Source organism: Ipomoea nil, unplaced genomic scaffold, assembly GCF_001879475.1.
Source record: "Ipomoea nil cultivar Tokyo-kokei standard unplaced genomic scaffold, Asagao_1.1 scaffold2144, whole genome shotgun sequence".
Lineage (NCBI taxonomy): Eukaryota > Viridiplantae > Streptophyta > Magnoliopsida > Solanales > Convolvulaceae > Ipomoea > Ipomoea nil.
Genome location: NW_017618572.1, coordinates 835198 through 939282, shown reverse-complemented (window position 1 = coordinate 939282; position 104085 = coordinate 835198). Strand labels below are relative to the sequence as shown.

Genomic DNA, 104085 nt, shown 5'->3' with positions numbered 1-104085 from the left:
ATGCTCTCACATTCTTATCACATAAACTTGATATACAAGGCTTCAAATATAACAAAATATTCATGCTCGATGAACAATCTTAAATCAACATTCTCATTCTGTAATCTCAAGCGATACTCTACTCAAATGCAATCTCGTGCAACACTATACATCATACTCATATGCAATCTCGTGCAATACTATACATCATACTCATATGCAATCTTGTGCAATACTATACTCGTACTCATATGCAATCTCGTGTAATACTATAATCATACTCATATGCAATCTCGTGCAATACTATATATATATATATATATATATATATATATATATATATATACTCATACACTCTTTATAAAAAAAAATAGAGTACTTTCTGTGAAGGTCTCTTTCTTACTTTTGAGTCTCTCTTGACTCGCTTTCTTTCTCTTGAGTCTCTCTTAACTCACTTTCTTTCTCTTGAGTCTCTCTTGACTCACTTTCTTTCTTTTGAGTCTCTCTTGACTAACTTTCTTTCTTTTGAGCCTCTATTGACTCACTTTCTTTTCTTTTCGCTCATAGACGGCTCAGGGTTTCACCGAAGCGTGAATTGCCCCATCGGGAACGGCGTAAGTCCGACCCAATATCTCCTACCGTCTACGGAACCAATCTCGTGGTTCTCGCACTGTGAAATCAGGTATCAAACTTTAAGTGTGCACACCCCCTGACCAGGATTCCAAGCCTGGCGGGCAGTTTCCAACCTCGTAACGTGGGAATACGCCGCGTTACATGTACTGGGACCGCAATGTCCATAAATATCTCCCGAGAGGACATAGTCCAACCGGTATCCTCCAAAACCTCACCAATTTAGATAATACATAGATATATCTCTCATGCATCAATCACATGCATACAACAACTCTACTACTTCTCAATGCATCGAAGAATGATATACAACATGCTTATGGTTTTTTAAAATATTTCTTGGGCTCACGTTGACCCCTTGTGCATTTTTGAAATATAACATATGTGAGATGCCAAATACTCTATAACATGCTTCTAAACCATGTATAAAATAACATGAAGTACTCAAGAATATAACATCATGCTCGGTTTGCAATATAGCAAATTCTATACATTTCTAACAACAAAATATGCTTCGAATCTCATTGATCAAATATCATAATCTAGTCATGCTTTCATAATAAATCATATTCTCAAAGGATCATGCTTCTCTACTCAACACAAAAATATCAACAGATCACATTATCAAGCATTTCTTATACACAGTGAACTTAGCAAAAATTATACTGTGTAGCAAATTCTTCACAATTCCTTCATAACTTACTCATTTTTTATCCAAATTCCACGAAATCAAAGCCAAAACGTGGGTCGAGACGATCCCGAACAGCCGAGCCACAAGGGCCCGTAACACTCGGCCCGAAACGACACGTTGCTGAGCCACAAAGGCCCGGCCACTGCACAAAAATCTCCTCAGATCAATACTCAGGGACCTGGGGCGGGACTCCTCAAGAGCCGCCCCATGTGCCACGTTACACCATCGGGTCTAGGCGGCGGCCCTCCTGATGGGCCGCGGCTAAGGCCGCTGGTCTGATCTGGTGCACTCTGTGTGTGCACCAGATGGCATTTTCATCTGCAAACTCAATCCAAACAAGTCCAAAACATTCTCAACAACTCAAAGACTAAAAACTAGATCACTTTCAAGCATAAACACAACAAAATCCCATGATTTCTACTCATTTCTACTCAATAAAGAGGCTTCACAGAGCCAAATCTAAGAGGGAGTCTATGGGGTTATACCTCTTGTTGCCTCTTCTTCTTGCTTGGATTCTTTCTTCTTCCCAACTCAACCACTACCCCCTTCACCACCTAGATGACTCAAACAAGCCAAACAACAACACTTAAGAGGAGGAACTCAAAGATAGAAGCTAAAGAGATGAAACTAGAAGAACAAGGATGGAAATGAACCAAAAACTCACTGTGTTTCTTCTTTCTCTCTTGATGAGCTCTTGGGTGGGAAGACAAAGAATGGAATCAGGAGAAAAGTTGGCTTTATATTGCTTATATATGGGTTCAAAATCCTAGAAGGATGCTCAATGATTGGTGGAGGGCAAAATGGTAATTTGGTGGTAGTTCTAGAAAAGATCAGACAAGGAGAATGCCTCTTTGGTCCACCTTGCAACATGAACCATAGACTATACATGCTATTTTAAATACTTTGGGGTTGAAAATGAATTTTCTCAAAAAGCTATCTAGATGAACCCCTGTTTAAATCCTTTTTGAATTTTCCCGGTTTCACTCAGATTGATTTCTCGATTTAAAACTTGATACGCGAAGTACCCGAAAATTTAGGAATCTCGAATAAAATAAGTTTTGGTGTCGAATTAATTTAAAATGTGACAAAAATAATTTATTCAAACACCAATTGATCGCAAAAATTTTTAATGGAGTGAAAATGACTATTTTCAGAATTTCTTAAAATTGGATTTATAAAATAAAATTTTGGGTTGTTACATCCCCCTCTATGGATAACCATAATACCCCGTTAGTCGCCAATCCAGCTGATATGGCAGGAAATAACAAGGTCAATATGATTCCTAGAATATCCCCACAACGTAACCATGTCACTATACCTCCACAACATCGCCAATCCTCCACTCAACCCACCGGATCCACACCAAAGCTACCCTCAAACCCCAGCTGTATCCTCAACCTCTCTACCTGAGCACGACTAACCTTCGTCTCCATCAAAAATACCACATTGGGTTTCTTACTGGCCACTAGGCCTGTGAGCTCGCGAACAATTCATGAACTGCCCAAGCCACAATAGTTTCAGCTGAGAGTACTCATTGATGCGAGCGGGCCTGGAACCAGGACCCGTTGGAACAAAATAGCGATATAAAAGACTTAATGCCTTAATTTGAGAAGCAAATTCTCTTTCAAAATAACGAAAATAATTTTTTTTTCATTTAAAATTCGAACTTTTTATGGTAGTACGTAATGTTATATACTTATTTAATGTAATTTATGTAATGTAATTATTTTCTACATCTTTTAACATATACGTAGAAATGAATAAATATGAGAAGCATTTTTTAAAAAAATATTATTTACATTAAATATTTTTTATTTTGAAAAAAAAAATCAAGAATTAATCAATTATTAATTACATGGCAAATTTATTTATTACTTAGGGTATTTATAATACGTAAGTTCTGTATATATTCATATATATTTATTTACTGTATTATCCCCGTATAATGTATCGTACTCTGTTAAGAAAAAAATATATAAAATAGAATAATGCATTCTTGAGATGCATGTTGAAAAAAAAAAGTATAAATGCATCCTTTGGTGTTGTTTTCCCTATGTTTGTATCCCAACAAAAAGTATCCTATTTTTGTATTTCAAAAAATAAAAATAAAAAAAAATCTCCCAACTGGTGAAAGCCCCTCTAACAATTCAGATGAAGAAATCAAGATAACCCCATCATTCCTGAGTAGGGATGTCAATTTCAATCCGACCCGTGGATATCCACCCGAATTCACCCTGCATGGATCGAGTTTTTTTGGGTGATGGTGGGTGGTGGGTCGGGGGTGGGTCTTAAAAAAGAAAACCCGCGGTGGGTCGGGTTGGATTCGGATTCTATGTACAAGACCCGCCTAGAACCCCACCCGACCCACCATGTGTGTGTGTATATATATATATAATAGTAAAAAAAGTACTAGTATGTAGTTATTTATAATAGTTTATATAACTCGTGTATCTTTTTACTATTTTTTATATCAAAACTACTAAGTTTATTTTTAAAAATTAACAATTTAGTTATTATATTTAAATATTTCCATTATTTATGTTTTAGTATCACTAATGGATTTTATTTTTTTATTATGTGTAAATAATTTAAATATTATTTTTTGAAAAACATAATAAGATGATAAGTGGTGGGTACCCGTAGTGGGCACCCGCACCCGGTGGGGGTGGGGGTGGGTTTTGAAAAAGTCCACCCGATGCGGGTTGGAGGTGGGGGTGGGTGGAGAAAATATATGGTGGGTCGGGTGATGGATGTAGTCCTCCCCGACCCACACCCGACCCATTGTCATCCCTATTCCTGAGGAAATTGCAAGCTATCATAAGCTTCGGGAGACTTTTGAGGAAACTTTTGAAGATAGGGAAAGAAACTATCATCAAGAAGCACAAAATTTCCATCTGAGTACACCAAATTTTGCTAGACTTTGGGCATTTCAATTCTCGATCGGAAAACAACAATATATTCAAGATCTCCTGGATTGAATCATTAGTTTTTTTTTTTTTTTACTTCTGGGGAGTGGGTTCGAAGACAAGAGCAATTAAAAATGTTACGTGGCAGCCAATTAGCAAGGTAATTGGTCGAGAACTTGGAAACATGGGAAATTGAAAGAATTGCATGGTATTAGTTGGTATAGGAATCAAATTGTAAATTTTTTGAGTTCAGTGATCTAATTGCATATTTGTGTGTATTTCAGACGTGGAGCAAAAAGAGCTAATAACGCCTCCACTAAAGCTCAAACTCACAACCTTCCAAATGGGTCCAGTTCGGATACCATTAGACCACATAGTAGCATTCAAAAATGAATAAAAGTATAAATATGATATCTTAAAAAGTGAGGGAGTGTTGTAAAATAAACTTAACCTTATATTTTCATTATTTCAAACACACAATATTCAAGTAAAATCACACTACACCAAATATGAAACACTAGTAAATATATAGAGAGAGTGAGTGAGTGGGTTTATTATTTAATTCCTGGTTCTGCAATTCTTTCGGATCTCCCCATCGGAGCCGGTGAGAGGGCTGATGTTTCCCATCTTAACCATGGAGGTCACAAAATCAGCGAAGAAGCGATTGGAATCGTTGGTGTAGGTCTGAACAAGGGCCTTGGAAGTGTTCTGAGCAGCGTCGCTTGAGAAGAGGATTTGGTCGGATTGAAGGAGGCCTCTTCCGATGAGCAAGTTTTTGAAGTAGTGATTGTCGAACAAATCCGTGGAGTTTCTGTCGAGAGGGGCGGTGTTGTTGCCGTCGCCATTGGAGGGGCAGGTGGTTTGGAGCTCGGGAATCAAGGAGGCGTCCAAGGTGGGGTCCGGCGACCCGGTTTGCTGGAAGTTGGATAGTCTGTTGCTGAACACTGCGCACTTCGCTAAGCCGATCGTATGGGCACCTGATCGGATCGGATCGGATCGGAGTTATATATATATGTGATCGGAGTTGATGATAGAGATTGAGAGAGAAATGAGAATATAATGTTTACCCGATAAGGCTACCATGTCGGTGAGGTTTAGGCCGACGGCGACGAATTTGGCGATGATTTGGTCGAGCGAATCGAAGGGTCCGGGAAGTACAGAAGCATCAGCTGCTGTGAAATTGGCTAAAAATCCGTCCCTTCTTCCTAGCAACACTCTCCATGTTGGCCCTCCGCTCTGCAAAATAGCTGTTAGCTGATTGGGCTAAAGTTTGACTAATTAATTGTATTAGTTGATTGTAGAAAAACATTTGATAAATTAACTGTTAGTGATAGTTGATTACATGCAAAATGATTTTCTGATAAAGTTAATCAAAAAAATTATTTTGAACAACTTTTTGAATTTCAGTATATTGGAGCAATAAGTTGTTGCAAAAAAGTTAATTAATCAAACATTCATATTGATTTGATTGTTTAACAGTTAATAATGGTCAAATAAGCCAAAATTGACTGATAGGCTAACTATTTTACCAGCAACCATAATGTATTTAGTTATAAATAAAGCATGCATGCATTATTATATTGATGTGAATAGGGTAGGGAATGAAGTGAAGTTACTAAGAGAACAGAATCTCTGGCGGCAATGGCCAATATGTCGGCGCAGGATACAACTCCACTGCATGCACTCTCCACTGCGCTCTTTATGGAGTCTATCACTTCAAATCCTCTTGCAGAGTTCAAATTTGGCACTGCAAATTTCTCGCTTGTTGTACTGTTTCCGTCCAAAAGCACCGATCCATCGCACCCCTACAGTATATTATACAACAAATTAAACGAACATTATATTATTTTTATACCAAAAAATATATATATCTAACTAATCCATCATCACAATAAAACAATAAAATTTATTTCAATTCCTTACATTAACAAAGCAGTCGTGAAAATGAAGGCGAAGCAAGGAGGCTGCCATTCTCATCTCATTCTTGATGGCATTCTGAACCTCTTTCCGGACAACTTTGAAGAGATTAGGACACGAATTCGCGTAAAAACCAGTAGTTAACTGACCACTTGCTACTGCAAAAAACATCACAACCGATACAACCCAACAACTATATGAACTACTAAAGCTGCATGATCTACTCCTCATGGTTAAATTACTACTTAGCAGTGATATGATATGATCAAAGCTAGCTTAATCCCAGAAACCCTAGCTAGTATATTTGATCTCTTAGTGATGAATGTGCTGTGGTGCATGCTAATTAAGCCACTAGAACCCCAATTTATAATCTCGTTAACAAGCTAAGCATATATAATATCCATTATTTAACATATATAAATTAAATAATCAATCTGTAAGGTTTTGTTAATTATTGTTTATTTTTTGAGGAGTGAGTTGAAGAAGTAGTGCAATAGTGATGTATGCATATATATATATGCATGCATGGCGGCTGAATTGAAACTTTTAGGGCAACTAAAAAAGATGATGAATAATAAAAATCTGCAGGCACTTAGCTTGCTGGGCTATTCTTCTCCGAAAGTGATAAAAATATAAGGTGGCTTCATAGTTAGTTGTCGTATTAGCCAAGTATTGATTTATTTAGGATGAGATATATATATATGTATAGTATGGTACGTTCATGAACCTGCAGTATAGTTGTACACATTATTCCACTTAGCTTGATGAGTTGCGTACGTGATTAAATTAGTTGATCCAACACTGTTAGTGCTTAACTACGATGATACCATTAGATTAGATTCAAAAAGTTCAATGTCAAGTAGTGCATCGATCTGCATCATATATCATTGAATTAAGACTCGTAAACTTTATTACAATTGATTTTTTGTGAGAACTAAAGCTTCATATAATCATGTGAGGCAGGAAATATAATAATTTTTTGATCGAGTTAACAAGCATAGTATTATATTTTCACTAATATTTTTAAAGATGTAATACTTATCAACTCATAAAAAAATTATTACATTTTCACTAAAAACTTTTACGAATTTGAAACTCATTTCATGTGGGACGGTCACACAAGTTTTGGTGATTTTATTACAAGTCCAATGCTTTCTTCATTCGCAAATTGATGTATAAATTTGTAGAATTTATGAAAATGGGAATTGCTACCTAATTTTGTCATGTTCTATTTTAGGAGAATAGAATTTGGAGCTGGTATTTCCTACTTAATTGGTTTCGTGACCTATAACCTGTTTGTTATTGTCAGTTTTCTTGATCATTCTCTCTTAATTTATCTTACTCTATCTTCTTTGTGACAATTAGTGTTTGAGACTCTGAGGTCCAACGCCACTCACTGGAAGTATAGTTTCTAATGAAATTGGTGATTTCAGTACAGTACTTAATAAAGCATGAATAATTTCAACGGTGACTAATTCTAACCCTTATGGCATGTTCGGTTCATGAAAATGTCTTCCTTGAATTTGAGAAAAACTAGATTTTTCTTTGGTTCATGGAAAACATTTTCCTCAAAAATGAGAAAAACATTTTCCATGGTCCCCATGGAAAACAAGTAAGACAATTATGCCCTCACCAACTTTTCTTAATTATCATTATTATTATTGTTGTTATTATTATTATGTAGGGAATAATTGTCTTTATACTCTTTATTCTTTACAATTTCAAACTCAACCAAACAACAGAATCAATATTCTCAGTAATTTATTTTTCACCAATCAAACAATGTAATTAATCTTCTCGATAATTTTTTTTGCATGAAATTTCAGTTCCATTTCCCTTCAAATATTTTCCGCAAACCAAACCGGCCTTATTCTTAGGTTGCAAAATCACTGGCGTGCGTATTGCGATGTAGAAATCATAGCTAAATAATCTGAAAATTGTTGAATTATGAGATTCATTACATATATATATATATATATATATATATATATATATATCAATACAAATTTCACTTGATACTTTGAAAGTACCATCCATAACTATATCATAATTATTTTCTTGACAAAGAGAATATACAATATATCAAAATCAGTTAATAATTACAGTACTAAAATTTACCATGTCAAGAGGTCAGCAAATCAGATGGCTCACATGCTGGCACAAGCAACTGGTTCCTAGTCTGTTCTTGGGTCGTGGGAGTCTACTCCACCACTGTGTGTTTCACACTTATTTATTCCTTAATGCATTCGGCCTGATTTTGCTTCAAACACGTTAATAATTACAGTACTAAAATTTAAATACTGTAAATAATAACTTAATACAACTTGAGACTATATACATATATAATTTAAGTGCATATATATGGTGTGAGTTTGGTCAGTGGACCTAATTCCTTGCCCCTCAAAACAAAATGTTTTTTTTAAGCCACATCCTTTTACAACTTCATCTTAACAAATTAAAGGCATATCCTGCAGAATAAAATTCACTTTTAGTGGCCGGGGAGAGCAGGATAAACAAGCACATGGATCATAGTTGAGTCTGATTATGCTCTTACTCAGCATTTACCACAAACCAATCAAGTGGTGCCTTCTGCAGTTAGTTGAAAAAGAAGTACACAAACTGATGGGCTAGCCACCTAGCCTGCAGTGTATCTATTGGGCATGTTTAATAAACAGAAGTTGAAGACAAGGCAATATCCTCTGGTTCACTAATGATTTAAGGCTATGTTCACAACACTAACACAAGATCAAGAAATGTATACAATTGTAATGTTACTAACCATTGATTATCTCAAGCTTTTTCATTTTTGGGGTGCCCGAGGAAAACCTGCAGCCACTACCCGAAGATGTGCACTGGGTGAACCCTGCCTTGTGAGTTGTGACCCTAGCCGGCAAAGGATTACAAAGACGTAAACCAGTCTAGGTTACCCATAGCTGACCGGCTCATACCAAGAAGGCTGGGATTCAAGCTCGTGACCTTGTGGTTACAAGTTTGTATCCTTAGCCAACTTGGCAGGGGTTACCCCCTCTCAAGCTTGTTCTTGAATTTATGATTGACGGTGTATGCTGCCTCTCTTTGTAGTTTGTACCAGTGGCTGCTTCACATATCCTGGCATTTGGCAGCCCCAATATCAAATAACACAGGGCCTCCATTAGCGATAACTCAGTACAATAGAATTCTGAGGATCACAAGCAAGTCACTTCAGGTATCCTTAACGTGAACTGTAATCTTTGAAAATTGAACAAGTATAAGGATCGGGGTACAAGATATAAAGCAAATAAATCTACTTCAAGTTCCATACTTCCTTCTCTTCTGATGCCTGCCAACAGAGAAAGAGCCAACACTATACTTTGAATTAGCAAGCTCAGATGGAATGGCAGCCCCAGAAGATTTTAGGATTTCAACCAACTCCGGGAACAGTTTCTTATTTTCCTCGTTTATGAATACAATTGATGTACCTTCCTCTCCCATTCTAGATGCTCTTCCAATCTGATGGACATATTCTTTAATGGAATTTGGCATGTCAAACACTATTACTTGTTTTACACTCAAGAGATCAACTCCTCGACCCAACACTCCAGTGGCAACGATCACAGGCACATCTCCAACCAAAAATGACCTTAGAATTTCTCTCCTGTCCTTCATGGATTTCTCACCATGAATTGAAACAGCTTTCAGTCCAGTACTAATTGTTATTGCCCCAGAAAGGAGATCTGCCCCAAGTCTAGAACCCACAAATACTATAACTGGTGGCTTATAGTGCTGCTTGCTTGTCAAAATATCAAAAAGTTTTTGCTTCTTTTGTTTGGACTCCACCCAGATAGCAAGCTGCTTCACAGCTCCATTAGGCTTGTTCAGCTGCCCAACCGATATAACAGTTAAATGTTTTGCCATTGAGCTAGCCATTTTCTCCACCTCTCTTGAAATCGTAGCAGAATACATCAATATCTGAGGTTGAGAAAGTGCCCTAAAAATCTGCATTACTTGCTCATGGAAGCCCCTTTGCAGCATACAATCTACTTCATCAATAACAAACATTGAAACACTATCTAATTCAATCTCACGTTTCGTCAGAAGATCAATAAGCCTTCCAGGAGTACCAACAATCAATGAAACCCCATGTTCAACACGATAAAGTTGTCGGGCCATTGCATCACCACCCACAACCAATGCAGTTTTGAAAGGCATACCTTTCCCTAGCACCTTAGCCTGTTCCTCTATCTGTATGCAGAGCTCCCTAGTGGGTGCAAGAATCATTGCTAATGGTTTCTGCTTCCTCTCAGAACAAGCTAGATTCAATTTCACAGTATTCGCAACAATAGGAATTAAAAATGACCCTGTTTTCCCAGAACCAGTCTCTGCTGAAACAAGCAAGCTCCGGCCCATTAAAGCAGCCGGGATGGCTTGCATTTGCACAGGAGTTGGCATTTCATATCCAGCAGCTTCCAAGTTATCAAGAAGCTTTCGAGGAACATCACACGAACCAAACGACATAATGGGAGGTGAAACAAGGTCACCCTTCACTACAATATTGAGTTTTCTCCGCAACAACTCAGCTTGATCACTAGCCAGACATTTAGATTCAGATTTTTTATCATCATCCCGAACATAATAACAATCATCAGTAGCTGGAAATCTTACTGGAGGCGGGCAGGGTGTTGGCTTTCGAGATTTTTCAATCCGGGATAAAAGAATCGTTTTACATTCAAGACTACAGATATCATCATCGGTTTCATCACATATATATTCACCATAACGACCACATATAACACATTTAGGTTCATCAGGTAGAGCTTCCCTCTGCTCCCAACTCCTCTTTTTCACTTCACTATCCGAATCCGAACCTAAAAAATGTAAATATTTTACAGGCAATTAATCATTTCATTTATTTCCAAAATTATACATGAGAAAATTAAATTAAAATGGTAAAAAATTACTGGAGTAAATTGCAAAGGAGAGAGTACCTGAGGGTTGATTGCTTTCGGTTGCTGCAACTATTGAGGTTTCCATAGCTTTGAAACTTCCAGATGAATGATTGAACACTTTTACTCACCTCAATGAAAACAAGTAATTATCATACAGAAAATTCAATGATTAATTGCATGGAAAATTCACATAAATAAATTAGATGGCAAAGGATCGGAAGAATTTAGAAGACTGCTGGGGAACCACTGCTCCTGGAGTTCTCTCTTTGCCATCGTTTTTCAACCAATTTTACCCCGGTTTGGCTACTTGGGTCCAGGGACGGAGCCAGAATTTCCTTTGAGTGGGGTGAAGAAGCTGTGAAAAGGTAAAAATGAATTAAAAAATGTTCAAATACAAGGTTCAAATACAAAAGTTGATTTTCTTTTAAAGAATTTTTCCATAATTGAACCAAAAAAAATATAATCTAAACAAGTAAATATAGAATTTTCCAGCAAACAAATAAACTGATAAACATAAGCAAAGCATAATTTCTGGAAATAAAACACTAGACAATCTCTAATATTTAACACTAGTTGACAAAATGATGTATTCTTAATTCAATGAGACTTAGCTATTCTGCTATTCTTCTAATTCCTTTTGTTATGAATAATTGGTTATAATACATACGGATATCAAACAGTTACAGAATACACTAATACAGACAATATACATACAAATACAATACGAAAATACATTTAAAAAAAAAAAAAAAAGGTTAGGGCAAACTAATTGAAATTTATCAATCATCATTTTTATGGAATTAGCCATTAGGGAAAAGTAATTAAGAGAATAAAGTTAAGAATAATGAATATTGGTTCCATTACCTGAGGCTATAAATATATAACGGTGAACGGACGGAGCCACGGAGGAGAATAGCCGGACGACAGTGGTCGGTGGAGGCGTGGAGTAATGGGCCGCGGATCTGCAAATCTTCGATGAAGATTTCTGATGGACTGATGGAGCTGCTGGCTGGGGCGTGGAGGCAGGAGCTGAGGAAGCAATGCAAAAGAAGACAGAGGAAAGAGGAGCAGAGCGTCGACGACTGGTTAGGAAGAAACAAGAAAGGAATTAAAAAAAAAAAATTATATATATATACTATTTTTTTTTTATGGGCAAAAAATATTTGTCCAATGTTAATATTTTATATTAAAATTTTAAATTTATTTAGATTTTAGGAATTTAAATTATTGTAAATAATAATAATAACAATGTAAAATATTTTTATAAATTTGATATATATATTTTTAAAAATAATTAACATATAACTCCAATATATAATGTGTATATATTATTATTATTGAAAAAAATAAGAAAATATATGATAGTTACATATGCATGATAACAATAGTGAAAACACAGACATAATGTACAATTTTCTCGCCAAATACACCAAGATAACGCTATGCATCTCAACTTTGTCATCACAATGGTGCCCGTCAATCTCCCTACAAACAGTGAGATCATTCCACAGTGCGACGACTATGAGGATAATATCTCGCCTTATATAATTGAGTCATCAACGAATTGAAAAAGGTTGAGTCAGTAATCTCCAACTTTGCTTTGCTAATAACGCCACGTTAAACTTGCTTAGATTCTTAAAACCTACATATTTAACCCAAGGAAAATGTTTTATTCCTCTCCTTTATTTTACTTCCTGATGTGGCTTCTATTCCTAGGGTACCCATAAATTAGTAACTCACCACTAATCAAAAATATCATTTAGTTACCAATTAGATGTTGTCATGTCATGAGAGATGGTTTGAGGGGGAGAAATATGAGGGTACCTAACATTACTCTAGCAAATTATTATGTGGATCCGGGCCTACCTTGCAAGGTAGACCCCAGTCTAAAGATACACAATTTACATACAAATTTTCACAATTTACCTTTTTAAAATTTACAATCTGTGATGACCATGTATTATATTCACAAATTCTCAAAACTTATAAACACAATTTATATTCTAGATGTTCACAATGCTAATACTAAAAATACACCATTTATGACAAGGATCCACATTGCAAGGTGGACCATGGTCCATGCACATACCAAAACAACATTAATGGTTTGATAGTTAAGCAATGTCGTGATATTACTATTGATATCGGAGACGTGTCTGTCCATCATGTCAAGATGTCAACAAATCAAGCAGCTCACGTGCTAGCACGAGCAACTGATTTTATGTCTGTTCGGATCGTGGGAGTCTGTACTTTCGACCAGTATTTCGCATTTGATTGATTATTAATATGATTCCGTTATTACCTTTCAAAAAGAAACTCAAAAATTCTTGGCATTAAGACTTTAAAATTTTTTCTTTTTTACCCAATTATAATGCTGATCGAAATTCTTTTTCGTTTTCTTTTAAGAAACATCTTTTTGAGTGGAGTTTGAAGTCATAACTCCTAAGCATTTTGAAAATCCTTCAACTGACTAGGGAATTGAATCACGGGAGCTTTTTTTTTTTTTTTTTAATAAATATTTTTAATCACAATTACTTGATGACCAATTGTTCAATACAAAATGGATCGAATCATATAACAGTAGAAAGTGAGTTTATTATTTTTTCTTAAATCGTTTTTCCTTTCTCCAATAAATATAACCACATGACAAGATTATATACGTACAATTAGGATTTTTCCATCAAGAAAATCCCCATCTTCCATCACCACACTAACATATGAAATTTTGATTGAAATGGGTAGAAATAAAATGAACTAGACAAAAATAAATAACTTTTAAAACATAAACAAAAATAAACAAAATGTGTTTGGACTTAAATACTTAATTTTCTCCAATACTAAAAATAAACTTCTGAAGTAAGAACGCATTCACGTAATGTGTTTGCTTCATAATTTTGGCCCAACACCATTGACGAATAGCAAAATTAATTTTAAAATTTGTACGTGGTCCACGGTAAAAGTACGTATAAGTGGAGTAAACCTCCTCCATTAGTGAAGATTGCTCAGTTTTTAGGAAAATCTAAATTTATGTGGAAGAGAGAGTGTGAAGAGAGAGAAGAAAATGAATTTTGCAAAAGGTGTAATTTTTAAACTGAACATGTGAGATTCGCATGGAGAAAATGACTGCACCTTATTCATGCGTTTAGCCAGAGGGCGCTTGTACCTTGGACATGTAAAAGCTTATGTTTTTTTTTCCCTATGACAGTTGGTCTCTTTAAAAAAAAAAAAAACAAAAAAAAAAATTTGCTTTTGTTCTCTCTCTTCTCTTCCCTTCAACTACAACTATTTGAGATGTTCTAAGAGAGCCCCACCGGATTTGCGTGGAGAAAAAGTTACGCAATAAACGCACATTCAGCGCAACTTATGCACCCAGCGAGACAGCACGCAACCCTGGGCATGTAAGATTTTTTTTCTCTCTCCCCACCAATTCGCTCACTCATCATCATTATGCAGTAGTCACCATATTCTGATCCTTCATCCTTATATGCAATAATACCAATACCGGGGTACGGTTATGAATAATTAATGTCTGTCAGAGATAGAATCTGGAATCAACAGATAAAGTGTTCTCAGGGAAATGAACAGCAATGAAATTCCTCCAGCAAACCTTACATTCCAGAATGATGAAGCAAACTGGAGATTGGAGAGCAGAAAACAGCTGCCTGCCTGCCACCAAATACACTCATTGGGAGTTGGCATGGCAGTGTGATTAAATACACACCTTTAAGGATCAAGAAATAAGAAAATTAGCACCTGCATCAAGTAAATACAAACCACTGGGCAGCAAGATGGATGCATTATCAACTTGGGCTGCCCAACAATGAACTCACAGTCACTGAATCTTACAAATAGGGCATTCAGCATAATAAGAGACCATCAAGGAGATAATCAACAAATAGAAGACTATTGAAGGTGAAAAAAATCACAATATATCATAAGGAATATGGATAGTTGTAGGACAATAAACATGAGAAATGCTACAAAGGTCCAATAGAACAAAGGTTGATTTAGTTTGTAGGCTTCATACAACAAATTAAAGCAGTACAATGTTCTCTATTTCCAGTTTATTACATATCAATGTTTCTGCCAGGATACAGGTTGCATAAACCACCTACAAATCTAGCTAAAATATCCCTTCTACATAACACCAAAATAAAGTTGATAAATAACAAAACAGGACAGAAAAGACAAGATCTATGCACTTGAGATTATCTGATGTCACAAGATGAACAAAGCCATTTTTGTATTTGACTTTCCTGGTCAGAAGATGGATATGCACAATCAATGAAGAGGCTCCCATTAACACTGGACAGTTAGACAATGCACCCAGTAGAGAAGGCGGTTCTCTAATCATTCATCTCCAAATACATTATCAAGAATTTGTGGGTATCATCAACTAAAATGGAGAGGAATTTTCGGGGAAGAGACTTACATTAACATGGGACGTGCCCACTGCCAATGCTCTTCGCTGATCATTCATTTCCCTCGGCCTCATTCTTGGGTTGCATCTGTGCATTAATGTCATCCTCTAGCATATTAACATCTTCAGCAGCTACACTATATGATGCTTCAATTTTGGGTTTACTACCATCTTCCTTCACTTCAACATCATGCTGCTTGTGACATTCTTTTCCTTCCAAATCTCTATCTTCCTTTACTTCAATACCCTGCTGCTTGTTGACATCTTTCCCTTCTAAATCCACATCTTCCTTCACTTCAATATTCTGCTGTTCGTTGACTTCTTTCCCTTCCAAATCCTCATCAATCTTCTCACTTTCACATTCTGCAACAATTTCTTTTGTCTTAGCATCTTCAACAATCTCATGATTCCAATGTTCAGTTTCCATCATATCATTTTTCATTCTCCTAGATGATTTAATATCTTCATCAGTAGTGTCTAATTTCCCTTTCACATCAACTCCTATGTTCTCTGCGACCAATTCCAGGTTGTTATCCTCCATTGAATGAGCATCTCCATGACTTCCACTGTCATTTTCAGAATCATTCTCCACTACCTCCTCATTATCCTCTCCGCTGTGATTATGCCTCTCAAGACTTTGCAATCTCCTTCTCAGATCACCCAACTCCCTTTCCATCAAGAACAGCCTCTCCTTCAGAATTAGGTTCTCTTCCTCTAGTTGAGCAATATGAGTATCCTGATCATCAACCCGATTTTCTAAAACATTATTGTATTCCCCACAGTTCGGATAAATCATCTCAAACCGGCTCAAGTCATGGTCCAACCTTCTTTCCACCTCCACGTGTTCCTCAACATCACTCTCACTTGACCCTCCCTGATCTTCCTCATCATCTTCATGATGTTCCAACTCCTGACCGGGGGACCTCAGTCTAATCAAACCCTTCATTGATCCATACCCATCCACTCCCCACTCCTCTTTTGCCATATCCACCAAGACCTCTCTTGATGGAGAGAGGATGGGTGTTGGCAACACAGCTGGAGTCACAGGATAGGGTGAGACCAATGAAGCAATACCACCACTCTTCTTTGCCCTGATGAGAAAAGATGTTGTATTCCTTGGAGCAAAGGGCGCAGTCCTATTGTTACTATTATTATTACCATTATTATTGTAGTTATTGTAATTATGCATCTTCTTTTTGGGGAAAAAGTTCCTAGCTTTTAACCGGTTCTGCCATTGTAGTTCATTTAGAGTTGGAGGTTGATAACTGCCTGAAGCAGATGCACCAACCGGACCTCCATTCACACTGCCATTTCCAATTCCAACAGTACTACCAGCCATAAGAGACTTCTCTTTCCTTCTCCCTCCATCCATTCGGTTGTCCTTCTTACCCACTTTTTTTCCCTTCCAATTTTTCCGAGGTCCTAATGGCTTTGATTGATTCCCCGTCATAAACCCCTGATGCTTCATAGCATTGGGGTTGAACTGCAACTGCGACTGATCCACAATAGGCTGATGAGGCGGCTGCGGCCACATCCCATATTTCCGGTTCATCATGGGAGGCTGTTGTATCTGTGAATTACAAAACCTTAGCTTTTGATAGTGACTACTATAAGCACAACTGACATCCATCATCATCATCTTAGGCTCAAAAGTATTACGCATTGGAATAGCATAGGAATTCGAATTTGAATCCATATTATAATTACAAGGATTACAAGACACAACGTTCTGCAAATCATTACTCAGATAGTTGATTACCTGCTGCTGATGAGGGTTAATGTTCATCATCTGCCCCTGACTCATACACATCATATGTTGTTGCTGCTGCTGTTGATTCATCATCGACGCTGCTTGCTGTTCGTTCATCTTCTGAATTCCAAAAATTAAAGACAAATGTCAACTCACAAACTCAGATAATCAAAATTTCAAAAACCACAGAGATTAGAGAAGAAACAATCAAGCACTGATCAGATCAACAGACGAAGAAAATTAAAAAAAAATAAATAAATAAATAAAAAATAACACCATAAATCAACAACTTACGTAGAAGCAAATTAAAACCTCTAAAAATTCGAAAAGTTCAGAGAGATTTTATGGAGTTCCTGCAGTTGATGTTACCGATTGAAACCAAAAAAATTTAAAATTAAAAAATTAAAAACACCGAAAATTGCTTAGCGTTAACTTTTGCCTCGGTTTTTTTTGAGTAGATTCGATTCCTTTGTTTGTCTAGACAAAAGATCAAAAATGAATTTATATTTATAATAATTATTTTGGGCGCACCGCTTTCTCTCTCTAGAATTCTCACTGAGTTTTTCTAATCTCGGCTCCTCTTCCGGTAAACGAAATTTGATCTGGGCCGAACCAAGGCGGAGGTTATATAGGAGGAGAGGACGGGGGTTAACGGTCGAGATGTTGCTGGGAGTAACGGACGGTTGAGATTAGAGACGCGTGTAGAGAGTACGTGGCTTTGGGGAACGGACTAGGATTAGGTTTGAAGAAAGGAACCGCCCTTGGAATTTGGAGTAAATTACAAAAACACCCAAAACTCAAAAGCATTCTGAAAAATAAAGCCGATAGTAACGACGTCGTTTGCGTCTGAAGTCTCCTGCCACCAATTTCTTTCACGGGGGCTCCGCTAGACCGACACGGGAAGGATCATCCGAGGATCTAAAATTCCTTAAAATGTAGCCTCACAAAATAGAAATTAAAGTAAAAATTACTTTTTAAAAAAAAATTTATAGATTCTCGAATCCTGATCTCATTTAAGCGACTCAAATTCTTTTCACTTAACCTTTTTTTTGGTTGATGATGTGTTTTTTCATCTTTAGTCTTTGAATTTAAAATTGATTAAATTTGATCTTTCCATTATTGAAAATATGACGCATTTTTTCTCACGTTATTAAAATATATCTTTTAATCTTGCAGTTATTATAAATATGTCATGACCAAAAGTAAAATAATACAATAATTGAAATATTAGCATTAAAAAGTTTTTGTTTATTACCCCTCAAAAAATTTGGTAGGATTCAAATTTTGGTTTGGTTGAGTTATGCCTCGGGTTGATACAGTTCATTTATGTATATTTCTTTTTTGACAAATTATATTATTGACATAATATTTGCCTTTTTTTTTCTTTAACGGCACATAACTTGTTAAAAATATAAATCACTTTTTTTTTTTTCTAGAATAGAATATCAAGTGTAGAAGTATAATTTAAGACTTAAAACTACAAACGAGTTTTTATTTAGATATGGAAATAAAGATTATTGTAAAAATAGATTTATAAATTAATTTTTGTCAATATTGACTAAATTGCAATTCAATGGGAGATGAATTACTAGGAATAAAGTGAAAATTTAAATTCCAGTGTTTGGTTTACAGGAATAGAATTATTGGGAATTTCAATTCTAATGTTTGGTATACATGGAAATTGAAAGGGAATAAGTAGTATAAAGTCAAAAATGTCCATTATTGTTGTTAGACATTAATTTTAGGTTAAAAAAGGAATGGGTAATTTTGACTCATCACTATCTTTTTTTTCTAGGAATTAAAATTCCGGGGGGACATGAAATTTTAATTCCATGAAAATGGGGGAATTGCAATTCCTTTCAACTAAATAAGGGAATTCTGTGGCTTTTGGAATTAGGTGGAAATTAAGTGGGAAGAGAATTTAAATTCCCTTCAACCAAACGCCTTGTTATATATTATTGTTTCTGAAAAAAAAAATCAATTTGACCTCTATATTTTTATTAATTGGCTAATTTTTACTAAAGTTATTGTTTTGGTCAATGACATCTTACGTTTTGCACATTTCTTAGGAAAGAATATGAGGTTTGTTCAAGAATTGACAATTCATGATTATTAAAATGGTTAAATGTCAAATTTACCCCTATTTTAGATGGGAAGTTAATGACATTTGACAATATAGGCAAATTGAATGAGGTGTGCAAAACATGGGATGTAGTTGACTAAAAAATTATCATATATAAGACAAAATGAGGCTATTGATGAAAAACATAGGGGAGAAATTGACATTTTTCTACTATTTTTCTTTTTTTTTTGTATGGTTTAAAAACTTCATTTAAGATTGAAATGCAATTAAAAGACTTAGTAGCTTGAAATAGATAATACTTTCTGATGTAAACAAAAATTCATTAAATAATCAAACTAGATAATTTAAAAAAAAAAAAAAAAGAAGGAATAGAAAATCACTTCAAACAATATGATAAGTGTATTGATTATTTTCACATGACTGATGAAATATCAGATATTATGTGTAAAAATAAAATAAAATAAAATAATGTAATGAAAAACTTTTCAATCAAAGAACTTCAATGCATTCCTCTTATAATACACTCGATTTAATTTGACCTTTCATCACATGCATACCAAACTTTCAAGATAACAGGTAAATATTCCATTGGTTTTTTTTTTTTTTTTTTGGGTTGATGAAAGTAATCTGCAATCACTAGTGGGTGCTACATTAGGTAAACTCTGCTCCTGTGTAATAATCAACAAATCACATAGAATAGGTAAATTACATTAGGAAGGCCTTAAGCAAAAAAGCTCGCCCAAATGAGGGTTGATAAGAGTCAACCCGATATTCTGTTTTTTGTATAACGCATGGGTCATTGTTATTCACTATAAATTTACTAAATTTCAATTTCGCTGTTAATCGAGAATAAAATTGCTATAAATTAATGAAGATGAGGATTATTCAAGAATTGGTCATTCATGATTATGAAAATGGTTAAATGTCAAATTTACCCCTATTTTTGGCTGGAAAGTTAATGACATTTGACAATATAGGCAAATTGAATGAGGTGTGCAAAACATGGGGTGTAGTTGACTAAAAAATTAAAACAAGGCAAAATTAGCCTATTGATGAAAAACATAGGGGACAAATTGACCTTTAAAAAAAAAATCTTTTCTTTTTATGGTTTACAAACTCCTTTGGGATTAAAATGTAATTGAAAACAATTTGGTAGCTTAAAATAGGTAATAGTTTTTGAAGTGGGTAATTATTATTCACTATAAATATACCAAATTTCATTTTGGTTGTTAATCAAGAATAAAATTGCGGGAAAAGGGTCAAATAAACCCATAAATTTTATACCAAAAGTCAACTAGGCACCTATACTTTTAAAAGTTTAGGTGCTTAATTGACTTTTGATGTAAAATTTAGGGGTCGTTTGGTTCACGGAATGTCAAATTAGCTTAGGGAATGTTAGATTACTGAGAATGTTAGATTACTGGGAATGCTAGATTCCTGTATTTGGTTAAAATTGGGGTACGTAATATAATCATGTTTGGTTTAGGGCTATCTTTTGTACACACTATAATATCTTTAACATATTTTTATATATTTTAATAAATTTAAAAATTAAAACAAATAAATAAGATAACGGTATCATATATAATTACATGATTTTAAAACATTAACTAAAATCTTGAACTTGAAAAACAAAATTATTTTATATGCTAACATAACATAATAAAAAATATATATATAATTACAAAAATAATTATATATATATATATATATATATATATATATATATATATATATATATATATATAAAATAAACTAATATAACTAAGGTTATCTTACATTACCTAAGATTTTGAAGGGAATCACATTCCCTTCAAAATCCTATGTGGAGCGAATGTGACGTTCCTTGGGAATGTTAGATTCCCTAAGATAATATAAACCAAATACCGGAATGTGAGCTTTGAATTGTTACATTCCCTTGGTTATGTTATATAACCTGAATCAAACGCTCCCTTAAGGTCTTATTTGACCCTTTATAAATTCTTTGAACCTAAAATCAAAATTCTTTTACTTATAATTGCTAAAATATGTAACGCCAAATTTCAAAAAACCCACCAAGCCACATAAAACTGGAAATGAGCTGTCTCATCGACGAACAAAATCACTTGGTTTATCCGTAGAGAATATATATACATTGCTTTTGATAAAATTCATTCACAACTTTATGACATATTCCTCAGACCTTTTTATGATGTTTCTTTTTGGTCCTTTCTACGTTCCTTCTCAAATATCAATCAAATTGTCTTTCTTCAGGCCTATGAAATCGCTCATTTTCAACAAGTATCATCCTTGCATAATTCTTCCCAATATTCCCATGCCAACTAAATTTGTATTACATAATGCTTTTCACTAGAATAAACAGTCTCCATAAATTGATTATCATGGAAACTTTGCGTGAAATTTAACAAAAATATTTTTCATATAGATCTATAAAAAAAAGTATTACAATTTTATCAAAAAATTATACATATCTCATGTGAGACATCATATAAAATAAATTGAAGAGACAACTGTTAGGGAAATGTACAACGTCAATGCACGATCTGGAAGCCTTTTAAGAAGCACACACTAGTACAGATCTGATCATTTGCTACTGTTGTAAATGACATTTAGCTACTGTTATACAACAGTCGCAGATACGAGCGTCACAAAAAGCCTCGGACATTACGCGACTGTTGTGAAACAGTCGCGAATTGGGTAGTAATTCGCGACTGTTCTTGACGTCAAACAGTCGCGGTGGTATTTTTATTTATTTTTTATTTTCTTTATTCAGTGGTCTTCCGCGACTGTTTTAACATAGAAACAGTCGCGGAATAATTTTTTTTTAATTATTTAATTTATTTTTGTTAAATTCACTATTTTTTTTTTATAATTCTTGTACCTGTTACAGTTTAAGTCCTACACAACACAATTTATCTATCAATGCACTACTTTATATCACCACACTTTAATATCATTTTTTTTTTGAAAGTCACACTTTAATATCATAGAAACACTACAATACTTTTAACACAAAACAATCATCAATACTTTAACAAAATGCACTTGAACACAATACTATCATCAAAACACAATACTACTTTATATCCTCGATTACACTTTAATATAATAATATCATCAAAACATGCACAAAACAATACTATCATCAAAACAAAACTATTTATCAATAAAACAAAAGTTACACGCACTCCGAAAAGAAGTATTTTACCCATTGCTCCCGAATCTCATTTATGTCATTGATGGAGTACGGACTATCGCTTTCAAATGCCTACAAAAAAATTTAAGTAATCAAATTTATGTTAATTAATAAAATATAACTTAACTGTACTATACATAGTTGTATTTAAATTCACTTACCTTATCCAAATCATCAATAGATGAATATTTTGTCACGATATCAAACATGTATCGCATGACATAATATCCACACTCATAATCTCCAGGTTGTATCGGGCACTACAAAATACATATATATATTATTAATTTAAGCAATTTATTGTAATTCATAATATCACACTAATTAAAACTTAAATTCAATTTCTATACATACTTTGCATGGCTTCCAATCGATGTTCTTAATTCGTCCATTCGTAGGAACAGAGCGAAATGCCCTATATTAATTATAAACATACATAAAAATTTATAAATAATATAATAGAAGTTAAAATACTTATATAAATAATAAGATATTTACTTACAAATTAATAGAAGCTTTAATTTCACCAATGTCGCGATCAGAAGGCAAGGGATCCAAGAAACATACGTTTTTTGAGCGCATGCAAATCACCAAAAGTAACCAATGTGATCTACATTTAAAAAACACACATACATATTAAAAATTTAATACCTAATACTTGAAATAATACTAATAAAGTAAAAGAACAATTTCATACTCTTGATGATATGGTGCTAAAATAAATTGTTTATCTTTGTTCTGCTCCATGACGTGGATGAAATATGATATAACATTGGTGGCATTCCGTTTAAGCATACTGTTGCAAATCTGAGTCGGACAAACAAACCCGATTGACCTAACTTTAAACTTATTGCACAACCGATTAAGAAATCTGAAAATTAAGAAATAATTAATAAGAAATTTCAATAAATATAAAAAACATATATATAAAATTAATACAAGAATAATTTTATTTGTTTAAAAAAAAAAAAAAAAAAACTTACAATATAAACACTTGTATGATTGAGACGTCTAGCCAATTCATCAGCATCAAATCCTTTATATCTTTCATCATCACAAAAATAGAACTTGTGTTTCTATGATGAAAGATTTCTTCATTCAATCCCAACTCAATATAATCTTTATCAGATGGAAAGCTTTTCAATGCATTGACTAAATACTTGCAATTGTCCCCCAAGTGTTGTAAGACATCATCATCAACAAGGGGAGGTTATGTACCAGTAGCGGATAGATCACCACTTTGGTCTGTTAGTTTCTTATTTTGTTTTGGCAAACTCTACAAATATAAAATAATTGTAATTTTACTAACATTTTAAGCAACGAAAACTAACTTAATAACTAAATAAAAGAATGCATACATCATCTAAAGTCACTAAATGCATAGGCCACTGTACAAAGTTACCAATGACATCTACTATAGTGACATACTGTTGATATGGCATAGGGAGATTAAATTGCTCTCGACCTTCAATCACGTCATCCACCCAAACTCTGACACAGTTATGAAACAATGGTTGACGATTCACCAAAGTCTCATCTGTAGTTGGGTGAGTCATACCCTTTGCAACAACAATTGATTTGCCATCGAGACAAACTGCTAGTGAACACCTTTTGGGAGTCTATTCATAAAAAACGTGTGTTAATCTTAATCTAACAAGAAATAATATTTTGATATAAGAAATAACTTTTGATATTACCTTAATTGTTGCAACTGGATATGTGTCAACTGAATGACAACTGCTACGAGTATGCGGTTGATCACAAAGCGGTGAATCACTTTGAGGAGTTCCAGCCAAGACCCCTTGTGAAAATAGATGTGTCCCCACCATGTTGTTCATCAGAAACTTGAGTTGCTGGTCCATGGTATCAATCCTGGGTTTCATCTGTGCTTCCACCTTTGTCATTGTATCTTGCATACATTTCTCTAACATTTGTTTGACAGCTTCTTCTGTATAAACCCCACGCGATGTGCTTTGTTTCTAATCTGGTCTACCAAACACTCCTTGGATGGTAGAGTAACATCCAACTCCTCTTGCAGAACCTGGATGATCATCCTTTCCAAGAACTACTGACAATATGTCATGTTGTCTTTTTGGCTCAAATGTCCCTTGATTAATTTCTTCACATTTTTCTACCTGTTCGAACAAATAAGAGAAGTCAAATATTAATATTTTTTATAAATATTATGTATTATTATGACATTTTTTTGAACAAAAAAATATAATACAAAAAAATATAAACGAATTGTAATTAATTTTTTTTTTAAAATACATTCCGCCACCGTTTTCAAGGGAAACGGTGGAGTTTTATTTTTCTTTTCCGCCACTGTTTCAACTAGAAACGGTAGCGGAATCTTAAAGCGTTATTTTAATTTTTTAATCCGCATCCATTACAACTAAGAACAGTGGCGGATTATCTATCAATTATTACGAAATTGCCACCGCGAATTTTTTAATTAAGAATACACTACTATTTTTTTAACAACAGTAGCTAAATGTCAGTCTCCTATGCCCTGTTTTGTACTAGTGACAGACACTATGGGTGTATGGTAGAAAGAAAATCTGTGCCGTGTTATAATAACACTACCTTAAAAGCGTTATTTGCCCAATAACGGTGCAGATAGAACCCAGACACGCTTTCGACAGGCTACACAGACCAACTACGGATAGCTTGCACTAGCAATCACGTAGGCGAACCTCACTATTGTTCAGACTAAGGGAGAGAGAAGGAGAATAGAATAAGTGACTTCAAGTCAGGTGTGTTTTAAAACGATGTTTGGAGCTGCTATTTATAGTAAGCAGCCCCCTCCATCCAACCACAAAAAAGGACAAAGTGTGTTGTCCACACACTAGCGCCAATTGTGCTGCTCCTAAGAAAGGAGCGCACTGTGCTACCACACAAATAATGGAGAACTCATTCTCCATTATTCCAATAACAAATGTCGAAGTGTTATGGAGGTGGACCAACATCACATTTCATATTTAATTTTTCCAACAATCCCCCACAAACTTAAAGATGAAATGAAATGACAATGTCTGAGCAATACAAATGAGTTGGTCTTAATGTCAGTGTTTGAGAACTTGAACTAACACGTAGTGACACTGAGTAATTTTCTTTCCGGGAGTGATGTGAGTCTTGAACTCAGCGGCTAGATAAATTTTGAACTCGAATGCACACACAAACTCAAAAAGCAAGTCCTACAAAAGTCAAACTCTTTGACTTCTTATGAACACCCTTAGTATTAAAGAATGTTACGTCTGTCTCAAATATAGACTTTTACCCTGTCAAAGTCTATCACAACATAGACTTTGATCTGTGACAAGTCTTACCGCATTACAGATTTTTATGTCTTATCAAATCTATCTCAATATAGACTTTTAACTCTATCAAGTCTATCTTAGTATAGACTACCATTAAGGCTTATAGAGTAGTTAAAGACATAAATCAGTTGTAAGTCTTTTCTTTCTATCATAAGCACTATTATTTGCAACACAAACGACAGTTTGTGAATCACAATGTAGGCTTATAGAGTAGTTAAAGACATAAATCAGTTGTAAGTCTTTTCTTTCTATCATAAGCACTATTATTTACAACACAAACGACAGTTTGTGAATCACAATGTGGTGAAGGTGTTGGACACCCCCACAACTGCACGGTTATCACCATGTTTCTTAGTCACTCAGCTTCTTGGGATAAACTCATGAGGTAGACCTAAAGAGATCCCTAACTTGAGTAGAAAAGGGTTAACCGCCTCTTATGAAAGATAATGATCATTATCTTTCATAAGAGGCGGTTAGCCATTTTCTACTCAAGTTAGGGATCTCTTTAGGTCTACCTCAACATAGACCACCCCAATTGAGTATAAGTCACCAAGAGCACTTTGTACTCATGTCATTATGCGATGAATTCATTAGGGTTGTCTCAACAAAACCACCCTTTCTCAAAGAGTTATGAATTCATTAAGAGCTGTAGGTCAACCTCACAAGTACACACACTGTCGGAATGACCAACTAGTGTACTATTTTGTAACTCTTTTCATGGCTTCGTTTGACCACAGAAGTGGGATCCACCACGAATTCATTACGACTTGGACTTTAAGTCCTTCCAATGAGTCAACGACTAATCCTCATAATTAGTCCTCAAGTAAGTTGATTCTCTTGACCAAACTTACATGCACTTTGACGAGTACTTCGTTTACTCATAAATAATCCTTTGAGATTTTCATGTTTAACATGAAACATTCTCTTTCATCATTATTCTCAATACCACAGAGAAACTTTGATGAAAATATAAGGAGTTTATTACCCCCACAATGCAACACTTACAAATATTTTTGTCAAATGTATTTGATCTCTTACCCAGACTGATCTTTGGTGCCCAACATTAGCTCCTTTGTAGACTGAGTTTTTCCGATTTGCTTTGTGGAGCATTATAGAAGCTTCGCACTCTGCCTGATACATGCTCAATTGATCACAATTACCCTTTAACTAGGAATTATAGGTATTTCAATATGACTCAACCAAGAGTTTAAATTATATATATACAAATGCTCATTGTTAGTAAGCCATAGAAATAATGTTGTCCACATGCTACATCAAGTTGAACAACATAATCACAAATTTCACATCATATCCTTATAAGAAATTAATCTCATACACAAGGAATATGTTCGAGCTCATATTTATTCGGAAATATCTCTCAACAATGAGACTTCAGCGTTGCCACTTGCACAAATTTCCATTCCCTTGAGGAAATTAAAACTCATATAAAGCATTCATAGGATGCAGATCAATATTACTATTGCAGTACTTCAACAATTACTATTGCAAGGCTTTGATTGTTTAACAACATATGAAAGTCAACCTCATTTCAGGTGAAGATCAAGTGGCGCTCTAACTAGCTTGCAGAATCAACGCCCTACTTCTTAAGTACTCCCAGGTCGAGTGGTGAAACCAAAGTTTACTTAAAAACCACCTTCCTAGATAGAGTATTCAAGAGTGATGACTTTTCCATGTTCTCATTAAATCAATCAAAGTCATTAGTAGTCAACATACTAAAGAAGTAAGTACTACTAAGTAATCAAAATCTAGACAACTCAACTAGAATTCAGTACTAAGACAATCATACTTCATGCGAACCCTTAGAACTAGAGCAAATATAGTTACTCAAAAAATAACTACTTATTTAAAGAGACTCAATACACATCTTGTTCAGTCAGATTGACTTTTGCTAGTTTTGCCCTTGTGATGGTAGCACTGGTGTGCTCGGTGTTCTTGCTTTCTGCATGCAAAACACCTTCCTTTGAACTTCTTGATTTTTCTACTCCTTTTGTTGTAGACAGTTCTGAGACTTTGATTTTCAGTTTCATTGGCACCGTACTTTTCTGACAGTGATTCCCAAATGACTTTTGTCGAGTCTTGTTTGACATAGATGTCGAACAAATCGTCATTCATTTGTGACAGAAGGTATCCTTTGGCTGTCGCATTGTCATTTCTAAACTGCATCAGAGTTACACCCGGTTCTTGACCCAGAATGTAATCTCTTTCAGGACTGCTTTCTCTTGATTCTTCACCCGGAGTGTAATTAGATTCATGGTTAGCTTTTGTAGCACCAAAGGGAGAGAACACTGTTGGAGTAGGTTCAGGTGCAAATGAATATAGCACGTAAACCAGCTTTAATTGTTCAAAGAGAAAAAACATTCTTTGAGCCCACCTACTGTAATTTTTCCCATCAAGCGCGGTGAATTTTGATAGATCCGGTATGACAGAAGGTGCCATAATGCTAAAGGTTGACTATTGCACAAATAACGCTTTTAAATTGTTGGGGAAATGTACAACGTCAACGCACGATCTGGAAGCCTTTTAAGAAGCACAGACACTATGGGTGTATGGTAGAAAGAAAATCTGTGTCGTGTTATAATAACACTACCTTAAAAGCGTTATTTGCCCGGTAACGGTGCAGATAGAACCCAAACACGCTTTCGACAGGCTACACAGACCAACTACGGATAGCTTGCACTAGCAATCACGTAGGTGACCCTCACTATTGCTCAGACTAAGCGAGAGAGAAGGAGAATAGGATAATTGACTTCAAGTCAGGTGTGTTTTAAAACGATGTTGGGAGCTGCTATTTATAATAAGCAGCCCCCTCCATCCAACCACAAAAAAGGACAAAGTGTGTTGTCTACACACTAGCGCCAATTGTGCTGCTCCTAAGAAAGGAGCGCACTGTGCTACCACACAAATAATGGAGAACTCATTCTCCATTATTCCAATAACAAATGTCGAAGTGTTATGGAGGTGGACCAACATCACATTTCATATTTAATTTTTCCAACAACAACTTCATATAAAATTGCAAGATAGACCCGAGTCCACAGAATAATTTACGCCCATCAGCTAGTTAGGTCACAGAATAATAATTGGAATAAGGGTCAAATAAGTCATCGAACAGCATAATACAATTAGACCAATAGTTATGCTGTGTAACCGTGTGCTCCATGCAAAACGACGCCGTTTTGACTAAAAAACACGCGTCCCATTTTTTTTTAAAAAAAATTCAGTTTCGATTCCCCTCAACAGCATTATTGTGGATATATAGTTATGAATTTGTGGATATTTAGTTCATTCATTATGGATATTTGGTTCATTCATTGTGGATATTTAGTTCATTCATTCTGGATTTTGTGTTATTCATTCACTGTGGATATATAGTTATGAATTTGTGGATATATAGTTATGAACTTGTGGATATATAGTTATGAATTTGTGGATATATAATTCAAATTATGCACAAAAAAATGTTATTGCCGGGAATCGAACCTGATTTTTTTTTTTTAAGTGGGACGCGCGTTTTTACTCAAAACGACGTCGTTTTTGCAACCGTGTGCACCATACATGGTGCACACGGTTGCACAACATAATATTACCGTTGGAAGAATTGTTTGAAATTGGTTAGTTTAGTGACCCAATTGTTGATTTTTTAAGTTCAATGGCCTAATTACATTATTGTGTGCAGTTCAATGGCCTTGTTTTTTACGCGCATTGCGCGATTGGGGTAATGCCCAAATTTTTTTTTTTTTTTAAAATAAGTACTTTAAAGTATATCAAGGCAAGATTATATTGGAATTGTTCATGCATATATAGATAATTGAATGTTGAATTTGCGTATTTAAATATGTAATTCTAACTTTACAAATGCAAGATAATATAATCAAGATTGATTATAATTGTCAATAAAATAATTGTATAGGTATGGTTGAAAACAAATACGGGACATAAGGGAGAGTAAATAAAAATTAGGACATAAAATATTAAATATATACTAATATTGAAGATTCCCACTTCAATTTGTTGTGTGATTTGAATACTCTTTTTGTCAATAAAATCGCCCAAGTAATTAATATGGTTGGCTTAATTATATATATTTTTTATTTTTTAAACAATTATTATTATTATTATTATTATTATTATATTATTATTATTATTATTATTATTATTATTATTATTATTATTATTATTATTATTATTATTATTATATGTATACCCTTAGGTCATTTTATATGTTAATCTAAACAGCTAATTTTTTCAAATATCTTTTACCAACCGTTGATATAATTCGCTGGTCAAATCCGCTAATGCTAACTGCTGATTGTCAAACAAGGACATTGCGAGATAATTCTCACTTCAATTTGTTGTGTGATTTGAATACTCCCTTTGTCAACAAATCGCTCAAGTAGTTAATATGATTGGCTTTATTAATTTTTTTTTTTAATTTTTTCATGGTACTAAAAAAATACTTGGTAAATAAATATATAGCATTATTTTGTATTATAACTTTGATATTTAATTTAAAAAAAGTGCACAAAAAAAGATAATAGACAATGTAGTGAATATAATCAATTGATGAATTTGAATAATGTAAAGAATTTTTACATTGGAAAAAAATAAAGACAATATAACTAATAAAATTATTTCTCTTAATTAATTTATTAATAATGAATAATTTTTTTAATAAAGACATTGTAGGGACAATGTAGCGAATATAATCAATTGATGGATTTGAATGTAAATAATTGTTATATTGGAAAAAAATAAAGACAATATTACTAATGAAATTATTTCTCTTATTTAATTTATTAATAATGAATAATTTTTTTTAATAAAGACATTGTAGACACATAATTCTAAATTAAAGAAATACATATGTATTATTTTTTGTTGTAGCTACTAAATTATTATTAAGTGTAAAATAGAGTAATAATTATGTCAACTTTGATTGGGATGAGGTTCGAACCTAAGACCTTTCTTATTGAAATCAATGAGTAAATTAAAGGTGAACTAACAGAAATTAACAAAAAAAGATAATATTTAACGAAAAAGTTAACGAATAATCATATTCATTAAATAAGAAATCTTTAAAAAAAATTAAAATCTGATCAATCTGTGTATTTATTTATTTACTTATTTATTTATATTTTTTAATAATTGAATAGGCAACTTGTTAACATATGCAAAAACAGTCAATCGAACAAATTTAGCTGGTAGATGGGCCTATTTGACACTTAATTTAATTCGTTGTGGGAATTAAACACTTCGAAGTAGTAGATGAGTCTATTTGATACCTCTGCCTAATTTTTTATATATTAAAAACACATTATTTGTGTACTATATGTACATTATTTAATACTCCATAGTATACAAAATAATATACTTTCAGTACTCAAATAATGTACTCTTAATATATTAATTTTTTTTAATATACTCTTTAATTTATTAAAAATATAATGTCCATATAGAATAATGATCGACAGAATTTGGAACCAAAAATTTGGTCCCAGTAGCCTTGTGCAAATAAAGTCACTTAAGACTGATGTGAAAAATACATCAAAATCATTTTAATGAACTATAGAACGACAGTGAAAAGCCTAGGTATTCAAACCAGTCAGCCCAAGAATATATACAGGGGGTGGGGGAAGCTCTCAAGCTCTCTATTAATGTAGCACTCTCAAGACTAGTTAATTAAAATGTAATATCAATGATAGAAATGGTAACTTAGGAATTCATCATCTGGCAAAGCCTCAAAGAGTGCATTCTACAAATTCAGAAAACGGAACACCCTAAATGCTCGAGAATGAAGCGTGTCCTACGTGTGAATCACACACCAGTATTGGGATTATTCCCAGCAAGGATAAGAGAGATTTCCAGCCCTCGACTGAACGCTTGGTTGAACATAAGCCGGGTTTGAAACGTTGAAACAAATGGGAACCAGGAGAGGAATGCAATGGGGATGAAGATGAGCATACCAATCCCAGCATCATATAACCGCGCAACAGAACGAACTGATTTCCACAATCCCATTTTCTTGACTAGAGGTTTCCACGCCACGGCAATCTGAAAAAAATTAAACGTAATGACGTAAAAAGAGAAGACTCAAACAGTATGACACTACACCAAAATCCAATAGAGTCGCAAAAACAAAAATAGGAATAAAGATAGCATGCAATATACCACTTTAGCTTTTCTAACAATCAATAAATTCCAGTCAATTTTCTGGGCACAATTATGTCATGTTCTTTTGAAGTGATCTTTATGAGGTTCATCTCAGTTATTCTGTTTAAATCCATAGTCAAATTATGTCCACCATCACTCTACAAATGTTTTTTTTTTTTTCAAGTAAGTCCATCTAACTTATGGCAAGAATTCTTTAGAAAAGGCCCTAGGAAATTCTTTAAACTGTAACAAGGAGCTAACAATGACTTTTGAACATTTTCTTTATTCATGTCACTGACAGAATAGCATTTTTAAGTCTGGCTTCAACTTACAGAAAGAATTCCCCATCCGGTGGGTATGAATGCCAAGATGCATGCAAATATATCCGGGATAGAAAGTTTAGTAATTGCAACAGCAGTGGCTACACCAGCTAGTGCAAGCAAAAAGGCCAGGCCTTGGATAAAGCGCAACAGCAGCTGGAAATTAACCGATATTTTCTGGCTGAAAGTGAACACCTATAAAACCCCAACATGAAAAGAGATCAGTACAAAATTATCAATCCTCTATTAGCATGTATTTTATGGGATCAAATTTCTCAATTGTGTCTGACCTTAAAGAGGATCAAAAGCACTGCAAATACAATCCATGAAAAACCATACACCTAAAAAGCCAAGGCAAAAGATTGATGGCCACAAGATTGAGAAGTCAGTACAGAGTACCATTTAGACAAGGTAAGAAAGAAAAATAGGAGCTCTTAAAATTATACCGTCAAAGATGTATTATCTCCCTGTACATGTAGCTTGTAAACAATGCCATATTGAAATATAAAAAATCTTAAGCTAAGAATGGTCTCCATTAGCCTTCCCTCTAATGTTCGAATATGTGCCTGTTAAGATTAAAAGAAGATAAACATTAATAACTGAGGAGGGCAGGAGGCAGGAAGACATATCCATCTAGAAGCAAGATTTATACCAGCTCTTCATCCCACCAAGCTTCCCAACTTTCTTCTCCCTTAACTCCAATTCCACCTCTATAAAAAAGCCAATTTGTCCAATCTCTGAAGTCTTCTACAGTCCTACAAAGGACAACAAATTTGGTGAATTTTAGAATGGAACAAAGTATGAACTACAGTATTGTGATAGAGCATGAAAATAGACAACTCACTTCTGCCACTCAAATCCAGATGGATTAAACAAATATGGCGCAAAAAGCAAAGAAACAGCCAAGAACCAACTGCTAATAGTGAGAAGAATGTATGATATAGCCCCTTGGCTATAGCCATATGCAAGGTATACCACCAATAGAAGCACTATCTCCATTCTGAAAAAGAATAATTCAAAATAAGTACCTGCTTTCCCTGAATATATAATGTATATTAAATGGGATACACACACACACACACACAAACATATAGTCCATAATTCTCTGGAAGTATAGGATATGGAGAGAGAGAGAGAGAGAGAGAGACCCCTTAGTAAAATGACTGCGGGCATAAAGCCTATAGTTCTCTGAAAATTTTATGTGTCGAACAACAAAGCCCCTACCAGTTGCTTGGTACTGTTGAAAACAATGAACATTATATTTCATGAGTTAATATTCTAGACAAAGAAACATATGAAATTAGAGCATAATAGCAAATGTACCCTAGCTCCACCATGAAGGATAGTCCGACCAAAGTAATGTGTTCTTGTACCCAATGAGAAAGTGAAGAATACAGTGCATAGCTGAAACTGCATCGTTACAAAACTAACAATAGCCTGCAGTGATGGAATAAGAAGGTGCCAATTAAACAACATATTGTAATGAATATAGTATAATGAAACCAATCAATGAAAGCATTTAAAGAGAAGGAAAAGCACACATGAAAAAGGATCCACTATAGATTTTCATTCTTTCCCTGGGATCTTGAAAAAATGAATATGGAGTATGGCATATAAATACATTAATATGTTTTATTATTAAGTGTTCTTGCTCAATAACATTATAAATAGTTTAGAAACACAAAGCACTCCATCGCTGCATTTTCAGGAATATGTGAAAAAAAAAGTGGGCATATGTGAAGTTGGCAGGTACAAGGATCTGAGATAAAGAACTTGTTAAAAAGGTTACTGAACAAATGACTTGTTGGACCATAAAATAATCTAGAGACTAGCTACTTCTTGCTTAAACGATATAACCATTATCAACAGTAACTTACTTTCAGGAATCCTTGTTCCAAGATGAAACCCAAAATCATTGGAACTGCACTAAATACACCAATCTGAAAAAGAAACTGTGCATTGAGAGCGGCACTTAGTGCAGTATTTTGGAATATATCTGCTCTCTCTTGAATTGTTTCTCCAACTCCAGACAACGCCTGGGACAAAAATTTTAAGAAATAGAAATCAGAATATCAAGAATATAACTATGTATAAAATTTAACTATTACAGTACAGCAATTGTATATTATTAACGCTGAAGCTGAAAATGACAATGCAAAACCTATTGGTCTCAACATACCAAATAGGCTCTTCCATAGAGAAAAGCATAAGCACTCAGCATTGTTAACTGCATAAATACCAAGGAATCATGAGATATTGTGGCCCATACTTGTTAATTATGTGGTGCCATAACTATAATGCGAAGCATAACAAACCCAACTCCATCACTCATACAAGACGGTGAGATCTAACAATTGTATTTCACAGGTAAGCAAATAATGTACCATGGTACAGAAGTAGTATCCAACAGTTGTGAAGTAGAATGATAGCATTCTGAAGAAATCAAAGAGCTGACCAAGCCTGTAAACATCTCTACTAAGGACTTGTTCACCATTGCCACCTGCAACTTTTCCCTCAAACAAAGCAATCTGATTGAGTCCAACATCTCGTCCCTTCCCAACCTATATAACATCAATTAACAATCTATTAGCTGAGAAGTATCCGTCAAAATGTACATCACTACATCCATCTTGTAGTACCTGAAAAGGAGCGATTAAATTACCTGGATGTATTCATGGTGAGTGATATTGCCCTGGCGCAAAGTTGAATTGAACCCTGCATTTTATTTTATTAAAGAAAAACAGCAAGCACATCATTCCATTAATATCATGACATTTCTACATATCAATGCATAAAAGTAAAAAAAAGTTCAAAAATCATAATGAAATTCTGCAAAAATTGACAATAGGAGAGAGATGAGAACCAATTTGGAATCAGAACAAATACACATGTCAATAGACCTTAACTTGGTTTAGGAGTTAGGATATCTCTCCAAAGGAGATAGAGCTTCTAGCCTTTACAATAGGAATTGAAGACAATGCAACAATATAAAGTTGAACACAAAGAGCCCCTCTTAATGAGCAGCAAACATTTACCAGAAAAAATATCTTCGCTAATATTAATAACGCGAGATGCTTTGCTGATACCACCCCTAGTTATATGGAATACTCTATCAAAGACATCCGGATGACCATAATGCATACGAACCCTGATGATCATTCCAAAATGAGTCAGAACTCGGAATGAATTTATTAGTTGCCTTGAAACCACAAATATTAAAGATTAATGTATACTCACTTCAAAGGATTTGCTAGGACACGTTGACCAAGAGTCACAAAGCTAGATTCCTGATTAGACATGAAGGATGCTAAAGAGGACACACTAAGATGCACAATGTTAAGAGTCAGATGCTTATCAACAAGAAGTATATAAAGGGGCATATAATAATACCATAACATACCTCCCTGTAAACACATGCTCCCTAACACCAAGAATAGTAGCAGGACGAACTCCATGGTCCCGGAAAAATTCTTCAAGAAGATTTCTCACCTTTAAAGCCTCCTCAAAGTAATTATCCTATAGAAAAGCAATAAATTCAAGAAATAAAATATTGAAAACGTTTAAATGAATTAAGGTCAAAATGTTTAGTGCAAATTATGCAAGAACTATCTTATTTTTGCAAATTCTATAAGGCAATTAAGAACAATTAGTTACCTGATTCATGTCAATAGTCTGTACTGCATTTCCACGTGTAAAGATAACAGCATGATTTTGATTTTCAGGTTTCCCTTCACCAAGCTTGGGATTACCAGGCAATTTAATTGAATAGATTTCCTGTAATATATCTAAAAGCAATTATAACCATAACAGTGATGCTTTTTTGAAACAACAATGATCAACTAATTTCTTATAATATCAAAATATATTTTGGCTACACTACTAGGGGCTAGAAGACAATGAAAAGAGGTGTGTACTGTTTTGACTAATCTTAGATGCTAAGTTTTCAGAACTTTTCTCTAACCATAATTTACATGCATCCCATGCAGCCACACAGCCTATATTTCATATCATTGGAAACAAACTAACAATGCATTTGGTATGGTGTAGAAGTGAAAGAATTGGCACATAGGGTTTATTTCCTTGTTGGTTAGAAAGTAAAAAAGGATGGGAAGTATAACTGCCCAAGTAAGAAACATTCAACTGTCCATAAACAGAATTTAGAAATGAAAGTAAACATGAGGGGCTGGAGATAACAATAACAATAACACAATTTTTAAAAAAATGAAAAACATGAAGGGGTTGGAGATATCTGGTACAACACAACCACACAGACAACTTTACATCAAGAGCAACAAAAGAAAACAAAGAGGGTATGCATCCATCTAAAAAGCATAACTACCAATCCCACAACTAGGAATCCATATGCAAAGTTTAGCCAAACCCACATTAAACTGCAAGGCACATATCAACTACATGACTCATAAGTAGTAAGAAGGATGGTTTTCAAAATGTCTCGTCAAAACAAGTTTTCAACACTGTCAAACAGTATAGCTTGGCATTATAAGTAATTGCTTTCCAAATTTCAATAGCTGCCCTATCATTGCCATTGGTGGTACGGCATCTAATGGAAGGAAATAACAATAAAAGGACAAACCTTATCTTTTCCATTGATGTCAGCCTTCACAAGTTTTGAGAAATATTCTTTGTTCACTTTTCCATCCTTTAGGGTCTCAACCTCATCAATAAAAGCAACTCGAAGTGCTTCATTTCTACAAGAATGGGTCAAAGGGACAGAAACTCAGAATTACTGGAGAAGGTCACTGCCTAGCACTATAATGTAACAAGAGTATTGCATTTGCACTTTTCAAACTATTTAATGTTTAAGCTTTGAGTAGATCATGCACTTATATTCAAACAAAGGAGAATGCATATATTCACCTTTGCATTAGTAATGCAATATCTGCAGCCTCAGGCTTTTGGTCCTCTTTCTGTTTTCCATATATTTGGCAGGTAACTACATAGGTAAATTTAAGATCTGCCTGAGCTCTTGCTTCTGGAGATAACTCGAAACCTTCAGTATCAGTTGCTGCACTCCCTAAAAGCCCAGCCTCGGAATCTAAAGATATACGTATTATAAATAAACTAGCAGAGTAATAGGTAAAAAATATAATAAACATAATCACTTCATCACAGATATCCAAACCTTCAGCTGCCATCCGTTCCAAATAGGCTTGAAGCATGAGGGCTTTCCTGTAGTACATCATTCCACGCACTGCAAAACCCAAAGAGTTCTGTAGTCAGCAACCAAATTAACAGAGCAAAGGAAAATAAAAAGAAAGTTCAAAATATAAACTATATATTGTTTTAAATATGACAATATCATCCCTATACAACATTCAGGTCCTTCCTCCTTAAAACTGACCAAATACAATGAGATGGATATTAAATCATGTTTGTACTTCGTAGAAAGAAAATTTAGATCTCCTTTTAGTTTTATCATATAGAAAAACTTTATTAAAAATGAGTTAAGCAATGAGGATTGGTGAAAGTTTCTTAATTACACAAAGAAAATTTTGGAAAAAAATAAGGATAAAAAAAAAAAATCATTTCACTGATGTTCTTTCATGATGAAAATAGTTGAATGTAGCATTAGATTGTAAGCAATTACATGGTACAAGATAACAAAATGTCTGAGAGAAATGCATACCAGTTCTAGCTAATGTTTGTCCTCTGTATGAAGCCCAAAAACGCAGTTCAAGAATATCACTATTACTAAGTTCTGATTCTGATATGTTTTCATCACGGCCAATCCGAGTAAGAAAGTTCCTCCACTCGTCTGCAGTCAACATTATCTCTGATGAATTACAGACATGCTATAGAACACTAACAACAATAAAATCCTCAATAGTAGTAAAAATCCACTAAAGCTCACCTAATAAATCTCTCAATTACAATGCCTAATTAAATCCTAGAGGCTTCAACAATAGAGAAAATCCAGCATATAATAATGGATCCCCTTTTAAAACCGTAAGGTTCGGTAGGGTTAAAGACATTGAAAATCAGGAACTTCAAAGGAAACAGGAAAAGCTAACATGAGTGCAGATGACCACAATGTGTTCCATGAGGTTGATCTGGAATAAACGGAACAATCGAAATTTCGAAGGCTAATCATTACTCTTAACAGATTGAATACACTTTTTTTTTTTTTTTTGTATAACCCATCCTTTTAGATCATGGAAAGCATCTTGACAATAACATTACACTATTGACTCCTTAGATAGGCTTAAGCTTGTAAGTTTTTAATTTTCTTGGAGACCGTTATTACATCTATTCATGTATTGGGTGGCACCCCCTTGATACTTTGTTTTGATTTCCTTTATATGTCAATAAATAAATAACAAAGATACACTCAAAGGTTCAACAATAGATATCTTCCAACATTAATCTACCATCCACAGAATAATTTTAATTAAGATGTTTAAAAATCAACAGTGGGTGGTAGAAACCCAGAAGTTTGGTCAGCCGGTTGTGATCCAGTGCTAGGGTGTGAAGCAATTAGGATAGAGTTTGTTTCTCTATTTTTCATTTGTTATTTTTCAAGACAAAAAGCAAGTGTTAGAAACTAAGATGGGCCAGGGTAACTCAACTGGGCTATAACACACATGGGTCAAACCACAATAAAAGATTGAATCCTTCTTTCTTATTTTATCGATGTGGGACTCTTAACACTCCCCTCAAGTGGACAACCGGGCCATTTTAAATCTAACGGGCCCTCCCCTGAAACGAAAGCGCTACCAAAGTGGACCGAACAAGCGGGTTTACGAAAGCTTGGAAGCCACCAATACCCATAACCGGGTGAACCCAAAGTGGACCGAACAAGCTCTGATACCATTTTAGAAACTAAGATTGGGCCAGGGTCACTCAACTAAGCTATAATACACATGGGTCAAACCACACTAAAAGATTGAATCCAACCAATTAGCTAGTCTAACCCATGGCCTTATAAACCCATATGTTCTCTCTTATTTTATCAATGTAGGACTCTTAACATCAAGTATTCATAATCAGTAATCAACCTTGTAATCTTATATAGTTTGGTTAGCATTTATTGTTTATATAACTTGGTGTAGTTTTTCGGTGGTACCCCCTTGGTAACATCAGATAAGATTAGTAGATACCTGGATAGATCTTTTGGAGGTAAAATAAAGTTGAGATCCCATCTTCATTTTTTTTAAGGAGTTCAGACATACTGTACAAGACAGTCTCAGAGTAATATGGGGTGAAGACACTGCAAGGACATAAAAATAAAGTCTCCAAATTAGATAAAGGATTTGAATCATGCCAGTAAGAAGCACGATATTATTACCTAAAGGACAACATCTCACGGACAGGTTTTGCCACTGGCATCTCCATAAAAAGTGAATTTGTGAAGAAATCTAGCCGGCGTTGAGCCTCAAGATTCTTAGGGATATTGGCAGCAGAGTCCTTGATAGTGAGAAGTGAATACAGTCTTCTGACTTGAGCCCTCTACATGTATTCCATGATCATGTCAGAGATAACTAGTGGGTTGGTGAGGGCAGGCAACTGTGAAGATTGAAATAAAACCGCATAGATGCATAAACATTGAAAAGAAAGATGCATGAAATAAACACACCAATTCAACATCTGTTGGCCACTTCAACTTCTGAAACAAGCGACCTTCATTCCTAGCTTTTGACAAGTCATTCCATATTTCCATGTGTTCCCTGAAAATAATCTCACATATTAAATCCAAAACACAGAAGGAATAAGAAAAAAAGGGGTAAAAATTTAAGCGTTTGGTCTTGTGTGAGACCGTCTCAAGTGAAACAGATAATACTTTTTAGCAAAAATGTAATCCTTTTCTATGGGTCAACAAGTATTACATTTTCATTGAAAGGTATTACTTGGCCCTTGAAATAACAAGTACTACACTTCCACTGAAAAGAATTATATTTTCACTAATACTTTTCAAGGACCAAGTAATACTTCTCAGTAAAAATGTAATACTACGTACTTGTTAACCCGTAGATGATTATTACATTCTCACTAAAAAGTATTACATATTTTTTTCTACATTAAAGAATGGTAACAAATAAAGAATTCCACTAACTTCTCTAGTAAATAACTATCATGTGTAATTAACATATCTTCATTACGAGTACATTACACACTTCGATAATAAGAATTTTACACTGCAACTTTTAATCTTAGTCAAACCAGAAATAATGAATAACAATAAAAAAAAAAAAAATTTGTTTAAAAAGTATTAATTATGATTGTCAAACACAAACTTCTTTTAATTAGATTTAACTTGTATTCTTTAATTCTGCTAAGTTCAAAATAATTGTTATAGTTCTTAAGTTATGGAACTACATCCCAATGGAATAATCTTTAATAAATTAAATGCTTGGACAGATTATGATATTCAACATATAATTTTAATGAGAAAAGAATTAGTCATCAAATATATCAACATATAGTTTGCAATAATATTTTTTTCTTCATAATCAATGCTGGTCAATACTTGATGTCAAGATTTATTATCTTAAATAACTAATATATTATTATAAATGTTGGTTATGACTGAATTAATTGAATTTTTAACTGGCATTATGTACATGCATATTTTAATGATCAATATAACCTTGTTAAAAACATGATGAATATAAGATACTTATATTGAAGAAGGAATTTTTGTTATTTATTACGATTTCATAATATAGGCTGAAAATCATTACAACTTATAGATCTCCTTAATACAAAGTGAGTCAAAGCATAGGGTCTTTCCCAAAATTTACCCTAATAAAAATGGCAATAATGACCCCAAAATACCTCATGTTAACATGAAGGACATCAAATCGCATAACATCGTATAGATCTTGCAGAGCATTAACAGCACCACTTTCTTGTTTCTGAGAATGTTCTTCCTTCTGCAAAATGAAATTTAATTTTTCAAGTAAAAAAGGAACTTCATAATCCAAATCATATTAATGTTCCCAAACAACATTGTAAGGCCACATTTGACAAATGTGTAAGAGGTCCATGAGAAAATACAAAGCAACTTCCATCATTATTAGAGGCAACGAAGAAAGTGAAAGACAGCAAGAGTGGTGAAACAAAGCAGCCAAGTACAAAAAATAACATAGCAGCACATCTCGGGCTGATAAGTACAGTGGAAATAAACATTTGCTATCATGCACTATACGACATTTTAAAATGCAAGAAGAGGCATTAGTGCACACATTGCTTGTAATGGTCCCCCTATGGTTTGTAGATTACGGCCAACAAAAACATACATAAATTAAGCTCAAAGCAAAACAAAGCTGCATTACATTAAGCAAGAATTTTAAATACAAACCAGTATTCCTAAAAGTGCGGTAACTTTCTGAATCATTAGTGGTAGCTTATTCAATTCAATAGTATCAAATATGCTCCTCTTCTCTATGCTTTCATGAATCTCCTCATAGATTCTCTGAACCCTGCAATAGCACAGGCAGACAGAAATTGTTGGAGTCACTAACTTGCAAGGCATACTCATATGTTTAACTTTCTCAAGACATTAACTTACCACTTCTTACCCTCGTCATCTAATACAGATGTGAGGATTAACTGAATGGTAGAAAAGCACTCTTCAACTGCATACTTCATGTAATCATCCCTTGAAATCCTATCCCATAGCTCTTCTTGCGATAGCCTGGACTCTCTACTCTCAACAGCAGTATCTTTTGCAATAAATATCTGTAAGAGTGGAAAAGAGAAAAGATAACTAATACACACTTATCACAAATGAGAAAAAGAACAGTATTGGCACACCCGATGAGCATAGAAACAAAAGAAGAGTATTATAATTCTAAAACAACAGACCAACCTTGCTAGCGAGGAGGAACAGGGGCCATTGAACTAAGGAGAGATTCCCAGAATTTTTAGGCATCAGAAGCAATTCCATTTCTCTGCAATTCAGTGAAGATCAATCAACCTCTTGATGAGCTTTTAGTGAGCAGTCTGTCAATAAGATAAATTGGATATTGGAAAATGCAATGGCCATAAGTAAAACTTACAAACTATTAATGTAGTCTTCCTCCCTCAAATTCATTATTATTTCATTCCAGAAAGGAGCAAACCGGGCAGCATCAAATTTGTTAACCTTTCATTGAATAATACCATCTGAGTTAGTTATAAATCAAACTGTAGGAGACAAAAGCAACTACTCTCTGTCCACAAATAACTATTCTCTTTACTATTTCGAAACGTCCAACAAAAACCCTCATCTAGTGTAACTTTGATAATATTTATAGCATTATTACCAAAAATATCCTTCTGAGGAGTATGGATGGAGCTCTTTTTAAATTAGGGACTCAATTGCACGATTGACTCAACTTAGGGAGCTTATTTGACCTTTTCCCAAATTAATATCCAATGGACAATTAATTATTTAATTATATATTTTTAATAATTAATATGAATATTAAACAAGATCCTTTAAATAGAATACCAAATAAGTGTTTAATATGTAATTTCAGCATTAAATATTATATAAAATGAAGTTACCTCCCTTTTTAACAACTTGATGTGAACAAAAATATACACAAGTTTAGAAAGATTTAGTCCCTTAAATTTTCTATCTTTACGCCTATCAACTTTGAAGATAAAAAAAAAAAAAAAAAAAAAAAAAAAAAAAAAAAAAAAAAGGTAAATTCCAGTGTAAAGGTTAGAGTCTACAACTTAATCCAGCCTTGGTCCTTGTTGGATAGTAGAACCCTAGTCCTACTCCTAGTTGGAATGGGATTGGCTCAATGTTTGTACAAGTATACAGTTCAATTTTCTTCTTTCCATTGCTATGGGCTTCTCTTTATCACTCTCCATTTCACCTCTATGCTTGAAGGCTTTTTGATATTAGTCCTAAAGGAGTGTGTTGAATAGTAGAAACTCTAGTCCTATTCCAAGTAGTGGGCTTACTCCAATGTTCCTATAAATATAGGATCTCAATACAGTTCAAATGTTCAATACACAGAGGCAATCTATTGTAATCTAATATTATTAGCAGAATCATATATATTCTCTCTTTCTTTGGTTTCTCACATATTTTGCTCCCGCCTGCCAAGCCTTTCAATCCCTCAATTTCAACCGTCCTTAAATTTGTTTGTAAAAATGAAACACCCAAGAACCTATCACTTTTTTAACAAATATGGTTCCTTACCAAATTCACCAATAAACTTATGGAAAAATGAGTCATGTACTGTGCATTGTGTGAAATTGCTTTATGAATGTTAATCAAAATTAAACTCTGCAACGGGTACCATTCTTTTCAGGCATTTCATGGAACAGCATATGCACTATAAGTCTATAACTACATTTTGTAATTTATCAGTACTATGTTACTTCATTTTCTATATGCTCTTCAGTTTATAATCTAGAAAGATGAAATTTTTTTATTTTTATATGTAGAAATTCAGAAAATTTGGCTATTTTACTTTGCTCAGGATGAATAGTACATAGACTTAACACATTAACAAAAATATCACATAAAACAAGACAGAAATGAAATAAAAATAACTCACCAAACCATCACCCAGCATGGATGCCCTACAAAATAGAATTTAGATTTAGATACAGCAAACATACAGAAGTAAATTGGTTGGAGGATCAACTAACAAACAGCAGGAAAATAAGAGGATGGAAACACCTTTTGTCAAGAGGCACATGAAGAGTATCCATAAAAGCAGCAGGAAATCTCTCAAAACGCTTTTGAATAGCATCCAAAGATCTAATCTGAAGATCAAAATTTCAATAATGATTACTGAAGACAAAGAAATAAGGATACTGACTAATAAACACTACAATCATTATCCGTATCAAAATAAATTTATCAATAAAATACTTGCCTCCCCAAGACGATCTTTTGCACCCAGCAGGAAACCCCAAATAGAAGATATAACAGTATAAAATATATGAGTATCTACCAGGTAAATCTGCATAAAAAAAAGATGAAAGGAGCCCATAAGAAAATGACAGGACATGAAATAAAGAATCACAGACTACTAAAATTATAGAGCTTCATACCAAAGCAATGGTCATTGGTCACCCATACCTTGATTACTATTTCACTTATAAAAAATCCAGTTATAAAATAAATGCTGCCATTATAATGGGCACAGCAGAAAAACTCTCTTTCAGCATGTCTAGTTAAGGACTTAAGGGTCCAAGTGATAGAAATGACACCTCTTGTTTAACCAGTCTTAGTTATTTACACCTCACCTCATTACACAAATGCAACTGATTGAGCCATTGAGAGCAAATGATTGTTAACATCATAACATGGTGAGATGCATTAATCCAAAGACATAAATTAGACATTATAAGAATACACAGCAATAACACAGAGATATACCCATACAAAAAACACATACAAGACAGATTGACATGGTTTAGAATTGTCTAATTCAAACTTATATTCGGTGAAAAACTGTATACATGGCATTTCTTGGACCATGATATGGTATCTATATATATATTAGGCAGCCTGGAGATTTAGGGTTTGGAGTAGGTAGTCGTTTGGAAACTTGTTTCCTTGTTTGGTATCTTCTAGAATGTATATATAGGGCTGTGTTATGTATTCTCCTTGAAGGATGTACAGGATATTCAGAATTCTTCTCTTTCGTAACATGGTATCTGAGCCATTACAATAAAAAAATAAAAAATAATAATAAAATTTCGCTCCGCTGACATCACCGCCCCCCAAGGGAGGAGCCTGCGACTGGATCTGGAAGTTTCGACGCTGTTCTGGACAGCTCATGAGGCTCATGCAGTCATGCGCCGCCGGCGTGTGCAGCGTCTCCGGTGACCGGAAAAGTTTTCGGTCGGCAGTTCCTGAGTCCCCTCTTCTCGGTACTGGACCATTCTGGCTCCCGTGATTATTGCTCTACAGTCAAGCTGTATTGTACACCTTCAGGTTCCTATTTTGTGTGCGTTGTGATTTTTTCTTTTTGGGGTATGGCTGAATATCAATCTCATATATTTGCTAAGTAGGTCCTAATCTCCGCTGATGAGTTTGCTGAGTGTTGAAACCCTAGGCTTGTTAGGAATGGGCCCATTAGGTTATAGCTTATTCCTATATAAATAGTTCGTACCTGTACTGTTCTAGACTGAAATGAAATGAATCCTTTCGTTCTTTTACATCATTTAACACTGAGCTTTCTCGGTACCGAGCCTCTCTAAAGCATTCATCATCTTCGGTCACTGCTATTGCTAACTCAGGTAACACAACTTCTTGCCTTCTCTCATCCTCTTCCAAATGGATCATAGACTCAGGAGCCACAGATCATATGACAAGTAACTCTAATCTATTTTCCACATTTTCTCCCAATACACATAGTCCTCATGTCACCTTAGCAAATGGATCCACCACCCATGTACTTGGGTCTGGTACCACTTTGCATGTCCCCTCGCTCCCCTTGTCATCTATCTTGAGCTTGCCTAACTTTTCGTTCTTTAAATTGTTGTGTTACATTCTTTCCTGACCATTGTTTGTTACAGGATCTTACGACAAAGAGGGTTATTGGTAAGGGGCACGTGTTTGGGGGTCTTTACATTCTTGACACCACGAGGCTGGAGCCTGCGACTTGTTCCAGTGTTGTCACCCCTTTTGATACTCATTGTCGTTTGGGTCATCCATCCCTTCCATTGTTAAAGACATTGTGTCCTCAATTTCAGAGTTTGTCTTCTTTACCTCGTGAGTCATGTGAGTTTTCTAAGCACCATCGCGTGCATTTGAGTCCTAGAGTCCACAAACATGCGACTACTCCTTTTGAGTTAGTACATTCTGATGTATGGGGACCGTGTTCTATGACCTCTAAACCTCGGCTTAAGTATTTTGTTACATTCGTTGATGATTTTTCTCATATGACGTGGTTATATTTGATGAAGAGTCGTTCTAAATTGCTTGGTTTGTTTCTTGGGTTTTGTGCTGAAATTGAAACCCAATTTGGGGTGCCCGTTAAAATCTTACGCAATGATAATGCTAAGGAATATTTTTCATTCCCCTTTGCCTCTTATATGCTTCAGAAGGGTATGCTACATCAGTCATCTTGTGTCGACACACCATCCCAAAATGGGGAGGCTAAGTGCAAAAATAGGCATCTGCTCGAGACTGCGAGAGCCTCGCTATTTCAGAGGGGGGTTCCCAAGCAGTTTTGGGCTGATGTTGTTTCCACAGCATATTTCTTAATCAATCGCATGCCCTCCATTCAATTTCCTCTATCCACCAAAGCCTTTGTTCCATATTGACCCACATATATTTGGTTGTGTATGTTTTGTTAGGGATGTTCGTCCCAATATTACCAAGTTAGATCCTTAAGTCTTTAAAGTGTATCTTTCTTGGTTATTCTCGTGTGCAAAAGGGGTACAGATGTTACTCTCCTGAGCATGGTAGGTACATTGTATCCATTGATGTGACTTTTCATGAGAGCATTCCTTTCTTCCCTTCATCTCCAGATGCTATCTGTCAGGGGGAGGAGTATGACATTTTGATGTATACGGTGACATCCTATGTTCCTACCCCTCCCGTCTTACAGGTATATTCTCGTCGACCTCATCATAATGCACTTGTTCCGGGTTCAGCTCCTGTTACTCCTCCTGACTCGGTGCCAGCACAATGCCCTGAAGCCACCTCTTCGTCATTAGATCCAGTCTTGGACGATGACCGTCCAATTGATCTCCGAAAAGGTAAACGCAGTTGTACTTATCCCATGTCTTCCTTTGTGTCATATGGCCGCGTGTCACTGGCCTCTTGTTCTTTCATGGCTTCTCTTGATTCTATTTTTGTTCCAAAAATTGTTAAAGAAGCTTTGTCCCACCCTGGGTGGCGAGATGCCATGACTGAAGAGATGAATGCTCTGGATCGTAATGGTACTTGGGATTGATTGTATTTTTTTTTGACCGGAGAACTTCGTCTTCTTTGTCCAAATCAGGGGTAGGCAAATTTCCGTCACTTCTGGCCAGACAGCTTAAGGAAATGAAGCTCTTCTCCATCCAGATTGGATGGTGACTCTTCATCTTCATCTGATATCTACTTCAGATCAGGACAAAGAAGAAGATGAAGAAGCTTCTTCTCTGTTCAGATCCAATGGAGAAGTGTTCTTCTCCATCTAAATCTGGAAGATTGGGATGGAGAGCATTTTTTTTTAATTAATATTAGCTCTTTGGCTGCCATGGCAGCCGTTCTTTGTCCCAGAAAAAAAAACAGCTTTGGATGAAGGGCATTTTAATTCTCCGTTCTTCTTCAAACAAGAAGATTTTAAATTATTATTACTATTATTATTTATTTTTGTATTATTATAACTATTGTTATTTAATACATCAGCTTTTAAAATACATTTAGAAGCCATGTTAGCTTGTAAAGTCAGCTAGTTAACCGGTAACTTGATGGTAACCTATAAAAAAGTGTTAACTGCACTTTCATAGAGAGTTTGAGGGTTTAATTGGAGCTTTAAAATATTCAGATATTCAATTGCACTATCTCCTATAGTTTGAGGGCTTATTTGACCCTTATCCCTCAAATAATGATGCTAAAAACATTTCTGAAACCAGGTTTCTCTAGCATTTCACCTAATAAACTAACCGCACATTTTTCCCTGCAACAGTGTAAAGAATTTTCCCAAAATCTTTTGGCATTGGCCTTTTCAGGCCAGACATACTTCAAGAGATGAAGATAACTTATGTGATTTTAAGTTGTCATAGGCAAGACCACTTCTATCTACATATGTGAATGATGAATACCTAAGCATCGAAATGACATTAGCCATAGACATTACTATATCTTCAAACCACTTTGTGCAAAAACAAAAACAAAGACTACAACATAGGCTTTCAGTTGATATCAAACTAAGGCATGATAAAAAGCAAGAAAATCATTTAAATTAAAACAATAAATAAATACTTACTATAAACACGGGAACCCAGAAGCTTGCAACAGTCAGTGCATTATGATTATCTGCCAATGAAATTAGTAAGCTTTTATGAATTTAAGGTTGAAGCCTATTACAAGAATCCTGAAAAGGAAATAGATATGTTTAAAGCAACTTCAAAATCCAACAAGAATAGAAATCATTTCAAAAGCCAAGTTGAACCAAGCTTTCACCCCAAAAAAACAACACCCGGATAAGATGCTTAACCCCAGACACAGTTGAAAACAACTCTATTCCTAGAGATCACGAATAGAGGACACCAGAAGTACAAACACTGATGACATGAAGAATTGGTAAAACCCAACACTTAATCTTCATAGAATCATACCATTCACAAATTATAGGCACTTCAAATATTGGGTAAAAAAACAAGTCAACACACAAAAAATAGATAAAGTCTTGCATGGAACTAAATAGATGTTTCAAATTGCAATTAAATAGCTAATTCTGCCATGGAACTACACTCAACTTAAATTATTAAAGTTATAAAAAAATAATTTTTAAAAAAAAAAACAAAAACAAAAACAAAAAAACAAAAACAAAAACAAAAAACATTACTCCTCTGTTATTCGCTGTCCACATTTCCTATTATGTCCATCCCAAAAAGTTATCCACTTTCCTAAAATAAACACCATAAATAATTCTATTTTCCTACATTGCCTTTCTAAGAAAATTTAGAAAGACATAAAGTTGTCTAATTTTTATGGGCAAAAGTGGAACGATAGATATTTTTCTTCACTGTCTTTAAAATCTGTATCTACCATAAATAGGCCAATAAATTTGGACAGAGGGAGCATCTTACTTTTAGAAACAAAATCATGCCAAGAGTATTCCTGGATATCCATTTCCACGACGAACGTTGTGGGATCCACCAAGGGCTTAATCTGAAAAATCAAAATGAAATGTAATGTGAGATAAACTTACCACCATTAAAGCATGACTGAAATGAAAATTTGACACTTACTAGTAGAAAATATGCAAAACTAAATTTGCCTCCCAAAACAACAAGCCAAAAGACCAAATATCTGCACCATAGAGTTTATGTTGTAAGATATTCAGCATGCTGATAGTTACTAATTTACCCATGTATCCAATGGTAATACGCTAATATAGTAATATCCAAGATTACAGTACAAAAATTTTCAAACATTGGCGCCTACTAATGATCCTTTGCTTATTAAAAAATTCTTTAAGTATTCTAGCCTTGAACGCAAAGTTTCAATAAAAAATGGCAAGTGAAATACGGAGTAACAAATTATGTAATTGCAGGCAACTATGGAACTGAAAATACATGAGCAAAGACAATAGTTGAATACATATAGAAATTACACAATACAATCACTGCACTGTAGTCCCAATTGGCAATGTGTCATTGGCACTAGGATATGCAAAATGAATTGAGAATAAATCAGACTATTCCTTTTCACTGAACATTAAAAAAGAATCAGAGTTTAATTTTAATTTCCCTGGGTGAGCATTCACCTTCAATATATCAAATTGAGCATCCAATGAACATCAAATTATTCAAACAAAACAATAGATTCCCCAACAAAGACCATAAAAGCAGTTCTGGAAAACTGTAGTCTCCACCATCTACCTAAGTGTTAGTTTTAAATCAGTAAAACTCATTATACTTAAAGTTTTTATTACATTCTTCACTTCTTAAATATGGTAAAACGTAAAGTCATTAACTCAGGAAACCAAAGACACGTTTTAACATCAAATTAGATCCTTTTTTCTCTTAAAGCTTTATTACCTTCTTCACTTCTTTAATTTGGTTTTTCTCCTCTGGTTAAGACTTAAGAGTATAGAGGGTCAGGTAAAGCCAGCAGGTCAAAGAATGAAAAGGCATCATTAACTAAAAGCACATTGGTACATGGTAGCACAAGGCAACACTAAAAATAGTGAGACAACAATCTGCTGGGAATTCATATGCAAGACAAAGAGATTACTTGATGAAGCTAGAAGTTCTCTCATACATGCCGCGGCCAACATAGTAATGTTCCTTAAAGCAAAAATGTTAAAGATATTAATTGATTTTATATAGAAAAACAAATAAAAAAAATTACTGGTCCTCCTATAAACCTAAAACAAAAAAGGCAACCTGGTGCATCCATTTGATAAACCGGATAAGGGGCCACTGATCACATTTATTTGTCAACTGATGACAGGCTGGTATTCTAAGCAGGAAGCCAATAAAGAAGTGCACACCAGCATATGTGGCAAGAACAATGACATAAATTTTGAAGAGAAATGAATCTGCATTTGGCTTGGTTTTCTCCACAAGGCCTTTCCTGAAAAAGAAGTTAATGCACATAAAGATGTTAGTAGAGCAAATAGAATAAAACTAATCAACCACAATGGAAGTAAAAAAACAGAAGGCCAAAAAGAGTATCACAAACATAACTCAGAACAAGTAAAACATACACATAAAGGAAACAAATCAATACTGAAGCTGCGCTGAACCAAAGAAAACGAAGAAATATTCGGCTAACAGCTAGGCGTCTTGATGTAGAATATGCTCCATACATCATAATAACATCCAATACACCTATGCAAACAGACAAAGGTTAACTTAGTAACCACAAACAGTTAAAATGTTGGCTTCACTAATCAACTATCATTTATATATATCAACGGCAAGAACATAGAGTAATAAGTTGCTCTTGTCATACAATACAATAGAATGAGCTTGAAATGTCAAAAGATACATACTTTCCAAAAATTTCATCACAAAGTAAGTAGGTCCAAGACTCAGAACTTCCCGTAAGGTCTTAGAGTTAAACTCCCCATTATTGAAAGCAATTATAGTAAGTCCCTGCAGAAAAGCAAAGCAGTAAGAAAATATGCTCATAAGAAAAGGGAGTGGACTCTGGTATGTGGCATTGCCAATACATTCCTTGATGCAATCTACACTAGAGAAAGAAAAGTCCAGAAGGTAGAGAAATAATCAAGCCACTGTAAGATCCCGTGAACATCTCACCCAACCCCTCTCTCCCCAATCAAAAAATAATAATAGCAGCAACAACAGTAATAAAACTTATTAATCTAAGGGGGTGTTTGGTTCACGTTATATAAAAAAACCAATGTTATATTTACTTGGGAATATAAGATCCTCATGTTTGGTTCAAGTTATGTAATCTCCCCAGGGAATGTAACATAACCTCCACATAAGGTTTTTAGCTATTTGAAGGGAATGCGAGATACCTTCCCTTTTCTTAGGTATTCTCACATTCCCTTGTCTTATTACTAATTTTGTCATTTTAATTCATTGGTTTTTCTCTCCCCTCAAGATATACAATGTTTCTCAAGCTCAAGCTCTTGGTTCAGTAATTTTAAATCATTTACTTCTCTATTTTACCATTGCCTTATTTATTTATTTTAATATTGAAATTTATTGAAAATTTGAAATACATAAAAATATTAACAGTGTTAAAAGTAAAATAACCATCATAATTCATAACAAAAATAAATAAATAATAAAAAACAACTATTCAACCAAACATGATTATATTAGATACCTCAGTTTTAAACCAAACACATCAATCTAACATTCCTTAAGGTAATCTAACATTCCGTGAACCAAACGCCCCCTAGAGGTTAGTTATACATAATGAGAGATTTTGAAACGATTAAAAAAAAAAGAGGGGGTGGGGGGGTTGGGGGGGGGGGGAGGGGTGTTTTGCAGAAATTAATGGAAATGAAAGCAAACAACTGAAATGTTATGATTTACAAACCTGAAACATCATCACAAGAAATATCCATAGGCGATGAAAGCTATGGTAAAGATGCAAGAAAGTTCGGTGCTCAACAAAAGAAGTCTTCCCCTGCCGTTTGCTGCTTCCAGTAGATTTAAGAAAATTCTATAACAATAGCACAAGTTTGGGAATAAAGAGTCATGAAAAGGGAAAAAAAAGAAAAAAACAAAAACAAAAACAAAACAAAAAAAACAATACCAAACAAACAAAACAAAAACAAAAACAATTGCGCACGCACACAAATATAGAATTGTGCAACAAAGTAAAAACTTTGACAAAACATGTGAGTCATACCACAGAATTTTAATCTTTGCGTTCATTGTTGATTAAGAAATAGGAATAATTTAACTAAATTCTTGAAGGCAATGTAAACCCAATCCTACAAGACCATACATGGCACTGCCAACAAAAGATGAATACAGAATCTCAAAACAGAAATGTTATGCTTAATCCAAGAAAAAGGTCCAAAGTGATCGCATTTGGTGAGGGGAGGGGTACTCTTTGAGATTCTGCTATGAAATTTAATATGTGAAAGGGAAAACTGCATTTTTGGTCCCTCAATTATTAGCAAATTCACAATTTCATTCTGTGTAAATTCACATCACCTGATTTTTTAATTCCCCGATCACTAAGGGTAAGGGACCTAAAAAAAAAAAAAAAGAATAGCTTCCGCCACCAATTTTGAAAGTTTGGGACTATATTAGGACATGTCAGTTATAAGTGGACAAAATTGTGAATTTGGTAATAATTGAGGGACAAAACTCAAAAGTGCATTTTCCATACTTGAAAACTATGTGTAACACAGTGAGGGTGGATGTTTACTAAAATGAAGCTTAGCATACTGAAGTTCCCAAATGGCTGTAGAATTATGTACATGTAACTAAGCATAAAGCTGGATTTTTCTGGTTCAAATTTATTTGGCTCATTTTTATTCTACCATGTATAGATAAATTAAAGAGTTAATGCCCAAAATGGTCCCCTCAACTATGGTGGTTTTCTCGATTTCATCCTAAACGACTTTTGTGACCTAATGTAGCCCCAGATTTTTGTGTTTTTGTTCAATGTAGTCCTCCGTTTGTTATTCCGTCTAATTGGTGTTAAATAGATGGACAATTTGGTAATTGCAATATTTGCTTCTCATTTACGATCAACAACCCTAAAATCCCTAATCAATTACTACCTGGAAATCCCTAAACCTAAAGTCGAATTTCTACCCTAATCAATCCAAGCTGAGCATTGAGATCGTAAATGAAAGAGGGTAAATGAGAGGCAAATATTGCAATTACCAAATTGTCGCTCTATTTGACACCAATTGGACATAATTAAAAACGGAGGACTACATTGAGCAAAAACACAAAAGTCTGAGACTACATTGGGTCCCAAAAGTCGTTTAGGACGAAATTGAGAAAAACCATCATAGTCGAGGACCATTTTGGGTATTAACTCATAAATTAAATTTACTCCGTATATTGAATGAAATTAGTTAAGCACATACATCAGGTGTTGTGCTTATTTTGGTGTTTCTATATATGACTTAGGCTTCCACAATCAGGAGCTTCTCCAAAGAGCACCATGATCCATTTTAACATCTATAGAGTTCCCCTTTCTTAAGAACTATACTCTTTCAAATCATAAGTTGTTGCCATATCTGTATTATAACATTTCTGAATCTTCCCTAGTGACAATCCAAATTCTTTTTATAATTAATATAAAGTAAATTCACAAGCAATATATGCCCAAGATAAGTCATAAGATTGGTGCAAACCTTTGATCTTGGTGTTGGTTTCAGAAAGAAGGGTGAACTTTTCCTCCATGGCCAACTAAGTTCAAAGCAATTAAGTGACCTATAAAAAAAAATTGAAATAAAAAGACTCGGCTAAGAAATAAGAAATCCATGAGTTATTTTATTTTATTTACGATAAGGAAATCCACGTCGTATAATCTCAAAGTAGACCTTACCAGAAGTATTCATTGAAATCATCATAATTTCTCCAAGCAGAATGAGGTGCTCGCCCATTTTCATTGTTTCCTGCTTCCTGCAAACATAATATTAGTTAACCAGCTGCAAGATATCTGTCATCCTTCCCCCTGAAGGGATAAAAAAAGAAGCTCGTATTCTGTACAACAAGCATTCCATATTACTCTCTTAACACAAATTAAGAGAAGTGCCTCATTTGGCTACTTCCTATCACTAGCAGGTCAGTATGTCTAGCCTATCATGACAAGGTTATGTAAAAGTAATTTAGTATGCTCTCATGAAAGCATCCTATGTCCTTTTTCCAATGGTATTATTAAATGATCAAATAGCCAAAATAGGATTATTTTATTCTCCATGAATCTAATATTAATCCGAATCCAATCATATCTTATTCCAATGCAAGTAATCATGGCTATCACAAACAAATATATCCTATGCCCTTTTCCCATGGTTACTTAACAGAGCAATTTCATTGTCCCATAGTACGAAATATTCACATACCCAAGATAGGATTCACTTTATCCCCCAACCTAATGCTAATCCAAATCCTATCATAGACTGTTCCAGTGCAAGCAACCAAGGTTTTAAAAGGCAAAGGCGTGCCTTGAGGCGTAAGCCTCAAATTTTAGCATCAGAATATATTAGTAAGCTGTAAGCATGTAAACATCATTCATAAAATTTACCAAAATATAAGATTAAAATTCATTAGCTAAAAGTCTCAAAGAAACACACCACAAATCATCAAACATAATATAAGTCTAAAGTAAACAAATGCATAAGGGGGAGGTCGCCGGAGGGGGAGCTCGCTGGAGAAAGAGGTCGCGTCACAGTGTGGCACACTCGCAAATCGCGACAGTAGAAGGCTAGCAACGAAGACTTCGTATTTTGATTTTTTGTTTCGTTCTTTTCATTTCAGACTTCTATTTCCTATGTTTAGTCAAACTAGGGTTGGGAATAATTTTTAATGGGTTGGGTCTTTTTATTTTGGGCTTAAAAAACTAAATATGGGCTCTGAAATTAAAAAAGGGCCAAAACGCCTCAAATAAAGCCTCAGGCACGCCCTGAGGCGTACGCCTCTTACCTTGAGTAAGAGGCGTACGCCTCCAAGCTTAACACGTGCGCCTCGCCTTGCGGCATACCGAGGCACGCCTTTTTAAACCTTGCAAGCAACCACGGCCTTCATCTTATTATAAAGATTAGGAGTGTGCATAAGGTTTCTCATTATATAAAGCTCAGGAGTATAAGTTTTCTTATTAAAGAGAACAGGGGTCAGGGGTGTGAATCTAATATGCCAATTCAAATAACCAATTCTCATTAATGTTGATGTATCTCATGTATGTATGTTGCATGACTTGCATCTGAAGACTTAGACAGGAAACATCCTACCATCTAGTTAGGATTCCTATTCAACTCGATAGCAAAGTCCAAAAGCTAACTTCACTGTATATAGGTGTACATGTATAAGCTTAACATCAGAAAAAATGAACATGTTATCTTAAATCTTATTTCTACCTTAGTTCGCAACAAGTAAGAACTTGTTTGCAGATAACAGTAATAATAATGTTCATGAAACATCAACCAAAATATAAAACATATATATCCCTATAATATGCCAATTAATTATCCCTAGTCACTCTTCTGCAAATGAAAATGGTCATTAAATGTAAAACAATACCAATACAAGGAATCACACATCATATTTCTCTTTTTTTGTGAAAAAATGCTTAAACAATGCAACAAGTACACAAATACCAGAATATACACAAGAAAACAGAAATCTTATTCTGGACATACCGCAGCAAGAACCTCATAAAGTGGACGTATAACTTGATCAAGAAACGAAACGCCACTTTCAGCTACACAGCTATTTGCTGGCATTGCAACTTGCTGTCTCATTATCTCCTCCATTTCTCGTCCCATCTGATTTTGAAACAGATCATTCCAAAAATTGAATACAAACTTGAGAAGGTAACAGTTTATGTGATTGGTCAGGAAAAGCAAGATAGAAAGGTTGGTAGCAGAAGTAAATACTAGTACAGTATATACCAAAGCTAAAGCAAAACCAAAAGGGAGATGCTGAAGTTGGAAGATAATTTTACCCAGTTGCAAAAATGCATATTTCTCCTTAATTAAACAAACCCTTCAGTACAGAAAAGATGTTTAATTCAACATTAATAATGGAAAGGATGGTAACAAGCATTATGATTGTTGTGACACTTGAAATTTAAGGGAACATAAAATAAAAAATAAAATAAAAAATAAAAAAAGAGAGAGGGGGGGGGGGGGGGGGGGGGGGGGAAGGATAATATCTTCAAGTAAAAGACAAGCACTGATCTAAATAACATGCAATACCATCAAATTATCAAAATATTCAATAAATTTCACCTACATGATGAAATATGTAGCACAAGCATTCTGGAAGAAAACGAGCATTGGCAGCTTCACCCCATATCAAGAAATACAAAGAAATGAATAGCAATTTCTTCTCCTTGCTGACAACATCAAGACTGCATAGATTGGAAGAACATTTGATACTAGTCCAGGATTCCAGTTTAAACAAGTCCATGTTGCAACTAAATATAACAGGTAAGAATTTCAGGTCCTCTCTTAAAAATGTTAAAATCAAGTTACTTACTTGCTCCACACAGGCAAGATACCCAGATAGTTGCACCACTTAATGTAGTTGTCTAAGGACTTCAAAAATACCTTGTGGACTGCAGCCTCATCTAAAATCTATAGAAAAATCATGAGATACATTAAAATAAGCATACTTCCTACATGTTCCAACAATATATGCCTCTGATCTAGAACAGATTATTTGGTGTATCCTTCAGTAGGAACCAGTCTACCAGCAACTTAAGAATGACTGAATGAGGTAGATTGGGTATTAGCCTACAACCAAAAGATACTGTTTCTGATCAACATTAGAAATCCTCTACAATGGGGCCATTTGGTACAGTGGAATAGGGGGATTGATACATTTTCAATCCCCCTAATCCAATGTTTATTACAAATTCTTAGTCCATGGGGCCCATCCAGTAATCCCTAAAGGCATTTCTTCACCCATGGGAAGCATTCTCTAGGAAAAATGAATCCCAAAACTGTCTTTTGGAGCAAACAACCCTTCAGAAGTATTCTAATGCTGGACTTTATTTTACCCATCAGAGGGCAGGGAACTGTTCTCAGGTTGAGAACTGTAAGGGATGGCACTTGGTTGCTTCTACCAAAACCCCACTGAAATTTCACCTACTTATAGGCATCACCAACCAAGTGAAGTTAGAAAGAGAATAAATAATTAGAATTGACTCTAAGTTGCTATAGAAGAAATATCAGGAATAAGGAAAAGATAAGGTCATAGGGAATAGCAGAAAAGAAAAAATGTTATAGGCATAGTTTTACCAAGGAAAAAAAAAAATTGAAAGAAAAAGAAGATTTTTATCACATATCAAAGGAAAACAACAATGAACATTCAATACCCCAAGAATTATGATCAATTTCATGTTGAATTGGATTTATATTACAGGATATGATATGATATGACAAAATAAGACTCACCGGTTCAGGTTCATCAGGTATTCGAAACCGACTTTGCTCATTAGCAAGAAGATGAACAATATGTTCACGCTGATTAGATACATTGTCTTTCTGCAAAGCAATCAATTAAACTCATCAAATTAAATAAGGAATTACTCAGAGGGGCAAGAAAAGAAAGAAAGAAGATTTTTTTGTTGGAAACTAGAAAGAAGAAAGTGCAAGTGTACAACACAAGCAGAAAGCACATGTATTATGGACAAAATGAGTCAATCAAATCTACAAGCAATACATCTCTACTCACAAAACATATCAGTTAAGATTATTTGAAAAATATAACACTTAACCACTTTGGTAGAAGAAACCTAAGAAAATGCATGAAACCTCATTGCTACCATCATAGCCTACTATATGATTCTTTTTTCCTTCATCACCACCACCATGCCTTATTCCATCCTATCCTAGGTTGGGTAGATAATCAGCACATTCATTTCCCTAATGAAGTATGTGTTGGGGCCCGCATCACCTATCCTTCAGCAATAACCTTCTTTTCTTGCCTCCTGTACAAGTTATGTCACCTTTGTGAGGCCAAGACCATGCTCAAGTCACAAGCTGAATGCAACCTTCATCTAATCTTCACTTTTTAGCAATTAAGAGGCCTTTAGGCCCAGAGTTCCACCCAAATGACATGATAAGTCATAAGTCCCTTATAAGACAGCCTGCATTAGACCATTCATACCACTCTTCATTGGCCATCCATCCATGTTGAGTTGAAATTCCCTTGAGGCTAACAGTACCCCAGCTACTAGTTTTTCTTCCCAATGGTTGAAAAGTATGACTTCAACTACATCCCTAGCTAGAAATCTCATTCTCCAAAGGGAAGTATCAAACTTTGCGTGGTGTAAAGTGGCATGGATGCAATAGAGGGCTAAATAGTAATGTCTTCCCACCATGCTAAGGTTCTCTTCCTTCCAACTTGATAACTGTTTCTACATTCATTTAAGGGTCCGTTTGGAAACCCGGAAAATGAATTCTGGAAAATGTTTTTCGAGTTTTCAGTGTTTGGATGCAACAGGAAAATCCAGTCAACGGAAAACATTTTCCGTTGACTAGGGAAAATGAAGCCATTTTGGCGGAAAATGACTTCCGCCAAAATTTGAGGGAAGTCATTTTCCGCCAAAATGTTTAAACATACAATTCTACTCATTTTTCCAGAAAATAAACTAAACACACCAAGTTTTCCAAAATGCAACCAAACACTGGAAAGGAAAATGTTTTCTAGAAAATGACTCATTTTCCAGAAAACATATTCCAGAAGTCATTTTCCTGCTTTCCAAACAGACCCTAAAGGTAAAATTATATGTTGCCTTGGTATATCAACCATGAAGGACTGGCTGCCCAATTACTTGCCCAGAGTTTCACGGCTAGTGGTGAAGTTATGTTTGACACCACCATTTTAGTTAGGTGATTAAAAAAATTTATTCCCCAATATTTATCTCAAACCTAGAAGGGCTGGCAAACACCCCCAAGCAGTTCATGATGTGTATCTAGTCCTCAATAGCTTTAGAGAATAGCATCAGATCACCTGCAAAGAATAGGAAGGGATATTCCTATCCTCTACAAACACTATGATTGGTTTCCACCTTTTCCTTCTCACTTGGTCCTGCATCCTCAAGAACAATTTCTATAGTAATATTAAGAATATAAAAGTAGAGGGAGTGAGGGTACACTGTATGGAATCCTCATTTAGGTTCAAATTCTGGCAATTGTTCCCCATCCCAAAGGAGTGAAAGTCAAATCCAGGAACCCAAAACCCAAAATTTCATCTCCATAAAATTCCAATCAAGGCCATCATAAGCATTGTGAAGATCAATCTTTATTTAAAATAGAAATGCAATATCAAAAAATATCTATGCCAACTGAAAGTGGTTAGAAAGTAGTATTTTAAACTCCATATATAACTGTGCATAAAAAAAGATATCTGTTTGGTTGATTTGGATTACCGGGACAAATTCAACTGTAGATCATGAACAAATTATGAGGACCCAAAAAGGCCCTAGAAAGCAAGAGGGAGAATAGAGAAATGATGAATAAACCTGAAATCCAAATGTAAAATGAAGAAAATCAAATATATCTGCACTCCTTGTTGTAGGTATGGAAAAAGTTCCAGGCAAATTTGGCAGCCCATGGAAGTACTTTAAAGCTGAAGCTGAAGCACGAACCTACAATACAATCAAATCAATCAAAACTCATCCAAGTAGCAAGAAAATGAAAACTGATAAGACATAAAATAGAAAATAGAAAATAGAAATAGAACAACCCAATATGTCCAACCTCAGAGAAAGAAACAATAAAATTTGTCGTTGTAGTGGCATCAAGAGGAATAATATTATAAGTTAAATCCTCTGTCATAGCTGCATCCGATTCCATCATGACTTTCAGCTGAACAAAGTGCAATTAGGAGAAAACTGAGTTTCAGTAATCAAACAACGATTAGACATTACTAAAAAAGAAAAACTACACACATTCATGTTTATGCATAAGCTCATTCATATGGGAATCATTAAGTAGTCTAAATTAAGCTCCCTGAATCTGAACAATGGATCAAACTAAACAGTACCAATAGCTCAAACAACAAAAGGAGTATTCGAACAGTAAAATCTTAAAATGTTCTAGCTTGCAGTCTAACCAAGTAACAGCATTATACATAGTCAAGGACACCATTTAAACATAGAAGCGATATATCTCTTGGTAGCAGGTTTGATAAGGGTGGTATTAAGACCCATCATTATATACAGGATAAGATGAAGTTGATGCCTTTGAAATCCAGAAATTTTATATTCTTTTCCTTCTTTTCGCAATACCTGCAATTTAAATTATCTATAGCTGTAACTTTTTTCTTGATTGGCTGTCCATTAGTATATTATTTGCCATGTTGTAAGGGAGATTGGAATCACGAGAAACCCCACATTCTGCTATCTAGTGCTTTTTGAAACCCCATATCCCATCTACAAACAGCTGTTGCCCTGACCTCTTTTTGCATTACATTATCTCACCCATCACTCTATCAGTAAGCAACAAGCCCTGATGGAGCTGTAAAAGACAACGTCCTCCACTTCTAGACATGAAATACTGAAATTACCCACTCATTTACCATTTCCTGTTTGGATTTGATATCTTAATCAAAATAGACTTTATCTCACCCATCACTCTATCAGTAAGCAACAAGTCCTAATGCCCTTCTTAATGAGATGTAAAAGACAACGTCCTCCACTTCTAGACATGAAATACTGAAATTACCCACTCATTTACCATTTCCTGTTTGAATTTGATATCTTAATCAAAATAGACTTTTTTATCCTCTATTCCTCCCAATATCAATGGGAAAAAATTTATAAAATAAGATGAAATTTTAAAAATAATAATAATAACCTAGTAACCGCTTTCTGCCAGCACCAGATAAAGAATAGATCACATTCAAGGAAGAACTCCACTAGCTGTTTTATGTATAACTAACTTCATAGGCTTCCAATTCACTGTCTTCAAACTGGCCTTGTTGAATTTGGGAAAATCAGCAGGTTTTACAGGTTATAACACAGTACTAAAAGTTTGAGAGATAATGCAATATACTGATACTTTAGTCACCGTTGAACCAGAAGGCAACATCATAACAATGCTCCTAAATTCCATATAAGTCAAAGACTCAAAGGTAATTACAATATTGCAGCAACACAAACATGTATGGCAAAATCTGGTGAACAGCCTATGAAAGAGAAATTAGGGATGTTATTATAAAGTCTGCATACCTCTCTTGGAATTAATCTTTCAGCTTCTTCAGGTGAAAGCTCCTTACTCAGCTGTTCTAGGACTGTTCCTAGAACCTTAAGGGTTCCTAAAACCCTTTTCCTCATAACAGTCTTTCGCTCCAGCCTAATCAAAGCATTAGTAAAAACAAACAAATATAATAAGTCAATGAAATGAGAAATCTTAAAATGGGTGGATGAATGGAGGATGCAACTGTTTTTGTTTTGTTTTACCCAGGTCCATACTTAAATATATAAATCTGGTACATACAATAATCCATAGTAACATTGTTACGTTTCAAAATTATCAGCATGACTTGAATTATTATGAGTGGCAGCAAAAATAATATCTATGGACTACAAAGGTATTAGATATTTCTAAAAAGACCTTTTTCCATCCAAAAAGTATTTTTTTATGTAAATATAAAGAAACCTATATATATAGGGTGATATTGCTATGAGAACCACCCTCCCCATGAGTCCATGAGAACCAATCTGGTGCATTAAAAAAACAGATCTATGAATGAGATTAATTGGGGGATTAAAAACGCACGTGTGCATATGGAGCATTATGTAGTGTGCATATTAAGCATGTCCCTATGTTGCACACAACACATGCTTAATATGCACACAGCACAATGTTTCATATGCACACGCGCATTTTTAATTCCCCAATTAATCTCATCTATAGATCTGTTTTTTTAATGGATGAGATTGGGGTTGGTTCTCATAGGAACCTCACCCTATATATATATATATATGTCTGTGTGTGTGTGTGTTGCATTTTTCTCTAGTTCAATCTCAAATAAATGATGCTCAAATATTAAGGTTAAATTGCCCATGATTTAGGAATGAAATAAAAGAAATTCACATGCCAACAATACACCCACAGCAGAGCCCATTGAGAAAACCAATAATAAGAAGAAAAAGTAGAACTTGATGTGAAGCATACTCTCCAAGGTTACCGCTGAAAACACTTGATTCTCTCAATTTTAATTCCTCTTCTCGAAGTTTGTCCACATTATGCCGGTCCCTATATAGTCTATAGAACTCTAACAAGCGAGCAACATCTCGGCTTCTGTCAATAGTTCCACCTTCCCTTTTTGCTAGTTTTTGCTGCAACAATTGATTGAAAGAGTATGAGGGTGAGTACCATTACAAACCAATATTTCATGCAAAAAAAAATGTTCAATAAATCATCCAAATTTTGCTCAGTCCAGAACAGGCAGAAGCATTCATACTAAATCAGGTCTATTTGGTGGAAATACTCCTTAAACCAGTGATAAGAAGAAACTTAAAGGGACAGAAGGAGCATATGGACATTATTATTATTAGAAAATAAGAATGTACCTAATAACCTAAATAACTGTGCAATGCATGGAGAACCCAATTCTTGTGTTACCAATAAAGTATGCATCAGTATGGAAAGAAATTGTCCATTGTCTCATCAAAACATACCTTAATTACAGACATCAACCCAGTCTTGAACTGCAATACTCCCCTCCCCTCACTGTTTGGATCCAGATTTTGAGCCAATGAGTAAGCATGCTCACATACTGCATTTAAAGAGTTGAAATTTCAGCTATGTGATAGAATTCCATTAAAAAATTGACACTAGACACTGAAAATATAGATAATTCTACTGTTCAATATGACAACTGTACATCCTGTAGGTAGTTTCTAATGCCTTTCTGGGCCATGAACAAAAAGATTTCTTAGGAGTTACGTTAACAACAGGGTAAACAAAATGTAACAAAGAACAGAGGGTTGAGCCTCCTAAAGATCTAATCAAACATCTCCATGCATTGCTATCTTTTCTTTTTTCACACCTCAGGTGTGCCAAACAAAAATAGGGAAGTCATCTAATGGCAAAGTCCCCCACCACAGATCAAGGAAGAAGCTTTGGTTATCATTTCTCAACTGGAAATGATATTCTTACATAGGTGACTGCCAGTATATAATTCACTTTCCACTGGTAGACACTAAAAGAGATAAAAAGGACCATGTGGATCCACCATTTGAACCCACTTATTTCCCCAGTAAGTTTCATCTACATTTGGGTTCTTCAAGTGAAATTTTCCATAACCACATGTCCACTTCCAAGCAAGCCTGATTGAATGAAAATTGAAAATAGCATTGTGATGACAGAATCACAATATTAATTCGCTTTTTACCAGTATCCAAATGGTACTTAAATGCCTAATTGATTCCATTCAATACATTTTTCTAATATGAGTCTCCAGCCTTTTAAATGGCGAATTATGGAATTGCTCAAAAAGTTTGACCGAGGCAGAGTAGGTTTTCCTCCACAAAAATGTTTCATCTAGCCTATCCCAGTGTCAATAAGATTCTAACAATCAGTAGCTTTGAATTTTTCAAAGAAGAGCACAACTTTCCAGGGGAAAGCTTTGAATGTTGAGGTGAAACCGCAAGTAATGTCTCTAACATAAAGGACCAAATTCCCCTTAAATCATTATATAAGTGTGAATACCCCAACTTCATTTAAGACATAAAATATAAAAGAGCAAATTCCACTTTTAGTCCTAGACTATTGTGGCATTGCCACATTTAGTCCTACACTTCTAATTTTGCCTCATTACACCCTTGACATTCATTTGCTTGCACAATTAGTCCTCATTTAAATTTATGATATTCCACATTTAACAAAAATGGCTAACATGTAATTCCATCATTCAAGTCTCTTTCCCCAACATGTAATTTCTCTCCCTCCCTTATAAACTCTTGTAATTGAATAATGAAATTACATGTTAGCACTCCTTATTAAAGAGGTGTGATAGAAATTTAAACAAAGGACTAAATGTAGCAAGCAAATGAATGTCAAGGATGTAATGAAGCAAAATTAAAAGAGTAGGACTAAATGTGGCAATGCCACTATAATTGAGCACTAAAAGTGAAAATTGCTCAATATAAAATGTAGTCCGTTAAACTTGTTTGATGCCTCTCTAATGTGTGGCTGTTTTGTATATATCATCTTGCATACACTGGACATTCAGTTGAAAATCTACGGATGTGGTTAGTAACTAGAAAATTTTCCATGAAATCAAAAGACATGTTTTTTAGCACTGTTTTCTGTTGTCCAACTTAACAAAGGAATTTGTATATAACTTTTTTATTGTTTTCCATTTTTTTTCAAATACAGAAATACATATAACTTCATACATAATCACACCATTATCATTACCTACAAACTTTCACTTCACTTATCTATATACCCCTACCACATACCCACCCACCTATCTATATACCCTTACCCAGCCTACCTATCCACCATTAGTCCATTACACCTATCGATATACTCCTACCCCGCCTACCTACCCACCATTACACCTATCTACTTATCTTCTCATTGTACCTACTATCTATATATCCACCACTACCCTCTTTTCTTACTTTACCAACCACCATCTATCTACTCTATTTGTATTCTACTTATCTCAATAAACTACTTATAAGCACTTAGGATTAGATGTAAATATGTAATCCATATCATCCGAATTAAAACTCGAAATCTGAATCAAGTTTTGAATTTTGGGTGAACCATTAGGTTATTGGTTTATCAAGATATAAATATAATCAACATTTTGAATATTCAAAATAAATTTCACATATCTTCAACCTAACCCAACACACACAGCCCACAGCCCCACACAGATATTATTGTTAATAAAGAAAAACAATTGGATTTCAAATAATATTGTATTTTGGCCAGGGAAAATAAGATGGTTATGTTTGTTCTTCTAATGGAAAGAGAAAACTGCAAAAAATGAAATCATAAAAATGGAAAACCAAAAAATTGCAGTAAAATCTCTTTATAATTCGTGCGTGCACAACTTTTCATAAAAGCTCAATAAAGTAAAAATAATCACTTACAGATTCTAGAGACATTTGGATCTTCATCTTGTATCTCATCTGCAGCCCGCAATATGTCATCTATGTCCCTGTTATTTGCAAGTGACGATGGAACATTTGCAGCAATTCCTCCCGCAGGTCTAGCATACGAATCCGTACCAGACCGCTGCACACCAAGTGCTGCAGTCACTAAACGCTCCCACAGATCCTCCACCCGAGACATCTCCTACGTTACATGAAAAAAACCCATATAAGAGAATGAAGAGATTCTTGAACTAGTCCTCCACTTCAAATTTGAAATGACAGAACACCAATTCTTCGGCCTAATGTTTTGAGCAGCTTAAAATATGATATCTAAAAGGGTTTGCACACACATTCAGGTATGGACAACGTAAGTACAAATCGAAGCTCACCGGATCGGAGATTCCGCCGGAATATCGCCGGATTTGAGTTTCAACTTTTATGTATGTGATGTGATGATCTAAAAGTGAGAAACCCTATCAACTGGGTTTATGAAAACGGTCGGATCGGAGGTAGAGACCGAGATACTCAAGTAGGGGTTTTGAAATACTCCGTGCTTAATTTGGGGCAGAGCGTAAAGGCAATGACCGGGTGAACCGAATTTAGCCGGTAACCGAAGAGAATTGATTTCAAATTGTAATTGTAAACTTGGAATAACACGGATAAGAAAGAAACAACGCGTTTGGCACGAAGGAGGAAATTACTCATTTGTCGAATTCTCACGTTTGGTTTGCGAATTTTTGCTTTAAGGTGCGTTTGTAAAACAGAAAAATGACTGGAAAATGAGTCATTTTTCAAAAAACATTTTTTTTTAGTGTTTGACTGCACAACATAAAATTGTCTTTATATGTTCAGTTTATTTTCCAGAAAATGAATAGAAAAATGATTAGAATTGTATATTTTAATTATTTTTATTTCTTTCATTATTTTTTACTTTTTATATTATTTCATAAGTTCATTTTATGTTTTGTTGTGCTCTTCTTCCTCAAAATTTTCTACTCTACTGTGTTCTTCTTCCTTGCTTGCAATTCAGAAAAATAATATTTCAGTCAAAACAAATAAGCACATGAACCCAAAACAACCACCTTCATTTCTATGCAAATCAGAAGAATTGATTTCACAAATCAAAAAAAAAAAAAAAATACTAAGAGATACAAAAATAAATAAATAAATAAATAAATAAAATAAAAAAAATTACAAGCATCTCCCAGTTCATCACTGGTTTCCGTCTGTAGCTGGAAACCAGTTGCGAAAGTGGTTTTCGACTGTGAAAACCAGTGATTTGGTTTCCGCATCGGAAACCAGAGCCTTTGCTTCCGATGCGGAAATAAGTGATGAAGAGGTCTTTGGTGAAGCTTTTCTGGTGATGGAATTTTTGGTGGAGCCTGTTCTCATGTTGATGGAAGTTGGAGCTTGCAGATAGAGGCGTGGAGATTGCAGGTTGGAGCTTGCAGATAGAAAATGACTTCCCAAAAAAAAAAAAAAAGGGAAGTCATTTTCCAGAAAAGTTGAGGGATTGTCCATTGACTTTGAGTTATTTTCCTTTGACTTCCCTTTTCCTTGCCTAGCCAAACACCAGAAACCCGAAAAATGATTTCCAGAAATCATTTTTCGGGTTTCCAAACACACCCTTAATGATGTGTTTGTAAATGTGAAAAATTATTTTTTGTGTTTTTATATTTGGCAAGAGGGAAAAAATTAAGATTAAAGGAAAATATTGTCTTGGTTAATGAGAAAATGATTATGTTTTTGAGGAAAATAATTACCTTTTTTTGGAAGTCATTTTTCATGTTTTCGTCTCTCGTTACACCGCTAGAGAGGCGAAGTTGTCTTCTTTATCTCCTTTCCAACGGTTTCTTCTTCAGCTTCTTCACCCATCTTTCTATTAAGGTATTTTTTCCTCCTCTTTAATGTTTTGAGTATTTTTTTTCTTCGATTTGACCACCGGAGATTGTTTTCGACTGTGGGGACGAAAACCCATTGCCAGAAACATGCTAGCTTTGCGGAAACTAGTGTTTTAAAAAATTTTATTTCTTTATTTGTTTTTATAAATTTGATTTATCCGATTATGCTTTCTATGTCTCTGTAAATGAGTGTTATGGATTGTCTATATGTGAGAATAGGATGGTCATATTTGTTTCAATTTTACAATTCTGCTGAAAAAGAGTTTTCACCCATTTTGGTCCCTTGACTATAGCTCATTCTCAATTTTGCATTCCGACTTTTAATTGCACCCAATGTGGTCCCTTGACTTTAAAAAATTACCCCAATTTGGTCATCCGTTACCTTTTCCATCAATTAGGCGTTAAGTTGGGGGGTATTTTGGTACATTCACCCTCCTCGACGTAGCAAGTATCAAGCCCTATGGTTCGGGTCCACGGCATCCACCCGTCCGGATGGATGAAATCGCCGATCGTGGACTCCATTATCGCCATTCTTGAGTACGGCTTCCACTGCCTTCCCAGGTACAACTTAATCTGCGTCTTCGTCCCCTCCAGGGCATTCTCTGCCACGATCTGGTAGTTCTGGAGAACCAGCCCCGTCGGCTCTGCGAAATGTGTCCGCTCCGCGAAACTATTTTTTTTTTTTTTAAAGTCGAACGTGTTGTTTTTATTTTTAAAGTCGAACGCCGTTTTTGCAACCATGGTGCACACGGTTGCACGGCATAATTTGCGTAAAAACATCATTTCCCATATAGAAAATCAATTTTAAATGTTGAAGCAATTGTTGTTCTAATAAATTACGAGTAGAATGATGAACTAATTTAACCGCTGAAACTTTAACAAGAATATGGAGTTATGTGAAGGAGGTGCAAATCACCACAATCTCATTACTCTAACACAAAAGACAGTGAAAGGTTAAATTTAATGGTATAAATCTCCGGAGAATGGAAAAAAGTTGTTAAAAAATGAGGAACAGTGAAGGAATTGTAATAATAATCATTAAAAAAAAAAAAATCTCCATCAATGTGATTGTAACTCTTCAACAAGCACCGACCGATCTCGACTACACAAAAACTGCAGCGCCTAATGTTACATAATTACAGTGGCACCTCAGACTGGGGGGAATGAACAAGAGTCTCATGAATAGATAGAATAGAGTACAATTGCAATGGCGCTTGCCTGCGAGCCCAGCTCACTCCTTGTTTCGATTCCGATCTTTCCTGTGCCCACCCAGAATACGCGAAATTTGGAGACCTCGGCTAAACGCTTGGTTGAACAGCATCCGAGTCTGGAATTCAGAAACGAAAGGAAACCAGGCCAGAAAAGCAACAGGAGTGAACAGAAGTAATCCCATCACTATCTCGTAGCCACGGGCAAGTGTTCGAACGGATCCCCAGAATCCAGCCTTTTGCACAAGGGGTTTGCATGCTTGGGCAATCTAGAATACAAGAAAGGGAAACAGATACAAGACTGAAATCTTGATTTCATAATAAAGTATTAAAATTAAACAGATAACGTGAAAGTATAACTAACCAGGAGTAAACCCCAACCGGTTGGTAAGAAGGCAAGAATGCACACCACAATGTCCCGAACAGTCATGTGAGGTAGTGCAATCAAAATTGCCAGGATCGAGATGAATGTGAGAAATATCATCCCTTTGATGAGACGAAACACAAGTTGAAAACTTGCACTGAATTTTCTCCGTCCAACAGAAATAGTCTGAAAGTGATAAATAATAACGACCCAAAAAAAAAAAAAAACATTAGTTGTGGAAAACCAGAACCATGGTTATACACGGTCAAGAGCAGTCCACGAAGAAAGAGGGAAAAAAAAAGCAGCATTTAAAGGTTCCGTTTTTAATCAATATCTTCTTTTCTTATTTGCTACATTATTTTGAACAAAACTCTTTTGGTGTGGGATTTTGGCCAAGGCTCACCTTCATTACAAAAAGCATAACAATGATAACCAGCCATGATGCGCCATAAATCTGCAATTAAATGCACCAAGATAAAATACTCGGAACCAATTTTATAGTAGAAATAAGCAAGACAGCACAAGTACAACATACCAGAAAACTTTGATTGTGTTTTGTGATGTTCAAGTGATAGACGAGACCATACTGATATATGAAGAATCGTAAAGATAGTATAATCTCAGTGATGATGCCACGCAATCCAGAATGGCGAAGATGCTCTTGTTCCTCTTCCCACCATGATTCCCAACTTCTCTCCGGAGTGACACCTATACCTCCAGAGTTGCTTATCCATTTGTTCCAATCAGTCCAATCATCAACTATCTTTTGCCATTCAAAACCTGAGGGATTGAAAAGGAATGGAGCAAACAGCCATGTTCCAACCATGAACCAAATAGACACGGTTATTAAGATATATGCAACAGTTCCTCTATAAGCTTCTCCAAAAATTTGATACACTACTAGTAGTATCAATAGCTCAAGTCCCTTAACAAAGTGGCTACGGGAGTAGAACCGATAATTATCAGCAAATCTAGCATGAAACACCACAAAACCACGACCTGTGGGCCTATATTTTGCTCCACCATGAAGGAGTGTCCTTCCATAATAATGTGTCTTAGTTCCCAATGAAAACGTAAAGAACACAGGAGCCAACTGCAATTGCATGAGTATAAATTCACTAAGTGCAGTGCGAAAGCCCCTTTCTAAGCCAATTTCCATCATCATAGGAAGGGCCATTAAAAACCCAATTTGAACAAAGGATTGAGAAGCAAGAGCAACTTGAAGAGACTTATTGTCACGAATTGCTGGCTGGGTAATAAGTCCTTCTTCAAGTCCACTGAGGACAAGATAAAGGCGTCCGTAAAGGAAGACATAAACAATAAGAACAGTAATCTGCAAAGAAATGGCAAAGGTTGAGATAAATATAACAACACAAAAATGACACATAAATAGAGAACTGTAGCAACATACCAATGTGCTAAAGTAGAACCCAATAGTAGTGAAGTAACACGATAGCATTCGGAAAAAGTCAAATCGGTGCCCAAGTCTGTATAAATCACGACTCACTGTTTGCTCTCCATTACCATTGGCTATCTTGGCTTCAAATAGAGAAATTTGATTAAGCCCCACATCCCTCCCTTTACCAACTTGAATATATTCATGGTGAGTTACATTGCCCTCACGAAGTGTAGAATTGAAGCCTACAAAAGTAATGAAAACAATAAAAATGGCATCATAAATGAAGCAAAAACATAAACAATTGCTATCTAGTATAACTTACCAGCAAATATGTCCTCACTTAGATTGATAACTTTAGAAGCTTTGCTGACTCCACCCCTTGTTAAGTGGAATAATCTATCAAAAACATCAGGATGGCCATAATGGAATCGAACCCTGTAAACGTTTAAGAAGTAGTTGTTACAATGTTCTTCACAAAAAGTGGCTGCAAAAAGAGGAAACTTAGAGTTTGGTCAAGGCTTGGATTTAGAAAATAACAGTAGTACTTGTTTATTATAGTAGATTACCCACATTGCATGCTTGTGCCTGAATGGCATTTTATGGGTGCATTATAACACATCATACATGTAATTAATTAAACAATTACCTTTAAGGGACTTCGACAAGCAATATTCATTCCTAACTTAAAAGTTTTTCAAAGATTCAGCTGGAGATTGACCGCTAAGAATAAGGGAATATAGCAGAAAATAATGAAATTATTTATGTATCTACTCCTATAACCCATTTTAGTTGGTGGCCAGGAGTAGTCAATTTTCCACTTATTCCTGTTTGTGTGAAAACAGTCACTTGCAGAATTAAATTTGGATTGTATAAATTAGAAGCCTAACCCTATATATTTACTGCCTACATAGAACTGCTCTAGTGTTTATGTTGTTAACGTAATTATAGCAGCCTGATCCTATAACTAACTCCCCAAGAACTATAATAGGCTTGACCATTTATTTCAATAGCAGAATTCACATTATAGACACAGCAGTATGCCAGTATATAAGATACACAACTTTTCACAGCAAAAAGAAAAAAGTTTAGTAACATACTTATACTAAATTTCGGTGGATAGAAAAACACACTTTTCAACCCATTAATTATGGATCAGTTGGGAGGATTAAAAAACGGGTGGAGAATGGGTTAAAGGGTTGGCAGGAATGTCAAACCATTTTAACCCACACTTTGAATGTTCTAACATATTTACACCCAAAACTGATTATTAGTAGACTATGCAGTATTAAGAAAATACATGCCATTATGAACCAAAAAGTATAACGTAGATGGTTACATTTTTATGAAATTTATTTTTAACCTGTTACCAACCTTCTTTATAATTAATTCTAGAACAGGTCAAAACTCAAACCTCAGAAATTAGTATCCTATAAATTACCTGCCAAACATGTTGAAAATGGGTAGCCTATCAAAAAAGGGTGTACAAATTGCCACCTCAGGAAGAAGTGCAGGGGTAAATTAAAATTCTCACCTAAGTGGGTTGGCCAACAGTCTCTGACCAATAGTGACAAAGCTGGTCTCTTGATTCGACATAAACCAAGCAAGAGAAGAAACACTGCATGAGATAACATGAAGAAATTAAGTAGACACACAGAAATTAATAGGGAAAGCTGCAATATATATCCAACACAAAAAATAATTACTTCATATTAAGAGCATACCTTCCAGTAAATATGTGCTCCCTCAACCCAAGTATAGAAGGATACCTCACACCGTCATGCTTTTTCAGAAACTCTTGAAGCAAGTTTCTCATTTTCAATGCTTCTTCCATATAGTTATCCTTCAAATGCATGTTAATGTCAAAAGGCAGACCATGAATTAAAAATCTCATGGGATACGATAACACAGTAGCACCAGAATACCTGATTCATATCTATTGTTTGCAAACCTTCTCCGCGTGTAAAGATAATAGCATGGTTTTGATTCTCAGGCTTTCCTTCACCCAAGATAGCAGTACCTGGTAATTTTATTCGATATATAATCTGAAAATGGACATAAATGCAACTTTTGGAGTCAAATAGTAATCATAGTGACATAGTATAACAGTAGTAATTGTTGAAGATAAATACTCCGTATAAAAAATGTGTATCCTCGACTCCTCGTTAAGAGAAAATAATTATAATTATAATTATTATAATAATGATAAAAATAATAATAATTCATAAAGACATGTATCCTCGCTACACTTGAGATTTCAACAGAGGTGAATCACATTACTCAATAGTAACTACTGGGAGGGCCTTTTGGTGAATAACTTCTCAATGAACAGTATATTATATCTTAACAAATACCTGATCCAAATTTTGGCCAGGCTCAGAGGAATTTGACTTTGGCAATGCAGCCTTCACAAGAGTCGAGTAGTAAACCTTTTGGTTGACTTTCTTTGGCCTGTCTTTGGTTGGTTCTTCAACTTCATCAATATATGCAACACGGAGAGATGGGTACCTGTTAAATAAAACATGCAGTGCTTACAACTCACACATTAACAAATGAACAACATAGTAAATTTCTACTCTTACGTTGTCATGAGTCGTAAAATATCTTGTGCACGCGGATCACCAGATCGTTTGTGAATACCATATGACTGGCATGATACAACATATGTAAATTTCATATCAGCCACTGCTTGACATTGTGCCCACAATGACCTTTCTCCCTTCATTTGATCCTCATTTAACTCAATGGCTTTATACCCTTCCATCAAGTCTGTTCGATTATCACAAGTAAAACCAATTCTTTAAAACAACTCCAAACAGTGGCATTAATAAAAAGATAATAATAATAAAATTAAAAATATGCACAAGTGCCTTTGTAGAAATACATACCTTCATCCCGGGCCATATCAAGGAAGGCTTGAAGTTCTAGAGCTTTGCGGTAATACATCATCCCTCTCACTGGCAATTTAAAAATGAAATAAACATTGAATATGCAGATACAATAAAAATTTTGCAGCTTTGTGGTAGAAGGAAAGAGGAGAAAGTGCGCAAATAGGAGCACATCACTGTCCTGCCTTGAATAAACAAAAAAGAACATATTATATCCCATATATTAAAAAATAACCCCCATACCAGTTCTAGTCAATGTCTGGCCCCTATAGGATACCCAAAGACGTAGTTGTTCACTTGCATACAAAGCTTTTTCTTCTATTTCCAATAATGCTTTTAGCTCTTCGTCACCGAGGCAATTCATACGCTCAAGGAAGTTGTTCCATTCATCTGTATGTTAACCTTTGTCAGCTTGGTGAAAAAGTTGTGATTGCCAAAAGTATGGAGTTGGAAACTCAACACTTAACCTGGGAAAATTTTCTGCAAATAGAAAAGGATGGAGACCCCATCTTCATTTGGTTCTTCAAGGCCTTTCAATGAGAAAAGGACCTCCTCTGTGTAGTATGGAGTCAAAACACTACGAAAAAGGATGTTATTAACGCATGTCTAGAACCCATGAAATAGAAGTTATTTGAAGTTTCTATATTTGCACAATCATCCGAGTACTTGAGATTACTTTTATTCTGTTATAAAATTTTGGACATGAAATTGAATCAGTTTTATATGATGACCTTGGAAGTTGAACAATGAACGTATTGCATAGATTGGTTGAGGCAATGGGTGCTTGATCTTAGCATATTCTTTTTTATTTTCTTGATAAACAAAACAAAAGTAGCATGAAGAATATGAATTAATATACATGTCACATGTCAATGGAATTGTTGGGATGTACCGAAACATATAATTAACATCTTATGGAACATGTTAGATTGCAAGCTGCTTAACAAAACTCCCATGGAACCCAACATTAAGCTTCTATCGGAAGAGGGGGAGCTTCTAAGGTTAGTAGGGAAATTGTTCTACCTGAAGTTATATGTACTAATATTTCATTTGAAGTGAGGGCTGTTAGTCACCTCTTAGCATTCCCATGAGAGTCATAAGAGTGCTGTATGTTAAGAAGTTCCCATTTTCCAAGCACCTATTTGTTATAACAAGGATCACGGAAGTGTTCAAAGGCTAGATGCTCCTAATAAAAGAAGTCAACATCATTATAATGTGTTCATTTTGGTGGAAACTTGATTTCCAGAGAACAAAACACATCAAAGTTGACTGTTACTTTGTTTATAATATGTTCATTTTGGTGGTAACTTGATTCAAGAGAATATTATCTCATTAGATAGGTCAACTGACCTGGGAGATATATCCACCAATCCTTTTTAGATGGACTAGGACTGAATACATTTATTACAAGCTTGGAACTTATGGCATTGACTAAGAATTGGAGTTCTGAGATATACTAAGAGTTGGATGGTTACTGTCCAACTATCCATTAAATATGCCCTCACCTAGCTAGTTTGGGTAACCTGTAAGTCTTTTATACACATGCGTATGTGTATTTATGTGCATGTGGTTTGTACTCATGCTGGTATAGAAAAATATGCACATTTTTCCTCCATTATTGACAAAACAAGACATGATCACTTTTAGCCAATGCCCCAACAAGATTGTCCCCCAGGAAATGACCACTTTTAACCCCACTAAAACAAGAGTTATGGTACATAATTTAAAACAGAAAATGACTTCCAAAAGTGTCTGGAAAGTTAGGAGAAACAAAATGTAACAAGAGAACCTCACTGCAAGAAGTAATCAAATATTTTTAATAACACTAGTCAGAAGGGGAAATTTGAAAATTAAAGGCAATGTTTAGCAAGACTTACGAGAACGAAAGCATGTTACGGACTTTCGGAGCAGAAGGCATGTTCATAAACAAAGAATTGGAGAAAAATGATATTCGCCTCCTAGCTTCTAGATTGGATGGTACATCCATTGCAGACTCCTTTACTGTAAGGAGTAAAAACAATCTTTTGATCTGCAAAAAGAAAGCAAGAAAACTACATTACCAGAGAATGAAGAAATTTGTTTCCACTTGCACACAAAGTTAAATACTACTCTAGGTTGTGTATCCTGATGATATAAATAAACATCTACCTTTTCTTTCCAAGCCTCTGATTCCTGTGCTGGAAATTTTATGGCACCAGCAGATGCAAATAATTGATATTGCTGATGTTCAAAAGGAATCATTCCTTCATGTCCAGAAGCCCCATGGATTGAATCTACCAAGCTGTTTGAATTTAAATGGTAAAATGTAATGTAAAATGTAATATCCTATTTGGATATTTATAATAATATTTTAAAAAAGGATGAATTACATGGATACGTGATCCTCCTCCATTATATCTCGTGTAACAACTTCAAGCATGTCTTGGAAAAGAATCACAACTTGATCTCTATCCTCTGGCTTATTATCAAGCTGCAAATTAAACCATTTCAGTTTGAATTTGCATACCTCTCAACTTAACAACCAAATCAATAGTTTAACAAACATTTGGACGAATTGATAAATACTGACCAAGTATTTGATAAGCTTCACAAAAAGGTCATAAAGGCTGGGAAGCGCACTCATTTTGAATTGACTAATTAGATTACCCGCCACTATATGCTTGTCAACTTCAGAAAAGATAATCTCAATAACCCTGAAATGAATACATCATTAATTATGACTTGAAGTACTGGAACGATTAATGCCGCAACTATCAGAAACGTACTTCATTTCACGATCACCGCGAACCAAGCTTTTAATAATATTCCGAAATGAAGCATAGCACTCAGAAACAGCAGAAGACATGTAAGGGTCTGCATCAATTCTCTTTGTCAGCTCACGGTCCTTGCCATTACTATCCTTAGCCATATCGACTGCTATTGGAATCTAATCACATAAGTTTACCGTCAGGGATCAAGCAAATGAGCAATTGCAATGAAAGAAACAATAGTCCAAAACAAAACCAAAGAGTAACTTCAGTAGGGATTGAATCTTCAAATTAAACAAAAAGATGATATTTATTTTGCATTAATTTGCTAAGGAATCACCATTGACCAGTATGTATGACAGAGTGTAGACTAACATCTCTAGCAAAGGATGCAACATTAGGGAGGGGGAGAACCAGAAAAAAAGAAATGTGAGAAACCTTGCTGGCAAGCAAAAACGGAGGCCACTGTACTATCTCCAACTCACGGTCTGCCCAATATGGTACAAGCAAGAGGTCCATTTCCCTGAAAAATGATACAAGCATAATAACTAATAGACCTCCAGACACCAACTGATATTTCTATACATTTTTTCCCTCTTTCTTAGGGAGAGAGGTTGATCAAATAAAGGAATGGATGCCAGAGTAATAGAGTCCATGAGCAATAGGGAAATCTTGGATGCATCTACAAAATCATTGCAACCCAAAGAGGCTGTTACGATATACATGGACACATTACTTGAAGTCATAATAAATCAATATTTTTACTCTTAAAAAAAATAAAATTAAATTAAAAATTAAAAAAAAAATTGCACCAATTATCATTGAAAGATTTTAATGAAGTATATACACAAAATTTTAACAACTACCTGTCGCTAATAAGATCCTCCTCTCTGAAGCTACTGATAATTTTATTCCATAACTGAGCAAACCTGGCTGCTTCTTTTTCTTTGTTGGATGGCACCTGTAATAAAAAAACATTCACTAGTTGGAAAATTTTCCAATTTACCAGAAAATGGAAAAAAGGAAAATGTGTTCAAATGGAAAACAAATGAGAAGGGAAAAAAAATTTCCCAAGTTTCCCAACTTGGCAACTTAGGAAAGACAGCTGGAGAACTTGGAAAAGCCTCTTTGCATTTGGAAGAGCTGGGATGAACAGTACATCAACCAGTTTTTCAGCATGGACAGCTTTTTTTTTTAAAAAAAATCGAGTGGGACCCACTTTTTGTAGGATGGAAAAGTGGAAAAATGGAATTAAGTTTATCAAACTAAACCATGCCCTAAGTATCTTATCTTTCACCCCTCCCCCAAATGCATAAAGCTTTAACTGAACAACTGGTAACATTTCCACATGCAAAATTGTACAATAAAAGACACTGACAGCAAATTTCTGGGAAAAGGTGGCCTTCAATCCCTTCTTTTTTTGTGGTGGTTCGTTCTTATCCTCTGGTATTAGGCATGCATTGAACGCACCGGGCAGAGACTCAAAGCGGGACCTCAACATTCCTAAAGTGCGAATCTGAAAGATGACAAAAATTAAACTTGATGAAAAAACACAGCAGAATTGCACAATGCATAAGAAAATTGAATAAAATGAGAGTCAAATTCATTTGAACAAACAATATATGAGATAAAATAAACAAGGTGACTGATGACATAAATATGGTTTTGCAATAGACTGCCAAGTAGTGTGAAAGACTTGTGGTTTAGCAGGAGTTATACAGAAGTAGGATCATGATTACATTTTATAGTTTTATAGCAAAGTTGAGAGATGGCTGTGAAGTTGATTTGGATTTGTTATAAATCCTGACCCTAAAATGAACACCGCAAAGGAGAAGATGGGAATCCACCTCACCTTTGAAGAAAAAATTTATCCATACTAACTTTCTACCAATACTAATCAAGTAAAACTAAATTCATTTTCCTCCCAGAGTTTACAATTAAAGCCTTTGAGGGTAAATCAAGTTTAGATTCAAGAACGCGTGCTTCAATCCCCAACAAACTGAAGCAGTAACAGGCAACAGTCTACATATTTCATTATTAAATGATAAGGAATTTCAAGACCTCTCCAAGTCGACGGAATGCCCCATAAATGCCACCAAAAATGGTAGAGAATATGGCATACCAGATCTGAGTATCCATGACATATACCTAAAAAAAAAGTACCAAAAACAATGTTTACTGATAGTAAAACAAATTATATGGAACACCAACTCTGTTAAATACAAAGTAATGCACTGAGTAAGCCGTACAAGAATGATGGGAGCCCAAAGTGCAACCACAACACCAATATTGCTTCTAGCTGCATATTGAACAGTCTCATTATAACCCTTGTATATAATATAATATACATAATTACATACATACATATATATTATACTCGTGCTCACAAGAAAGAAATCATACCATGTGGAAAAAATTCATGCCACTGATAAGTGGTGATGTGGACACTCATGATAGCTTTTGTTGGAACTACTAAAGGCTTGATCTGCAGCATACAAAATTACATCACATTTTCACTAAACAATATACAGAATAGTCTCAACCTTTTATCAAAATAATTGTACTTTTATCTAGTTTGGCAAATATGCAACAAATTGATAAATCAACTACAATAACCAAAAAAATGGTGGTGGACAGAAATGGGTCCTACAGTTCCTTCTGAAATGAAACAGAAGAAACAAGTCTGCAGGAAATAATTACTCTCCTTTCTGCAAGTCACATTTTATAAATACTAAATTGAAATTTTCAGGTAGCCTAAATCAACTCCAAGCAATCATCAAATAAAACCAAGCACACAAATGGAAATCTACCGGCATAATAATCCATGTTTGCTATGGGAAAACAACAAACTACCCATGCTTAGGAGAAAAAGGGAAAGCAATCACCTCCAAATAGTAACTGAAAGCTAACTTTGTCACAATAAGTAGAACCCAGAACATTGTGTACCTGAAAAAAATTGAAGAAAATGTTAATAAGAAACAAGCAATTTATGCTTCTTAAAGTCAACAGGTCCAACTTCAGAAGCCCTACTTGAAAAGAGAAAATGCGCTCTCATGCATTCCCCTACCAACATACAGTCGAGGCTGGAAAAGAACTTTAAATTATCAGAAGCCAATTTGATAAGAACAGGAACTACTAAATGTATAGACTCACTCACCCAAATTCACAACCCTAAAAGAAACAGATTATTCAAACATACCTGTGACCACCACATCATGAGCATCACAATTTTGTAGTTTGATCTCTCAAGGAATCGACGAATAAGTGGGAAAAGGAATAGAACAGCGGCAAGCATATTTGGAGATAGGTATATTACAACAGCAAGGATAAAGAGTGAGGGAGAACTTGAATTATTGCCAAACAAATTTTTGATGGCTTGAGCAAATGCTGGAGGATTTTTCCATGTATAAGCATATGTAACAGGTAGGATTATCACCCAAGCAGCAGCTGATACAACTTTTAGGATATATCTAAGCTTAACATAGAATGACATGCTTCGCCTTGCTTTAACACTAAGAATCATGTCAAGAAGGGCTGCATAGAAACATAAGTTGGGTATCAAATAAATGAAATAATTTATGTATACAACTCCATTAGTAATAAACTAAGGGTTTTATGGATATAAACATGCAGCAAAATTTCAGTAAATAGTAAGGAAATCAAACCTTAAAATAACCAAAGATAGATAACAACTAAAATTAGAAATTTGATAGGATATGTACAGTTTTTGCACACATCAATAAAGTTTTTCAGTGTTAATCAGAGGTCAAATATTATATTAGGGTGATTGTTGTATGTACAATTAAATAAATGACAGGCATAGCAATAATAGGTTATAGGTCCATGATTATTTAAATGGAAATCACTATAGAATTACATGGAAAACTTCAAACCCTACTGAACTAACTGTGCAATTTTGTCAAAAAACTGTTTAAAATAATCTCAAAGGCCTGTTATTTTATCCAAAGAGAACCCGTTAGGCTCATATAGTGCAGAGTTCATTATTGTTTAAAATAATCTCTTTTCAATAGAAAATATCAAAACAATGGAAGTTTGAGACACTATTGGACTATCATTTGAACCAGTATTCTTTTCTTTTTGGGATGAGAGTGGAATTTAAAGGAGACACTGAGACAGTAAAGTAAATAGTTAACAAACCTTGTCCAAGCTTTAGAATAGCTGCAGTAATGAAGATGCTAAGTACTTTCTTGAAAACATCAGCATCAAATATTGCGCTAGGTTCCCCATTACCATTCCAAGCAACAATTATCATAGCCTGGGAAAAAACAGATAAACTAAATATGGCACAAAAAAACTAACAGAACCAGGAAATCATGTATTATAAGGAGAATATACCTGTAAACACAATATGAAGAAACTCCACATTCTGTCGAAGCTTCTAAAGATGTGCCAAAATGAGCGTATCTCAACGAAATTAACCTTTCCCACCCAACGATCTCTAGTATTCTGACCCTAAATATAAGAGTAATTCCAACTAATTAGAATCATATATCAACAATAATTCTGTCAAAACCTCAAAAAATCCTACCGGAATACAATTACAGATATGATACTACGTTATAAACCACAAGGATTACCAGACTTAGCCCATTTCTTGATACACACAAACTAGTGAGTAAAATAAAAGTGTAATTTCTAAAGGACACAGACTACTGAACCTACATAGAATAATCTAAGCTGCATAGTAAATGAACAAAAGTGATATTCATGAGACAAGCAATATCAGATTAGCATTCCTCTTCTTATTTCCCTCCATTCTATTTGTAAAGTAAAGGTAATAATAATTTTTATTTAAAAAAAAAAAAAAATCAATCCATGGTAATATGATCATTCCAATCGATTACTGATACTTACCTCATTTTTGTCTCCCGGTGACAGGCAAAAGAAATCAGCATCAGCACGCATAGGCCAACCTAATCTGAAGCAATCTACAGACCTAGAAAGGATTAAGGAAGCTTGAGATTGGCAAACAGAAAATACAGCTCTTAGAATATGAATTGGAGTGGGGTGTGGAGAGAGTAAGAAAAATACCAAAAGTATTCATTTATGTCATCATAGTTCCTCCACTGGGAATGCTTTGATTTTCCTCTTCTGCTCATTTTAGCTTCCTAATCAAAGTTGTGAAGAGGGTTAACAAATATTTTCACCCCAAGAATTTAAAGAAATTTCAAACAAGTGAATAGTGTGGGTAGTGGAATGCAAAATTAATAAAAATGTAAGTCTGACATACATGTGCAATCACTTCATAGATCGGAGTAACAACTTTTCTCAAGAAAGCTTCCTCTTCTCCTCCATAGGCTGGCTTCACATTTTCACCAGTCATGGGACTGACATTGCCAGCTAGCATGCCATAGAGTTCAAAAGCCATCTGAATAATAAATAAATACATAAATAAAAGAGAGGAAAGAAATTCAGGAAACCAGGGTAAGAGTAAGAAAGAAGTCACATAATGGAGTTAATAAATGTCTTAATGAAACTATTATCCAACTTAGCCCATTCAGACCATCATAACATACAAGGTCACATAAAAGATTACCCTAATTCCATGGCTTTTCATACTTATTTCATCGATCCTTATATATTTCATCAGTTTCCCATAATATACTTTATTTTCTACAAGCAACTTTAATTATAACCCACATCTGATCTAGAGAATGACAAGCCAGCCAATAAAGGCTTATGATTTATCACAAAGAAAAGTTTCTTTTGAACAAATTAACTTTGTTCCAACCTATCTTAAAATATTATTTGCTTATCTTGATTACATTAAAGCTTTTCTGCTGAATAAAGTGACAGTATTTAATTATCTGACTAAACCTTCCAAAAAGAATGCCTCATATAGACTATCAATGCATACGCCCATTATAACCTTCTCTTTCATGTACATATGTGCCTCGTCTAACATGAATGACCAACCAAATTCCTAGCTTTTTTAAAAAAGACCTGTTCGCTGAACTAATTTTATTCTAGTTTTATTCTGTAATGTTAAAAGAATCAACAACAATCATATGCCCAACAAGATGTTCCCATTTTATCCTATGAATTTGTTCCCCTTCAAGTTGTATCTACTAATACACATCAACATAGCAGCAACAACATTGAGCATTATCTCATCCTGCTGCTAAAAAAAATGCTATTCAGATGACGTCTATAACACACGAGGGAAAGGATGAGAAAACACAAGCAATTTTATTTTCCCCCTAATAGATACTTAATCTTCTTACCAAAAAGCAAGGCACTTTAATTTTTTTTTTTAAATAAAATAAAGAAAAAATAAAAAAGGTATGCATCTGCACAAGTCTTTTATAAACAAGTAGTATTTTAAAACGTACATGATGATATATATAGCATAAACATTCTGGCATGAATCTCAAATTTGCAGCCTCGCCCCATATAAGGAGATACAATCCCATGTATAATAGTTTACGTTGTTGCACTTCCTGTTGTATGGTTGGCAACCTATAAATTTGAAAATAAAAGAAATCCACAATAAGAACACAGAAAAGTGTATTTGAGAACGAGATTTTTATAGTCTAATGTAATGCTGAACACAGAAAAACCATGAGATGTCAACGAACCTGAAGGAACATTATGTTTTTACTTTATCAAGAAAGATACTTTTATACAACAAAAATTACTAGGTGAATATTAAAGATAGTATGTGAAATTCTTGAGACTAGTAACAAGAGGTTAAGGAATTTGTATACGAAATAGTAACATGTATAGAGAAATCATGCAGTCCTGGTTTAAGAAGTTTTACCAAAGACTACTTTTGCGATCTAAGTACTTGCACCATTTCTTATAGTTCTTGAAGAGTTTCTTCATCACATGATTCAAAGCACGTTCGTCCAACTGAGCAAAATGGGGAACATAAGTTACTTTGTCAATTAAAAATAACATCAAATAAAAAGGTTATAACAAAAAGATAAAGCAAAATATAATGGCACATCTTAAATGAACTTCAATTAATAGAGTTTGTTGCAATGTTTAAGAGCTTCATCATCACTTAATTTGATGCACAGTCATCAAATGAGGATCTCCAAAAATAAATAAATAAATAAATGGATTAATCTTTCTTTATGGCGTTCATGAAAAGTTATTTGGCTGCATGATAAGGGGCTCCATTAAAAAGTCAGAGAAAAAGTAGAGAAATTGAATAATTGACCATGTCCATAGAAGAGGTAAATTAGTTGCCTACAACAAACCTTAGGTTGTTGGTCAGGCTTTGGATTCTGCCGTATGTGTACATTAGCTAGCAGCAAGATGAGATGCTCTCTTTGATTTGCAACATTGTCTTTCTGCAAATTAATAGAGCCAAAGTCACCATTTAGGCACCCTTCTTCAAAATCATAAGAAATGTTAGGTCTCAGAACCAAGAAAACATCCTAGCCCCCAACAAAGTATTAGTCCTTCACCTGAAAACCAAACATTGATTGAAGCCAATCAAGAATATCTTCATCTTTCTTCTTCTTGTAATCCTTAGGCCAGGGAAGGCCTCTGGTATTTCGAAGAGCATAAACAGCAGCTTGAATCTTTGAGGAACCAAAGAAAATGTCAGACTGATAAAATGAAAGGTAAACATGAAAGAACTGCAAAAGTGTAAAAGCAAACCTCTGGATACTTCATGATTGCCTGATTCACACTATCTGGATCAAGTGGAAGTATATTATAAGGGACATATATCTCTGTCTTCTCGGCAACTTTATCATGAGTTTCTAAAATCTGCAGAATGGAAAATACTTGCACTAGCATGACAAAAAGAAATTGCACAAAGAAACTCTTTTTCTCTGCAATAACTAAATATGAAGTTTGAAAATAAAGAGAGGATATGTTATTATAGCTTGTGCACAAAAACATGCAACATCTTTCATGCTCACCTCACGATCCACTTCTACAGATTGTGTCTGATTGACTGCTTTCAAAACTTCAAAGAGAACATTTGCAGTTTGGTATGCTTTTGTAAGCTGGGCACTGAAATTTTAGCAGGTTAAGTAATTAAACTAGAGTTCTATTAATGCTTAATGCAGCGAGAAGGGCAGCACCAACATTCTTAAAGATAAGGGGGAGGGGGGGGGGGAGGGGGGGAGGGGGTGAAGCTGTAAAAAAACAATAAAAAGAAACTTACCGATCAGCTTTATCAGCAGCATTTTGCAAAGCTTGGATGTACTTTTTGTAGTAATGCTGATAAAAGCTCTGCATTTCACGGGCATCACTTTTTTTCACCCTGCCCATCAAGGTTGGATCATTCTCCTGAAAAATCATTGTAAAATCTATATAACTAAAAGTTTTATTAGAATCTAGCAAAACTATACAATACCCTTGAGAGTATGAAATTCTGAAACTGATGTGCTAATTCAAGTAAACATGAGAAGAGCAAAATACTTTTTAAAAAAAGTAACGCAGGGGCAAGCAACTTATTAATAATACCTATCATAAAACCAAATAATAATTGTAAAAGATACTCCTTCCAAGTACTACAAAGTCTCAAATACAAGTTATTTCACTTTGAAATTCCAAATATAAATTTCAAAAGAATATATCCAAATTAAATATGTTTGGACTCGTGAAAAGTGAAACAGGACTATAATTTCTTGGATGGAAGTACCAACTATTATCATAATTTTATAAAATGTGAAAATTTATTTAACCAACTCAATTTAGACAAACATTTTTGTAAAATAAACAGAAAATTATATCAAATTTAAGCACAAGTGCAAGCGCCCGCATTTGAGAGCTGAGAACATGGCAAAAGGGTTAAATGAATTTTTAAACAGCAAGAATGAATTATCAAGACAAGTGACAGATATCCAAACTATTAGAACTTCAAAATCTTCTACAAAAGCATTTTAAAAGATGTAGGGTCACAGGCAACCTAATTCTCCAAGATCTAATATGCTGAAAGTGTTGGAATCCAAGAAACAAATCCATTGGTGCAAGCACAATATGAACAGAAATGGCATACGCAACTAAAATGCAAATTATTAGATTAAATGTAAAGAACAAAGAAAAGGGGACCTCAAAAATAATAGCAACTCAAAAAGCACAACCATACTAGCAAGGCAACCTAACAATCTTGCCAAGCTCATCACCACTAGAAAGATAGAAACATTGATAATAAAGTTTGACACTAAATAATAGCACACTAGCAAATGACCTCAAATGTAGTATGCATATGTCATTCAAGTGCAAAAAGAACTGCACATTATGGTACTTACCCTTTCAAGCCGCTGCAGAAGTGCAGTTTTAAATTGGCGTACACCACGTCCACTTGATGTGGGGTCTAGACGATGAGCTTTCTCGAAGGCATAAAATCGACCTATAAAAGTTCCCATATATTAAAGTTCAAATAGATGACAAACAAATTAACCAGTGTGAGAAGAGATAAGAATACAGCTAGACAAAACTCCAGACATGTAACTACTCAGCAATTAACCACTTGGTAATGGAGATATTTACTATTCTACATAAAACTTTTGTTTTAGTTGTTTAATAATCAGACCAGAATGCCACAGCACCCTAAAAATTCTCTCACTTAATCAGAGTCATTAAGATGTGGATACATGTTACCATTGATACATTGTTGTAGGGGAAATTGATGTGACAACTTGAAAAGTATAATCTAAAAATTATTAGAGATCCCGATCCGGCAAGCAATAGCACTTCAAAAATGAAAGTCCATGTGCATATGCTCACATGTATGGCTATAATAGATTTTTTTTTCCCAACTCTCCCTTCAATCTATTATCAATACTAGCCATTACTCGACCTTTTTAGTAACAGAATTGGGCCTTAATGTCAAATGCAAAGCAAAGTGGATGCTCCATTTTAGTGTCATAAGGAAATCTGACAATCCTCCATCATAGGAATGTCATTCTTTGATCACAGTATCATTTTCAGTGCAACTGCAGCCAAAACCCCAGAGCCTGGGTGAGACCTTATTAAAGCCAATGTATGGACCGTGGTTTATGTTCCTTCCAAGACTAATAGGTATTTCTACATGCACATGTTGTATGGTTCTGACAAATAGATTTCTAGGATTCCAAGATTTTGAAAAAAGATTCAGAACATCTCAGATTCCAAGCTATAGCAGCAGATTAAGTTATATGAAGAATTGATAATCTTTTGTAGTTTTGGAAATCCATTTAATGTTAATTACAAAGACAATTTTAATTCCAAATCTTGAAAGATTTTCATCCTTAACTACAAATCCATTTAATGTTAATTACAAAGAAGACAATTTTAATTCCAAATCTTGAAACATTTTCATCCTTAAAAGAAATTAAGTCACATGTTTAAGAGTCTTTTCTCTCTTACAGAGGATACTTGTCCTCCATTTTATGAGCTCCTCAAAAATGAAATTTCCTCGCACTATAGCAAAGAAATATGCTTTTCCAACCCATACCTAATCAGTTGATGAAAAAACACTAACCAATTACCAATATCTTAAAAGGTAATGATTAAAAAAAATCAATCAAAATTACATTAAACCAGGAAATTATGTGTAAACAATTATAATAATTCAAGGGCAATTCTCATCTTGATAATCCAATGAACAGAAACCACTGAAAATTAGTAAAATTTAATTATTTATAAAATAAAAATTAAAAAAGTAAACCTTAGATAGTTAGATTCCCAGTAAAGACTAAAATGCTATAATCTTGACAAATTCATCTGTAACAACTACTCAAAAACATCATCTACTGACTGTCTGACTGCTATACAGATTATAAAGGCAGCTACTTTAAAGGCCAAAACTAAAAGTTCACATAGTAGGCAAATTCATCAGGCTCCTATCTGGTAATCCGAAGCGAACAATTCCAAATAAACCAAACGATTACACAAGGCATTCATAAAACTGAAAACACATATGCTTACAGAGATATGCGACACGGGGATTGCTGGGCTCGACTTCATTAGCAACACGAAGAATAGGGGCGATCTCCACCAGTGACGACGGCACCACCTCACTATCAAATATCGACTCCCCGATGTTCCCCACCGTCTGCGTCCTCGTTAACCGCCGCTGCAGCGACGGCTCCGCCCCCCCTCTCGACGTCATTTCTTAGCTTCACACCTCACCAGAAACTCCCCCACTCTTTCTTCACCTATAATAATTTCTACAACCACAAAAATAACAGTAAAAATTAAAATAAAATAAAATAAACTTCACATTTCACAACCACATTACCCCAGGCAACAAAGCAAAAACTTCAAAACTAAAAATCACACTCATATAAGAACAAATACACATATCAATATCAGTATAACTGCAGGATGAGTGTAGAGAGAGAGTAGACAGTACAAGCAGGATGCGAGGTTGAGAAGTGTAAGGTGAGAGATATGGATGTCGCATTGAAGATACTGCAATGGAGAGTTGAGAGGTTGAAGGATTAGTGGTGAGGAGTATAAACCCTAGGAGAGAGAAGGGAGAAAAGCAGAGTGAGAGAGGGATAGAGAGAGGGGGTTGGTTGTGGCGCTGCAGCTTTAAGCAACTTAGCAGAAAAGTAAGGTGAGAAGGGAGGGGTGAATGAAAGAGAGAAAGAAAGAGTGAGAGAAGAGAACATGGAACCAGCAGGAGTGCATTAAAATTGGAGTTATCTTTGAGTGGGGTGTGGGGGCCTGGGTGTGTCTCGAGAATATGCCCGTTGTTTTTTGAACTATTACAACAATGCCACTGATTGCCTAATTGCATTGGGAATTCAAATTGTACACATCTAATTTGTATGTTCCACCTGTTTTTTTATCATGTTTATTATTCATTCGTCAAATTAATTCTTTCTTTTCAATTTAGTACTTTTAAATTTAAATTTTTATGTTTAATAATATTTTTATTATAATTTCTTAATATATAAATAATATATATTAATACTAAACTTAATATTTTATAAATAACTATAATCAAATTTTGTTAATCGAACGAACCAAACACATAAAATAAAACGGATAGAGTATTAAAATATAATTTTACTGTTAATTTGGATTTTTATCAAAAAAAAAAAAGACCTACACACACTAAACATCCAATGAGCGTATGTTTTGCATGCGTTTGCTAGACACGTCAAATTGGTCATCAATTTTATTTTGATTCGTTAAACATCTAACCTTTGCAAAAAAAAAAAACAAAAACAAAAAACAAAAAAAAACAAAACAAAACAAACAAATAACAACAACAACAACAACAAAACATTAAAGTTCTCATAAACTGAGTATAGTTGTAATAAATTAAAAAATAATAATTAAATTGTATTATATGTATTACTTTACAGATAATCCATTAAAATATACATTTTTATTTTTAAAAAATTATAGAATAGTGAGCTTTTAATCAAGTTGTATCATTTGAAGACAATATGTATTATGCAACATTAAATTTTATTTTGAATTATATAAATCAAAGGTCCCCTAAAAAGTTATTGTTATAAAATGTGTAATATAGGTATGGCTATCTCTCATGTTTATCCAACTGCAAATTGTGATGTCTATAATCTTGCATAGGAAGCATGTTCTGTGCATATACATCAGGAGTGGATACTACCCCCTCCATCTTTTAGGCCCTGTTTGGTTCGCGAAAAATATTTGAGGAGAAATGAAATTTAAATTTTATGGAAAAAAATTATCGAAGAGATTAATTACACTGTTTGGTTAGTGGAAAATAAATTATTGGGAATATTGTTTTTATTGTTTGGTTGAGTTTAGAATTGTAAGGAATAGTAAGTATAAAGACAATTATACCCTTACATAATAATAACAACAATAATAACAATGGTAATTAAAAAAAAAAATTTGGCGAGGGTATAATTGTTCTACTTGTTTTTCATGGAAAACATTTTTTCATGGGAAAACAAAATACTAAGGGAGGACCATGGAAAATGTTTTATTCATTTTTGAGAAAAATGTTTCAAACAAAAGAAAATTTATGGGCTGTTTACTAACTGTAAATTTCTGGAAATTTTTGAAAACTGAAAAATAAAAAACAGAAAACATGTTTACTAACACAGTTTTCCATTTTGAAAACTGAAAATAATTTATGGAAATTTTTGAAAAACTTGAACACACTTAAAACTGTTTTCGAAATGGAAAACATAATCATTTATCATCTATTTAGTCATATGTCAGTATAATCACATTACTATAGTTACATTCATTATCATCTTATTTTACTTATCACTATCTTCTATCTTTTCTACTTACTATACTTATTTAAAAATAATTTATCTGCTTACATACTTTAAAGTTAGACATTATTCACATTATCAAAATTAAGAATTAAACTCTATATAATGTTTTAGATTTTGATTGATCTCAATAGATTATTAGTTCGAATATTTTTAATTACGTTACATCATAATACAAGTTTGGTCCAGATATCGGATATTGAAATCTCACATATATTAGAATTCAAAGTAAAAGTTATATATATATATATATATATATATATATATATACATACACACACACACACAAACATGTCATTCAAATGAATATATCCAAAAAAGATATTTTAAATATTAGCTCAAAAAATATTAATATTATCTAAACTAAATTTTAAGTGAAAACTGAAAAATTAGAAAACAGGAGAACAATTTTTTGTTAGTAAACAAGTTTTTTAAACATAAAATAGAGAATTGAAAATTAAAAAACTAAAAAATAGAAAATAAATTACAATTTTTTGTTAGTAAACGGACCTTTAGTTTTCCTCAAATTCAAGGAAAACATTTTCCTTACGATTTAAATTAATGAATGTTCTATTTGGTTAAAAAAAAAATTAAAAAAAAAAAAGTACACGTGAAATTATCTGTCATTAAAAAGGGTAATTGCGTCAAATGAAATCAACAGCTTTAAAAACATACCTGAGGTTTGTTGCATTTAATTATTTAAATTAAATAAATCTACTACAAAGTAATAAGTTCAAATTCAAAAAAGGTAGATCGTGAATACCCATGCAGCAAAATAAGTAGCCGTTTCCCAAAAGTTACCAGGACCATTTTACCCTCAACTTGCCACCAAATTCCGGTGCCCGTGTACTACCTTCCAAGGGAACACGTCAGCTCACAGGGTCAAACTGCGGAAGGCGCGAAACCCGACGCTGACGTTCCCGGATCGGAATCTAAACTCTGTTTATTGGCCCGTTAAATCGGCGACATATTAACGTAACATATCACTGTCGTGACTGGATAAGGGCATGCGGGTGAATTTGGTTAGGACAGGGGCAGATCTGTCTTTCTACAACTATAAAAATTCTTGGAAAAATACTGACGCTGATTGTCGAGTTTTGTTGCTTTTTTTGTGTGGTCCACCAGAACGGTGGGACCTACTTTGGCAGTCGGTATATACCATCGGATGACTATCGTGGACTGTAGCCATGTGCACGGCACCACCGCCCGCAAATCCTTCTCTTTTCTTTTTTTTTTTTGGACAAAAATCCTTCTCTTTTTGTAGAAGTAAAAATTATATAGTACGGAGTAATAAAAATTTGGTCTACCTTAAAGGATAGACTTGGGTTTGGAGCAATAGTTTCGAATACACAATTATGTGCCTACTCTTTGTACATCTTCTTTTCTTTCTTTCATTTTCTCTCTTTTTTTTTTTTTTTTTTGCTAAAATAACAAATAATGATTTAAGGATAATTGCAAATAAATTGTGAAATTAGAAAATGGGTTGGTTAAATTTATAAATAATTTGCCTTTAATTTTTGAGAAAAAAAATTAAAGTTGCTTACACATTTGGTTGAACAAATAGTTCTAAATATGACAATAAAATAATACGGAGTAATAACTAAGTGTGTCTTGTAAAGTCAGGACTGAGTCACTGTGGGAGCAGTGGGGTAGCTGTCCCCTCCCCACTCCTCCCCTTTATATGTATGTATGTATTTATGTATGTGTGTGTGTGTATATATATATATATAGTATTAAATATTATAAAAAACATATATTTATGTTTAAATTATTAATAGTTTGAATAGCTTTTGTAATTAAATTTTAAACTTAATAATATTAAAAAGCTCATGTCACAAGTTCAAATCTTATTAACATCATTTTTTCTTATTTTATCTCTTTCATTTATTCACAAGATAAATTAAATATTTTTTTAGTTTATTTTTCTAAATCATTTAATTAACAAATTAAATACTCTTTTAGTCTATTTTTTTTACGAATCATTTAATAAATGTACTATACAAGTTTATATTATACTTCATTGTATTCGAATTAATTTAAAAAAAAAAACTTAAAGTTAATCTAACTAAAAGAAATTAAAATTGAAAAATATTTATAAATATAGTGTTATTCAAATTATTTTATCTAATTAATTATATTTAATATTTTGTCATAAATATTTTCACATTTTTTACCCAACTCAATTATATTTTTGGCTCCGACCATAACTATCATATAATCTATCAAAAACATTATACTTTTATATTTTAATATTATTATATTTGTTTGATATTTTGTCATTTACATTTCTAACGTCATTAGAACTTCGTTCGCACTCAGATAATTTTTTTGGATCCGTTCCTGTGTAAAGCGATTAAATTAATTAAATCATACATGGGCTACATAAAAAATAAAATAAACAAAACAAAAAGTATAATAACAGAAAATAAATTGATAAAGCGATTAAATTAATTAAATCATACATGGGCTACATAAAAAATAAAATAAACAAAACAAAAAGTATAATAACAGAAAATAAATTGAACAAAATTATATAATATATAAACATGACATATACATATTCAGATTCCATAAATTTATTCTAATATGCCCAATTTAAATGTCTTTTGAACTTCATAATATCACACATATAGCATGTGCCAAGATTAACATGTAATTCTCGTTCGATACAAACAAAATATCATTACACTCCCACTTGCTTTCACGTTATCCATATTTCTTATAAATTTCAACGGTCTAATTACTCTGTAAAATAGTTGTTTATTTAAAAATGTAAAAGTTTCTTTTTACAATTTTTTAATATAATTTTTTTTTTGTCAAACCACGAGGTGTATGTACCATACTCAGATTAATCCGTGTTTCAAGGACAGAGCCAAATTAAAGGGGGTAGGGGACAGCTACCCCCATCATCCCACCCCCACCCCATATATAATCTTTGTATGTATATATAATACAGGATTTAGTATTAGTATAGAAAAACTATTAAGTATCAACAAGAAATGTTTTAGATTAGTTGGTCAAACACATGTTTGGCAATAGTAAAGGTTAAAGGTTTGAATCATTGGCATTAATACAATTTTACAGTTTTTTTTACTCATTCCTATATGGCTTAACACACTCACATTTTTAGTAGCTTTTTTAAATATTTGACATTAATAATGAATTAATGAGTTGTATAATTTATAATGTGTTTTCTATTCAAATTATTTTATCAAATTAATTATGTTTCATATTTTGTTATGAATATTTTTATAAAGTTTCGATGTGTTTTATTTTTCACCCATATCCAACAATATTTACAACTATATTTCTTAGGTAATTTTTTTTTAAATTATCTTTTTTGTTTTAATGTTTTGTCTCTGAAAAAATTTTATGAATCTGTCCCTACTTCTTCGGCCCCTCAACCGAATTTTTCACTCCGTCCCTGGCCCGTTCGCAATTAAGAGACAAAGTAGGAGAATAGTGCACGGTCAATCACTCTAACCAAGTTGAATTTTAATATAAACTATTTACGGAGTAATATGTAATCTTAACTTGCCAACTCATATCCAATATGGATTATAAAGAACAAACTTAATTGAACACTATTCAACGATAAAAATGGCGTAACTCCACAAGAAAAAAATGGATAAATCTGTTTAGCTTATCATTGATTCTAAAAAAAATAATGAAATAGGCCCATAAACTTTATTCAAAAGTCAATTAAGCCCTTAAATTTTACAAAACTGTAATTAAACTCTCAAACATGTCGAATTGAGTCAATGAAATCCAAAAACCAGTAAATGACATGTTATTACAGGTCATTTCAATTCCAACAACGGATTCCGCGCGACCGGCGACGAATTCCGGCCACCAGGAAAAAATTTCGATCACCGGCGACAAAATTCAGCCGCCCGATCGTCTTCCACTGGAGAAGACGGTCGTCTTCTCCATTGGAGAAGAACGACTAGATATGGCCGTCTTCTCCAATGGAGAAGGTGGTCGCCCGGTCGTCTTCTCCCGTGGAAGACGACCGGACTGCTGGATTTTGTCGTCGGTGACCGAAATTTTTCGTCAGTGGTCGAAATTCGTCGCCGGAATTGAAATGATCTGTAATAACAGGTCATTTATCGATTTTTGGTTCATTGACTCAATTTGATATGTTTGAGGGTTTAATTACATTTTTGTAAATTTTAGGGGCCTAATTAATCTTTGGGGTAAAATTTAACCATTTTCTCTTAATTCTATCCTATCAAATAAGATACAATTCATTACTCCTTATTTCTAAAATACTATACGATTTAATTGAGGTATCCCATGTAGAATTAAAATATTAAATATGATCTAATAACTTCCCAAAAAAATAATAAAGTTTACTTTTGCTCCATTGACTATTGTACATGTATCAAATTTGGTTCTTAACTATTAAATATTTTCAAACTGGATGCATGACTATGTTTATTTTTAAAAATTAACAATTTAGTTATTATATTTAAATATTTCTATTATTTTATGTTTTAGTATCACTAATGAATATATTATTTTATTATGTGTAACCAATTAAAATATTATTTTTTGAAAAAAATAATAAGATGATAAGTGGTGGGTACCTGTAATGGACATCCGCACCCAATGGGTTGGGGTGGATTTTGAAAATGTCCACCCGATGCAGGTTAAGGATGGGGTGGATGGAGAAAATATAAGGTGAGTCAGGTGATGGATGTAGCCCTCTCCGACCCACACTCGACCATTGTCATCCCTAATCATGCACTTAATTTAAAATTAATATATCAAAAAAAACTAAATTTGATACATGTATAATATTCAAGGGACCAGAAATAAAAAAAATAATAATAATAAAAATCATCACACTTGGCCTTCTTGTACTAACCTTGAAATCAAATTATGAGGTTTTGCCTTTTGTGACCTTCGTATTTTGGAATTCTTGATTTTTGAAGAGGGTTTTGCCTTTTGTAAGCTTGGTATTTTATATTAGCATTTTTTTTTGAAAGTTACTGGCTCTATTACATTGTAGTATCTGTTCATATACTTTCCCAACCTACTGAAACACAAAGAATCAATAACGCCTCTACTGAGCTCGAACACATAATCTTCCAAATGGAAGTCCAATCCGGATACCATTAGACCACATAGTCCTGGTTATATTAGCATTTGAATTCTTGATTTTTGAAGAGATTAAAATTTGTACTTATCAATAGGGGTGTTAAATGGGTAAAGTTTTCTTTGACCATGAATAAAATGTAATATTATTTATTTATTGAATGTATATTATTTGATAGTATATAAAATATTTTATTTTTTTCGTTTGAAGGTAAGACCATCTCTAAGGGACACGCCATTGCATCAAAATGACAAATAAAAATAAAAATTGGCATGCCCCTTCTCCAACCAACATGCCATTACATAAAAAATATGGCGCTGCACTATTCATCCAGCGCCATTTTTAGTGTAGCAACTTATTTCCGACGTTGCCATTGTTTTGTTCTTGACTTTTTTTTATGGTTTCTTTTCTATCCTTTTTATATTTTATATACTTACATATTTTGATAAATATTTTAAAATAAATAATATACTATTAAATAAAAATTATATCATTTGAAAGATCTCATCAAGATGATTAAAACAAGACAAATATTGAATATAATTTAATTAAAAATTAAATTACGTAAAATATAATTAATGTTTAATTTATTAAATTACAACTATATGTTATATTAAAATAATAAAAGTATAAATATAAACTTTTAATTTATGAGAAGACAAATTATTTTAGTGTGGGAATATAATTTGGTGTAAATGGATTGGAGATGACAAAAAATTGGTGTAATAATATACTAAAAATATTCTTTTTGGTGTAAAATTTGGTGCATAATTTAGTGTTTTGGGTTGGAGATGGCCTAATTATTATATCTTTTCTAGTCAAAGTAAAATGACGTTGTTTTGGTGGAAAATGACTTTTTTTTTTTTGGGAGAAAGTCATTTTCGGATTGCGATTGGGGTACTTTGATTTGCGGTGAACATTGTTCCGTGGTCTCTGGTGTCCGGCCGGAAACCAGAGTGCAGTCCAACCGGAGAGAGAAATTCTCTCTGATTTTCGATCGGAAACCATAGAGTAAGTAATGCTCTCGGGTTTCCGTCGTTTTTTTTTTTGAAAGTTTTTAATAAATAATATTATTTGATTTAAAATATATAAATATTATTATAAATATTATTATATTTTAAACAAAATAATTAATTATATAAAATGTTTAATTATACAATTCTATCTCATTTTTTCAAACACACAAAAATAATTTTCTGTTGTGCAACCAAACACGAGAAATGAAAATATTTTTTTTCAAAAATGACACATTTTTCAAAAGTCATTATATTGCTTTCGATAAATGAAAATTACTTTTGAATCCACGAGATACAAATTACTAAATTGAGTGTCATATATTTCTTTGCTATTAAGATTCAAAATACTTTTGTTTCCTTTTCAAAAGCCTTCCTCCTACCCAAACCAGAAAGCGCCTCACCTAACCTCTATAAATTCTCAAGCAATAGCCAATGCTACTTTCTAAAATGCCAATATAAATAATTATATAAAAATTATAATGACCCTATTTGATAACATAGTTCCTTATCCCGGTAAATCTCTTACTTTTTAAAATAGATCTCACTTCCACATAATTAAATTTATAAATTATTTACTATTTGTTCTATATCCTTACAAATCTCTTTCACTTTAAAAAATAGTCTCATTTTTAATAAAATAAACAAATGTGTGTGTGTGTGTGTATATATATATAATAATAATAATAATAATAATAATAATAATAATAATAATAATAATAACAATAATAATAGGAAAAATTTGCTGCCAAAGCTGCCATTCATTGTACTTAGCAATGTCCTTAGCAAGCTTTTTAAAATAGAAAGGGAAAATATTATATGCGTTCAGTAATAAGGTGAAAAATTCAAAAAATAATAATTCTACAGAAAAATTATTATTATATGGGAAAACAGAAAATTGGGAAGGAAAATGTGGAGTGTTTGGATATAGATTTAGCACGAGTTCGAACACAAAATTCTTTTCTTTAAAACCTTATTTGCTACCTCCCACAAGTGCTAGAAGCGTTGTAGCCTAGGTTTCCCAGGATAAAACGTGCTACGATTCTTTGTTTAAGCACCTAAACAAAGAACCCGGCAAACAAAGCAAGAGCAAGAACACTGTTTGTGAAAGAAGAGAGTAGAAGCAGAAGCTTTGAAGCAAAACTGTACTGGAATTCCTTTGGTTTTTTATACTGTGTAAAATGCTTATGTCCTACCTCTCTTTATATAGGGCTGTTGGAAGGGATAACATTCAACATGGCCATTAAATTGGTATTAAAACCAATTGTGTAACACCTGTAACAGCCACCCACTAACTAGGATTAAACTCAGTTTTAGAATTGGAATTAAACAGTATTAATTCCGTAACAGATGAGTTTAATCTGTACAACAGGCTGAACTTTCGGGTTTCAGACCGTTGGGGTGCAGGTTCACACGAGAGCACAAGGACCAGCAACACGAGAGTACATCTCTCGTGCGTGCTGTGGTGCAACCCGAGAGTGCACATCTCGTGATGCACGAGAGTTGTGTTCTCGGTGCACCACAACCTCTCGTGCTCTCTGTAGCACGAGAGTAGGTGCTCTCGGTTTCGGTCGAACTCGGCCGAACCAAGTGACTATCTCAGTTGGAAAATAATACCGAAGTTTGGCATAACTTAGCCCGCAAGGCCAGCCAATTTCCGGACGACATTCGCGCCCGCGCACACGAGCTCGGGCTTGAATCAAGCCTTTTCGATCTCGTCACTAGTTGGACCATTATTAGATGTTTGACTTATTATTTAAATATTTAGTATAAGTGTTTGATTAATTAATTTTTTGTAACAATTTATTGCTCCAAAATGTTAAAATTTAAAAACTTGGTCAAAACAGCTTTTTCGATCAGCTTTTTGATAAAGCCATTTTACATATAATTAGCTATCAACTAACAACTAATTTACCAAATATATTTCTACAATCCGCTAATGTTATCAAATAGTCAAATCACTAACCCAATAACCTAACAGCTATTTACCAATCATATCCAATATAAATAATTTAAGGAAATTGGCCCCCCTAATTAAAAAAAAAAAAAAAAAAAAAAAAAGCTTCATTGAAGTCTCCTAAACCGATAAAATTGTTCAATTAAGTCCAAATTAACTTGTTGATTATGTTAAATCTATGTGGTGTTGACACGTGTTATTTTTATTTACTTTTTAATTAATTAATTGTTTATTAAAAATATTATTTATATATATAAAAAAATTAAAAAAAAAACAGCCATCAGCTGTCCGCGCCAGACAACCGCCTAGGGAAGATGGTCATGGCCGACGAAGGAAGAGGACCGTGAAGAATACAGCCACCGGCTGCCCGACGCAGACAACCGTGGTTGCGTTTTTTTTTTTTTAATTTTATTTTAAAAACATATTATTAATTTTTAATAAATAAAAAAATTGTTTAAAAAAAAAAACAAAAAATAAAACATGTGTCAACACAACTTAGATTTAACCTGATAAACATGTCAATTTGAACTTAATTGAACAATTTTACCGATTTAGGGGACTTCAATGATTTTTTTTTGGGAAAATGGCACTTTTTCCCCCTGAGTTATATACTTATAGCACTTTCCCCCCCTTAATTATTTAGGTAAGCACATTAGCCCCCTCAATTATTCTAAAAGTGGTGGTTTTTCCCCTTAATATATTAAATTGACATTTCTACCCTTAAAGTAAACATTTTATTTATTTTACTTCTCCAACAAATTATTGCGTATACGTAGGGATCACCACGGTTCGGTTCGAACTGAACCAGACACTATAGCAATCGAATTAAAAGTTTCCGATTATGATTCAGATCGAGAACCCAATATTTGGATTTCAATTTATTAAAATTATGAATCAAAAAAATTGGATCCTAAACCGTGAATCGGCGGTTCCGGATCCGGTTCGCGATTTTGAACCGTCTTTATTTTAAAATAGTCTAACTTCAACAATAAATGTATTTTATTTTTTTTCAGTTCGGAACATGAACCGTCCGTTCCAATTCGCGATTTTGATAAACTCTAAATATCGAGTTTCGATTCTAAATTGTAATTGAAATATTTCTGTTTGGTTGCTATAGTGTTTGTTTGGTTTGAACCAAATTATGATCATAATTTGTTGGAGATGAAAAATAAATGAAATATTTATTTTAAGGGTAAATATGTCCATTTAACATTTTAGGGGGAAAAACAGCCACTTGAATAATTAAGGGGGAAAAAGTACTATAAGTATATAACTCAGGGGGAAAAAGTGTCATTCTCCCTTTTTTTTTTTTACTTATGGGACCCAATTGCACTATTCATGTGACTTAAACGCCCAATTTGACACTGTTTTTTTGTTTTTTTCATAATTTAATACATTGCGGAAAAAAATATAAAATCAAGAAAAATGGTACTCCGTAAATACTAAACAATAAGCATAATATATAAGTTATTATGTTTAGCAGTACCATTTAACGATGTTACCAACTTAAACAAGAAAAGAAAAGAAGGATAAAATTACCCCAAAAAAAAAGAGTATAACTATACAAGAAAGTAAACACAAATTACAAGCTATTGCAGTAACTGATTAACATTTCTTTTATTCACGTTAAAAGGATTACTATGAGTTTTAAATAATTGGTATGATTTTATCACAAACACAATATGATATTTGGTTCATTTTAACCCAATGAGGTAGCTCAACTGCAAGTGATAAATGAGCTCTATTTGTGAGAAAGAATTTCGGGATAACCTGAGTTCAATTCGGTTCTCACAAATGATGATTCTCCTGGGTCAACTCTCATGCCTCTCAGAGCGAGCAGGGATTAGTCGGTGAACACGAACGGTAAAATGGATGGAGAAAGACCCGAAACACCTTGTGGTATATACATTAAAAAATAATCTGATATTTGGTAGGAAAGTTTAAATAAAAATAATACTTTTCGTAAAGTTGTGTTTAAGAAGTCGTTAAAACGTAGGAGTTTGGAGTATTTCACTGATCCACAACTTTTGACTAATCAATTGCCTGCTCAATCACGCAAACCACTTAACCACATTCTAATAATAATGTACATTTGCCACGCACAATTTATCCATTCTAATCTATAAATAATAATAAAAAATTTGTTGTGATTTTATTGACTTTGAAAAAGATTTATTTGATAGAGAGAAAAATGGATACTATGAGCTTCCTTGTTGAGAGGTTTTTGGTGAAATTTCGTATAAATTTGCATGTAGAGGAAAAAGGGAAAAGGTTTTTAAAAAGAAAAAAGAAAAAACTCGCGTGATGTTTAATGAGCTCGCCCGATGAGTACATATAAGGCTCGTCAAAAGATCGACGACTTATTGTTTTTTTTCTTTTAATCCACTTACTGTCATAAAGTTGATAAAAATTTAAATGAGTTCTATTACTGATACGTGAATTTTTATTAGGAATAAGAAAAAATAAATAAAGTCACGCATTGATGGTTGCAGAGCTTGCATCTCTACTTTTAATTCCTGCTCATTTATTTATACCTAGATTACAGAATCTATTAGCGCACACTTTAGCCTCTACAATTTTTGAACTTACTACGGCTATATATTGGGACGTTGTCCCACCTGACTCTATTTCAGCTTATTTATAAATACAACCACATTGATTGACCTTAAAAATAAATAAATAAAGTCACGCATATCCATGACTTTTTGTCATGCACTAGCTAGGCCTAATCAGTGATCACGATTTTAAAAAATTTTTTTTTTCTTCATAAACTTCTCTGTTTTTTTTTTTTCCTTTTTCTTTTCGCTCTAACTTGGTAAATAATCTGGCGAAATCGCCTAAAAAAATTATAAAACCATTGTGGATGTCCTAATAAATGAAAATCTTTTAAAACAAATTTAAAGTAAATGCAGTTGGTATGTGAGTATGTTTAATGCTTTATCCATTTCAATTTCCTAATGAAGAATTTATTGTAATATGTAGGATAAAAGCTTTACAAATATGTTTTCCCTAAATAACTTCCACGAAAGAATTGTGTCCAACATCATAATACTGATGCCATTTGCTCATTTGAGAGAGGATGGAAAGCTGCTTGCTTGCTTATAATTCATTAGGTGGGGTCCCAAATTAAACTTATAATCAATCACAAATAATTCTAAACACTTGCGTCTTCCTACCATTTTAACATAATATTGTGAATTTAGTATTAAAATTTGAAACATTACTGTAGTTTTAGTCATTTTTTTAAAAATTGATTTGAAAACTACTAACTCTATTACATTGTAGTATGTGTTCAAGCACAAAGAGTCAAAACCGCCTCCACTGAGGCCTGACCTCATGACCTCCCATATGGGAGGATCACTATATGTAGATGCTTGGCATTTGAATTTGCATATAGTTTCATAGAAATTGATTAAATAAGTTATTTAATGTAAGGGTCAAGAACAGGTGTGAATATGTGGTTAGACCTAAGCCATTGATCAAATCTAGATCAACGGCTCAAATCAATAAAAATTTAAAAAAAAAACGTGCATCTATAAGGAAGAAGCGCAAGCTAAAAATGGTGCACCTTAAGTGTTAGAACAATGCATCTTAAGTATTAAAATGGTGCAAAGTCTTAACATTGCGCACATTCAGTTTATAAAAATAGCGCGACTTAAGGCTTAAGGAGGTGTTTTGTTGGATAGGAAATGTTTTCCTTGAATTTGAAGAAAACTAGATTTTCTTTTGTTTGGTTGGATGTAGGGATGGCAATTGAACCCGCCCCCGATGGGGAAAACCGTTCCCCGCCCCGACGGGGATGGGTTCGGGGATTTATTTCGGGGAACGGGGGCGGGGATGGGGGGAATTTTCCAATCCCCGCCGGGGACGGGGACGGGGACGGGGACGGGGAGGGCATTCCCCGCCCCGTCCCCGAATCCCTGACTAATAATATTAATATTATATATAAATTAATATCTCTCTTGTATATATTTAATCATATTCTTGAATTTCCATGTAATTAGTATTCTAGTTTAGGTACATACATTTTATGTTCATTGTTACCGTAATACCGTACATATATCTTGTATAAATAGGCTATGTTTATTTGTTTAAATTATTATTGAACATCAATGTATTATATTCTTCATTCTCTATCTCTGCATATTCTCATGGTATTAGTAGATGATTTTTTTTTTCATCATTGCGATTTAAGATTTTTCCTTAACAAAACTGTGTTTCTCTAGTTTTGTTAAGAATGCATATTATATTATGTGTGTTTTTTAAAAAAAAAAAAAAAGTAAGCATGAATCAAAACGGGGCGGGGATTCCCCGTCCCCGAAAAATCCCCGCGGGGACGGGGATGGGGAATAATTCCCCACCCCCGCCGGGGAACGGGGCGGGGACGGGGAATGGGGGGACATTTCGGGGACGGGGACGGGGACCCCATTCCCCGCCCCCGTTGCCATCCCTAGTTGGATGGAAAACATTTTTCTCAAGAATGAGAAAAACATTTTCATTTGCCCCCCTTGGTATTTTGTTTTCCATAGAAAACAAGGAGGACAATTAGGCCCTCAACCTTTTTTAATTACCATTATTGTTATTGTTATTATTGTGTATAGATATAATTGTCTTTATACTCATTATTCCTTACAATTCAAATCCAACCAACAATAATTATATTCTCAGTAATTTCTTTTCTACCAACCAAACAATGGAATCCATTTTTCTGAAATTTATTTTCTATGGAATATCAATTCCACTTTCATTCAAATATTTTTCAGTGAACCAAACAGACTATAACTGTTACAATGACGCACCTTAAACTATGTAAAGAAGCTATGAAAAGACGCACCTAAAGCTTTAGACTAACACACTTTAAGTTTCAACAAAAAACGCATATTAAGTTCTCAACTAAAGAACCGACACACCTTAAGAAGGAAAACCACGCACTTAAAGCTTTAGCCGACGCACCTTAAGTTCTCAACTAAAGAACTGACGCATATTAAGAAGAAAAACCACGCATATTAAAAAGGAAAATTACGCACCTAAAACTTTAGACCGACATACCTTATATATTTAACTAGTAATTCACTCGCGCGATGCACGGAAAAAAATTATGCTATTATAAATATAAATAAAAAATAGAAAAACTAAAATATTTTAAATTATTTAATATAATAATATTTGTGAGCTTCCATTGGTCAAGTATTTATTATTTTTATAGAATACAAAATTACAATTAAAATTAAAATTATAATTATAATTATAATTTTGTATGGTTAATATAATCTCTAATTATGTGCATATTCAAATAAACTTATAGAGATAATTTACATAATTACATTGATTTATTCTTAATTGTATTTCATCTATATTATAATTTTCACAATACAAATAATAACTAAGATAATTACATTTGGAAAGCAAATTTCAACTTTTATATGATTATATAATATATAGCTATTTTATTTTTAAATGTTTTTTTTTTAATAAAGGATGTTGTGGCATTAGTTATAACATTAATTATTTCTCAAACCATATAGCTTTATCTACTATATATATATATATATATATATATATATATATATATATATATATATATCTACTATACTAATAAGAGCCCAAGAGAGTTAGGCCTATAATGGGTAGAAAAAATGGCGGTCACAGATTTTAATCAAAATAAGAGCCCAAGAGAGTTAGGCCTATAATGGGTAGAAAAAATGGCGGTCACAGATTTTAATCAAATGAATGGCTTAGATTGATTAAAAGATTGATAAGATTTAAATTTTACACTAAAATTTCTTAAAATACCCACACACCGTTACTAATTCCGTTAAAATTTTAAGAATTGTCGTTAGTTCACCGTTAACTTACTCATTGATTTCAATAAAAAAAAAAAAGGTCTTAGGTTCGAACCTCATCCCAATCAAAGTTGGCATAATTAGTACTCTATTTTACTCTTATTAAATTATATAAATAATAATTTAGTAGCTACAACAAAAAATTATAGATATGCATTTCTTTAATTTAGAATTATGTGTCCACAATGCCTTTATTCAAAAAAAAATATTCATTATCGATAAATTAAATAAGAGAAATAATTGTATTAGTTATATTGTCTTTATTTTTCTACAATATAAAAATTCTTTATATTCAAATTTATTAATTGATTATATTCGCTACATTGTCCTTATAATGTCATAATTCAGTAAAAAAAAAAATTATTCATTATCAATAAATTAATTAAGAGAAATATTTTCATTAGTTATATTGTCTTTATTTTTCTCAAATGTAAAAATTTTTACATTCAAATTCATCAATTGATTATATTCACTACATTGTCTATTATCTTTTTTGTGCACTATTTTTCTAATTAAATATCAAAGTTATAATAATAAGAGCCCAAGAGAGTTAGGCCTATAATGGGTAGAAAAAATGGCGGTTAATTTTTTTAATCAAATGAATAGCTCAGATTGATCTGATTTTAATTTTTCCTTAAGATTTCCTAATTTATCCTTAATGAATATGATTTTCCGTTAAATATTATCTTTTCCGTTAATTTTTGTTAGTTCACCGTTAACTTACTCATTGATTTCAATAAGAAAGGTCTTAGGTTCGAATCTCATTCCAATCACAGTTGGCATAATTAGTACTCTATTTTACTCTTATTAAATTAAATACTCCGTAATAATTTAGTAGCTACAACAAAAAATAATACATATGCTTTCTTTAATTTAGTATTATGTGTCTACAATGTCTTTATTCAAAAAAAATTATTTATTATCTATAAATTAAATAAAAGAAATAATCTCATTAGTTATATTGTATTTATTTTTCTCCAGTATAAAAATTCTTTACATTCAAATTCATCCATTGATTATATTCGCTACATTGTCCCTACAATGGTTTATTTAAAAAAAAATTATTCATTATCAATAAATTAATTAAGAGAAATAATTTTATTAGTTATATTGTCTTTATATTTCTCCAATGTAAAAATTCTTTACATTCAAATTCATCAATTGATTATATTCACTACATTGTCTATTATCTTTTTTTTTTGTGCACTATTTTTTAATTAAAGATCAAAGTTATAATACAAAATAATGTTATATATTTATTTACCAAGTATTTTAT

The 104085-nt window shown here is 33.9% G+C and overlaps 6 protein-coding genes and 2 long non-coding RNA genes across 14 annotated transcripts; all 8 read right to left on the bottom strand.

Moving 5' to 3' along the window:
• Positions 1 to 4624: 4624 nt before the first annotated feature.
• On the bottom strand, positions 4625 to 6446 carry LOC109148852 (peroxidase N-like). The gene is made up of 4 exons (XM_019296607.1): positions 6130 to 6446; positions 5823 to 6011; positions 5274 to 5442; positions 4625 to 5183 (listed from the first exon to the last, which is right to left on the bottom strand). Exons 1-4 carry the CDS (start codon positions 6352 to 6354, stop codon positions 4765 to 4767), a joined length of 1002 nt encoding a protein of 333 aa, XP_019152152.1. The 5' UTR covers positions 6355 to 6446; the 3' UTR covers positions 4625 to 4764.
• Positions 6447 to 8722: 2276 nt separating this feature from the next.
• Positions 8723 to 12136, bottom strand: LOC109148850 (DEAD-box ATP-dependent RNA helicase 41). The gene is made up of 3 exons (XM_019296606.1): positions 11913 to 12136; positions 11088 to 11403; positions 8723 to 10967 (listed from the first exon to the last, which is right to left on the bottom strand). The coding sequence occupies exons 2-3, from the start codon at positions 11131 to 11133 to the stop codon at positions 9412 to 9414; spliced, it is 1602 nt and encodes a 533-aa protein (XP_019152151.1). The 5' UTR covers positions 11134 to 11403; positions 11913 to 12136; the 3' UTR covers positions 8723 to 9411.
• A 2887-nt stretch (positions 12137 to 15023) lies between these two features.
• On the bottom strand, positions 15024 to 17816 carry LOC109148833 (putative uncharacterized protein DDB_G0279653). Of its 2 annotated transcripts, none has more exons than XM_019296576.1 (3): positions 17513 to 17816; positions 17228 to 17338; positions 15024 to 17038 (listed from the first exon to the last, which is right to left on the bottom strand). In XM_019296576.1, exons 2-3 carry the CDS (start codon positions 17333 to 17335, stop codon positions 15521 to 15523), a joined length of 1626 nt encoding a protein of 541 aa, XP_019152121.1. In that variant the 5' UTR covers positions 17336 to 17338; positions 17513 to 17816; the 3' UTR covers positions 15024 to 15520. The 2 variants fall into 2 exon arrangements, with proteins under 2 accessions (XP_019152121.1, XP_019152122.1); XM_019296577.1 differs by having other exon boundaries at positions 17228 to 17335; positions 17513 to 17800.
• Positions 17817 to 22479: 4663 nt separating this feature from the next.
• LOC109148585 lies at positions 22480 to 23312 on the bottom strand. The gene is made up of 5 exons (XM_019296322.1): positions 23195 to 23312; positions 23000 to 23107; positions 22852 to 22912; positions 22659 to 22757; positions 22480 to 22569 (listed from the first exon to the last, which is right to left on the bottom strand). Exons 1-5 carry the CDS (start codon positions 23290 to 23292, stop codon positions 22480 to 22482), a joined length of 456 nt encoding a protein of 151 aa, XP_019151867.1. The 5' UTR covers positions 23293 to 23312.
• Positions 23313 to 23322: 10 nt separating this feature from the next.
• On the bottom strand, positions 23323 to 24308 carry LOC109148773. The gene is made up of 3 exons (XR_002048876.1): positions 24195 to 24308; positions 23481 to 23773; positions 23323 to 23368 (listed from the first exon to the last, which is right to left on the bottom strand). It is a non-coding gene; the product is annotated as an uncharacterized LOC109148773 (long non-coding RNA).
• Positions 24309 to 31344: 7036 nt separating this feature from the next.
• Positions 31345 to 65728, bottom strand: LOC109148771 (callose synthase 9). 4 transcript variants are annotated; one of them, XM_019296499.1, is made up of 52 exons: positions 65585 to 65727; positions 65193 to 65397; positions 62760 to 62857; positions 62254 to 62417; positions 61305 to 61428; positions 59833 to 59940; positions 59595 to 59720; positions 57523 to 57612; positions 56603 to 56700; positions 56357 to 56474; positions 55762 to 55887; positions 53949 to 54025; positions 53755 to 53833; positions 51969 to 52094; positions 50947 to 51049; positions 50659 to 50782; positions 50336 to 50525; positions 50184 to 50236; positions 49196 to 49256; positions 49034 to 49115; positions 48208 to 48257; positions 44152 to 44238; positions 43953 to 44038; positions 43828 to 43852; positions 42328 to 42413; positions 42138 to 42219; positions 41838 to 42007; positions 41628 to 41748; positions 41102 to 41199; positions 39903 to 39993; positions 39615 to 39775; positions 39427 to 39536; positions 37956 to 38084; positions 37187 to 37520; positions 36903 to 37017; positions 35963 to 36082; positions 35709 to 35824; positions 35546 to 35629; positions 35344 to 35456; positions 34971 to 35023; positions 34693 to 34869; positions 34488 to 34535; positions 34186 to 34344; positions 33632 to 33745; positions 33457 to 33545; positions 33153 to 33308; positions 32961 to 33063; positions 32755 to 32874; positions 32599 to 32649; positions 32321 to 32503; positions 31879 to 31889; positions 31345 to 31848 (listed from the first exon to the last, which is right to left on the bottom strand). In XM_019296499.1, exons 2-52 carry the CDS (start codon positions 65392 to 65394, stop codon positions 31653 to 31655), a joined length of 5787 nt encoding a protein of 1928 aa, XP_019152044.1. In that variant the 5' UTR covers positions 65395 to 65397; positions 65585 to 65727; the 3' UTR covers positions 31345 to 31652. The 4 variants fall into 4 exon arrangements, 3 of the variants coding, with proteins under 3 accessions (XP_019152044.1, XP_019152045.1, XP_019152043.1); XM_019296500.1 differs by having other exon boundaries at positions 31345 to 31889; positions 37187 to 37364; positions 37452 to 37520; XM_019296498.1 differs by having other exon boundaries at positions 31345 to 31889.
• LOC109148774 lies at positions 38444 to 38856 on the bottom strand. The gene is made up of 2 exons (XR_002048877.1): positions 38565 to 38856; positions 38444 to 38520 (listed from the first exon to the last, which is right to left on the bottom strand). It is a non-coding gene; the product is annotated as an uncharacterized LOC109148774 (long non-coding RNA).
• Positions 65729 to 68047: 2319 nt separating the features above from the next.
• On the bottom strand, positions 68048 to 87274 carry LOC109148787 (callose synthase 3). Of its 3 annotated transcripts, none has more exons than XM_019296519.1 (43): positions 87018 to 87273; positions 86596 to 86837; positions 84936 to 85036; positions 83846 to 83970; positions 83598 to 83691; positions 83332 to 83442; positions 83136 to 83252; positions 82926 to 83018; positions 82481 to 82572; positions 82053 to 82179; positions 80951 to 81088; positions 80752 to 80828; positions 80575 to 80656; positions 80056 to 80172; positions 79858 to 79975; positions 78899 to 79233; positions 78730 to 78782; positions 78585 to 78645; positions 78103 to 78184; positions 77949 to 77998; positions 77761 to 77847; positions 77078 to 77215; positions 76566 to 76660; positions 76138 to 76222; positions 75718 to 75878; positions 75522 to 75645; positions 75322 to 75422; positions 75101 to 75233; positions 74830 to 74981; positions 73420 to 73529; positions 73196 to 73342; positions 72953 to 73021; positions 72647 to 72833; positions 72419 to 72572; positions 71990 to 72109; positions 71789 to 71907; positions 71599 to 71682; positions 70390 to 70502; positions 70080 to 70309; positions 69204 to 70001; positions 69072 to 69122; positions 68669 to 68854; positions 68048 to 68573 (listed from the first exon to the last, which is right to left on the bottom strand). In XM_019296519.1, the coding sequence occupies exons 2-43, from the start codon at positions 86777 to 86779 to the stop codon at positions 68328 to 68330; spliced, it is 5847 nt and encodes a 1948-aa protein (XP_019152064.1). In that variant the 5' UTR covers positions 86780 to 86837; positions 87018 to 87273; the 3' UTR covers positions 68048 to 68327. The 3 variants fall into 3 exon arrangements, 2 of the variants coding, with proteins under 2 accessions (XP_019152064.1, XP_019152063.1); XM_019296518.1 differs by having other exon boundaries at positions 68261 to 68573; positions 87023 to 87264; XR_002048880.1 differs by having other exon boundaries at positions 68282 to 68573; positions 68669 to 68742; positions 87018 to 87274.
• Between the last annotated feature and the right edge of the window lie 16811 nt (positions 87275 to 104085).

Excerpts from the sequence above, each read along its gene's own strand:
- LOC109148771 (XM_019296498.1), bottom strand. The coding sequence starts at position 65,394 with ATGTCTCGGGTGGAGGATCTGTGGGAGCGTTTAGTGACTGCAGCACTT. Across the intron at positions 39,537-39,614 it reads CGTGAGATGTTGTCCTTTAG|TGTCTTCACCCCATATTACT; the intron begins GTAATAATATCG and ends ATGTCCTTGCAG. Across the intron at positions 33,309-33,456 it reads CGCAGTCATTTTACTAAGGG|AATGGAGATAGTGCTTCTAT; the intron begins GTCTCTCTCTCT and ends ATTCTTTTTCAG.
- LOC109148585 (XM_019296322.1), bottom strand. The coding sequence starts at position 23,292 with ATGCTTAAACGGAATGCCACCAATGTTATATCATATTTCATCCACGTC. Across the intron at positions 22,758-22,851 it reads TCGATTGGAAGCCATGCAAA|TGCCCGATACAACCTGGAGA; the intron begins GTATGTATAGAA and ends TGTATTTTGTAG. Across the intron at positions 22,570-22,658 it reads CTATTGATGATTTGGATAAG|GCATTTGAAAGCGATAGTCC; the intron begins GTAAGTGAATTT and ends ATTTTTTTGTAG.
- LOC109148850 (XM_019296606.1), bottom strand. The coding sequence starts at position 11,133 with ATGGAAACCTCAATAGTTGCAGCAACCGAAAGCAATCAACCCTCAG. Across the intron at positions 10,968-11,087 it reads CGAAAGCAATCAACCCTCAG|GTTCGGATTCGGATAGTGAA; the intron begins GTACTCTCTCCT and ends TACATTTTTTAG.
- LOC109148833 (XM_019296576.1), bottom strand. The coding sequence starts at position 17,335 with ATGAACGAACAGCAAGCAGCGTCGATGATGAATCAACAGCAGCAGCAA. Across the intron at positions 17,039-17,227 it reads TTAACCCTCATCAGCAGCAG|ATACAACAGCCTCCCATGAT; the intron begins GTAATCAACTAT and ends TGTAATTCACAG.
- LOC109148787 (XM_019296519.1), bottom strand. The coding sequence starts at position 86,779 with ATGACGTCGAGAGGGGGGGCGGAGCCGTCGCTGCAGCGGCGGTTAACG. Across the intron at positions 83,971-84,935 it reads TTCTGCAGCGGCTTGAAAGG|GAGAATGATCCAACCTTGAT; the intron begins GTAAGTACCATA and ends ATGATTTTTCAG. Across the intron at positions 72,110-72,418 it reads CTGGCCAAAATTTGGATCAG|ATTATATATCGAATAAAATT; the intron begins GTATTTGTTAAG and ends GTCCATTTTCAG.
- LOC109148852 (XM_019296607.1), bottom strand. The coding sequence starts at position 6,354 with ATGAGGAGTAGATCATGCAGCTTTAGTAGTTCATATAGTTGTTGGGTT. Across the intron at positions 6,012-6,129 it reads TTCACGACTGCTTTGTTAAT|GGGTGCGATGGATCGGTGCT; the intron begins GTAAGGAATTGA and ends AATATACTGTAG. Across the intron at positions 5,443-5,822 it reads CCAGAGATTCTGTTCTCTTA|AGCGGAGGGCCAACATGGAG; the intron begins GTAACTTCACTT and ends GCTATTTTGCAG.